We start from the raw sequence: 144,179 nt of genomic DNA on the forward strand, positions 1-144,179 counted from the left end.
AATCTCTAGGATACAGTGAAGAACAGAGGAGCCTGCTGCGCTACAGTCCATGGGATAACAAAGAGTTCAACGCAACTTAATGACCAAACAACAACAAAGCTACATAGGAAGTAAAAGAGTTGTACTTCAAAAACTGTAGAACACTGAAGAAAGAAATTTTAGATGACACAAACAGACGGAAAGATATACTTTGTTCATGGACTGGAAGAATTAATATGGTTAAAATAACCATAATACCCTAGGCAATTACAGATTCACTGCAATGCCCATCAAATACCAACATTTTTCAAAGAATAGTAAGAAATAATTTTAAAATTAATATGGGAACACTTGCATGCCTGCATAAGTCCCTTCAGTCATGGTCAACTCTTTCTGACCCTATGGACTATAGCCTGCCAAGCTCCTCTCTCCATGGGATTATCCAGGCAAGAATACTGGAGTGGGTTGTCATGCCCTCCTTCCAGGGGATCTTTCCAACCCAAGGATCACATCTGCATCTCTCATGTCTCCTGCATTAGCAGGCAGGTTCTTTACCACTAGTGCCACCTGGGAAGCCCAGAGTGTTAGTCGGTCAGTCATGTCCAGCTCTTTGTGAACCCATGGATTGTAGCCCAGCAGGCCCCCATGTCCATGGGATTTTCCAGGTAAGGTTACTGGAATCCTGGAATGGGTAGCTATTCCCTTCTCCAGGGGATCTTTCCAACCCAGGGATGAACTTGGGTCTCCTGGATTTCAGGCTAATTCTTTATCATCTGAGCCACCAGGGAAGCCCATGGGAATGCAAAAGACCCCAAATAGCCAAAATAATCTTAAGAAGAACAGAGCTGGAAGTATCATGCTCCCTATTTTCAGGCTACACTATATGGCTGCAGTCATCAAAATAGTATGGCAATGGAACAAAAATAAGCACATAGAACAATGGAAAAGAATATAGAGCTCAGAGATAAACCCATACATTTATGACCAACTAATATATGACCAGGGGAGCTAGAAAATACAATGGGAAAGAAAAAGGCAGTCTCTTCAAAAAGTGGTAGCAGGACAATTGGACAGCTACATGTAAAATAATGAAATTAGAACATTTTATCTCACCAAATACCAAAATAAACTCAAAGTGGATTAAATACCATAAAGCCATTGGAAGAAAACATAGGCAGAACATTCTTTGATATAAAACAACAATATTTGGGGGAATCTGTTTCCTATGGCAAAGAAAATGAATGCAAAAAAGGGACCTAGTAAGCTAAAAGTTATACAGTATAAGTTATAATGTGTGGAATCTAAAAACTCAGATAAACTATTGAATACAAAAAATAATAGTAACAGATATAGAGAACAAACTAGTGATTACCAGTTGAGAGAAGGAAGGAGGAGGACCCCGTACAAACTGCAATTTAAAAAACAAATGAGCTACAAGGATATATTGTTTAGCACAGAGAATATAGTCAATGTTTTATAATAACAATAAATAGAGAATAGTTTAAAAATTTTGAATCACTATGCTGCATACCTAAAACTGATATATAATAATTTAGGCTTCAAAATAAACTATAAACAAAATCATCTGGAAACTAAGAAGACTTTTGTATGTTTTACCAAATAAAACAGACATATTGGCAGATATTCAAATGTGAAGAGTTGACTTGGATATCTAAAAAATAAAAATAAAATCACTATTCATCTTAAAATGTAAACAAATGATAATGCTGATACAATTACAAGCAATTTATATTTAAGCTACGTGCTACTGCTGAGTGCAGAACATATGGATAGTAACTTCACAAACACACATATATGAAGAACATTAGGAGTTAGGTCGCCATGAAGGTGTCTAAAGAATATAACCTCTTGCCATACGATCCCAGTCCAAGTCTATTTATATTACTCCAAACACAGGAGTACCATAGAAAGAGAAAGTACCAAGCCAGAATTCAGAATCCATATGTGACTTTGTTAATATCCTCTCTGCTTGTCAGATTTTTATCTCTATAGTAAATGTGTAGGATTATATCATCTCTGGAGATTTTTTTTAACTCTAAGACTCCAGGAATCTGTTTAAATCTCATCTAAGATGTATACTAAAACTTTAAACTTGCTTTTTTCCTTGGGCAGAGGGAACAAATAGTTTTCTTTGTAGTTCCTAGTGCTTAAAATATCTTATCCATCCAGTTTACAATGATGTCAAAAATCTCACCTTCAGTATTTAGTACTTATGGTTTAGATTTTGACTCTGTATTAAGTAAAAATTTCACTGAGAGGTCATCTTAAACTGCCATATTTTAACATTACGTTGTAACATTTTCAGATTTCTTTCAAACTGAACATCTAAATCCCAAGGACCATGGCCACCACAATAGCAGTTACATGAGACATTCAGGAAGAGATGTAGAGAGAGAAATTTTGATATTTTGACAGGGATGATAAAGACATCAGGCCATATTAGCAATATTTATTAGTAGTACTTTATTGACTATGCCAAAGCCTTTGACTGTGTGGATCACAATAAACTGTGGAAAATTCTGAAAGAGATGGGAATACCAGACCACCTGACCTGCCTCTTGAGAAACCTATATGTAGGTCAGGAAGCAACAGTTAGAACTGGACATGAAACAACAGACTGGTTCCAAATAGGAAAAGGAGTATGTCAAGGCTGTATATTGTCACCCTCCTTATTTAACTTATATGCGGAGTACATCATGAGAAACGCTGGGCTGGATGAAGCACAAGCTGGAATCAAGATCGCCAGGAGAAATATCAATAACCTCAGATATGCAGATAACATCACCCTTATGGCAGAAAGTGAAGAAGTAAAGAGCCTCTTGATGAAAGTGAAAGAGGAGAGTGAAAATGTTGGCTTAAAGCTCAACATTCAGAAAACTAAGATCATAGTATCCGGTCCCATCACTTCATGGCAGTTAGATGGGGAAACAGTGGAAACAGTGGCTGACTTTATTTTGGGGGGCTCCAAAATCACTGCAGATTGTGATTGCAGCCTTGAAATTAAAAGACGCTTACTCCTTGGAAGGAGAGTTATGACCAACCTAGGCAGCATATTAAAAAGCAGAGATATTACTTTGCCAACAAAGGTCTGTCTAGTCAAGGCTATGGTTTCTCCAGTGGTCATGTATGGATATGAGAGTTGGACCATAAAGAAAGCTAAACATTGAAGAATTAATGCTTTTGAACTGTGGTGTTGGAGAAGGTTCTTGAGAGTCCCTTAGTCTGCAAGGAGATCCAACCAGTCAATCCTAGAGGAAATCAGCCCTGAATATTCATTTGGAAGGACTGATATTGAAGCTGAAACTCCAATACTTTGGCCACCTGATGTAAAGAGCTGACTCATTTGAAAAGACCCTAATGCTGGGATAGACTGAATGCAGGAGGAGATGGGGACGACAGAGGATGAGATGATTGGGTGGCATCACTGAGTTGATGGACCTGAGTTAGAGCAAGCTCTGGGAGTTGGTGATGGACAGGGAAGGCTGGTGTGCTGCAGTCCATGGGGTCACAAAGAGTAGGACACACCTGAGCGACAGAACTGAACTGAACACCTCCATCCTTTCTTAGTATGCTTTATTCTAAAATTAATATTCATATCAGCACTATTCACAAGACATAGAAGTAACCTAAATGTCCATCACAGAGGAATGGATAAAGAAGATTTGGTGTGTATGTGTATATAGATAGATAGATAGATATAGATAGATACATACATACACACAATGGAATATTAGTCATAAAAAGAAAGAAGTTGTGTTATTTGCAGCAACATTAATGCACCTATAGATCACTATACTAAATGAAGTAAATCAGACAGAGAAAAACCAATATTATATGATATCATTTATATGTGGAATCTAAAAAATAAATGATACAAATGAATTTATTTCCAAACCAGAAATAGACTCACAGACATAGAAAACAAACTTCTGGTTACCAAAAGAGATGGCCAGGGGGGGAATGGGAAAGATAAAGTAGGATTTTGATATTAACATATACACATTGATATTTATTTTAAAAATATCATTAGGATTTTGGTAGGAATTGCATTGAATCTACTAATGTCTTTGAGTAGTATGCATATTTTAACAGTATTACTACTTACACCCATGGGCATGTGATCTGTTTCCATTTATTTGTGTTTTCTTCAGTTTCTTACACCCGATTGGTTAAAGTAATTCCTAAGGGTTTTTTTGTTTGTTTTGTTTTTGGATAGGCTATTGTTTTTTATTTCTTTTCCTGGTAGTTTGCTCTTACTGCATACAGATGCAACTGATTTTCATAATTTGAATTTTTATCCTCAACAGGTTATTATTAACCCTAGCATTATCTTGACTTTTTAATCTACTTATATAAAATGCAATATAATCACTTTAACTTGCATAATTGACTATAAGACAGGATTTTGCATCATTTTAATCAAATATAAAAGAACTGAGATCAGAAATAAGTCCTCAAAGTTGTTTTCTAATCTTAATTATCAACTGTGGTGAAGTAATTACAAAAGAAATATTTAAATGAAACAAATTTAAAGCCATGAAAAAATTGAATAACCAACTTCTATTCTATGTCAGAAACAAATTACTGTTACATATATTCTTTAGTTATTTCAGTTAATAGGAAAATATAAAATATCAGAAAAAAGTAGCCTGTTTAACTCAATTATTATTAATATGATTTGAATTTATAAAATACTGTAGCTTTTGCAGTACAGAAATAATAAACTATTTTTCCTACTTCTCTACCATTGCTATCACTCATCAATTCTAGACTCCCAGTTACACAATTAACCATGCTTTTCCTAATGAATAATTTTTGAAGATTAACAGAGAAAGATCAGTGAAAAACATAAGAAAATGACAGCCTAGAAATGCAGTATAAATACATCTTGGTTCCACATGAAATGTTTTAAGACAACACAACAAAGGGACATTTTAAGATAACAATCACTTTTCTAACTTTAAATACAAGCAATCTAAGACTTGGTTTGAAATTATAGTCAAATTAAGTAGATCCAATTATTACTAATATCTTACTTATTTAGGTCAAGAAGTTGCAAAGGTATGCCAGAATTTCATAAGCAAAGAATAATATTATTATAAAATTCCACATACCTACAGAAACTAAGTGGCAGAATCAGGAGATATCAGATAATACTGAATTAAAGTGTGTTCATCCATCAAGATTAGACTCCTGTACTTTATTTTATAAAAGATCAACAGTGATATATAAGTATAGAGACTTATAAAGTAAACTACTAATTGTCTTCTCCAGAATTTACTAATAGAATTTCATAGGGTAGTTATAAGTCATTCGTTTGTCAACACCACTCCTTTTAAGACTCTATGTAGTATGATCTTTGTTCAATTGTTCTGAGAACTTAAAAGATTTATTATTTTAAGTATATCTTTCAGTTTGACTTTCCCCATCACTCCAATTTCAGGAAAATAAAATTTAAATGTAAAAATATGCATTTTTTCAAAATTATAATTATATGCCTATGATTTAAAATTATAATTTATTTGTGCTCTATTTGATAATCAAGACTTCTTGATAAAGTTGAAATATAAAGCTTGTGCTACATTGCCATTTGGGAGTACCAATTAGTTCCCTGCCTGATTATAGTTATCCTTTTCTTCTTTTTACGGAGAATAAATTAACTTTTCAGTTCTTTGCCCTTAGGCAGAATCTAGAGGAACTGACATGAATATATACACGTCTTATTAAGAAGCTCTCAGAAATATTCTAAATCAAATGAACGTGTGCAGGTGAGTAATGCTGTCCTAATGCAAAAGTAACCATGTGCATGCTGGAGAATTTTGTTAACTGATGGAAACAACCATATGTATTTATTGTACAAATATGCTTTGCACTCAGTGAGACTGTCAAACTTCAAGATCATAATAAAAACCGAGGTGGTCAAATAACCTGGGGTAGAAAGTATAGCAAACCACTCTGATATTCTGGAAAACTCCATGGACAGAGGAGCCTGGCAGGCTATATAGTTCATACAGTCACAGAGTTGGACGTGACTGAGTGACTGAGCACAGAAAATAATTAGGATGGTGACTAATGTTTTTCTAATAATGCTTTAAAATATTTTAACAAATAATTTATATATCTATTCATCTATCACCATTTACTGTATCCTACTTATTTATTGATATTCACAGCTATGTTTCATTTATTTTCAGGGAAAATAGTCACACACAGACAATGGAGTGTGGTCCCAGGGAGCTGAAGTAAAATTAAAAATCATGTGAAAATCACTTCCTTAAATTAAAATATCTATTCAAAAAAATGAACTAGATGGAACATGCTTGTAATTTACAGCACATGATTAGCAAAAGTGTTAATGATAGCACTTGAAGAGTGGATGAAGTTGGAAAACATCTGCATCTTGGGACAACCTCCTGAGAAGTGTGAGTCATCTATTCAGCCATTTTAAACAAAGTACTTCTTCTCACTGGATTTCTTCAGGAAAACTAAAATTTCTGCAGAATAGTTATGATAAACTAAGAACATTTTTCTCTGTCTCTAGAGTACATCCTAAATGAAATATTATTTTAATTTTCTTAGTTGTAAAACAAAAATAAATTAGCTTTGAAAGTAATTACATTTTTTTTCCTGAATGTGCTGCCAAAATGTGGTGAATATAGTCTTGTGGATCCCACCCCCTGGGAATAAAAGACATTAAGAGATTTGGCAAAGTTGTTACAATGTTACTAGAAAAAAAACACTCACCCAAATTCAGAAGTAAAACACTGACAATGACAATATCAATACACATTTTGATATTTTTCACAATTCTGAGAATTTGACATTTGAGTTATTAATATAACCTCATTATTCTGTACATTAATAAAAAATAACTTCTATACAATCTTATAAACTATGAAATAAGAATTAACAATTGTATTAAATACTGTTGAGAATTGAGAATTGCTGTAGGTATCTGGAGTTTAAGAGTCTCAAAGATAAATCTAAATTAATTTAACAAAATTCTTTAAAAAGTGCTTTCAAAAACTATCCACTTAAACATTCAGAAGAGTGCTGTCTTAATGGTTGATGACTATAGATTACAGTATTATTAAAAATTAATAGTAATAAAAATTACAAGAAAGTCATTAACCTGAGTATTCAAGGGTAGGTTTGGAACCTAGACAATGACTTTAAAGGGCCCCTTTATTCCCACTAATTCTCAAATTGCCAACAATGTTCATATCTCTCTTAATTATTTTGATTTAAAGTAGTGTGTTTCTATAAGACTATTATTTATTATATTATTACTGTTTAACAAAACTATGCTATTGGGCTTAATGCACTGAGCTATTAGTATGCCTTGGGAGATGAAGGTACTTGGACCATAGGAGAACTGGAGATGAACAGATGTGTTCTTTTGGTAGGGACAGGATAAATTTAGGGAGCGCAGTTTTGGATCATCACTCTCTAAGGAGAATGGTCCATGTAGATCATTTAGGTGGAGAGGACAGTTGAATCAATGGCTCAAAATCACCAGAAAAGTTTCCCTTTGAGAGTACCACAAAGAAAAATGAGGCTTATGATTAGAAATACATGATATTTAACAACTTAACTTTAACCTAGCATTTGATTTGTGGAAATATTCTGATTGCATTTCCTTCACTCAAATGCATAACACTATCACCAGGCTGCTAATTTTGCTCCCCAAACTCTCAGAACACAGATCAGTTGCTTTCTTTAAAAAAAAAACAAAAGAACAAAAAAAGAGGTTAAATTTTCCAGATAACTTCTTTGTATATTTTGTGAACTGTCTTGGTACAAATTGACTTCTCTCTCAAAAATCCTTTAAAATTTTACTGAATATGGTAACATATTTTTTGCTTTACATCCTTAATTGACAAATGTACCATAGTTAAATTGAGTCCCGGGTTAAATGACAATCTTCTTTAGAGGATGTTTTAAAACTAACAATAGAATATTCCCTTTGGTCTATAAATTATGGAAACACATATGTACATATGAAGTCATATTTCAGTCGTTTCCGCTTCTGGGATGCTATGGACCATAGCCCACCAGGCTCCTCTGTCTATGGGATTTTCCAGGCAGGAATACTGGAGTCCAGTATTCTTTCCAGGAGTCCAGGGGATCTTTCCAATCCAGGGATCTAACCCATGTCTTTTAAGTCTCCTGTATTAGCAGATGAGTACTTTATCACTAGCATCACTTGGGAAGACACAAGGTTTACTAAATTAGCTGTACATTCTATTAATATTAAAAATTAGATATTTTTGCATTGGACACAAGGTACACATAAGTGTACACACACACACTGAACCTGAGGACAAGCATAATCAGTGGATGAATCAATCATGCTTAAGTATATCTCATTAATATGGCCTGCCAGAGCCTAAATTCTTAATCAAAGGAATACTTCCAGACAATTACATCATTCTATGAATATGTGCCTTGGTTATATGAGTCAAAATGCTACATCTAAAATTCAATTAAATTGACTTAAATGTCCCATCAAAACAATTCACTGAAAGTTGAGAATGACCAAAATGTGCTTATAAAATAGTTTACATATATTGCTGTTGTTAAAGAAAAGACGGCTTTAAATCTCTTGAGTATATTTCCTACTTTAAGTTGATCTATTCCAATGCTTAAAGATTGGAGAAGAAAATGGCAACCCACTCCAATATTCTTTCCTGGAAAATCCCATGGACAGAAGAGCCTGGAGGGCTTCAATCCATAGGATCGCAGAGTCAGACACAATTGAAGCAATTTAGCACTGCTTTAAGATACTTCTAAAATATAACTTTTCACATCAATATACATAAATATGTCAATAAATATTATCGTATGTGTGTGTTCAGTCACTCAGTCATGAGCCACTGTTTGCAACCCTATGGACTATAGCCCACAAGGCTCTTCTGTCCCTGGAATTTTACCATGGAAGAATACTGGATCAGGTTGTCATTTCCTACTCAGGGGATCTTCCCTACTCATGGATTGAACCCCATCTCTTGTGTAATCTGCTTTGGCAGGCAGATTCTTTACCACTAGCATCACCTGGGAAGTCCTGTTATATATATAAAGTTCTAAGAAAGTTACTTTAAAAACATAGAAAAAGAAAAAAGCATTTTGAATGATTTTCACTTCATTTAATTCTATTTCTAAAATTGTCTTCTACATTAAGAACTATCTTGAAATAAAATATTTTGTAATAACTTCACTATTTTTAAACCGTGATTAATTTCCTTACAAAAGGTTTCGACGTGGTTACTATAAGTTCATGACTTTTGGGTATATTCAGTAGGGTCTAGAAGAAGGAATCTCTGTGTTGTTAATAATGAAGGTCACCAATCTACTATCCCACTCCTTCAGCAAAGAAAGAAAAAGGCATTTAGACCTTTTGTAGCTGTTTGAAAATTGTATAAATGGCCTTAATATTAATGTTCTTCTCTTACATTTAGTATTTCTCAGAAAATTTAGAATCAGAGATCAGTTCCTCTGCTTCTGTAATAAACCATAGTCTTGTTAAATGTTGTATTAAACTACGTCTTTTGCCTTTTCTCCTTTGCTGAAACCAAAATGCAAATTGTAGCATACATACATCCTAAACTTTAAGAAATTCACTAAGATAGGGTAATCAGGCGTGTGCACTGTCCATTATATTATGTATGAAACCTGGCACTTAAATAGTATTTAATAACAAATAATAAGTATAACAAATACAACATATTATATGCTTAAACAGAGTCCATATATTCAAAGTGAAATGGTGAATTAAGAAAAATTTCAACATAATGCAAACTAAGAGAAGGTGCACACTAAAATTGTTACTCATGGATATCTCATGAGATACTTTAATCATGAAAACAATTAACTCAGTTTTTCATTCTGCATATGTGATATATGGTTTGGTGTGCCTAATAAATTGTAAAAATAATAAAATATAGAGATAAACAGGTAGATATAGATCTATAAAATGCCAAACATTCATTGGCCACTCAAAAATATTCCTTGATCACTATCATATACCTGTGAGTATCATGAAAGATATTGAGCTTAGCTGTGTAATGATTTTTTCTTTTTTAATGAGCACTATTAATTGTAACATTTCTCAGGCCATTTCTCAAGATTCTGCTATCATGAGTAACTAGGTATTATGTGGCAAACAGGTTTTAATAATATTTTATTAATAATATTTTAAGTCTAATTAAAGATTTTGAGAAATCATTTCAGACTAAAGAGAATTTTCCTATATTAACAAACAGCCTCAATCTGCAAGAAAGATAGAGGAGTATAAAATCTCTTTTTAAATTACATGAATAGGAAACTTTGATTAATAATTTTTTTAAGATAGAGGCTATTAACAGCTTAATTACTAATGTTTCATGGAGTAGATTTCCAGTAAGATAGGCTAGTATACTTAATTGATTTTACTTTTTACTATTTGTCAGGATAAATATTTGAGGTGATAAGAACACATTGTATTCCTTACATTTCTAATGCTGAAAAATACCTGTGTCACCATGGAGAGCCCCTGCAGACTGTATGTGCACTTACATGCTTTGCATACTGAAAGGTAGAATGTATATCATGGAAATATGTACTCAGGGTAACATAGGCTGCTAACATAGAGTAACATAGCTGCATGGAATTCATAATGAATTCTAAATTATACTGATGTGTAGTAATTTGACAAAAGTGACTGATTTGAACAAATCAATAGTAAGAACCTCTGTGTTCTCCATATTTGTGACAATTATTTAAACTTTAATATACATATAGTGAACACTTGAGAAAGGGGACAGGATTTGGGAGACTGATGGGTAAACTATATCTTATTTAGGTGTTCTAGCCAGTGTTTGAGTGCACCGTCATTCATAAAAATAGAAAAGGCAGGCCAGTTCTTCACCTGCACTTATGAAACCCTTAAATAGACTCTGAAAACTGATTATTTCTGTGACAATGACAACAGTCCTCTAGGGAGTAAATTATGGAGGGGAGAACAGAAAATCAACCATTTATTCCTCAAAACTGGTAAGGTGTAGGTTGCCCAGGAGGAATGAAAGAATAAAAATAGATATACATTGGCAAATGAGCTTCTATTTAAGTGAAAGCAAGGGAATGCATTCAGATAAAAAGTAATTCAAACTTTATATATAGGCTGATCAACTTTACACTATCTGTTAGAACCCAGATAGTGAGATAAAAGAGATCTGAAAGTCACGCTAGTCATCTTCAGTGATATTATGCTGCTATAATTAAAAAGTCAGTGGAATATTTCATGAAAAAAGATCAAGGTTCCAGACAAAATATTAACTTACTATTGAGAAGAATGCGTGATACAGTTCATATTCTCCAAAGAAAATAAATATATAAATAAAGATACAAAATATTTAGGATGAGAAATTAACAAAGATCAAAATTCAAAGAAATGAGATAAAATGAAAGAAAAATAGTAGAATACATTTACATTTTTAACCTGAGAGAACCTAGAATAAGAACAAGTTTGCTTATAATTTGTAATAGGGAAGCCAAAGAATACTGGAGTGGGTAACCTATCCCTTCTCCAGTGAATCTTCCCGACCCAGTAATTGAACTCCAGTATTCTGCACTGCAGGCAGATTCTTTACCCTCTAAGCCACCAGGGAAACCCAAGATTCTATGAGCTAAACTATAAGAACGCAAATCAAAAAGGTACTTTTAGCTTATGTGGGGGATAAATGATGAGCTTCAGAAGAAAAGAGATGCTTATAGTCAAACACATCCTTCAGCATGGCAAGAGATGTGAGGATGCACTGGATGACAAAGGGTCTTACTAAATTTAGCAATTTGTACCTACATATATAAAAGTTACCTAAATATCCATAGTCTTTATTTCTTTTTTGTTTATTTATTTTTTCATTTGTTTTTATTAGTTGGAGGCTAATTACTTTACAACATTGTAGTGGTTTTTGTCATACATTGACATGAATCAACCATGGATTTACATGTATTCCCCATCCCGATCCCCCTTTCCCACCTCCCTCTCTACTCGATCCCTCTGGGTCTTCCCAGTGCACCAGGCCCGAGCACTTGTCTCATGCATCCAGACTGGGCTGGTGATCTGTTTCACCCTAGATAATATACATGTTTTGATGCTGTTCTCTTGAAACAGCCCACCCTCGCCTTCTCCCACAGAGTTCAAAAGTCTGTTCTGTACATCTGTGTCTCTTATTCTGTTTTGCATAAAGGGTTATCATTACCATCTTTCTAAATTCCATATATATGCGTTAGTATACTGTATTGGTCTTTATCTTTCTGGCTTACTTCACTCTGTATAATGGGCTCCAGTTTCATCCATCTCATTAGAACTGATTCAAATGAATTCTTTTTTTTTTTTTGTTATATTTGTATTTATTTTATTATCTATCATTTAAATGAATTCTTTTTAATGGCTGAGTAATATCCCATGGTGTATATGTACCACAGCTTCCTTATTCATTCATCTGCTGATGGGCATCTAGGTTGCTTCCATGTCCTGGCTATTATAAACAGTGCTGCGATGAACATTGGGGTGCACGTGTCTCTTTCAGATCTGGTTTCCTCAGTGTGTATGCCCAGAAGTGGGATTGCTGGGTCATATGGCAGTTCTATTTCCAGTTTTTTAAGAAATCTCTACACTGTTTTCCATAGTGGCTGTACTAGTTTGCATTCCCACCAACAGTGTAAGAGGGTTCCCTTTTCTCCACACCCTATCCAGCATTTATTGCTTGTAGACTTTGGATAGCAGCCATTCTGACTGGCGTGTAATGGTACCTCATTGTGGTTTTGATTTGCATTTCTCTGATAATGAGTGATGTTGAGCATCTTTTCATGTGTTTGTTAGCCATCTGTATGTCTTCTTTGGAGAAATGTCCTTAGCGCAGTAGGCAGCATGTCAGTCTCATAATCTGAAGACATTTCTCCAAAGACATTTATCCATAGTCTTTAGAACTTGATCACAGACACTAATTTGTGGACATTCTAAGAATCAGTGCTCCAAAGATGGTAGGTCATTATCATTCTAAATCACTTTTCTTCTATCATTATTGTCAGATTTTAAAGTAAAACAAAATTATTCTAGAAGAAACAAAGATTAAAAATAATAACAGCAATTTGGCTGAATTACCCAAATCAAGTGAATTTTTCCTTAGTGAGGATAATAAATTTTATTTTAAATTCTAATTACCACCAGCTTTCATGTTAACTGCCTACATAAATCTTCATGAAGTTCATATTTACTAATGTTTTTAAGTTTGCAATTGTTCATTTTAATATCAAATAATCTACAAATAATCTATACAGAAGAAACTACTTTGTTATCTCTCAATTTCTTCAAAGTATATGTTACATTTAAACTCTAAGATAATGTCATCTGTTTTTCAGTGTTATTTGAATCTATATAAAATGCTGATTTTAAGAAGATAAAATATAAATACAAATCAATTTTCATATGCAAAAAAGCAATATATTAATTACCCAAAGGTAATCAATTAATTTGGCTTTAATAAGACTGCAAACTTGTAAAAAGTTCACCCTCTATAGGATACATATATTGAAAGGGCACCGTAAACTGGCCAGTTACCCAAGTTCATCCTAACAATTTACCCTCCAGAGTCAAAATAAGAAATGGCCATCCATTCAGTACCCCTGCATTTTGTTAAAATGCTATGCATGGAATAATCAATTATACTGTTAACTATTTCTAGCGTAAAACTCAGTGAAATAAAATTTTCTCAGAGTTCTAAGCTAAGAAAAAGATGGTTATTGCTGATGAACTGCTATGTTTTTTTTGTTTGTTTGTTTTTACTGAACAACAAAAGCTAAGGAATCCATATTGCTTCACTTTTAGCTTTGGTTGCTATGGAACTCTGAACTTGTTTTTAACTTCAGTTACCTCTCTTATCCTTTGTATTTGATTATTATGAGAATAACAGGATTATAAATTTTATTTGTTATTAAGAATTTTTATTTGTATTATTATGAATTTTTATTTCTATTATTAAAAATGTATAAGGTTAATTTAAATCAGTAATGGATTCTTTAAAATGTATCATGTGAATAAAATTGTTCTAGGTATCAGATAACTAGGAAACACCAAACTGGAATAGGTTTTTAATGAGAGTCTAGATTATTTAGGGTAAAACTCAAGCTCTTTTAATAAAGTGTACTGCAAATATAGTAACTAAAAAAGAAGTTTATTTTTCTCTTTCCCTCTGGGGAGTCCAATCATGAAAAATCCAATACTGCCAAGGTTGTTTCAACTACAAGGTTATTTGGGCATCTGAATTCCTGACATCCTGTGAAACCAGTATTCTTTTGGTTGTAATCCTTCATGGTTGAAACTAGTTTCCCTTTGCATCTATATGAACCCACAAAGAGAACAAAATATAGAAGGCCTTGGGAAAGTATCATCTTTTTTGAGAAGACTCAAAAGTTATATAGATCATTTCTGCTCATTTGTCATTGCTCTGAATTTAACCATGCTACAACTCATAGATATAAGAAAAGCTGACAAATAGTAAGGACCAGTCAAGTCCCTAGCTAAATTTGGGGGAAGGTGGTTGACCAAAAAGCTTGTTCAAGTCTTTCCATGACATCTTATGTATGTTATGAACATCCAAATGAACTTTTTGGCCAATTAAATGTTTCCATATGGAAGAAGATTATGGATTTTAGAGTAAAATTACCATCAACCAAGGGACTCTTGAGAGTGTCTTGGACAGCAAGGAAACCAAACCAGTCAATACTAAAGGAAATCAATCCTGAATATTCATTGAAAGGACTGATGCTGAACTGAAACTCCAATACTTTGGCCACCTGATGCAAAGAACTGACTCATTAGAAAAGATCTTGATGCTGGAAAATTTGAAGACAGGAGGAGAAGGAGATGACAGACGATGAGATGGTTGGATGGCATCACAGACTCAATGGACATGAGTTTGAGCAAGCTCCAGGAGATGGTGAAGGACAGGAAAACCTGGTTTCCTGCAGTCCATGGGGTCACAGAGTTGGACATGACTGAGCAACTGAACAACAACAATCACCTCAACCATAGCTTCTCTGCCAGATACACTGCCAACTTACCCAATGGCTTCTATGTGTAATAAGAAACTAACATTACATTGCAGTGGAAAGACTTTAGCTTGATAGACAGACATGGTTTGGCATTCCAGTCCCTCTGATTATTAGATATAAGTAGTTGTCAAGTTACTTAATGTTTCTGAACAGCATTATTCTCATTCAGGAAATGTGGATACAATGTCTAATTTGCTGCCTTAAGTATAAGTAAAAATGACAACAATTAATAGTATTAGAGAGGAAATTACAAAGTGTTCTTTATTGAAATATTTTTTGTCCATCAGTTATGATGATGTCTCAATTGACAGTCTTTAGGACTTACTTCTAGAAACCTACAAACACATGCACACCTATACACAAGCACAAACACCAGATAAACCTCTATGTGTTAGAAAGGAAGATTTTCATATAAGAACTTTCATATAAGCAGTTAGAAATAACTACCTTCACATAAGATAAAATGTACTAACTAGGGAATATTGTCCATTGAAATTAAATAGGCAGGAACTGATATTAGAGATTAAAGGCTAAATGCATATTTACCACTTTGGCTTTATGCAAATTTAGCAAGTCAATGCTACTTGGAAGGCAATGCTTTTCAAGTGAAACTTCCTTTTTTTTCACTAATATGTGTTTTAGTTCCCATAAGTGTGAAGGCAGCTGAAAGGTGTGAGATTAGAACTCACCTGTAAGAACATATATTTCAATGATTTTCTCCTGATGTATCAATTAGTTACTATGGTGACAATCTGTTAAGCATTCAAAGAGAAAACAATATGTCTTACTTTTCCATCAATTAAGTCACAGAATTTTCCATTTTAGTTAATAAGTTGTTTATTATTTTGTTTAGAAATTTTTTGATCTTTGATACAAGCAAAACAATGATTTTGTGATGTGTTCAAAATACAGTTAAAATTGATTATAATTACCCCAAATATTTAGTACAATGGTATCTGATAACTATTTTCTCCAGTGTGTTCATATATTAGAAATTATTTTTAAAATGTACTAATCATTTTTATCTCTCACTTTTAAAAATGCACATTTAGCTGACATACGCAAATAATATGGTCATTCAAGTTTTGATTAGGATATTTTATGTGTCTTGACCAAAGTAAAATCTATATGAAGTATTAATAAAATAGAGATACTTTCAGTTAAACACTGAGCTTATTTTCAGTCCCATAATTAATTGTTTAAATTACTTATTATAGATTTTCTCATGTATATGGCATTTGATTTGAGAATAATTTTAAATTAATATTTAATTGTATTCTTAAGTGATCACTACTTACTAGCTTATCTAGCTAGCAAGTGATTTTTTGTGTTATGAATTATAGGTCATTGATTAGCCTTGTTTGCTTTTATGATATTATAATTAATAGTATAAAACAAAGTGGGTGAAGTTGAAGATAATTAAAATTAATTAAAACTGAAATTGAAATTGCATTTAATCCATGGTTTTGCAATTAGAATTAAGAATCTATAACATTCCAAGTAGCAAACTTATGATGTGATCTACATTTCTAAATTTCCAACTTCACATGGATAAGCTAATTCTGAATCTTTGCTTCTCTTTTCAAATGCTGCCTATTCTGTCAGCATCTTATCACATGTTTGTCAGGGATGACTTACCTAAAACCTCTTTTCTTAACATGCTTACTCAGTTCTGCTATTTTTTCTTATTTATTGATCTCATATATTTTTTTTCTTTTTTTTAGGCAAAAAAATGACTTCATTTGGATTTCCTATCTTTGAACTAGCATACCTTCCTACCCTTTTCCTCTGTTTGTTTAACATTGTTTTCATTAAATTCAGTTTAAGTTTAATCTAACAATACTCCCTGAGATATGTTTCTTACTCAAATGCTCCTGGCCATTTAAGTCATATAACCTCTTTAGAAGTAAATTTATTTAGCTGTTCAGTGGTACACCAACTGTACTTAACTCTTTGGGGTATTAGAAAGGTTGAAGTACTCATCACATGACAAACATTGGAAATTAATGGTGAATATTATTATTGTTATCATTATCCATCCTTGCTTGCCATTGGATGTTTTTTTTTAATAAATTTTCACACACATTACACATACACAAATGCAAATTGTGAAGAAACTTTCTGAATAATCAATATCTTAATGACGAGCACCAGTAACGTACATCTCTTTTACAAACCAGGATTAAACTGTACAAAATTATCAATAATATGAAACTTACCTTTTAAACTATTGTATAAAGGTTCCAATGACCAAAACAGGAGACACAGGAGACACGGGGTCAATACTGGGTTGTAGTAAGAAACAGCAACCCACTCCAATATTCCTGCCTGGAAAATCCCATGGACAAAGGAGACTGACTGGCTCCAGTCCTTGGGGTTGCAAAAGAATCAGAAACAATGTAGTGACTAAACAACAAAAACACTTAACACAGTCTCAAGCCCCAAATAAAGGGGAAAAAAAGAGAGAGAGAGAGAGAGATTATTTGATCATATATAGAAAGAAAGAAAAAACATACAATAGAAATGTCAATAAACATGGGATTGTAGAGGTGGGGCTCACAGAACCTTATAAGTTGGCTCCCTGGTAAAAACAATAAAGTTATCAGCAAAGTTATCAAAATGAGCTATTTTAGCATCTGGAAATTAATGCATTTAAGAAAGAGTAAAGACATTGGATATTACTTAAAATTAGGGTATGGAATTGTTTAAATTGCATGTATAATTTACATTATTCTTGAAGGCTTAGCACAGAACAAGCTAAAAGTAAGGAAACTACTAAGAAAACTAGCAAACTCTGTGAGAACTTTAGGTTTATTTTAACTTAGAAGTACACCTCTCCTCTATATCTTCAGCTCCATGAAGTAGTAGCCATGAAAAGGCAACAGGCTTATAGCCAATGGTGATGGCTGACCTCTTTTGAAGCTACGCTAATATTCCTATACCCAGAGAACAACTAATTGCTTTTCAAGGACTCCTGGAATAATCTCATTCCCATGGTGTTTTCAAAACAACAGCAATCTACTTCGATCAATAACAGCACAGCTGCCTAAGGCTACCATTTCAGTTGGAGCAAATAAGAGCCTGCTCAAAATTAGGAGGAAATACCTAGTGAACTAGATTGCAAATAGCAGATTTTGAAAAGCTTCAACATATTATTGAAAGTATGAAAGATGCATTCATACACAGGGCTGTGTGTATGCCCAGGAAAGACATGGGAAAGAGAGGGCTCAAAACCCTCACGTTTAGCTGACAATTAGGACCTCCAAAAGCAGAAAGTGAAAGCTAAGACTTATTTGAAAACTTTTTAAATTTGAAGGTGTCCATTCACAACAGATCCCATGCCTGGAATATATACTGTGTCAACACATTTAAGAAAATTTTCTGACAGGTCACTGGCTGACTAATAAAATATAAAACCAAAATTTTATTAACTTGATAAATCAGTTAAACACATTAAGAAAAAAAAATAAAGGACATAAGTCATCAACTTACCATAGAGTTTTTAAATATATTCAGTTCAGTTCAGTTGATCATTCATGTCCGCCTCTTTGCGACCCCATGGACTGCAGCACTCCAGGCCTCCCTGTCCATCACCAACTCCTGGAGCTTACTCAAATTCATGTCTATTGAGCCAGTGACGCCATCCAATCATCTCATCCTCCATCGTCCCCTGCTCCTCCTGCCTTCAATTTTCCCCAGCATCAGGGTCTTTTCAAATGAGTCAGTTCCTTGCATCAGGTGGCCTAAGTGTTGGAGTTTCAGCTTCAGCATCATTCCTTCCAGTGAATATTCAGAACTGATTTCCTCTAGGATTGACTGGTTAGATCTCCTTGCAGTCCAATGGACGGACTCTCAAGAGTCTTCCCCAACACCACAGTTCAAACACATCAATTCTTCCACACTCAGCTTTCTTTATAGTCCAACTCTCACATCCATACATGACCACTGGAAAAACCATAGCCTTGACTAGATGGACCTTTGTTGGCAGAGTAACGTCTCTGCTTTTTAATATGCTGTCTAGTTTGGTCATAGCTTTTCTTTCAAGAAGCAAATGTCTTTTAGTTTCATGGCTACAGTCACAATGTGCAGTGATTTCAGAGCCCCCAAAAATAAAGTCTCTCACTGTTTTCACTGTTTCCCCATCTATTTGCCATGAAGTGATGGCATTGGATTCCATGTTCTTAGTTTTCTCAGTGTTGAGTTTTAAGCCAACTTTTTCACTCTCCTCTTTCAGTTTCACCAAAAGTTCTTTAGTTCTTCTTCCCTTTCTGCCATAAGGGTGGTGTCATCTGTATATCTGACGTTATTGATATTTCTCCCGGCAATTTTGATTCCAGCTTGTGCTTCATCCAGTTCAGCATTTCTCATGATGTACTCTGCATATAAGTTAAATAAGCAGGGTAACAATATACAGCCTTGGTACTCCTTTCCTGATTTGGAACCAGCGTGCTGTTCCATGTCTGGTTCTAACTGTTGCTTCTCGACCTGCATACAGATTTCTCAGGAGGTAGGTAAGGTGGTCTGGTATTCCCATGTCTTTCAGAATTTTCCACAGTTTATTGCGATCCACACAGTCAAAGGCTTTGACATAGTCAATAAAGCAGAAGTATATGTTTTTCTGGAACTCTCTTGCTTCAGAATCAAGATTCAGTAGACTCCTCCCAGGAGTATTCACACCTTCTCCTTTTAAATATATTAGGGAAATATTACAGACACTTTTAAACCAATAAATTTGATGAATTATACAAAATGAATAAGTTCCTTGAAAGAGACAAACTACCAAAGTCTAACAAGAAAAAAAGAGAAACATGAATAATCCTATCTATATCAAAAGCATTGAATTTGTAGACAAATCTTGCATACAAAGAAAGTTTCAGTACAAACTATATTAGAAGGCTGAGTGCTGAAGAATTGATGATTTTGAGCTATGTTGCTAGAGAAGACTCTTGAGGGTCCCTTGGACAGCAAGAATATCAAACAAATCAATCCTAAAGGAAATCAACCCTGAATGTCCACTGGAAGGACTGATGCTGAAACTGAAGCTCCAAATACTTAGGACACCTGATTGTGCCAACTCCTTTACACTGATGCTGGGAAAGACTGAAGATAGGAGGAGAAAGGTATGACAGATGATGAGATGGTTGGATGGTATCATCGACACAGTGGACATGAGTTTGAGCAAACTCTGGGACATAGTGAAGGACAGGGAAGCCTGGTGTACTGCAGTCCTTGGGGTCACAAAAGTTGAACATGACTTAGCAACTGAACAAAAACAAAAGAGTTATCTTGGTATATACTTGGAAAAATCTCTAAATAGATGTGAAGAGTTTTGAATATATTATTTTTAATTAAACATTGTGTCCCTTCCAGGAAGAGGCTATGAGTTTTGCTATCAGATTCATAGGAAATAATTCCTAAATTATATGAGATACACATAACCGGATATATTAATGAAGGTTTTTTTTTATCATAACCATACCTGGACTGATTTTAAAACTAAAGCTCATCATACTTTTGGCTATTAACCCACAGAATTAATTTAAAAGGCAGTGGACAAAAGGTAGAACTTCCATAGAGCTAAGAGGTTTCAAGATTTTTACAAACCACTCCTTTGAGCTGTAAACATATATATTTTTGCCACATGAAAGAAAATTGAGATTTACAGTATATGCCATTTATTACTTTTGTCCTCTTAATTTATGGACCATCCTTACATGTTGCTTTTCTTCAAATTGAGCCCCTTGTAATTAGTCTCTTTAAGTTCATGCTAGTGTCTGGGTGGGCATTTATATAATGTGCTAAACCTTGACCTCTTTTGTATTTGCAACTCTAGAAGTAGAGATGACAGCCTAATTAGATGTATTCATGACCCATTTTTTTTCACAATTCACTGCCCTTCTTATTAGCAAATTTGTACTGAATCAGAAATCCATAGATCATCCTATCAATTGCTACTGAACAGAAGCCCTGCACTCAGAGGCCTGAGAGTTCTGTGCCCCTAAGAGTTGATCGTGAGGAAGATGAAGTAAAAATTCTCTTTGAGACCCCGGTGTGTTTAAAATTTTTTAATCCATATTTTCATTTAATGTCAAAATTCATGGCAAACCAAAGATTACACTAAATAATCAATCCATATTACTAAAAGCAAGTTTTTCCTTAAGATAATAGTGTGTGAGAATAAACTGTATTATGTACAAGTTTTTGCCATATGTAAATATTATATATTTAATTATATAATGTACAAAATAAATATATACATTCTTATGGTGTATAATGGTTTCTGTATTATCAAAGTGCAGATACCAGAATGAAGGGCGTAGCATTTCCACAGAGAAGAACTAGTTTCTGAGAATGGAAAATATAAAGTTGGTGATATTTTTTAAAGTTACTACATGTGATTATAATCTCACAGATTTCATATACTAAATGAGTTCCTATAAGAGTTATTTATACATTAGCACTGACAGAGGGAGAAATAAATGTGGACTAAAAAAGCTCAAAGAAAGCCTTCAAGAATAATGTAAGTTATATATGTAATTTAAACAATTCCATACCCTAACTTTAAGCAATACCCAGTGTCTTTACTCTTTCTGAAACACACTTATTTTCATATTCAGAGATAAGCATGTTAATTACTTGAAAACAATATAAATAAAGTTTACTTTACTATCTAAGCAACAATTACAGTAAAACTAATTATAAGGCCCACCCATTCTCCCCAAATACACACAGGAGATCTGGTAGCCACTAATTTTATTTTCCAACTGAAATTCTTAATTTTTGTTGGAATTTATTTCCTTTGTGTTGAATATGTCATAAATGTTTAAAATTAGATTAAATCTACTTTGACAATACATTAGAAATCTACTTTCAGGAATGTTTTGGATATTTGTACTTTATGAAACAAAGAAAATTAAATTTATAATGAATAAGTCTCTGTTCTTTTAAGATCTCAGCTATATTAACATATTTGATATCCTTTCAAGAATTCCGTATATATGAAAACATGTGAAAGGAACTGTGCTTAAGGCAGTTTAGAATTCTGAAGATGATTCTCATGCATGATAAAAGCTATAAATATTAAGAATACAATAAAAATGAATATATTGTTTCTCTGTCGTATGCTTTAGATATTATTGATATAATATTTGAAAGGTTCTGCATTCTAAGAAATGTAGGGGAACATCTTGACTCACAATTTAGCAATACAGTAGCACTCATTAGTTTAATACTAGATTATATGAAGTAATTTTACATATATGAAAATATTAAAATGACAAAGTATTTCAGAGAGAATTCTTTTAAGCCCTATTGTTATGCTAAGTTGTTATTAAGGTAGACTTTATTTGGACTGGGCAGGAGGAAGAAAGGAAGTGAATTCTGAGGCCTTATCTCTTTTTCAATCCTTCCTGCCATACCCTTTTCATCCAAAATAATTTTTTTTAATCTCTCATTAGCTGTAATTCTGAATAACAATTTGTTTCTTCAAAACCTACCTTAAGAAGTTTAAAATCTATCTTTTGTTGTTTTGAGATCAGTTCAGTTCAGTTCAGTGGCTCAATCGTGTCCAACTCTTTGCGACCCCATGAATCGCAGCACACCAGGCCTCCCTGTCCATCACCAACTCCCGGAGTTTACCCAAACTCATGTCCATCGAGTCGGAGATGCCAGCCAGCCATCTCATCCTCTGTTGTCCCCTTCTCCTCCTGCCCCCAATCCCTCATAGAATCAGGGTCTTTTCCAATGAGTCAACTCTTCACATGAGGTGGCCAAAGTACTGGAGTTTCAGCTTCAACATCAGTCCTTCCAATGAACACCCAGGACTGATCTCCTTTAGGATGGACTGGTTGGATCTCCTTGCAGTCCAAGGGACTCTCAAGAGTCTTCTCCAACACCACAGTTCAAAAGCATCAATTCTTCGGTGCTCAGCTTTCTTTCTGAAAAAAAGTATAATTAACATATTTACATAACCAGAAGCCAAGAAGTTAGGTAATGTGTATATAGTCACACAATTATCAGATGGAAAAACTATTTATGAAATCTAGATAACTAACTTCAGTCTTCATTCTTTACTAACTCGATTGGTTTTTAGAACCTTGTACAAACTGAAAATATGGAAATAAAGAGGCAGAACTCCAGTCAGAAATGTGGATTTGAAACCAGACTGCAATTTCTTTGCTCTGTGACTTCTCTGATTTCACTCTCTCACTGTAAAACAGGGTATTTAGAGGACTTACTTCTTAGGGGTACTGGAAATTTTAAATGAACCTATGTATGTGAAGTTACTCAAGGAGTGCTCAAGGCCCAGCCTAGCTCTGCTGGCTGCCTTAGAGTGGTTCAAATGGATGATGTCAGGAGTACTAAACTGTGGTAGAACCATATAGTAAGTCTCAGAAAAACTGATAACAGACCATAAATTCATTTATCTCTCAGTACCCAGTATAATTTTAATGTACATAATATGTTCATAATACAACACTTTTTAATAATGGACTGATCAAATATGAAGGATGAAATGGAATAGAAAGAGCTGAAAAGAAAAAAAAAAAAAAAAAAGCCTCTCTTAATATATGCCCTCAGGTTTTCTTCCCTTATGGGTTTCCCTTGTGGTTCAGCTGGTAAGAATCTGCCTGCAATACGGGAGACCGGGGTCCAATCGCTGTGTTGGGAAGATCCCCTGGAGAAGGGAAAGGCTACCCACTCCAGTATTCTGGCCTGGAGAATTCCATGGACTGTATAGCCCATGGCGTTGCAAAGAGTTGGGCATGACTAAGTGACTTTTACAACCTGAAGCCTTCTCAGGTGGCACTAGAGGTAAAGAAACTGCCTGCCAATGCAGGAGATATAAGAGAAGAGGATTCGATCCCTGGGCTCGAAAGATCCCCTGGAGAAGGGTATGGCAACTCTCTCAGTATTCTTGCCCAGAGTATCCCATGGACAGAGGAGCCTGATGGGCTACAGTCCATAGGCTGGCAAAGTGTTGGACACAACTGAAGCAATGCAGTTTATGCCCAAATAACTCCTTTAAACCCAAATTATATAAGGCTAGGAGAATCATGTTTATCTGTGAAGGATCCTTGTCTGAATACTCAGAAAGTGAATGAATTCATAGAATCATGTCACCATTGAATGTGTTATATGGAGTGCTACTCTTAGGTGAAGCTCTATGAAAAGTGAGTTCCATAGTGAAATAGGTTCTGGAGATAGCAACATCTGTCACCTTCTTAGAGCTCTGCCCTGCACATAGCATACTTAGATCTCTAAGATACATGCCTCAATAGTTTGCAGAGGCAAAATATTATATATAGGATGGATAAACAACAAGGTCATACTGTATAGCACAGGGAAATATATTCAATATTCAGTGACAAGCCATAATGGAAAAGAATATGAAAAATAATGCATATGTATGTATATCTGAGTCACTTGGCTATACAGAAGAAGTTAACAGAACATTATAAATCAACTATACTTCAATAAAATTAAAACAAAATGTTTAACCTGCTTTAATAAAGTGTTTCACTTTTTAAAATCTAGAGTTCTCTTTCACAGAGTTCTTTTTAATTTGTAGCAAAACTAGCTCCATGTTTCATGGAACATACATAAGAGCACATTCCTTTCAGCCAGGCACTGTGTTATGATACCTGTGTCAATGTTAAATGTGTATTTTCCACAGGTATTAATTCCTTTCATATAGGTTAGAAGAGAGATTTAGGCTTCATCCAAAATAAGAGCCACTCTACTGAATACTCCATGATTTTCTGGATTTGAGTTGATGCATTTTTATTGACTTTACTTTTGAAACATCTTACATTTGTTTATATTTAATAGTAGATCAAGGTTTTCTCAAACCTCAACCACGGGTTACATAAATCTCAGGATACAGCAGTGTGCCTATCTCCATAGTGACTGAAATTACAGGTGAGAACTTATTCCTCATTTTATCCAACTTCTTTAGTCTCAGACTTTGTAGTCAGTAAAAATTTGTTTGTGTAATAGAGTCAGTCCTAAATATATAAAAATAAAATTACTCTCAAACTCATTAGACAATTGGCCTATAGCACAATGAATCTCAGAATTAACACTCATTTTTGAAATCTAAATGGTTTAACTTATTGCAATACCAGCTCTCTATTTCATGGACTATAAATTCACAAAATATTGAGCTTCATGGGCTATGAAATAAAAGCCTATAAAAGTGTCTTAGAATGTGCAATTATCTGCTAGATAGAGCATTTTCATAAAACCTATAATAAAATACATTGAGACTTTTCTGTGAGAATCACTTGATATCTAAAAACAGGGGAAACTAATTGGAAAATAGACAAGGCCATCATAATATGCAAATAAAACAAATGAATGGCAATAACAAAATCACTTCCTTCTAAAAATATTCAATACAATTAAGTTTCTTAAACTACTTTTATACCTGCTAAAAAATCCTAGGAAATGAGTAAACAGGTTTAATTACAGGAAATAAAACAAAATCACTACCACCAAAGGACTAAATCTGATACTTGACAGTTTTATTATTTTACTTCCTCCTCAAAATGGACTGAGAAACTACTTAGAGTATTTAAATGTATCTCATAGTGAGCTACAAGATGCCTTGCTCTCACTCTGGTGCTCTCTCTGTCTCTACTGCATTGTAGATTTAAAATTATAATAACTTCATATGGGAAAAAAGTCATTTCATGAGATCTTGACTTATTTCTTGTTATCTAGACAATCTACTTTTAGATTTTCTTACTGTTCAATTTCAATAAATTGGATATAATTAATGGTAAAGTTCTTAGGTAGTATTTTAATGCTCACAGATTTTCAATATTTTCTTTCTTATATCTGATTCAGGTATATTATGACAATGTCCTGTCTGATTTTCAGCTGGATATTTCTCTGAACATACTAAATGAAAATTTATCTTCTTTTTTATCTCTTACTATAAAACTGTCTTTCAGCATTTATCTTCATTTTCTCTTTCAAAGATTCCTTTACAATCTGGTTGTGACTTAAACCATCTCATCCTCTGTCATCCCCATCTCCTTCTGCCTTCAATCTTTCCCAACATCAGGGTCTTTTGAAATGAGTCAGTTCTTTGCATCAGGTAGCCAAAATATTGGTGTTTCAGCTTCAACATCAGTCCTTCCAATGAACACCCAGGACTGATTTCCTTTAGGATGGACTGGTTGGATCTCCTTGCAATCCAAGAGATTCTCAAGAATCTTCTCCAGCACCACAGTTCAAAAGTATCAATTCTTCTGTACCCAGCATTCCTTATAGTCCAACTCTAACATCTATACAAGACACTGGAAAAACCACAGCCTTGACTAGATGGACCTTTGTTGACAAAGTAATGCCTCTGCTTTTTAATATGCTGTCTAGGTTGGTCATAACTTTCCTTCCAAGGAGTAAGCGTCTTTTACTTTCATGGCTGCAATCACCATCAGCAGTGATTTTGGAGCCCCCCAAAATAATGTTAGCTACTCTTTCCACTGTTTCCCCATCTATTTGCCATGAAGTGATGGGACCAGATGCCATGATCTTAGTTTTCTGAATATTGAGCTTTAGCCAACTTTTTCACTCTCCTCTTTCACTTTCATCAACAGGCTCTTTAGTTCTTCTTCACTTTCTGCCATAAGAGTGATGTCATTTGCATATCTGAGGTTATTGATATTTCTCCCAGCAATCTTGTTTCCAGCTGTGCTTCTCCCAGCCCAGCGTTTCTCATGATGTACACTGCATACAAGTTAAATAAGCAGGGTGACAATATACAGCCTTGACCTACTCCTTTTCCTATTTGGAACCAGTATGCTGTTTCATGTCCAGTTCTAACTGTTGCTTCCTGACCTGCATACAGGTTTCTCAGGAGGCAGGTCATGTGGTCTGGTATTTCCATCTCTTTAAGAATTTGCCACACTTTATTGTAATCCACACAGGCAAATCATTTGGCATAGTCAAGAAAGCAGAAATAAATGTTTTTCTGGAACTCTCTTGCTTTTTCGATGATCCAGTGGATGTTGGCAATTTGATCTCTGGTTCCTCTGCCTTTTCTAAAACCAGCTTGAACATCTAGAACGTGGTTCACATATTGCTAAAACCTGGCTTGGAGAATTTTGAGCATTACTTTACTAGCATGTGAGATGAGTGCAATTATGCGGTAGTTTGAGCATTCTTTGGCATTCCCTTTCTTTGGGATTGGAATGAAAACTGACCTTTTCCAGTCCTGTGGCCACTGCTGAGTTTCCCGAATATGCTGACATATGAAGTGCAACACTTTCACAGCATCATCTTTCAGGATTTGAAATAGCTCAACTGGAATTCCATCACCTTCACTAGGTTAGTTTGTAGTGATACTTCCTAAGGCCCACTTGACTTCACATTCCAGAATGTCTGGCTCTAGGAGAGTGATCATACCATCGTGATTATCTGTGTAGTGAAGATCTTTTTTGCATATTTCTTCTGTGTATTCTTGCCACCTCTTCTTAATATCTTCTGCTTCTGTTAGGTCCATACCATTTCTGTCCTTTACTGAGCCCATCTTTGCATGAAATGTTCCCTTGGTATTTCTAATTTACTTAAAGAGCTCCCTAGTCTTTCCTGTTTTATTGTTTTCCTCTATTTCTTTGCACTGATCACTGAGGAAGGCTTTCTTATATCTCCTTGCTATTCTTTGGAACTCTGTATTCAGATGGGTATATCTTTCCTTTTCTTCTTTACTTTCCACTTCTTTTCTTTCCACAGCTATTTGTAAGGTCTCCTCAGACAGCCATTTTGCTATTTTGCATTTCTTTTTCTTGGGGATGGTCTTGCTCCCTGTCTCCTGTATAATGTCACAATCTTCCATCCATAGTTCATCAGGCACTCTGTCTATCAGATCTAGTCCCTTAAATCTATTTCTCACTTCCGTTGTATAGTCATAAGTGATTTGATTTAGGTCATACCTGAATGGTCTAGTGGTTTTCCCAACTTTCTTCAATTTCAGTCTGAATTTGACAATAAGGAGTTCATGATCTCAGCCACAGTCAGCTCCCACTCTTGTTTTTGCTGACTGCATAGAGCTTCTCCATCTTTGGCTGCAAAAAATTATAATCAATCTGATTTTGGTGTTGACCTTCTGGTGATGTCCATGTGTAGAGTCTTTTCTTGTGTTGTTGGAAGAGGGTGTTTGCTATGACCAGTGTGTTCTCTTGGCAAAACTCTATTAGCCTGCTTCATTCTGTACTCCAACTCCAAATTTGCCTGTTACTTCAGGTATCTTGACTTCTTACTTTTGCATTCCATTTCCCTATAATGAAAAGCACGTCTTTTGGGGGTGTTAGTTCTAAAAGGTGTAAAAGCTTCAACTTCAGCTTCTTCAGTGTTACTGGTCGGGGCATAGACTTGAATTACCGTGATATTGAATGCTTTGCCTTGGAAATGAACAGAGATCATTCTGTGATTTTTGAGAGTGCATCCAAGTGCTGCATTTCAGACTCTTTTGTTGACTATGATGGCTACTCCATTTCTTCTAAGGGATTCCTCCCCCCAGTAGTAGGTATAATGGTCATCTGAGTTAAATTCACCCACTCCAGTCCGTCTTAGTTTGCTGACTCCTGGAATGCCGATATTCAGTACTGTTATCTTTGTCAATGTGTTTCTTGAGATACTTGGCTGAGTTCATGTGTTTTCTCCTTGTGCAGTCATTTGGGTTCGTGTTATGCACCTCTGCCCAGCGGAATGAAGGCAGAATTGACTTAGATAACTGCCAGGCCTGAACTGTAATTAGTTTTTCATGATTTTTCCCCTTCCAAATAGATTATGCCTTTGGATACTACATTTTTAATACACTACTGAAACCTCCTATCCTCATGCTTCATCAGATTATGGGCATAAATCACTGTCTAAATCTCATTCTCAAGAAAGGCATGTCTCTTAAGTCTTACCTAACAAAAATTGTCATCCCAAAATATCACTGTTTATTATATCAGGGCATCCCATCTATGCTCATGAGTAATGTACGCTAGTCTACTCATAAATGTATGCAGCCCACGGAGTCACAGAAACATCTCAATGCCAATGAAGTTGATGTTGCGAATGTCTTAGGTGATAACATAACTCTCTGAGCAGATTCCTATTTCCCTGGCTTTCAAAAGCACAAAACCTTTGAGATCACAGTGTAATCCTTCTTAACCCCATCATTCAAGGATTCCATTGTGTCATTCTGCTTGATTCTCTTATTCCAATAAGTCTTTTGTTTAACTTCCTAATTACACATTTTTCTTTTCCTAGGACATAAATATTTTGGGGGTCAGTGTGGGGAACTAATCCCATGATGATCTCTTGTACTGCCTCCTCCAATAATAATTATACTTTTAATAATATATAACCATTATTATCACTTGATAGTACTTCTGTCACCTATTAATAACTATTCCTTAAAATTATGCTTAGTGATTTATTATCTAGAATAATGCATTTCAAACTTTATTATGGTTTAGCTGTTCTTCCTCTGCTGCTTTAAGCTGTCTTATCCAGTGATTTTTTTTTTCCCTCCTTTAAGTCTAATTTGATTTTGAAATTATATTCTGTTTTTCACTCTGAAGATACTGACAGTTTCTGGTGGAGGTTAGAATGAGGTGTCATTTCAGAATGAACCAAAAAATTTATATGATCATTGTTTCAAATCTTCAGAAGATTCAGATATTTTGCTTTAAAAGGTATAAAGAAGAAAACAAGTACAGGGAAGTCTTATTAATCTATCTATCACTGCAAATGAGTCTAGATAGGATAGGCTGATCATATAAATTTGAAAAATGCTAATACTCTGCCATCAGCTTCCAGGCAGCACTCATTAGACATGACAAGCAGGACTCTTACTTGGATGCTGAGTTCTACGCTACTAAGATAATCTACTGAAATGGAAATAGAGATATTATCTTTTTCAACTAGAACAGTTTTTATAGCAAGCTGCATAAGAAATACAAGATAAGGGTTAAAAATTGTTTGTAAACCATTTCAAACTGAGTTGAAATATATAATTTTATAAATGCCAACTAGTATTATTTTCATAGCAATTTATTATTTTCAATTAGAACAGTGTTTAGCTATAAAAGTTACTTTTCAAAAATAACATATAACTAAAATGTGTGAACATCCATCTAATTTCAGTTTCTGATTAAAAAAAAAAAAAGCTTCCTGAAGTCAACACTACTGTCACAATTACCTGGCTTAACAACAATTAAGAATTAAACAGTTTATATGATAATTGTATTTTGAAGCAGAAAACTAGTATGTCCATTATTTCACAAGCTTAATTCTCCCTGTAATTAAAAATCTACTAGTAGAAAATGAGGTACTTAGTAACTTTCTTAATTCTTGAAATGATAATACCCTCATTTTATACCAGAGATTGAGTTAGTAACTTGGGGACAGAATCTGTTAGATATTATTGTGGATTTAAGCTTAACAGACCTCTCCCACTCACTACAAAATATGTTTAGAAGTTCTGCATGCAGAGATCATTAATTTCATAGACTGCCTTGCCCAGTAATTGCAGTTGTTAAATTATGCCAATGTAATATTGAACATTTTACTTGTTACTTGGTTAGTACACAAGTTTCATTTTAAAGCTTAGCTAATAACCATCTGTCTTCTGGAAAGATATAAAGTAAAACTAATGTGTGTTTCTAAAGCCGCATGTAAACTGACTCAAGTTATTTTATTGTATTCATTTTCACCTTTGCAATAAGTCTAAGTCACTCTTAAAATCTTCCTATGAACTTATAGTACTACATAGGGACATAGGTTTTAATTTTTGTGGCATTTCAGCAACATATAAGTCAAATTCCATGTGTTCAAGACTAATCCTGTAGGTGGGCTTATCATGGTCTTTGTGTTTGGTATCTGACACATGTTTATCTAAGGAGATATCTCACTTTTCTAAAAATGTCAGTGTCTCGTGGTACATCATCTGACATTGCTCATGTCTTAAGTCATGCATACTTAATATATCATAAAAACTTCAAACATAATAATTATGAGAGAAAATAATTTTCACATTTTTCCAGTTATTTTTTTAAGTCTGAACATGTTTCCATGTTTTCATACAACAATGAAGGAGGAAGTTAAACTCATTTTACCATTTAAGAATGAGCCAGTACAATATGGTTCCTTATAAACAAAAATGATATGGATAACTTGGGGAAAAAGCATGTGGTCATTAGACTTTAGATTTGAAATATTAAAAAGAAACTAATGTAAGGAACAAAGAAAAAGAGACAGACTATTTGCATTGGATGGGACCTCAGAAGTAAAAATTTGGCACTTAAGACAGGATTCCTCTTTCAGTCAATTCAACTCAACAGATTTACCTCCAACAAGAAAATATGAGGAGCTTCTCTGGACTCTTTTCCAGTGAAACTGATAAAAATTATACACAGGAATTTTAAAGCTTCTGTAAATGATCCTAAGGGGTAATAACAAATTAAGAAATATCTACATGTCTACAAAAATTCAATTGGAAAGGTGAGAGTCTGTTATTTGAACCAATAATTTCCCCTCTCTTTCTCCTTCTAGATCAACATGGCAGAGACTCCACTCTGGGTTGCTAAACTCAAGAAAGCTAGGATCCCACCCTCAGAATCCGATGGAGGGCTTTCACCTGGAAAGAAGAAGATTCCAGCATTTCTCATCTTGTCCCAAGCTCTCTGTTGCTAAAGCAAAGCTTAAGAAAGTGTGGTAGAGAGGTAGAGAATTCCTTCTTACTCTTAACCCCCTCTGTGAAATGGAGGGTCTACTTTGAATATGGCATGTTGAGAATACTGCTGCCCCCATCACTGCGCTCCTAGCTTCTGAGACTGCCATTACATGCCAGGACAGGAAAGTCAAAAGGACTACAAGCTGTTGCCCACCCAACAACTGCTCAGCCCCTAGCCTAGAGGTACCATTCACAAAGAAGCTTGGTATTGTCCTTATCATTAGCCCCAAAGACCAGTCTCAGAAATTTTCCCTAGAATAGATAAGGCAAAATGGATCATAAAACAGAGAGCTCTTGACCTTGTCCCAAAGAAAACTGAATTCATTTGCAGCAAAGAGTGAAGAAGTTTAAGACCAAAGTCACTCTCAAGAACCATTAAGGCTGTGGTGAGAGAAATTTAAGAGGAGATCCAAAATAGAATAAATTGAAGACTAATTAGTTTCTAGCTATTCCTATAAACCTGGGCTACCCTGGTGCCTCAGACAGTAAAGAATCCACCTGCAAAGCAGGGAGACGGTCTGCAAGCAGGAAACCCAGATTTGACCTCTGGGTCAGGAAGATCTCCTGAAGAAGAGAATGGCTCAGTTCAGTTCAGTTGCTCAGCCATGTCTGACTTTTTGTGACCCAATGGACTGCAGCACATAAGGCTTTCCTGTCCATCATGAACATCCAGAGTTTGCTCAAACTCATGTCCAGCGAGTTGGTGATGCCATCCAACCATCTCACCCACTGTCATCCCCTTTTCCTCCTGCCTTCAATCTTTCCCAGCATTAGGATCTTTTCCAGAGAGTCAGTTCTTCACATCAGGTGACCAAAGTGGAAAGGCTACCCACTCCACTATTCATGCCTGGAGAATTCCATGGACAGAGGAGCCTGGGGGGATACAGGCCATGGGTTCACAAAGAGTCAGTCACAACTGAGGATCTAACACATATTTATATAAACTTGGAATAAGACAGGTGAACAGAGTCCTCTTAGAATCAAAACAAATAAAACAGTAATCTCAACTATTCTTTGAAAAGATCCAGAATTTGATCAGTTTGTAGAATTTATTGGATTAATTTATGCTCCAAGGAATTATTGAAAATAACAGAATAATCGGTTAGTGCAATTTAGCAGTTGTTCATGGTCAGGTATGAGATGTCTACCTAAATAGCTGCCATCCTTGCATGATTGGTATTTAATGAGTGAAACCATTCTGGGCTGAACACTATTTGTGTCTGTGTGTGTGTATACACATTGGGGGGTGGGTAGGAGGTAAACAGCACTAAATATTCCACCAAATTAGTCACTAAACATAAAAAAGGGCTTCCCTGATAGCTCAGTTGGTAAAGAATCTGCTTGCAATACAGGAGACCCCGGTTTGATTCCTTGGTTGAGAAGATCTGCTGGAGAAGGGAAAAAACTACCCACTCCAGTATTCTGGCCTGGAGAACTCCATAGACTATGTAGTCCATGGGCTTGCAAAGAGTGGGACAGGACTGAGACACTTTCACTTTCATTTGGGCTTCCCTTGTGGCTCAGCTGGTAGAGAATCCACCTGCAATGTGGGAGACCTGGGTTTGATCCCTGGGTTGGGAAGATTCCCTGGAGAAAGGAAAAGCTATCCAATCCAGTATTCTGGCCTGAAGAATCCCATGGGGTTACAAAAAGTTGGACACTACTGAGTGACTTTAACTTTCAAACATTAAAAAAAAAAAAAAAAATGACGATATTAAGCCTAGAGGGATCAGAGAGCAAGTAACCAAAGTTGTTATTGGTGTCAGGCACTAAGTTGTGTCTGAATCTTTGTCACCCCGTGGACTGCAGCATTCCAGGTTTCCCTGTGCTTAACTTTCTCGGAGTTTGCTCAAACTCACGTCCATTGTCTTGATGATGCCATCCATCTCATCCTCTGTTTTCCCCTTCTCCTCCTGCCTTTACCCTTTCCCAACATTCTCATGTTGGGAAACTCTTTTCCAATGAGTTGGCTCTTCCCAATAGATGGCCAAAGTATTGAAGCTTCAGCTTCAGCATCAGTCCATCCAATGAATATCCAGGGATGATTTCCTCTAGGATTGAATAGTTTGATCTCCTCACTGTGCAAGCAACTCTGAAGAGTCTTTTCCAACACCACAGTTCAAAAGCATCAATTCTCTGGTGCTCAGCCTTCTTTATGGTCCAACTCTCACATCCATAAATTACTACTGGAAACACCAGTAGTAATAAACATAGCTTTGGCTAGATAGACCTTTGTCAACAAAGTGATGTCTCTGCTTTTTAATACATTGTCTAAGTTTGCCATAGCTTTTCTTCAATGGAGCAAGTGTCTTTTAATTTCATGGCTGCAGTCACCACCCACAGTGATTTTGGAGCCCAAGAGAATAAAGTCTTTCACTGTTTCCATTGTTTCCCCATCTATTTGCCAAAAAGTGATGGGATTGGATGCCATGATCTTTGTTTTTTGAATGTTGAGATTTAAGACAGATTTTTTTCACTCCCCTCTTTCACCTTCATCAAGAGGCTCTTTCCCTTCCCTTGAAGCAAAGTTCTCCTTTGTTTACTGCCATCAGTGTGGTTTCATCTGCATATCTGAGTTTATTGATATTTCTCCCAGAAATCTTGATTCCAGACTGTGATTCATCCAGCATGGTATGCCCCATGATGTACCCTGCATATAAGTTAAATAAGCAAGGTGACAATATATAGCCTTGATGTACTTCTTTCCCAATTTTGAATCAGTTCGTTGTTCCATGACTGGTTCTGTTGCTTCTTGGCCTGCATACAGATTTCTCAGGAGGCAGGTAAGGTGTTCTGGTATTCCCATCTCTTTAAGAATTTTCAACAGTTTATCGTGGTTCACATAGTCAAAGGCTTTAGCATAGTCAGTGAAGCAGAAGTCGATTTTTTTTCTGGAATTCCCTTGCTTTTTCTATGATCCAATGGTTGTTGGCAATTTGATCTCTGATTCCTCTGCCTTTTCTAAATTCAGGTTGTGCAGCTGGAAGTTATCCATCCATATACATGAAGAACTTCATATACTGAAGCCTAGTTTGAAGGACTTTGAGCATTGCCTTGCTAGTATGTGAAATGAGGACAATCTTGTGGTAGTTTGAACATTCTTTGGCATTGTCCTTCTTCGGGCTTGGAATGGAAATTGACTTTTTCCAGTCCTGTAACCACTGCTGACTTTTCCATATTTGTCAGCATATTGGGTGCCGCAGTTTAACAGCATCAGCATCTAGGATTTGAAATAGCTCAGCTGGAATTCCATCACCTCTGCTGGGTTTATTCTTGGTAATGCTTCCTAAGGCCTGCTTGACTCTGCACGCCAGGATGTCTAATGTTGGTGCAAAACATTATCTAAAATGCCCAGTTTCTCACACAAAACAACGACAAGGCATGCAAAGAAAGAGGAGAATACAGTGCACAGAGCAGGGTAAATGCACATTTTAAAAAAAGAAGAAAAAGAAGCTCCTGTAAGGAAACAGGTGTTTGATTTATAAGGTTTTAAAGCAAACATTATAAACATGTTTATTTATTTATTTATTTAGTATCACAGGCACTTATTTTTATAGCACTGCATTTTAGTTATAAACATCTGTTTTATTTATATTGCAATTATGATATTTATTTTGGGAGAAACCATTTTACTGTGGTCAGTGAGTTTTAAAAATGGCCACAATGCTTCCTCACATTCCTGTATGCACATCCTATATGGCAAAGCGAGTTCCTTCCATTAATAGTTCCTTCCATCAATTGTTGTTGTTTAGTCTCTGAGTCGTATCTGACTTTTTGTGACGCCATGAGCCACAGTACACCAGGCTGCCTTGTCCTTCACCATCTCCTGGAGTTTGCTCAAACGCATGTCCAATGAGTCTGTGATGCCATCCAACCATCTTATCCTTTGTTGGTCCCTTCTCCTCCTGCCTAAAGAACTAAAGGAAATCATGACTTAAAAAGTAAAATGATGATATAATGACAATATCACATAACACATATAAATATAAACAGAAATAATATAATAGAAAGATAATGAGATATAAATATAATAAATATAAACAGAAAGCGTAAATGAGAACCAAATAGAAATTATGGAGTTATAAAGTTTATCCATTGAAATAAAAAATTTACTAGAGTGGCTCAATAGATTTAAAATGGCAGAAGAAAGAATAAGCTAAGTTGTAAAGAGATTGCTAGAGATCATATAAGCCTAAAAAAAATAAAGATAAAAAAATAAAATAGAGAGAGCTTAAGAAAAATGTTAGAGACTTGTAAGCACACCAAAATACATATAATGGGAGTACTACAGAAAGAGGAGAGAGAAAGGAGCATAAAAAGTGTTAGAAAATAATGCCTAAAAAACTACCTTAATTTGATGAAATACAATCTACAATCCTGGAAGCTAACTGAATTACAAATAGGACAAACACAAATAAATTTACAGACACATCACACTGAAACTGCAGCATTATTTACAATCACCAACACAAGGAAGTAACCTGAATAACTGCCAACAGATGAATGAATAAAGAAGATGTGGTTTATAAATATAAGGGAATATTATTTAGCCATAAAAAATTTTTAAAAATGCCATTTTCAGCAACATGGATGGACCTAGGGATCATTATAGTAAGTGAAGTAAGCCAGAGAAAGACAAATATATGATATCACTTATATGTGGAATCTAAAAAAATGATAAAAATGAAAATATATACACAAAACAGAAATACACATAGGAAAAGCACTTATGGTACCAAGGGGAAAGTTGGGGGGAGGAATAAGTTAGGAATTTGGGATTAGCATATACACACTACTATATAAAGTAGATAACTAACGAAGACCTACTGCATAGCACAGAGAATTATAGTCAATATTTATAATAATTTATATGGAAAAAAATCTGAAAAAGTATATGTATATATTTGTGTATGCATATGTGTATATATATATATATATATATATACATATGCATGTGTGCTGAGTCACTTCAGTCATGTCTGACTCTTTGTGATCCTATGAACTGTAGCCTACCAGGCTCCTCTGTCCATAAGATTCTCCAGCAAGAATACTGGAGTGGGTTGCCACTTCCAACTCAGAGATCAAACCCAGGTCTCCTACATCTCCTGCATTAGTGATGGGTTCTTTATCACAAACGCCACCTGGGAAGCCTATATATGTATATGTATATATAAATACACACACACACACACATATGTCTGTACATATTCCCTTATGTTTATAAAACCACATATTCTATATATGTGCATACATGTATGTTTATCTAAAAGATATGTGCATATATATATATATATATATATATATATATATATATATATATGATATATTACTTTGCTGTACACCTAAAACTAACAACATTGTCAATAAATCAAGTATACTTCAATAAAAAAATTTTTTCTAAAGCAGCAAGAAATAAATGACTCATCACTTACAAAAGAACCTTAACAGGATTAATAGTAACTTCCCAGCAAAAGCAATGAATTCCAGAAAGCACATGCTCAAATAATAAAGTGCTCAAAGAACAAAACTGTCAAACAAAAATTCTATAGCCAGCAAAATCGCTCATAAATGAAAGCTAAGAAAAACTTTACTAGATTAAGAAAAGCAAAAAGAAACTAACAACAAAACTGAGAATCTGTTGCAACTAACCTGCCCTTCCAAGAAATACTAAAAGAAGTTCTTCAGGCTGAAAGCAAGTGGCACCAGATGGTAATTCTTATCCACATGGAAAAAGAAAAATCAGTGAATGTAATTACATAATTTTACAAGACTGAGGAATTAATATTCTTCCTCTTTCTTCTCTTCACTGATTTAAGACAACTGAATAAAATTACATCTATACATACACACACACATATATATGTATAAATTAAGCAATTGCATAAAATTATATATATATGTATAAAACCAATAATAAAAATACTGAAATACAATTTATTTTTAATATATTTATTAAAAATAGGACAATTTAAGGAATTGCATAAAATTATATATATATGCATATATAACCAGACACATACAATATTGAAATATAATTTATTTGTAATATATTTATTAACAATAGCACAAAGAGGGTGAATGGAAGCAAGGAAATGACTACAGATAAAAATGTAGTAATTATGTATTCTTGGTCTTAAAATACCAGTAGATGTAATATGTACAACTATAATACCACAAAAAGGAGAAAAGGTAATAGAGTAACATATAGGAGTTAAATATAATAGAGTAAAATATAAGAGTAACATTTTATATTACAAGAATTCAGTTATTGTAAATCAGAAGCTGATTTAGATAAATTCAAATGTACATGGTAAATCATAAAGCAGCACTTAGAATATAGCATATATAATGAAAACCATCATTAAGTAAATTAAATTACTATATTAGAGTATATTTACTTAATGTGAAAGTAAAGAAGAAATAGAGGAACAAAAAATCATGAAAGCTATAGAAAATTTAAAAACTGAAATGGCAGATGTGAATTCATCTATATCAATAACAAAATTAAAAATAATGGACTAAATAGCCTGACCAAATGCAAATATTGTCCAACTAGACAAAACACTTGAACCAGCTTTATTTACAGGACACACTTCTACCCAGCATTTGAAGAACTAATACCAAATCTCTACAAAATATTCTTAAGAAAAATTGAGAAAACACTTCCCAACTCATTCTCTGGAACCACCACTGCCACAATACTAAAGCCAAAGACATCATAAGGAAATGTGACTGGAAATAAGTGTATTAATTCCAATGGGAGACATTGATAATTCAGATAATAAGTATAGGATCTGTGGAAATATGAAATAATACAGTCACTTTGGAATAGTCTTGAAGTTTATCAGACCATTAAACACACAACTACCATATAAATAAGTCATTTTCCTTGTATATATATATACAAGTGGGTCTTAGGAAGTATCACTATGAACAAAGCTACTGGAGGTGACGGAATTCCAGTTGAACTATTTCAAACCCTAAAAGATGATGCTGTGAAAGTGCGGCATTCAGTAAGTCAGGAAAATTGGAAAACTCAGCAGTGGCCACAGGGCTGGAAAAGGTCAGTTTCATTCCAATCCCAAAGAAAGGCAATGCCAGAGAATGCTCAAACTACTGCATAATTGCACTCATCTCACACGCTAGTAAAGTAATGCTCAAAATCCTCCAAGCCAGGTTTCAACAATACGTGAACTGTGAACTTCCAGATGTTCAAGCTGGTTTTAGAAAAGGCAGAGGAACCAGAGATCAAATTGCCAACATCTGCTGGATCATTGAAAAAGCAAGAAAGTTCCAGAAAAACATCTATTTCTGTTTTATTGACTATGCCAAATGATTTGACTGTGTGGATCACAACAAACTGTGGAAAATTCTGAAAGAGATGGAAATACCAGACTACCTGACCTGCCTCTTGAGAAACCTATCTGTAGGTCAGGAAGCAACAGTTAGAACTGGACATGAAACAACAGACTGCTTCCAAATCAGGAAAGGAGTATCAAGGCTGTATATTGTCACCCTGCTTATTTAGATTATATACAGAGTGCATCATGAGAAATGCTGGGCTGGATGAAGCACAAACTGGAATCAAGATTGCTGGGAGAAATATCAATAACCTCAGATATGCAGATGACACCACCCTTATGGCAGAAAGTGAAGAACTAAAGAGCCTCATGATGAAAGTGAAAGAGGAGAGTGAAAAAGTTGCCTTAAAGTTCAACATTCAGAAAACTAAGATCATGGCATCTGGTCCCACCACTTCATGGCAAATAGATGGGGAAACAGTGGAAACAGTGGCTGACTTTATTTTGGGGGGCTCCAAAATCACTGCAGATTGTGATTGCAGCCATGAAATTAAAAGATGCTTACTTCTTGGAAGGAAAGTTATAACCAATCTAGACAGCATATTAAAAAGCAGAGACATTACTTTGCCAACAAAGGTCTGTCTAGTCAAGGCTATGGTTTTTCCAGTGGTCATGTATGGATGTGAGAGTTGGACTATAAAGAAAGCTGAGCACAGGACAATGGATGCTTTTGAACTATGATGTTGGAGAAAGAAGACTCTTGAGAGTCCCTTGGACTGCAAGGAGATCCAACCAGTCCATCCTAAAGGAGATCAGTCCTGGATGTTCATTGGAAGGACTGATGTTGAAGCTGAAACGCCAACATTTTGGCCACCTGATGCGAAGAGCTGACTCATTTGAAAAGACCCTGATGTTGGGAAAGATTGAAGGCAGGAGAAGGGGACGACAGAGGATGAGATGGTTAGATGGCATCACCTACTCAATGGACATGAGTTCTGGTAAACTCCGGGAGTTGGTGATGGACAGGGAGGCCTGGCGTCCTGTGATTCAAGGGGTCACAAAGAGTTGGACATGACTGAGCGACTGAACTGATAGGCTGTAATGTAAATTCAGAGGAAACCCAACTTCAAACAGTCAGTTTAGGATGATCTGATCAGAAATGTTAGAGCTGTATTATAAAGGGGAACTGGATCACAATATTACCTCATCAAAGCAAACCTAAACTGTCTAGACTTCTGTTGTTGAGAGATAATTTACTGCTGAATGAGTAAAGTTTCTCTATATTTTGTAGTCTCTTTCAGCACACTAAATTTAATTGATACACTTAGTATCATATAATCTTAAAATAGCTGATCTTATTGGAAGAGTGACAGGATTAAGTTGAGTGACATCAAGTTTGTAGCAGAAAAACAGAATATATCTTATACAGCTGAATATAATCAGTTATATTTTTCCATGCTGAGTGTGTAACAATAAAATTAAACCCGCTAAATATTACAAACATAATGAGCATTGTCAAAGTCAATGATTAGTATATAAGAAGGGGGATCTAAACAGTCCTTAAGGTCAAGAACAGTCTCTCTGAAGAAGTGATATGTAAAACAAATCCTAAAGGCAGAATGGCAATTACCTTGATTAAAGAGGTTGAGGGTAAAAGGTGTTCCAAACACAGAGAAAACAAGTTGCTTAATGACCCAGAGACAAGAAATAGCATTGCATATTGAGGAAATTAAATGCATCCTAATGGTTGGCATTTAAAGGGTAAGGGAAAAGAATGGAAAGATTGAGGCCAGATATTAGCGGCTCATATTAAAGATAGAATCATAAAATGTGACTACAGCTTCAAGCTGATTGTGATTTTTTTTTCTTTTTTTTTACTTTAAAATACTATTCAGAATGCAGAAAGCTAGGTTTTGCTCTTTAAAAGGAAAAATTCAATTTGGGGAAAGTTGGGTTTATTTCTAAAATTCACATTGAAATGGAAATTCTTAAGAAATTTACAATCTGGATCCAAGGACTCAGTCAAGGTTTGAGCAGTTTTGTACTCACTGGCATACAGATGATAACTTAAGAATAAAAGCACAATTGATCACTTTTCACGGATTCTATACTTGGAAATTCACCTACTCACTACAATGTGTTTGTAACTCCCAAATCAGTACACACTTTGCACTCCTGAACATGGTCAGGACAGGAAAAGCATGTCTTGTGTCTCACGTTCCTAGCTGAGGTGGCACAGGGTAATATTTGCCTTCTTGTTTCAACTCTGAAAATGTAAGTAAGTGTATTTTTCATGGTCCATTCAGTAAAATATTTTTCACATTTTTGTGTTTTCTGATGGTGATTTCATTGTTTAAAATGCCCCCCAAGCATAGTGCTAAAGTGCTCTTTAGTGTTCCTACTGGCTAAGAAATATGCAATGTGCCTCACAGAGAAAACACATACATCAGGTAAGATTTCTTCAGGCAGGAGCAACTGTGCTGCTGTCCATGAATGCAATATTAATGCAGTAATTACATACCTTAAACAAGGTATCATTAAAGAGAATGACCAATGAAACAAGGTTGTGTATTGATAAACTGCCCAAAGTACTTTGGTCAGAGGCTTAGAATTCAACACTGTACTTCCTGCAATGGCAATGATTTAGTACTTGATAATTCAGCGTTGGCAGCAGCTTTACAGGTCAGTTCAGTTGAGTTGCTCAGAAGTGGCTGACTCTTTGCAAACCCATTGACTACAGGAGGCCAGGCCTCTCTGTCCATCACCAACTTACAGAGCTTGCATAAACTCATGATGCCATCCAACCATCTCATCACTGTTGTCCCCTTTCCCTCCTGCCTTCAACCTTTCCCAGCATCAGGGTCTTTTCCAATGAGTCAGTTCTTTGAATCAGGTTGCCAAAGTATTGGAGCTTCAGCTTCAGCATCAGTCCTTCCAATGAATATTCAGGACTGATTTCCTTTAGGATTGACTGGTTGATCTCCTTGCAGTTCAAGGGATTCTCAAGAGTCTTCTCCAACACCACATTCAAAAGTGTAAATTCTTTGGTGCTCAGCTTTCTTTATGGTCCAAATCTCACATCCATACATGACTACTGGAAAAACCATAGCTTTGACTAGGCAGACTTTGTCAGCAAAGTAATGTCTCTGCTTTTTAATATGCTGTCTAGGTTTGTCATAACTTTTCTTCCAAGGAGCAGGCATCTTTTAAAGTCATGGCTATAGTCATCATCTGCAGTGATTTTGGAGCCCAAGAAAAGAAAGTCTGTCACTATTTTCATTGTTTCCTCATCTATTTGCCATGAAGTTGTGAGACTGTATGCCATGATCTTAGTTTTATGAATGTTGAGTTTTAAGGCAGCTTTTTCACTCTCCTCGCTCACCTTATTAAGAGGCTTTTTAGTTCCTCTTCACTTTCTGCCATAAGTGTGGTGTCATCTGCATATCTGAGGTTAATGATACTTTTCCTGGTAATCTTGATTCCAGCTTGTGCTTCATCCAGCCTGGCATTTTGTATGATGCACTTTGCATAGAAGTTAAATAAACAGGGTAACAATATACAGCCTGAAATACTCCTTTCCCAGTTCAGAACCAGTCTGTTGCTCCATGTCCAGTCCTAACTATTGCTTCTTGTTCTACATACAGATTTCTCAGGAGGCAGGTCAGGTGGTCTGGTATTCCCATCTCTTGAGAATTTTCCAGAGTTTACTGTGATCCACACGGTCAAAGACTTTGGCGTAGTCAATAAAGTAGAAGCATATGTTTTTCTGGAATTCTCTTGCTTTTTCTATAATCCATTGGATGTTGGAAATTTGATCTCTGGTTCCTCTGTTTTTTCTGAATCCAGCTTGAACATCTGGAAGTTCTTTGTTCACATACTATTGAAGCCTAGCTTGGATAATTTTGATCTTTCCTTTGCTAGCATGTGTTGCTGCTGCAAAGTCGCTTCAGTTATGTCCGACTCTGTGCGACCCTATAGACGGCAGCCCACCGGGCTCCCCCATCCCTGGGATTCTCCAGGCAAGAGCACTGGAGTGGGTTGCCATTTCCTTCTCCAATGCATGAAAGTGAAAAGTGAAAGTGAAGTCGTTCAGTCGTGTCCGACTCTTAGCGACCCCATGGACTGCAGCCTACCAGGCTCCTCCCTCCATGGGATTTTCCAGGCAAGAGTACTGGAGTGGGGTGCCATTGCCTTCTCCAGGTAGCATGTGAGATGAATGCAATTGTGTGGGAGTGAACATTCTTTGGCATTGCCTTTCTTCGGAATTGGAATGAAAACTGACCTTTTCCAGTTCTGTGGCCACTGCTGAGTTTTCCAAAGTTGCTGGCATATTGAATGCAGCACTTTCACAGCATCATCTTTTAGAATTTGAAATAGCCCAGCTGGATTTCCATCACTTCTACTAGCTTTGTTTGTAGTGATGCTTCCAGTCCAGAATGTCTGGCTCTAGGTGAATGATCATACCATGATGGTTATCTGGGTCAGGAAGATCTTTTTTGTTTAGTTCTTCTGTGCATTCTGGCCACCTCTTCTTAATATCTTTTGCTTCTGTTAGGTCATTCCATTTCTGTCCTTTATTGTGCCCATCTTTGCATGAAATATTCCCTTGGTATCACTAATTTTCTTGAACACATCTCTAGTCTTTATACTAGTACCTACTTACTGTGAGTAATGTCAATGAATTGCAAGTAAAGTGGAAAGTTTCTTTCATCTGCATACATATCCTTTAAGTCCTAGAAATTTAAAGGCAATATTTTAGAAGGAGGGATTTTACAAATGTGTATCACTGAGGTCAAACTTATAGCATATATTTCCGCTGACTTTCCATATATTTGATATATGTTCTTACACAATATTTTCCCTCAAATAATCCTTAAAATTTGTATATGTTATTTTTAAATTAATAGAAAGAAAAATGTGCAATTAACTGCATGGGAAATATGCAATTCAATTGCATAAAACATTTTGAGAGCAACTGATAAAAGTAGACATTCAAATTTCAATAAAGTGCATTTATCACACATAATTAGGACACTTATTCATTATCTGATAACTGAAAATGTTCTCTATTTTAGAGTAAAATTGCATTCATTGAAATTTCAAGTAAACTGAATAATAAACATTGGCTGGCCTGAATTTTCTCATAATTAATATACTAATTCTTTGTGAAGTACAGCTTTATTGCCCATTATTTTAAACTACTGCAATGTCATATATTGAAATAAAAAGAAAATTAACTAATATTTACAATGAAATATTTCTATGATTTTTGAAGATCACTATTACATAGTTATAAGTTTATAAATTAATTATAGAAAGAAGTCAATTTTCTTTTAGAATAGAAACATTAATTTGTGTAAAGTGTTAGCTAAAAAGATTAATTAAAAGATCACAGACAACCAAGACTCAAAGGTGGTACCTTACTGAGAGCTTATCAAATTTCCTGTTTTATTTTTCAAAGTCTTCATAAACATATCTGGAAACACATATTGCTTTGATTCTGGTTAAGTCACTAAGATTTAATTCAATGTGTTTAGTTTTAATTTAATTTTAATTCTTTTTTTTTTTTTAAGTTTACCTTATGTGTATTGCATAGAACATGGTTAATGAGATATATGATAATCATTATGGTAAAAAGCAATCTCCTATTCCTCTCTCTTCCAGAAGAAACTAGTTTCATTTCCCTTAGCTGAAAAATTTGATATTTTTCTCTATGTATTTAAATAATAAACTTAAATTTTCAAATCTTGATTTATCAGATTAAGATATTAAGTTTATTTCCCCTTTACAGAAAAATGGAGATTTAGCTGTCTTTCTTCTCCCTTTTTCACCACTTTATCGATGATAATGCTCATTCTACTAATGGATGGAGTGGTTTCCAAAATGAATCATAACTCCTTGCATGGAAAAGGAAGTACACTTATTTCACTCACTCCATTTCCCATGAGACCTGTGTGGAACAGGCTGCTATTCCACTGGTTAGAGAAAAGCATTTGATAACAATTTTTAGATTTTTAAGGACACTCCATACTGTTTTCCATACTACCTGCACCAATTTACATTCCCATCAACAGTATAGAAGGGTTCCCTTTTCTTCACACCCTCCCCAGCATTTATTACTTGGAGACATTTTTTTCACGATCATCATTCTGACCTGTGGAAGGTGTTAACTCATTGTAGTTTTGATTTGCATTTCTCTAAAGATTAGCAAAAAGCAAAGGAGAGAAGGAAAGATATTCCCATTTGAATGCAGAGTTCCAAAGAGTAGCAAGGAGAGATAAGAAAGCCTTCCTTAGCAATCAATGCAAAGAAATAGAGGAAAACAACAGAATGGGAAAGACTAGAGATCTCTTCAAGGAAATTAGAGATACCAAGGGAACACTTCATGCAAAGATGTGCTTGATAAAGGACAGAAAAGTTATGGACCTAACAGAGAAGATATTAAGAAGAGATGGCAAGAATACACAGAAGAACTGTACAAAAAAGATCTTCATGACCCAGATAATCACAATGGTGTGATCACTCACCTAGAGCCAGACATCCTGGAATGTGAAGTCAAGTGGGCCTTAGAAAGTATCACCACAAACAAAGCTAGTGGATGTGATGGAATTCCAGGTGAGCTATTTCAAATCCTGAAAGATGATGCTGTGAAAGTGCTGCACTCAATATGCCAGCAAATTTGGAAAACTCAGCAGTGGCCACAGGACTGGAAAAGGTCAGTTTTCATCCCAATCCCAAAGAAAGCCAATGCCAAAGAATGCTCAAACTACCACACAATTGCACTCATCTCACACACTAGTAAAGTAATGCTCAAAATTCTCCAAGCCAGGCTTCAGCAATACACGAACCGTGAACTTCCAGATGTTCAAGCTGGTTTTAGAAAAGGCAGAGGAACCAGAGATCAAGTTGCCAACATCTGCTGGATCATCGAAAAAGCAAGAGAGTTCCAGAAAAACACCTATTTCTGCTTTATTAACTACGCCAAAGCTCTGACTGTGTTGATCACAATAAACTGTTGAAAATTCTGAAAGAGATGGGAATACCAGACCACCTGACCTGCCTCTTGAGAAAGTTATATGCAGGTCAGGAAACAATAGTTAGAACTGGACATGGAACAACAGACTGATTCCAAATAGGGAAAGGAGTACATCAAGGCTGTATATTGTCACCATGCTTATTTAACTTATATGTAGAGTACATCATGAGAAAAGCTTGGCTGGAGGAAGCACAAACTGGAATCAAGATTGCCGGGAGAAATATCAATAACCTCAGATATGCAGATGACACCACCCTTATGGCAGAAAGTGAAGAAGTAAAGAGCCTCTTGATGAAAGTGAAAGAGGAGAGTGAAAAATTTGGCTTAAAGCTCAACATTCAGAAAACTAAGATCATGGCATCTGGTCCCATCACTTCATGGGAAATAGATGTGGAGACAGTGGAAACAATGTCAGACTTTATTTTTTTGGGCTCCAAAATCACTGTAGATGGTGCCTGCAGCTATGAAATTAAAAGACGCTTACTCTTTGGAAGGAAATTTATGATCAACCTAGATAGCATATTAAAAAGCAGAGACATTACTTTGCTAACAAAGGTCCTAGAGTCTAGTCAAGGCTATGGTTTTTCCAGTGGTCATGTATGGATGTGAGAGTTAGACTGTGAAGAAAGCTGAGAGCCGAGGAATTGATGCTTTTGAACTGTGGTGTTGGAGAAGACTCTTGAGTCCCTTGGACTGCAAGGAGATCCAACCAGTCCATCCTAAAGGAGATCAATCCTTGGTGTTCATTGGAAGGACTGACACTGAAGCTGAAACTCCAATACTTTGGCCACCTCATGTGAAGAGTTGACTCATTGGAAAAGACCCTGATGCTGGGAGGATTGGGGACAGGAGGAGAAGGGGACGACAGAGGATGAGATGGCTGGATGGCATCACCGACTCGATGGACATGAGTTTGAGTGAACTCCAGGAGTTGGTGATGGACAGGGAGGCCTGGGTGATGCATTTCATGGGGTTGCAAAGATTCGGACATGACTGAGGGACTGAACTGAACTGAACTGAATGATTAGCACTGATGAGCACCTTTTCATCTACCTATTGGCCATCTGTATGTCTTCTTTACATATATCTCTATTTAAGTCTTCAATACATTTTTTGAAAGAGTTGTTTTTTTTGTTTGTTTTTATATTGAGCTGTATGAGCTGTTTCTGTATTTTGGAAATTAATCCTTGTTGATCACATTGTTTATAAATAGTTTCTCCCATTCTGTAGGTTGTATTTTAAAATTTTGTTTGTAGTTTCCTTTGTTGTTCAATAGCTTTTAAGTTTAATTAGTTCCTATTTGTTTGTTTGTTTTTGCTTTTGATCCCATTACTCTAGGTGGTAATGGTGTTTTAGTTGCTAAGCCATGCTCGACCTTTGTGACCCAATGGACTGTAACCCATCAGGCTCCTCTGTCCATGGAATTCACCAGGCAAGAATACTGGAGTGGGTTGACAGTTCCTTCTCCAGGGGATCTTTTTGACCCAGAGATTGAACCTGGGTTTATTGCATTGAAGGCAGATTCTTTAGGAGATGAATTAAAATATATATATATATATATATATATATATATATATTGCTGTCACTTATGTCAAAGAGTGTTCTGTCTAGGTTTTACTCTAGGAATTTTATAGTATCTGGCCTTATATTTATATCTTTAATCTATTTTGAGTTTATTTTTGTATATGGTGTTAGAGGATGTTCAGATTTCATTCTTTTACATGTAGCTGTCTGGTTTTCTGAGCAACACTTATTGAAGAGAATGTCTTTTCTCTAGTGCATATTCTTGATTCCTCTGTATAGATTAATCGACCAAAAGTGTGTGTTTATTTCTGGGTTTTATATCCAGATCCATTGATCTATATAATCTGTTTTGGGGCTGGTATCTTAATGTTTTGATGATTGTAGCTTTGTAGTATAGCCTGAAATCAGGGAGTATGCTTTTTACAGCTCTGTTCTTTTTCAAGTTTGTTTTTAGCTATTCAAGGTCTTTTGTGTTTCCATACACACTTTTAAGTGTTTTGTTCTAGTTCTGTGAAAAATGTAACTGGTAATTTGATAGAGATTTCTTTGAATCTGTAGACTGTCTTGGGTATTATGGTCATTTTAAGAAAATTGAGACTTCCTATCAAGAACACAGTGTAACTTTCCATTTATTTGTGTGATCTTCAATTTCTTTCATCAGTATCTTATAGTTTTCACAGTATAGGTTTTTTCCTTCCTTAGGTAGGTTTATTACTAATATTATTCTTAATATTCCTAAATATTTTATTTTCTTTGATGTGATAGTTTGGGATCATTTCCTTAATTTCCCTTTCTGATATTTCACTTTAGGTGTATAGAAATGCAATAGATTTCTGTATATTAACTTTCTACTCTGCAATTTTATCAAATTCATTGATGAGATCTAGTAGTTTTTGGTGCCATCTTTGAATCTTCCATGTATAAAAATCATGTCATCTACAAACAGCAACAGTTTTGATTTTCTTTTCCAATTTGGAGTCATTTTATTTCTTTTTATTCTATTGTTGTGGCTTGAATTCCAAACTGTGCTGAATAGTTGTAAGAGTGGGCATCTTTGTCTTGTTGCTAATCATAGAGGGAATGCTTTCACTTTTTCACCATTGAGTATAATATTAGCTGTAGGTTTGTCAGAGATGGCCTTTATTATGCTGATATAGGTTTTCCCTACACCCATTCTTTGCATTTTTAAATTACAAAAGGATATCGAATGTTATCAAAAGCTTTTTCTGCCTCTACTGAGATGAGCATATGGCTTCCCTGGTGGCTCAGATGGTAAAGAATCTGCCTGCAACACAGAAGACTAAGGTTTGATTCTTGGACCAGGAAGATCCCTTGGAGAAGAGAATGGCTACCCACTCCAGTATTCTTGCCTGGAGAATCCATGGACAGAGGAGCCTGATGGACTGCAGTTCATGGAGTCCCAAAGAGTCGGACATGACTGAGTGACTAACACTTTCATTTTCTTTCTTTCAGATTTTCTTCTTCAATTTGCTAATATGATGGATCACACTGATTGATTTGCCTATATTCAATAAACCTTGCATCCCTGGAATATATCCCACTTGATCATGGTGTATTATTTCAATGTATTGTTGGAGTCACTCTGCTAGTATTGTGCTGAGGATTTTTGCATCTATATTCTTCCATGGTAATGCCCGATAATCTTCATTTTTGTGATATCTTTTTTTCTGGTTTTGATATCAGGGTGATGGTGACCTCATAAAATGAGTTCAGACGTGTTCCTTCCTCTGCAATTCTTTGGAATAGTTTCAGAATTTACCTGTGAAGCAATATGGTCTTGGACTTTTGTTATGTTTGTGTTTTAAAATTATTAAATGTAAGACCAGAAACTATAAAACCCCTAGAGGAGAACATAGGCAAAACACTCTCTGACATAAATCACAGCAAGATCCTCTATGACCCACCTCCCAGAATATTGGAAATAAAAGCAAAACTAAACAAATGGGACCTAATGAAACTTAAAAGCTTTTGCACTACAAAGGAAACTATAAGTAAGGTGAAAAGACAGCCCTCAGATTGGGAGAAAATAATAGCAAATGAAGCAACAGACAAAGGATTAATCTCAAAAATATACAAGCAACTCCTGCAGCTCAATTCCAGAAAAATAAATGACCCAATCAAAAAATGGGCCAAAGAACTAAACAGACATTTCTCCAAAGAAGACATACAGATGGCTAACAAACACATGAAAAGATGCTCAACATCACTCATTATCAGAGAAATGCAAATCAAAACCACAATGAGGTACCATTACACGCCAGTCAGGATGGCTGCTATCCAAAAGTCTACAAGCAATAAATGCTGGAGAGGGTGTGGAGAAAAGGGAACCCTCTTACACTGTTGGTGGGAATGCAAACTAGTACAGCCGCTATGGAAAACAGTGTGGAGATTTCTTAAAAAACTGGAAATAGAACTGCCATATGACCCAGCAATCCCACTTCTGGGCATACACACTGAGGAAACCAGATCTGAAAGAGACACGTGCACCCCAATGTTCATCGCAGCACTGTTTATAATAGCCAGGACATGGAAGCAACCTAGATGCCCATCAGCAGATGAATGGATAAGGAAGCTGTGGTACATATACACCGTGGAATATTACTCAGCCATTAAAAAGAATTCATTTGAATCAGTTCTAATGAGATGGATGAAACTGGAGCCCCTTATACAGAGTGAAGTAAGCCAGAAAGATAAAGAACATTACAGCATACTAACACATATATATGAAATTTAGAAAGATGGTAACGATAACCCTATATGCAAAACAGAAAAAGAGACACAGAAGTACAGAGCAGACTTTTGAACTCTGTGGGAGAATGTGAGGGTGGGATGTTTCGAAAGAACAGCATGTATATTATCTATGGTGAAACAGATCATCAGCCCAGGTTGGATGCATGAGACAAGTGCTCTGGCCTGGTGCACTGGGAAGACCCAGAGGAATGGGGTGGAGAGGGAGGTGGGAGGGGGGATCGGGATGGGGAATACGTGTAACTCTATGGTTGACTCATATCAATGTATGACAAAACCCACTGAAATATTGTGAAGTAATTAGCCTCCAACTAATAAAAAAAAAAAAGAAAGAAAGAAAGAAAAAAAAAGATATTTATAAAAAAAAATAAATAAAATAAAATAAAATTATTAATTCAGTTTCATTACCAATTACTAGTCTGTTCATATTTTCTTCTGTTTCTTTCTGATTCAGTCTTGGGTGATTATACCTTTTTAAGAATTTGTCCATTTTGTCTAGGTTTAAACTTTTGCTTTTTGAGTTTGAAGACAAAATGTTCACTAAAATCTTTAAGAAGGAAAAAAAATCTGCACATGTATTTCACTCATCTAATTGACCAGCCATAGATGTTGGAATTCTCTGTTTTACCCAAAAAATTTTGGTTTAGCTTAAGATCTAAGTATAATTTTTGTTAGTATTTTTCTTACTATGTATTAAACATGTTGTGCGCCTTTAAGGCTCAGTTCAGTTCAGTCGCTCAGTCATGTCCAACTCTTTAAAAACCTAGATTTTTTACAAGGCCATTCTTCAGTGTGTCTCAATTAGTGATTATCCTTAAAATGAGAGCTCTGTTAGTATGAATCCCTTGAGAGTAAAGACTAATATGCCAGACATCTCACACTCTTCACAATCAATAAAGTCTGTGTTTTAGACGTCAGGTCAGCAACTTTCCATATAACCTCCACTTTGATATCTGGCACAGACTGCCAAATCCCCATATAGTGTGCCCCTACAGTTGAAAGCTCTTGCCACCTTAAAAAAAAAGAAACAAACCTCCTTGATTCATTTCACAATAATCCCTCTATTTGTGCTGATGCAATTGAAACAAAGTTGGGATTCAATTTTATAATTATTCTTTTAACTTCCTTAACATTTTCTCTATTAAAGTACAGTTTCAAAATAATTTTCTACAGCACTTCATTAATTTGGTATCCATAGGCTTAGCTTTCAAGTAAGCTCTATGGTTTAGGTAACTGTAAACAAGTAAAGCAAAATATGAAAAATATAAGAAAATATTATCCAGAAGACAATCAAATAATCATTGTATTCTGTAAATAGACGCCAAATCACAGACTATTTTGAGAATATGTAATTCTAATGAATACATGATAAAAGTTATTTGACTTGTTTCACTTTGTTTTCTTTACTGAAGTAGAATAATTAAGTGTTTGTCACAAACATTGCATTTATTTCCTTATTTGTGACATCTTGGAAAACTTGAGACTGAATTTTATAAACAAAGATCAACCTGGCAAAAGTGGAGATGTCTTTTCTTAAAGCAGTTAAATAGAAGGATGCAATACCCATATCCTTTCTTAACTCAAATAGTTAGCTGTATTATCAGGGATACATATACCCATCAGAGGCTAGCCTATATGACTTAACTGACATAAGAGAAAAACAAGAGAATATTAGCTATTTTAAGTTAACTAAAAGACAGATGGAGGCATTAAAACTTCAAGAAGTAACTGAACATTATTAATTCACATGGTATTAATTATATCATGACTGGTCATACAGATTCCTTTTTGTATTATTAAATATGATGTGCAAGACTATAAAGTTATCGACAAAGTGCCTTTGAAGAAATCTGCCACTGTTCTAATAAAGTAACTTAAGCAGAAAAGAGAATACCACAACTGAGTTCAGAATTTATCTGCCACTGTGTTTTAAGATAAAATATATGCATCTTCCCTCAAGTTCCACTGCCAGATGTAAAAGAAACAATAAAAATATTAATCGAGATAACACAAAAAAGATTTGTTTATTTCTCTACATTCAGTTCTATACAGAAAAGCTATTGTTTAGTTTCAAATAAGAAGTTGGTTTTGTATCATGCTGGTGTGCTGGTGCTATAGGATTAAAAAAAATAGAGTAATTTGAAGTAATAATTCTATTTGGTTTTTGTGTAGGTTTCCTAGGAAATAAATAAAGTTCCAAATGTGTTCATGATCAGATACCAAGCAAAAGTTTTCAGCCATTAAGATGCATGGAATATCTAAATAATTGAATCATTTAATTATGAACATACATAAAGAGATTAGTTATAGCTATATTTCTTGACTTAGCAGTTCTCATTTGGCAAAGCCAATTAATAATTAACACATATAACACAACATTGACAATCAACTATAATCAACTATACTTTAATAAAATAAAATAAATTTTTAAAATGAACACATACTGTATTACCCAATAGTGTTTACTCCTTGCCATTTTCTAAGGGACTTTGCTTTTAATTATATAGTCCCATTCAAATACTGGAGAAATACTTGACTTTAGAAAATTATCTCAAATATAAATTTCTAAGGCTTTCCCACTGGTATAAAGCACCTCAATATTCCCCACAGTAGAAGGGATGCCAAATAGTTATTCTGTCTTTACTGAAAGATTTTTCTCTAAATGTTGGTATTTAAGAAACATGAGATTCGTTTTCAGTTCAGGTGTGTGTGTGTGTGTACGCTCAGTTGTTCAGTCTTGCCAGACTCTTTGCACCCTCGTGGACTATAGCCCCCCAGGCTCCTCTGTCCATGGGATTGTCCAGGCAAGAATACTGGAGTGGGTTGCCATTCCCTTCTCCAGTGCTTCTTCCTAACCCAGGGATCAAACCCAGGTCCCCTGCATTGCAGGCTGATTCTTTACCATCTGAGTCACCAGGGAACTTTTGAAAAGCAAAAGGTAGGTGATCATACACACATATATACACACATACAAAAAATGAATGATCCAAATGTTTTATGAGATATTTGGTAATAGTGTTTCATGTAATATTTCTGTTTCCAAATGTTAAAGTAAACTGAAGTATCTGGATATATTTTATCAGTAAAATTGCTCATATTTTCCATTTTATATGCCATTGTTTTTTATGCTAAATAAACATTGTTGTTTTTACTTATGAAATTTCACTCTATGGTCAAATTTGAGCTTGGTTCCTTCCTTCCTTCATTCATCATTTTTTCTTTCCTTCTTTTCACACTTTAGGAATTTTATTCAATAAAATAAGCAACATAAAGTGACTATTTGTTTGAAAGTGAAAGTTGCTCATCTGACTCTTTGCAACTCCATGGACTGTAGCCTGCAAGGCTCTTCTGTCCATGGAATTTTCCAGGCCAGAATACTGGAATGGGTAGCTGTTCTCTTCTCCAGTGGATCTCCCCAACCCAGGGATTGAACCCAGGTCTCCCACACTGCAGGCAGATTCTTTACCATCTGAGCCACCAGGTAAGCAGAGTGATTACAGTAAATGTAAAAGATGGTGAATGGGATACTGAAATCGTCAAGCTTCTAATTTAAGAATTGCCTTTATTGAGAAAGAAAATGCAAGCAGAGATGCAGCCAAACCTCAAGAGTGATTTAGAGATAGGATGGTTAATACCTTGGGATACTTTCAAGCTTTTTCTTAGTCTCTAGTTTTAGTTCTCTCTGAATATCACTGCCCTTCTTCTCATCTCCTTCCTACATGTAGTCTCAACCGTGTGGTAATAAAGTGCCTACTGAAATAACTAGAACACAATGAATGAAAATCATGCATTAAACTGTATTCTTAATGTTTCACATGTCACTGAATCCTACCAGTAAGCCTAAGAGTAAATATTAATGTGATCTCGATTTTGAGTGGCAGCATATTGTAGAAGTTAGAAACGGATTGCTTTGGCTCAGATTCCATCCCTACTATTTACTAGCTGTGCTTTCTTATGCAATTATACAGCATCTCAGTACCTGCCTTTCCTATTCAGTAAAGAAGCTAATATTTCTTGCAAGCATTATTAAGGCTACATAAGATTTTGCCAAATAGAAACATTTTAAATTCAGGAAACTAGAACACTGCCAATGCCCGTCTGAGTCAGGATTGGAATTCAAGCTGGTTTACATAAAGATTGTAACCTATACCCTATATCACTATTTTGATCAAGGGTCATACTTTCAACAGCAATGGACTCCAGTGTATGCACAAACAATTTATTTGAGTTCTGGGGAAAATATTGAACTTCTATTTATGTAGATGTCATCTAAAATTAACAGAGATAAGCATTACTAACATTTTATATATGGTTTTGCACTAGTACCCTTATTGGCTCCAGGTGATAGGCCATCATGCATCACAATTCATAGGAATTCCCAAGTATAAGTTTCATAATGTGAAGCATCCTTACTCCTCGATTTGCTCCTGGAGTACTGCAATAGTGATATATATGTATCACCTATATATCACCTATATATATATCGCCTGGGGAAATGTGTTTAAGGATAATTTTCACTAATTTTAACTGAAATAATTGCCACAAAATGGTCATGCAGCTTAGAAAATTCTTCAGTAAAACCAGAGAATAAATATTATGTTAAATATACAAACATGAGGAAACAAAAATGGATCTATTTGCACATGTATTTTACAGTGACAAAGAACACTAACCATCCAATCTACTGCACCCAGAAATTTGCAAACATTTTTGAAACAGGTATTTGAAATATAAATGATCCACTAGTATGAATGAAATCACTGCATCATTCACAGGGACTATTGCAATAAGAAGCCAACTCTAGGATGCCATCAACTTAGCTGAATCCTACAATCAAGATATTTCAATATAGTAGAATCTTGGTAGAAATTTAATGATGAAATGGGAGTAACAATAAAAATGTAGAGGCATACTGAATATTTCAATGCAAAATACTTACAAGCATAGTTAAACATAAAGATACCACTCATTTTCACTTTATATATAGAAAGGTGTTTCAAATTGTGTGGGTTTTTTTCTTCTGATTCATAGATCAGTTCAGTTCAATCGCTCAGTCGTGTCTGACTCTTTGCCACCCCATAGGCTGCAGCACACAAGGCTTCCCTGTCCATCACCACCTCACAGTAGTTATATGGTATAGGTGACAATCTTTATGTAAACCAGCTTATTCATAGATAAAAAGTGATTTTCAGAAGACAACTACACAGAAAATATAAAACTTGAGCCTAAATTGTTCATTAAGGTTAAAAGGGAAGTAGTGACAATGTTTCAGAAGAATTAAAAATTTGTTGAAAGAAACTCATGCAAAGGAAAGTGCGTTGTAAAATCAGATTAGCTATAGAAAATTATTTTGCCTACTTCTGTAATTGTAACTTTAATACTGTCTTTATTAATCATATGAAGGTTTTATTCCATCCTAATTTGTTGTCTATTTCACACTGAATGTAGTTTGATAGCAAAACTACCTCGTCTAAAGTCAGTTTTCTTTACCCTGGGTTGTATTTCCTTAGATGAAAATATGGGTCATTTATTTTAGTACCCAACAACTTTTCCCTGAGATTCTCTTCAGTTTCTCAGCCAGTTTCCTTTTGTCTTTTTTTCTCGTTTCAAAATTTCATTGTTGTTTTCAGAAATGTTGTGAATCATATATAACAATCTTCTCAAAATTACATGCTTGCTATAGAAAAAAGGTCCGTTCAGTTCAATTGCTCAGTCGTGTCTGATTCTTTGTGACCCCATGAATTGCAGCATGCCAGGCTTTGCTGTCCATCACCAACTCCCAGAGCCTACTCAACTTCATGTCCATCAAGTCGGTGATGCCATCCAACCATCTTATCCTCTGTTGTCCCCTTCTCTTCCTGCCTTCAATCTTTCCCAGCATCAGGGTCTTTTCAAATGAGTCAATTCTTCACATCAGGTGGCCAAAGTATTGGAGTTTCAGATTCAGCATCAGTACTTCAAGTGAAGATTCAGGACTGCTTTCCTTTAGGATGTACTGGTTGGATCTCCTTGCAGTCCAAGGGACTTGCAAGAGTCTTCTCCAACACCACAGTTCAAAAGCAGCAATTTTTCCTTGTTCAGCTTTCTTTATAGTCCAACTCTCACATCCATACACGACTATTGGAAAAACCGTAGCTTTGACTAGATGAACATTTGTTGGCAAAACAATGTCTCTGTTTTCTAATATGCTGTCTAGGTTGGTCTTAGCTTTTCTTCCAAGTGGTAAGTGTCTTTTAATTTCATGACTGCAGTCACCATCTGCAGTGATTTTGGAGATCCAAAGAATAAAGTCTCTCACTGTTTCCATTGTTTCCCCATCTATTTGCCATAAAGTGATGGGAGCAGATACCATGATCTTAGTTTTCTTAATGTTGATTTTTAAACCAACTTTTTACTCTCCTCTTTCACTTTCATCAGGAGGCTCTTTAGTTCTCCTTAGCTTTCTGCCATACTGGTGGTGTCATCTGCATATCTGAGCTTATTGATATTTCTCCCGGCAATCTTGATTCCAGCTTGTGCTTCATCCAGCCAGGCATCTGCATGATGACACTCTGCTTAGGAAAAAGGTCAAGGTAGGTCTAATCTCGCATTATTCAGTGTGATGCTTATTTCCTTTTCTATTATAAAATATTTATAGTACAGTTATTTCTGAATGCCAATATTGGGGGATAAAATAATATATTATTGAGTAAAAACATATTCTACTACAAAATATATCGCCTTTTTTTCATTTTCTATTGTCCTGAATATTAATCCACAAGACTGTTCAATAGGTAGAAACATCATCAAACTTTGCTGAAGAGCCAATAGATTTTGTGTAAGGCTCTGTTAAAGAATAGTGGAATCTATTTTTCCCATTACTGGTTCTTTCTAATGTGAAGATAATTTATTCCTGGATAATTTGATGTTTGTTCTTTCCTTAAATAATAAATGGATAAAATATTTAATACATACAATAAATTTCTCATATTTAAGGCTTCTTTCCCTGATCAGGTCTTCCTACCTATTATTTTTAATCCACCAGAAATATTGTTTTCTGTATATGTATATAATATTAGATATATATGTATATGAACAGATACATACATATACATACATATAGGTAATATCCATTTACATTGACCTAGGCCTGTACACAATAATTTAAGGAATAAGTCACCTAGCTGTAAAAAAGTACATAGAAAAAAAATCAAGAGTGTATACAGAAAAAAAAAAAAAGTGTATATAGTACTCTGCCATTTAGTAAAATGCAGCATGGTGAATTTCTGGCTTGCTTCTACTAACTTAGCTATCCCTCACAAAACAATAAGAAAGGATGCAGAGACAGAAAGGCCCAAGGTGGGAGAAAATTTGATTTGGTTGCTGTCATCCGGGTAGGCTAAGCCAGCAATATTTGATGAACGGAAGGGATGCCCTCCCCAGTTTCTTGGATCAAATACAAAGAATTAGTTTTCAAGTACTGTATGCAAAACTGTCATGATACCTTACTGCAGAAGTACAAAAAAAAATCAAAATAAGATAACTAAATTTATAAACTATGCAAAACTAAAGGTTATGCAAGTTAAATATGTAAAATATGAAGATGTACTTACACTAAAATCATCAAATCAATATCTACATTACTTAGATTTCTCCAATAAAAATTGCTCATTTTTAAAAGTTTGAAGATTTGCTGTCCATGTCAAACTTTGGGATTCTCCTTTCCTTATTTTTCTGTTCAAATGTATTCTGGCAAAAATCCTAATGCATGATCCAAAGATAATCCCAGCTGCCACATCAGGAGAAGAAAACTTGGGTATATAAAACTTTAGGAAGGAAACACCCTTCTGTTCCACTCCATAAATTTTTTAGAAGCTGACATCTAATGTGTCAACAAAATTCCTTGAGCAAGAAAAGGCAATCCCAAGAGAATCTCCAGAATACAGATGATAACAATAAAGAAACTATACGCAATCTGCAGAGTGTACTGTCAGCATTAATTCCACATTTTAGAACTCTGAGGTATTTATATATTCTGTGTTTTATTTTTCTTTTGCTACTTCAGTAATTTCACCTCAGATTTATATTCATTATGTTAGATTTCATCCTTCAAAACACATTTCATTTAAAGGTGAACAGAGAAACAAAACACATCAGCTCCTGACATAGTGACAGCATATTTACATTAATGGGGAAATGTGTATGGTCTTAAAAATTGCTAGCAGAAACAATTTAAAATACAACACCTGGAAAACATATTTTTATATTTACCTATCATCAGCATTTCAAATTTACTTGTAGAAGAAATTAGAATAGAAGAAGCAAGGTATAACAATGTAATATGGTATGTTTAATTTTATAATACTAAGCAGTGGAAAATATAGAATCGCTGTATGTTATGACTAATAACTGTATGTATTTGTGTATGTGACATAAAATATTTCTATTTGTAAAGTATCTGTAAACAAATATTTATCATTTATTATTTAACTTTGTCTTACTGACTTTTAAGTCATGGACTTATTTTAAGCCTTATGACTTTTTTTTTCTTTTTTGTTTACAATGCCTTTCTTCACTAAAACATTATAAACAAAGTCTCTTTTAAGGTTTTTTTTTCTTCCATTTTATGACTGCATTAAATTTTTTTTTTTTATCAATCAGGAGTTAATTTTAGAATAAATGAGATGGGTACCATGCTTCATTATCTACTTATTTAAATTTCCTGTCAGTAACATTTAAAACATTTCTTCATTATGTTGAACATTCCTTGTTGAATCTACATGCTATGTATTCATGTCATTAATAAATGGTATGTTTTCCCCCATTGTATTTTTTATTTGATTATTTATTTAGGAAGAATATTGTTTGAGTATTTTACCAGAGTATCACACTACTAATACCAATTTAAATATCCCATGGGTTTTGTTATGAAGCACAATTAACTTTTGGGTCAAGACAGAGATAGGTAGATATATAAATAAACAAGTTCATTGAAAGACAGAGACCTAGTATAGACACACACACACACACATACACAAGAGAGAAAGAGAGAAAAGGAAGTGAGCATACGATATTTTGACATTTTATACATTTGTTTGTTCAATGTAACATTTTACCCTTAACTCTGATTGGATCCCTAGTAGTGCACTGCATGAATATGGTCCATTATTTTTTAATATACTGTTGGATTACACTCATATTTAATTTTTATCATTTATCAAAACTCATATTTGCCTACAACTTGTTTTTGTCTGTGTGTATGTATGATTAAAAGTGTTCTATTTGCATCATAGAATGTTTTGGGATTGTTCTTTCATTTTTCTCTATTGACGTTATTTATAAAACACTAGATCAACTTCTTCCTAAAAATATGGTATAATTCAATTTGAAATTATGTCTATCATACCTAGCAGCAATGAATGAATGTTTATGTTTTTCCATATCTTTAACAGCATTTGGTTCAGTTTTCCTGATTTTAGTAATTTTATGTCATGACATCTTGTTATTGCTTTAATTTATAATTTCCTGATGATAGATCATGCTGAGAATCTTTTCACATGCTTGGCTGAAATCCATATATATATATTTTTGGTAAGGTGTTTGTGCAAATAGTTGTCCTGTTTTTCTAAAAATTATATTGTAAGTCTTCCTATTACTGAATTTCTGAGTTTCAAGAGTCCTTTGTATATTTTGGATATAAGTTCCTTACCATATGCATTTTACAAATATTTTCTTGAAGATGGTGCCTTGTCTGTTTATCTTCTTAGAAGTTTCTTACAAATAATTTTTTTAAATTTTAATATGGTCCAAATTTCCATTTTTTTCTTTCACATGATTTTGGTGTTATATATAAAAATTCATACCCAAACCCAAGGTCACTTAGTTATTTGTTATTGTTCTTGCTGTTTTTAATTAAGAATCTTTTAAAATGCAGTTTATAGAATTTCCATATAGCCTCCACCTTCATTATCAACATCACTCAGCAGAATGGTACTTTTCTCACCAAGGATGGATCTACACTGACGTATAATAATCACCCCAAGTCTACAGTTTACATTATAGTTTATCCTTGGTGCTGTACATTCAATGGGTTTGAACAAATATATAATGAAATATTTTCATCATTATAATAACATGGAATACTTTCACCACCCTAAAAATCCTCTGGACTCAACTTCTTCATCTCTTTCCTTCTGATTGAAATAAAACTTACATATTAAACTTATAATTAAATTTTGTTTGGTAAACATAAACACTGCAATCTTGTTATAATCACTTATTAGTTCTAACAGATTTTTAGTCAGTTCTCCCCCCGCCTCACCCCCCAGAGAAGTAAATGACAACCCACTCCAGTATTCTAGCCTGGGGAATCCCATGAACAGAGGAGCCTGGTGGGCTACAGTCCATGGGGCTCCAAACAGTCAGACATGACTGAGCATGCAGTAGTAAAGGCCCACTTTCTGGTTCACAGTCAACAGTCAACGTGTTTTCATTGTGTCCTCATATGTTAGAAGGAGTTATGAGAACTCTGTGGGAATTTTTAAAATAGCAGCACTAATCCTATTCAGATTTCCCTGGTGATTCAGAGGGTAAAAAATCTGCCTGCAATATGGGAGATCTGGGATCAATGCCTGGCTTGGGAAGATCCTCTGGAGGAGGGGATGGCAACCCACTTCAGTATATTTTCCTGGAGAATCCCCATGGACAGAGCAGTCTGGCAGGCTACAGTCCATGGGGCCTCAAAGAGTGGACACAACTGAGCGACTAAGCATCTGACTAAAGATGGGTTTATTTCTTCTTCCTCAGTCTGTACATGTTTTATTTTTGTTCAGTTCAGTTCAGTCACTCAGTCGTGTCCGACTCTTTGCTACCCCATGCACTGCAACATGCAAGGCCTCCCTGTCCGTCACCAAGTCGCAGAGTTTACTCAAACTCATGTCCATTGAGTCGGTGATGCTATCCAACCATCTCATCCTCTATCGTCCCCTTTTCCTCCTGCCTTCAATCTTTCCCAGCATCAGGGTCTTTTCAAATGAATCGGTTCTTCCCATCAGGTGGACAAAATATTGGAGTTTCAGATTCAGCATCAGTCTCTCTAATGAAGATTCAGGACTGATTTCCTTTAGGATAGACTGGTTGGAGCTCCTTGCAGTCCAAGGGACTCTCAGGAGCCTTCTCCAACATCAAATTTCAAAGGCATCAATTCTTCAGAGCTCAGCTTTCTTTATAGTCCAACTCTCATATCCATACATGACTACTGGAAAAAACAGAGCTTTGACTAGACAGACCTTTGTTGACAAAGTATGGTCTCTGCTTTTTAATATACTGTCTAGGTTGGTTAAAATTTTTCTTCCAAGGAGCAAGTGTCTTTTAATTTCATGGCTGCAGTCACTATCTGCAGTGATTTTGGAGGCCAAAAAATTAAAGCCTCTCACTGTTTCCAAGTTTTCCTCATCTATTTGCCATGAAGCAACGGGACCACTTGCCATGATCTTAGTTTTCTGAATGTTGAGCTTTAAGCCGATGTTTTCACTCTCCTCTTTCATTTTCATCAAGAGTCTATTTAGTTCTTCTTCACTTTCTGCCATAAGGGAGATGTTATTTGCATATCTGAGGTAATTGATATTTCTCCCAACAATCTTGATTCTCTCTTGTGCTTCATCCAGCCCAGCGTTTCTCATGATGTACTCTGTATATAAGTTAAATAAGCAGGGTGACAATATACAGCCTTGACATACTCCTTTTCCTATTTGGAACCAGTCTGTTGTTCCATGTCCAGTCCTAACTGTTGCTTCCTGACCTGCATACAGATTTCTCAAGAAGCAGCTCAGGTTGTCTGCTATTCCAATCTTTTAAAGAATTTTCCACAGTTTGTTGTGATCCACACAGTTAAATCATTTGGCATAGTCAATAAAACAGAAGTAGATGTTTTGGGGGAACTCTCTTGTTTTTTTCAATGAACCAGCTGATGTTGGCAATTTGATCTAATCTTCCAGTGAATATTCAGGACTGATTTCCTTTAGGATGGACTGGTGGATCTTCTTGCAGTCAAAGGGACTCTCAAGAGTCTTTTCTAACACCACAGTTCAAAAAGCATCAATTCTTCTGCACTCAGCTTTCCTTATAGTCCAACTCTCATATCTATAAATGACTACTGGAAAAACCAGAGCTTTGACTATATAGACCTTTTTGGGACCAGATGCCATGATCCTTTTTGATGGTCCAATGGATGTTGGCAATTTGATCTCTGGCTCCTCTGCCTTTTCTACATCCAGCTTGAACATCTGGAAGTTCACAGTTTATATACTGTTGAAGACTGGTTTGGAATTTTGAGCCATACTTTGCTAGCCTGTGAGCTGAGTGCAATTGTGTGGTAGTTTGAGCATTCTTTGGCATTGCCTTTCTTTGGGATTGGAATGAAAACTGATCTTTTCCAGCCCTGTGACCACTGCTGAGTTTCCAAATTTGGTGGCATATTGGGTGTAGCACTCTCACATCATCATCTTTAGGATTTGAAATAGCTCAACTGAAATTGCATCGCTTCCACTAGCTTTGTTTGTAAGTATGCTTCCTAAGAGCCACTTGACTTTTCATAGGATGTCTGGCTCTAGGTGAGTAATCACAGGATCGTGATTATATGGGTTGTGAAGTCTATTTTGGATAGTTTGTGTATTCTTGCCACCTCTTCTTAATATCTTCTGCTTCTGTTAGGTCCATACCATTTCTGTCCTTTATTGAGCCCATCTTTGCATGAAATATTACCTTGATATCTCTAATTTTCTTGAAGAGATCTCTAGTCTTTTCCATTCTATTGTTTTACTCTGTTTCTTTTCAGTGATCACCAAGGAAGGCTTTCTTATCTCCCCTTGCTATTCTTTGGAACTCCACATTCAAATGGGTATATCTTTCCTTTTCTCTTTTGCCTTTCACGTCTCTTCTTTTCACAGCTATTTGTAAGGGCTCCTCAGACAGCCATTTTGCCTTTTTGCATTTCTTTTTCTTGAGGATAGTCTTGATCCATGCCTCCTATAAACGGTCACGGACCTCAGACAATAATTCATCAGGTACTCTATCAGATCTAGTCCCTTAAATCTATTTCTCACTTCCACTGTCCAATCATAAGGGATTTGGTTTAGGTCATAATGGTCTAGTGGCTTTCCCTACTTTCTTCAGTTTAAGTCTGAATTTGGCAAAAAGGAGTTCATGATCTGAGCCACAATCATCTCCTGGTCTTGTTTTTGCTGACTGTATAGAGCCTCTAAATCTTTGGCTGCAAAGAGTACAATTAGTATGATTTTGATATTGATCATCTCATGATGTCCATGTGTAGAGTTTTCTCTTGTGTTGTGTAGAGAGGGTATTTGCTATGACCAGTGTGTTCTCTTGGCAAAGCTCTATTAGTCTTTGCCCTGCTTCATTCTGTACTCCAAGGCCAAATTTGCCTGTTACTCCAGGTATCTCTTGACTTCTTCCCTCTGCATTCGAGGTCCCTATAATGAAAAGGACACCTTTTGGGGGTGTTAGTTCTAGAAGGTCTTGTAAGTTTTCATAGAACCATTCAACTTTAACTTCTTCAGCATTACTGGCCAGGGCATAGACTTGGATTCCTGTGATATTGAATGGTTTTCCTTGGAAATGAATAGAGATCATTCTGTCATTTTTGAGATTGCATCCAAGTACTGCATTTCGGACTCCTTTGTTGACTATGATGGCTACTCCATTTCTTCTAAGGGATTCTTGCTCACAATAGTAGATATAATGGCCATCTGAGTTAAATTCACCCATTCCGATCCATTTTAGTTCACTGATTCCTAAAATTTCAGTGTTCACTCTTGCCATCTCCTGTTTGACCACTTCCAATTTGCTTTGATTTATGGACCTAACATACCAGGTTCCTGTGCAATATTGCTCTTTACAGCCTTGGACTTTACTTTCATCACCAGTCACATCCACAACTGGGTGTTGTTTTTCTTTAGTTTTGTCTCTTCATTCTTTCTGGAGTTATAAATTAGCTATAATTCTAGTTCATATTGAATAGGGTCTGTAAGAGGGACTTCTCTGATTCTCAGTTATAAGGAGAAGTCACAGTTAAGTATGAAATTACTTTTGTAGATCTATTTAGTTGAAGAATTTTCCAATCAATTCCTAGATTGCTGAGTTTTACTGAATGTATGTTTGTTTTTGTCTAATATTATTTTATTTTTTCTATTTATATAATCAAAAGATGTTTCATAGTTAGCCTGTTGATGACATAGAATACATGAAATGATTTTCAAACATTGAAGCAGTTTTATATACTTGGAATAAATCACACTTCATTGTGGTGTGCAATTAGTTTATACATTTTCAGATATATTTCACTAATACCTTGTTTAAAATGTTTGCATCTAAATTTGTGAGAGATATTGATAAGTAGCCATCCTTTATTTTAATAACTTTATTTGGTTTGTTATTAGCATAATACTGGACTCACAAAATAAGCTAATGTAAGTGGACTCCTGTTTTTTCTTAAATAATATATAGAATTTAGTAGCGAAAAAACCATCTTGCCTAGCGCTTCCTCGTTTGGTTGTTTATTGATTACTGGTCTAAATTCTTTAATAACTAGAGATCTATTCAGATTATCTACTTTTCCATGTTTGTGTTTTGTAGATTGTATCTTTTAAAGAATTTCCCCATTTCCACTAGGTTATCAAATCTGTAGGCATAAAGTGGTCATTACATTTCTTTATTATCTTTTTAATGTTTAAGAGATCAGTGCTGATTATCTATTTAATTTTGAGTATTGGCAATTTGCATCTACCCTTTTTTTCATGCTTAGCCTAGATAGAATTTTATCCATTTTATTTATATTTTCTCAGAACAAGTTTGTGGTTTCATTGATTAACTTCATTAATTTCAAGGAATTTGGCATTTCCTACTATAAGGCACCTGAATACACATAAAATGATATATTATTGTTTGAAAATGAACTTAGATTAGTTGTAAAAGTACACTGCAAACTATGGCAATAAGTAGATTAAAAATAAGTTTAACTGATACGGTAAGAAATGAGAGACAATTGAATCATATAAAATTCTCAGTTAAAACTAGAGAAGCCAGAAAAAAGAGTAGGAATAAAAGAAACAAGGACACAGAACATGGAACAGAAAATAGTTACAAATACATTAGATATTAATTCAACTACATCACCAATCAGTTAATGTATGACAGGTCTAAATATACTGATTAAAATACAGAGACTGTCTGAAACAATTAAAAAAGATCCACATATATATTATCTAAAAAAGACTAAACACAATGAAACAGATAGATTAAAAGTAAGGGGACAGAGAAAAATATATCATGATAACATTAACAAAAAACAAAATAAAAAATAACCTTAGGTAGCTATATTAATTTCACAGAAAGACTACAGAGCAAGAACAATTATCAGGGATAAAAAGAAGCATTACATAATGATATAGGGTTTAATCTCCAAACACCTAACAAGAGAATGTCAAAACATGAGATAATATAAGGGAAAAACTGATAATTCTATAAGTTGGGTATTTCAATACCTCTCTATTGGTAACTGGCATATTTCACAGGCAAAAAAAAAAAAAAAAAAAAACAACTATAAGGACATAATTGAACTGAACAGCACCTTAGTTAATTTGAACTAATTAGCATTTATAGGATACTTCATCCAACAATAGAAGAATACGCATTATTTTTAAGTTCACATGCTAGAGAAAGAGCAATATAAACCTAAAGCAAATAGTGCAAAAGAAATAATCAAAATTAGAATAGAAATATTATTTTTATAAATTTTTTACACATTTTATATTTTCACAATAATTTATTTCTGTGCTTTTTGTTTATTAGCATGTTTTAATTAAATTGTCTGACCATTGATTTAATTTTATAGATCTAACATGAATTAATTGTTATTCTATATTTTTAGTTTAAATTTGATCACCTATGCCAAGAATTATCTAGAATTTTAAACCCAAGTTAAAACAAATTTTTGAGACTGTAATTACTATCTTATTTTGCTGCAATTATACTGGTTAAGACAAACTAAAACAATTTATAATATGTGTCATTTTATAGGTTTCTTTTGTGGGTATTACAGTTTCATGTTTTAGGAAATTTCCAGGAAACTTTCTGTATTTTTTGCAGATATATAAGGTTTCCTCAACATTGTGTTATTAATAGGGAGGAGCAGGACTTAGGTTTCCTGGTCCTGCATTGGCTTCAGTAATAGGGACCTTCTCTGTGACTCCTCTCTCATGAAAACAGAAATGTGCCTTGTGTATTTGGAGTGTCCTAGGGAGAGAATCAGATCCTTTCATACCTCTGGGGGTGCTGACTTCTGATCGAAATCTGTGAGGAGACTGTATTCACAAATGCTGCTTACTCCTCCTCCGCAAAAGATACCTGCTATTTCTACTCTTCTTTAAGATGCAGTGGATTTTTGCCTGAGTCATTGAGGGCAAGGGGGTTCCTGTCTCATTCAAAGGGTCAAAGCTTCTTATTAGAGAAAGGTCAAGCAAATAGGTAGTATTTTTATTTACTTACTACTATTCCTACTTTTGTAAAGTCTATATTTTAACAGTTTATAACATGCATAGTCTTCTGCCCAATCAGAACAATACAAGTTGTACACAAATCTCTACCAGTCACTGGAGATCAGGAATTCATGACTAACTTGGCTGGATAATTCGACTCCAGGTTTCTTAAGAGGTTGCACTCATGTCAGTCAAGATACGCTCCTTAGAACACTGCCCTGGAGCTGGAGGACTTCCTTCCAAGATAACTCATTCACATGTTTTGCCAAGTTGGTATTAGTTGCTGGTTTATTCTCCTGGGCCTCTCCACAGGGCTACCTGAGTTTCCTCACGACCTAATGACTTGTTTCCCTGAAACTGAGTGGTTTCATCATTGATAACTTGGTACGAGTTTTTCTATGTATTTCTTGGTTGACTCAAGTTGGTCCAATTGTAGTTTCTTTTTTTTTTTTTCAATTGTAGTTTCTTAATGAAGGGCTCAGAGAAGCCAAATCCCATGAGTTCTCGCACGTCAACAATAGTAGGCAATATGGAAAATTTCAGTAATGCTTTTTTTTTTCATTCAGTGTTTTTTTGTTTTTTTTTTAATAAGACTCTACTACCTTCTAGTGTTTAAAATCCTATAAAGAAATTTGAAATCTTTAATCATTTTTAATACTTTCTCGTTTGCTTTTATCTCATCTTACTTCATGTCCATGACTGTTTCAACATTGTCTATTCTAATTTGTACTTGCTATGAAAAAGATTTCTGCTCTTGGATTTTTTTTTTTCTTTCCTGAATTCTGCCAGTCCATATTTCATCTTCTCTTGTCTCACCTTATTTTCTCTTGTAAAGTTGATGAATTTTTGTATTCTGCATGTACTAGATTCTCCACAATACTGTTCTCCACAAATTCATGCCTATCCAGAATTCCAGAGTTCAACCTCAGATGGAAAGATCTTTCCAGATGTGGTTAAGTTTGATATTATAGTGGACAGATAGCCCTTATAAGAGCAACGGGTGTCCTTATAAGAAGGGAACAAAAACTGAGACATACATAGATAAGACAACCATGTGAAGATGGAGGCAGAGACTGGAATAAAAAGACTAATAGCCTTGAATTAGAGGACACACCTTCTGGGACACCTCAGAAGCTACAAAAATACAATGGAGGAACTGTCTCTAAAGTGTTCCAAAGGCGTGTACCAAAGGGCCTGCCGTTTCCTATTTCAGGTTTCAGTACTCAGTACTTCTGTGGGTGAATAAATTACAGTTGTTCTTGAGCTACTAAGTCTGTGGTAATGTCACTGCAGCCTTAGGAAACTGAAATACTAGTTGTGATGTCTTTTGTGTTTATTTTTTAATTTATAACTATATTTTTCACATAATGTTTATATTTTCTCCAGTATAAATAATCTGCTGTATTTTATATTTCTATGTGTTTGTCTTACCTCTTTTTAAAAATTAATAAATTTAACATATACTCTGATTTATTTTCAATTTATTAACCATCACTCAGTGAAGTAAAAACCATCATATTCGAGAATATCTTTGTTAACTTTTTAATTGAATTATAATTTATTTGGATTTAAAGTTACCTTTTATTTTTCTTAGAGTATTTTGACTTTGCTCCATTTCTAGCATTTATACAGTTCATTCCAAGTTTATCCTAGTCCATTTTATTTCTGTTCTCTGTTTTAATTATAGCATAAAATTTTCTTTACCATAAAATTGAATAAATTCACAAATATATACCTTGTTCTCTATTTATTCTAGAATATCACATACTTTTCCCCTACAGTTTCAGTTCTTCATTTCAAAAATGTTTTTCTTTCCCTAACATATCTGTAAATATACACTATCTTCAATTAGTCCTATTATTTTCTCAGAGCTAATAATTATGCTTATTTGGACTTTCTTTACCATTCATAGCTTCCCATGAATTCCACTATAACATAAACCAAGTTGTGTGATAACTTGGCATGTATTGAAAAACAGGTGACTGACTAATAGTTTTAATTATGATTGTTCCTCTTCTTTCTACTCTTGATTCTGTCTGGCCTTTTGAGTAAGAAATATCATTTATACTGAATCAAATAATCTATCTTTATATTTTCCTCTAAATCTATCCTTCATCCTTTATATTTATAGTGCAAAGCTAAATGTATAGCTTATCAAGTATTAGTAATATATAATGATGTACAGGATTGACAGTCACTGTTTTTATGAATATTATGGCCAAGAAGGGATTGAGTACTTGATCCAAAGTCTTTCATCAATAAAATAGTCAACACAGTTAAAAATTACAAAAATAAATATCATTTCTGAAGAGGCAGCAAAATAACTGCATCACTAAAGCCTAAGTGCATCTTCCTATTTTCTGGCTATTTACCAAGTCTGTTTACTACGTTCTCTTAATTGACTCTTTTAACTTACAGCAATTTCCCATTCCTTAAGATACACAAGTGTCTCTGATCTTTTCAAACGGAAAGAACATAATTTAGTAATTCCATGAAAAGAAAAAAGAAACATTAATCTGTAAGCTTGAATTGATATGGAGGATGTTTTGCAGTAGATAGTACATGGTGTGAAATGGTTCAGATAAAATGTTGTTACAGTTATTCGGGTGAGATAAATGACATTTTGGAGTGGCAGTGTCCAGGATAGAGAAACATGATGGAGCCACTGTGCTTGACTGATGAATCTATTCGTAAGTCAAGAGCTCTACTATTAGACACAATTTTTAGACATTGTCGTTAGTTATTATGATTAGACACAAGACGCCTAATGCACATCAGCTTAGAGTTGACTCTGTACTGAGCATTTCTTATTCTGATAATAGGAATTCCACTTTCCTTTTGTAAACCCCTAGGCTATATATTTCTAGGACTGGCAATTTAGTACCCTACTGTTTGGTACAGTGGTAAGAATATGACAAAATAATGGTTCGGTATGCTCAAACATAATTCCTGCCCACAGAATTTGGAAAAAACAGTAGGCAGGTAATTGCTATTTAGTTGCTAACTCATGTTTAACTCTTTGCAACCCCAGGCTCCTCTGTGCATTGGATTTCCCAGGCAAGAATACCGGCGTGGATTGCCATTTCCTTCTCCAGGGGTTTTTCGTGATCAAGGGATTGAATCCACATCTCTTGCACTGACAGGCGGATTCTTTACCACTGAGCCACCAGGGAAGCCCTGGGCACTTAATAGAGGGACTGCTGAAATATTTTACTGGAAATTTTAAGCCAGATTCAGAGACTGCTTTCTCTTTGAGTCATCCTTTAAATTTCTTACATTTCTGTTCCAGTGCTCCTCATTCTTTCAATGCTTAGAAGAAATCCCCCAAAACATGGGGAAAGGAAGAAGGAAAAAAATCATAGAGTGAAAAGGTGGCAATGTGATGATTGAAGCAAGATGTTATGCTGATGGCTTTGAGGAAGAAAGAAGGTAAATGATTCAATGAATGCATTTGGAGAAGATTAAAAATGGCAATAAAATGAATTCTAATCTAGAGCCTTGAGAGGGAGGTAATCCTCCCAACACCTTGACATTAGCTCAGTGAAATGGATGTCAGAGTTCTGGTCCCCAGATCTGTAAGACAGATATATAGATAGAGAGACAGACAGGTAGCTAGAACAGTTACTTGGTTTTAATGACAGTTAACGCTCAATGATGACTTTTAATGATGACTTAGAATGCTTCCCATATACTTTTGAAACTTTTTTAATGACATAAGGATTTGAATGTTTGCTCTATATCTTTAGAATTGTATTGAAGAAAGCTAAATTTTCTATCAATATTAAATATTTTGAATATACTTTGATGAGTGCTACAATTATACACCTCTATAAGTGTGATTGCAATTTTCTTTGTATACAGAATATCAGTATCTTGTGAAATTCAAACTAAGAGAGCCAATATGTCAGCATTCCTAACTAGAATTCTAATGAATACTCATTTTAAGTGAAAGTAATAGTAATAAAATGATTCCTTATGAGTTTGTATATATAAATTCTGAAGTGCAACTTCATAGAGCAGAAACAGATGAAGAGGTCAGGATGTTATAAGCTAATGAGAAATAAATTGCTATAATCAGTGACCTAACATTGCCTGAAGGATTTCTCTCTACAGTAATGGATTCAGCTGGCAAAGGGTCTTAATGTTGCTGGTTGAAAGTCCTGTTTGGCATTTGTAATATTATTCTAAAGCTTGATTACATCATGCACAAGTTAATCCATTATGAAGCACTTGCCTGAAGTAATTTGATTTTAATGTTTCATGAGTAGCCAGTTGGATGGGACAAGAAGTATAATTGGCTTATTCTTTACCAGTAGGACAACTTCTCACATTCTTTTACAAATCAGTTTTTGCTCTGATCTTTTGAGCAATAAAACATGTTTTTTGTTGTTGTTGTTTTTCTGGGTTTTATTATTCTGTTCTTTGTTTTTTACTTTGAAGAAAATTGTTTATAGCTTTGTGTTTGTTTTTTTTTTATTCAGTCACTCAGTCACGTCCAGCTCTTCACGACCCCCTGAACTGCAGCATGCCAGGCTTCCCCGTCCTTCACGACTTCCCAGAGTTTGCTCAGATTCATGTTCATTGAGTCAGTGATGCCATCCAACCATGTCATCCTCCGCTGCCCCCTTCTTTTGCCTTCTATCTTTCCCAGCATCACAGTCTTTTCAATTGAGTGGCACTTTGCATCAGGTGACCAAAGTATTGGAGCTTAGAAGTCTACAAATTTAAACTCTCTGTTGACAGTTATTTATTGATGTTTTAATTCAAAATATAAACACTGCTACCTAAGACCAATACAGTATTTCCTATCTGTTGATTTTTTTTTAGTCACTTATTTAAAATATTTTCACCTAGAGGTGATAAAAACTAATAGTTCCTCTGTAGATTAAAATTAAATACAAATAAAATAAAACTTAATTGAAAATATTGTAACAGCAGTCAGAGAAAACTGATTTAATTGTAATATAACCAGTACTGTTTACATCACAGACTTCCATTTTTCTTCATATTAGACACAGGATATGAATGCAGTCACTGATCTTCCTGGGCTTCCCTTGTGGTAAAAAAATCCGCCTGCAATGTGGGAGACCTGGGTTCAATTCCTGGATTGGGAAGATCCGCTGGAGAAGGGAAAGGCTACCCACTCCAGTTTTCTGGCCTGGAGAATTCTATGAACTGTAGAGTCCATGGGGTCACAAAGAGTCAGACCCGACTGAGTAACTTTCACTTTCACTGATCTTCATGAAAGAGCCACATAACTATAACTATTCAACAAACAAAAAGTTTGTTTATAGTCTATTGCTGTGATATATTTCAGATAGTGATTGCTCTGTCAGCTTGGCTTCATGGGAAAGAGTTGTAGGGAAGAATCTCTTGCAGTCAACCTGTAGCCTGAGAATCAAACACTTATTGCAATAAGCCCCAAGACTCTTTGATTATTTCTTAATTCAGAATAAACTAGATTATTCTACCTAGTAGATATAAAGTATATATGTATATATATATATATAGTATGTATATATATATAGTATATATATATTATTTATATATAAATATTATATATATATAATATATAGTTATAAATATATACAAATACTATATATTTATATAATATAAATATATATATTTATATATAAATATAAAATTTATATAATATTTATATATATTATATATAAAATCTCTATATAAATATAAAATCTCTATATAAATATTTTATATATATAATATATATAAAGTATATATAAAGATATAAAGTATATAAAGTAGATATAAAAGATAAGTAGGTAGAGAGATAGAATTATTTTAATCATGTAAGTTTTCATATTTTCCATATTTTCATATAATTCATATTTTTCATTAATTTTCATGAATTTCATATATTTTCATATTTTTCATATATTTCCTATATTTCATATTTTTCATATATTTTCATATATTTCATATATTTTCATATTTTTCATATTTTTCATATATTTTCATATATATTCATGTTTTTCATATATTTTCATATATTTCATGTATTTTCATATATTTTCATATTTTTCATATATTTCATATATTTTCATATTTTCATATTTTTCATATATTTCATGTATTTTCATATATTTCATATTTTCCATATTTTATATATTTTCATATATTTCATATATTTTCATATATTTCATATTTTCATATTTCATATATTTCATATATTTTCATATTTTAATATTTTTCATATATTTTCATATATTTCATATTTTTCATATATTTCATATATTTTCTATATTTTCATATATTTCATATTTTTCATATATTTTCATATATTTCATATTTTTTTTCATCTTTCTTACCACAATATATTAAATTGTAATTTTAAACTTTCTATTTAAAGCAAATACATACAAACTAAAAGCAGATATAGTAAAGAGAAAGATGAGTCTAGTAGACATCATTTTTCATTCTTTTCAAATTTTATCCCTCAGCATTAGGTGGCTCAACAGTAAATAACTTGCATGCAATGCAGGAGATGCAGATTCGATCCCTGGGCTGCGAAGATCCCCTGGAGAAGAAAATGGTAATCCACTCCAGTATTCTTGCCTGAAAATTTTCATGGACAGAGGAGACTGGCAGGCTATGGTCCATTGGATTGCAAAAAGTCAGATATGACTTAGCAACTGAGCGTGCTCATGCATTCGCATACACACACATATGTGCACATACATATCAGATAAACATTTATATGAAGAGGATGAAATATAGTACCCAATACTCAATAGATCATGAAATCTATATACTTATGTCCAATTCTGTCATCTGATAGCTCTTCCTTGCCCAAAGGAAATGTATTTAACCAAAGAGTCAGACACACAAATGAAGTTCTGATAGTCTTAGACCAAAGACAAAAAGTAAGGATAGAAAACTTCTTCAGTAAGTCTCCAGGGACAAAGTCAAAGTTATATAAACAGCTAAAGTATAATACTTGCACACCACAAATTGTGCTAAATTTATCCTTGGCAGGAGAATTCAGAAATAGTCTTAATCCAATGCAGTATATTGGTTAAGAGACTTGTGCTGGTTAATATATTTGACATTAGGATGTTCTACTTAGTACCCATGGCACATATCCTCGATAAAGGCCTTGGGCCCAGGAGAAAAGGAAGAGTGGAAGGAAAAAGGAAAGAGAAAAAGGAAGGGAAGGAATGGGAAATGAAGGAGATGGGAAAGGGAAAAGGAAAGGATAAAGGAAACGAAAGAAAAAGGAAAAGAAAGGAAGAAAGAAACAAAAAAGGTGAAGTCGTTCAGTCATGTGTGACTCTTTGCGACCCTGTGGACTGTAGACTGCCAGGCTCCCCTGTCCATGGAATTTTCCAGGCAAGAAGACTGGAGTGTGTCAGCATTTCCTTCTCCAAGGTATCTTCTCAACCCAGGGATCGAACTCGGGTCTCCTGCATTGCAGGCAGACTCTTTACCTTCTGATCCACAGGAAGCCCCTGGCCCGGGAGACGGATTCATAAAAGCTTCTTTGAATTACTTACTGATCTTTAATTCAGAAGAAGCAAGTTAGTACTATTCATATTAGTGAAAAGAACAAATTAGGTATGGTTGACTGAAATTCATTAAAAAAGTGATTAACTTTGAAATCTGCTTTTGGAACCCTTGTTAAGAGAAGGAAAAGGGCAGAGTCTTGATTTAATTCTTTCTTTTTTCTTATTTTGAATATAGAATGTAATATATCATTACCATTAGGAACCAAAGTAAAAGACATGATCCACTTAAGTATATTAATATGAAAATACTTTTCATTTACCCAGTTGAAGAATATTTAAATAATCTTTGTGTGAGAATTGGACTATAAAGAAGGCTGAGTGGCTGAATGCCAAAGAATTGATGCTTTTGAATTGTGGTGCTGGAGAACACTTTGGCCTGCAAGGAGATCAAATCAGTCAATCCTAAAGGAAACTAATCCTGAATATTCACTGGAAGGACCGATACTGAAGCTGAAGCCCCAGTACTTGGCCACCTGTTGTGAAGAGTTGACTCACTGGAAAAGACCCTGATAATGTGAAGAGTGAGGGCAGGAGGAGAAGGGAGTGGCAGAAGATGAAATGGTTAGAGAGCATCCCTGACTGAATCTGAGCAGACTCTGGGAGATTGTGAAGGATGGGGAAGCCTGGCATGAGGAAGTCCATGGAGCTACAAAGAATCAGACACGACTTAGCAACTGAACAACAACAACAAATATATCCCTGAAAATATAAAAGCTTACATATGGAATAAGATTGGAAAATACAATAAACATATCAAAATTTTAAAGTCATATTAATACAAATATTGCAGATTATGTGTCCACATACAATGATGCCAATCATTGTTTAAAGTAGGCTCATTTATATGGCAGATGGTAAAGAAACCTATTTTAAGATATAGAGATTTTCTTATACATTATGCTGAAGTTCACAGGGCTAAATCTTAATTTTTTCCATAGTTAAAACAGTTGAAGTGATGTTTCATGTTTGATCATTACAGGATTGTTGCCACTTACTAAAATAACTTCTGTGAAGTGAATTAACAGAGTGATTCCCAATATCTCCTTAGATTTCAGAAAGAAACATGATTTAGTAATAAATAACTCAGTTCTTCCTTTCACATTTAAGTAATACTTAATAGTTATTGTTCAGAGATAGAGAAGCACATCCCTTTTCAAGTTCATACTAAGTTCCAGGTCTTAAGATGGTTCAATAAGGACAAGCTGCAGCCACACTGTGTGCATGGTCGCTCAGTTGAGTCTGACTTTTTGAGACCTTATGGACTGTAGCCCGCCAGGCTCCTCTGCCCATGGAATTTTCCAGGCAAGAATACTGGAGTGGGTTGTCATTTCCTCCTTCAGGGAATCCTCCCATCCCAGGGATCAAACCTACATCTCTTGTGTCTCCTGCGTGGGCAAGAGGATTCTTTATCCCTGCCACTACCTAGGAAGTACACTGCTCTGTGCCAAACATAGAAACGAAAAAAGAAAAACAAAAACAAAAAAACAAAAAACACATTTAGCCTAAGGGAATATCCACTCCCACAGCAGGAAAATTATCAAGTGGTCAGACAGTGCAGAATTCCAGTGGAGATGAAAGTAAGCAAGTGAAGAGCCTTGTGGCTGGCAGTCACAGCTCATGGGAGGAACCATGGCCCAAAATGGACACAACGCAGAGTTTAGCTCCCATGGCAGTGGGAGCTGGGAACAGCAGAAGATCAGGCGCAGTAGGACTGCTTGGAAAAGGAAAATGTTTTCCATGCTGACTTTCTCCTGGGGCAAGACAACTCCCTAAGGAGACCCTGTCTAAGGGCACAAGCAGTGGCTATCTGGTGGGTAATTCCAAGAAGAATGCAGCAGCTAAGCAACAGTAATATCAGATAAAATAACATTAGGAGAAGAATCCATATATTTAATGTTGGTCAAAAGACAAGTCAAAAATAAATGCAGACTATGATGTTTTTAACATAATTTAACATATTAAAACAACAAAACACAGTGCAATTAAATTGATGAGAAAAATATCACATATTCACAAATACAGTGAAAGATATTAATACAACTCTCTGTCTCAAATAAAGAAATCAGGATAAGAAGGGTGAGAGCAACTTAATGATGAACAAGCTCAAGATGATAGACTAATTTATTCATTCAAAAATATTTATTGAGCACCTATAGTATACTAGGAAGAAGGAAATGGCAACCTACTCCAGTGTTCTTGCATGGAAAATCACATGGACAGAGGACCCACAAAAAGTTCGACACGACTGAATGAATTCACTTCACTTCACAGTATACTAGGGAGTTTCCTTGGTGGCTCAGCAGCAAAAGAATTCACCTGCCAATGCAGGAGGCGTGGGTTCAATCCCTGGGTCAAGAAGATCCCCTGGAGGAGGAAATGGCAACCCAACTCTAGTATTCTTGCCTGGGAAATCCAATGGACAGAGGAGCCTGGCAGGCTACAGTCCATGGAGTTGCAGAGTCAGACGGGACCCAGCAACTAAACAACACAACAGGGTGCTAGACACGCTCTAACACTGTGGAGACAACAGAGAATAAGATGGACACCCCACCGGGTGGAGCAGACTTTACAGCACATAAAGCTGAATGTGCAGAAGCAGAATGGCTAAAGTCACAGCCTATGAGCCAGTTACTATGGGATCACATGTTACAATGTAAACGTAGATAACCTAACTCCTTGAGGTATACTGTTCCATACATAAATAGGATTTGTTATGGTATTGACGTGATAGAGCAATTGTGAGAATCAAATACATTAAATGAGGTCGTGTACTTAAAATTGTTAGAACAAGTGTTATCCCATGATGAACACTCAGTAAGCCTATGCGTCAAGTTTTCATTTCAGCACTTACATATGTACACATAAACTTTTGTGTGCATAACTATATGCACAGTTTTTAATTTTCTAAATATAAGGCACAGACAGAGGTATCATATACAGTTTTATTGACCAAATGTGTACTGAAATGGGAAAAAATAGCCATATTCTGACCCAATGAAATACGATGTCAACATCATCCAAAAGATAGTGAAATCTTACCAAATGTTTGAAAATACTATGCATAAAGCAAACTGACTTTTAAATTAGGATCTATGGTATATAGAACAATTTTGGTGTCTGTCTGTGGATTGACCCAAAGCAAGGGGTATAAGAGGTAAATAATAACAAGACCATCAGAAGAGCAGCTTTCATGATGAGAAGGAGGATCATGATAATAATGGCTAAATATAAATAGGAAACAATTATTGGATGCAAATATTACTATGCATTTGGGGTAACTTAATGCTTTATAAAAACTGACCCATTTAATTATCAAAAATTTTAATAAGTTAGGTAATCTATTATCTCCATGTTACTGATGAGAAAATTAAGGCACATACAGATTATCTAAGAGGCTCAGAGGCACGATGAACTTCTGTAACATGCTCAGAGGCAGGGTTAACGTAACTTATCGGCCTAGGCAGTCTGGCTCTAAATATCTCACCCTCACTTTTGATCACTGTAATATACAGCTACTATACCAACATAATACACAAGTTCTACTATATACATTCACAACACTTGCTTTAGAAGCAGAAACTGACACTTTGCTCTGCTTTCATTATGTTAGGTACGTTCACAGTTTGTCCAAGAAAAAAATAAACATTTTCACACTAAGATAAATAAGTAATGATAAGGTCATCTGGTCTGAGTCTGGTCCCCAAATTAATAAATCCTTGATCGTGTCCAACAGAATTGAAGCTCTTATGAACAGCAACTTTATCCTGATTTTGTTATATCTTTGGATATGTATGTTGACAAATATTATAAACATCTGTGAAAGTTGATATTTTCCTGCTATGAACAAAGTGATGAAAATGTGGTTAAGCTTGGCATTATTTCCCTTTCTTCTAATATCACTACTTTAAAAATACCTTTAATTTAGAAAGCCAATTCTTATGAACTTTTAACTTATTTGCATTCTTTGTTGATGAAGTTTGCTTCCTTAAATATTTTCTGATTTAGTCTTTTTTTGTCTTTGTTTTCCTTTGGCATTGTGTGTGTGTGTGTGTGTGTGTGTGTGTAGGTGGGTAGGTGATGTTGAGAGAAATAGTTAATGGGATCAAATTTTAAGTCACCGATTTTGGCAAGAAACATTAAGAATAAAACTATACAGGTCTCTTATTATTTAATTTTTATGAAAATTTACAATTTTGATATAGATTAAGAGTTTTGCACATACACTTTGGGCATAAAAATATTTTGTTCATCAAAATGCCATGTAATAAGTTGTTTCTCTTTTTAAAATTAAGAAAGATAAAGAACACAGACTATAGATGATACTGTGAGCTAAGAGAAATTGCCTTGTTAAATGACTAATCTCACTTAGGTGAATGTTCACAAAAATTAAATCTACCAAGTTATATCATTTATAATAAGTTGAGAGTCCCTTAGACTGCAAGGAGATCCAACCAGTCCATCCTGAAGGAGATAAATCATGGGTGTTCATTGGAAGGACTGATGCTGAAGCTGAAACTCCAATACTTTGGCCACCTCATACGAAGAGTTGACTTATTGGAAAAGACCCTGATGCTGGGAGGGATTGGGGGCAGGAGGAGAAGGGGATGACAGAGGACGAGATAGCTGGATGGCATCACCGACTCAATGGGCATGAATTTGAGTAGACTCCAGGGATTTGTGATGGACAGGGAGGCCTGGCGTGCTGCGATTCATGGGGTCGCAAAGAGTCAGACACGACTGAGCAACTGAAATGAACTGAACTGATAGATATGTTTTGTCTTCCTAGTAATCAATGTAAAGGTGTAAGGATGTTTTAGCCAACTCCTTTTATTTCAGAGCCTGGTTTTAAACATTTGTGTATAAGCTTTAACCCTAAGAACTGTGTTAACTAACAAAACTAAACCTCTTGATGAAAGTGAAAGAGGAGTGGAAAAGGTGGCTTAATACTCAACATTCAAAAAACAAAGATCATGGAATTGGTCCCACCACTTCATGGAAAATATATGGGGAAAAAATGGAAACATGAGAGACTTTATTTTCTTGCTCTCCAAATTCCACTGCAGAAGGTGACTACAGCCATGAAATTAAAAAAACACTTTCTCCTTGGAAGAAAAGCTGTGATGAACCTAGACAGCATGTTGAAAACCAGAAAAGTTACTTTGCCAACAAAGGTACATACAGTCAAAGCTATAGTTTTTCCAGTAGTCACATTTGGATGTGAGAGTTGGACCATAAAGGAGGTTGAGTGACAAATAATCGATGCTTTTGAACTGTGGGGTTAGAGAAGACTCTTGAGAGTCTACTGGACTGCAAGAGATCAAACCAGTCAATCCTAAACAACATCAACTCTGAATATTTATTGGAAGGACTGATTCTGAAGCTGAAGCTCCAATACTTAGGCCAACTGATGCAAAGAGCCAACTCATTGGAATAGACCCTGATGGTAGGAAAGATAGAAGGTAGAAGGAGTAGGTGACAACAGAGGATGAGATGGTGAGGTGGTATCACCAACTCAATGGACATGAGTCTGAGTATGCTCTGGGAGATGGTGAAGGACAGGGAAGCCTAGCAGACTGCAATCTGCTAGGGTCACAAAGAGTTAGACATGACTGAGCGACTCAACAACAATAGGTTTGCTTTCTCATATCATGATGCCTAGGCTTACTTGGTGTCTCAGTGGTAAAGACTCTGCTGCCAATGCAGGAGGCATGGGCTTGATACTTGGTCTGGAAAATCCTCTAGAGCAGGAAATGGCAACCCACTCCAGTATTCTTGCCTGGGAAATCCTAGGGACAGAGGAACCTGGTGGGCTAGAGTCCATGGGGTGACAAAGAGTTGGACATGACTTAGAGACTAAACAACAACAACAGAATCATGATGATGCATTTCAAAAGGGAATCTTCTAAGATCACAAATCAATTCCTAACCAAAAGTTGCAAATGATTTTTTAACTTAGACTCAGAAAACTCAAAGTGTTACTTACACTTCAATCTATTGGTCAAGCAAATCACTAAGTCCTCATTAGAATGAAGGAAGCAATAATTAAGATCCATATCTCTATGGAAGCAAATTTAAAGTATTTGTGATCATTATTTTCCACTACACTATCCAGGTTCACAAATTCTTTGAATTCTATTCCATGGATCATGGGCTCAAGAATACACTCCCCCTCCCCATTGTAAAGAAGGATATAATCATAATTTAGAGTTAAAACTAGCAGCTATTTTGCAATACTTTCAAATTTTAGAATTGGGAAATTGAAGAATAATATGAAAGATCTAAGGAATATGTTAGTGGGAGGTGACTGTGGAAAATAAAACATGCTGTACTTTTAGTTGTACTTTTAAGAGGGAACAGTGGACAAATAAAGCAACCTACAGTGAGAGGATGAAATATGTGCTGTATCCATGAGGGAAAAATAACCATTAGGAAAAAATAGCAACTTTACCAAACCAGACAAGTTAAGGTTACAGATTAAATTAAAAACAATGTAAACTGAATTAATAAATCACTGTTTGAATGTGTTACTCCATAATAAAGACACTGAAGTTCCATAAATAAAAGACAAAATTGATATTTGGAAGGGAAATTTATGTTGTTATGCAGTTATCAAGGACAGACAACTTGAAATTGTTAGAAAACAAGTTTGAAAATAAATATATAGGTGATACGGAAAACTAGATATTTTTACAGACTTGAGGACATGGAGGTTGAATTTGTGCACACTATTGGTGAAATGTAAAATGGTACAACTACCTTGTAACACACTTTGATAACATCTTAGGAAGTTAGGCATATACTTACTATATAAACCAGAAATAGCACTCCTCAGTATGTGCAAAGGCAATATGAAAAATTTATGTCAATCTAAAGACATCTCAAATGTTCTTATCAGCTTCATTTAATTTAGTCAAAAAACTAAATACAATCCAATGTTCATCAAAGTATACAAGGAGAAGCAAATACTGTTGTATCTACAGAGCAAAATAGTCAGCAATTAAGAAGAAAAAATTACTGACACATACACCAGCTTTGATGAATCTCAAAAGCATTATGTTCAGTGGAGAAAGGTAGACAAAAAGGTCAGAAATTGTATAATTTTGAGAAAAGTCAAAACTATAGCAACAGAGAGTTGATCAGATGTTACCTCTGGGACTAGAGGTAGAAGAAGAGGATTTACTCTAAATGATGATGGAAATGTTTTATATCATGATTGCGCCATTTAAAAATTAAAAAGAGTTAAATCATATCTATTTAACTGTATACTTTAATCCTTTAATATATATTAAGGTGTATATATGCATGACATACACATATGCATATTATATATATACATATACATGTATATATATATATTTGTTATTACTTTTCTCTCTATGTGCTCAGTCACTTCAGTCATGTCCAGCTTTTTGTGATCCCATGGACGGCAACTCACCAGGCTTCTCTGTCCATGCGATTTTCCTGGCAAGAATACTGGAGTGGGTTGCCATTTCCTCCTCCAGGGGTTCTTCCTGACCCAGGGGTCGAACCCGTTTCTCTTGCATCTCCTGCATTGAAGGCGAATTCTTTACCACTGATCCACTGGGGAAGCCCCCTTAATATATATTAAAATGTATATATACATGAATTATATATAGAGAGAAATAATTATGGAGAAATAAATGGAGAAATTTATATATAGAGAAATATATATAGCAACTTGCCACAGCTATAAACTAGTTTCAATCCCAAATATTAGACATTCTGCTAATAAAATTGATATTTAAATATCTAGCTGCTTTATTCATTTGAATCCTCAGTTGGGTCAAAATCAGATGAGGGAAGAGGTCTTGGGTAAGACCTTAGCCCCTCTCAAACTCTAACGTTTACGTCATAAATTTGGAATTTAAGATTTTTTAAATTAGAATTTAGAAAACAAAATATAAAGTCTATTGGTGGTCCAATGAGTGCATGTATGTGAATATAAATATATATTTATATTTACTAAATTAGATTAAATTAGAATATGAAGGTGGCAGAGGGTTAAGGCAACTAAAGTGCTATTGCCAATTTGCTAAGCCAATAGTTGAAGCAACACTGTTGACTATTCTTAGCATTTTTGAACTACCTCTAGGCAGGTAATATGCTTATCTGACTCTATTAAATATTCCATGTCCAAAAAATTAAAATTTAAAAAATGGATGAAAATAATAAGAAAAATTTGGAATTTGAAGAGGGAAGCAGCAAACAAAACCAAAAACAAACCCTATAGACTCCAATGAGTATTATGATGTGGAAGTAACAGCTTGTTGAATTTAAGATTCAGTATAAACAGATATTGACAACAAAATAGATTGATTCTATAGTTTTTTCAGATGCCAACCCAAATGCTTTTCATGGAGTCTTCTGGGATCCAGCTCAAAATCATTTTGATGCTGTTTTCATGACTCTTTATACACATTTTATAATGCTTATTACAAGATACTTTGCATAATAATGATTTATGTCCATACTATAAAATCTCTATCAGATTGCATACTGAGCAATATTATAGTACATATTTTGATAAAACAAATTATGACCTAATAAAAACATACTGATAAATGCAAATACTATATAGGTCAACTTTTTCTTGAATGTATTTATGATTGATTCTTTCTAGCTCCTTGAATGAATATTAAGGAGTACAATAAATTTTAGAGATGGGAGGGAGTTTCAAAAGGGAGGGGATATATCTATACCTATGGTTGATTCATGTTGAGGTTTGACAGAAAAAAAGATTCGGTAAAGCAACTATCCTTCAATAAAAAAATTAATTAATTAAGAAAAAGAAAAAATTAAGAATTAGTATTGGTGAGTACAATAATATAAAAAACTTATGAATCTTAGGTGATAAATGAGTCAATGTGAAGTTGAAGAATTCAAAATATGTTACACTGGAGCAATCTCATCAATGTAAGTAAGGAATTTTATTATTTGTAAATGTTTATGTAAACTGTTGGTTAATAAAGTTTGACAAAAATGTGAAATACTTTACATTCTATAGGGGTACATGTTTACAAAATGTGTGAAAATGCTAATTATCTATTAAAAGCAACAAGGGGAAAATGATAAATAACATAAAAGGGAACTCCCATCAGGCTATCAGCTGATTTCTCAACAGAAACTCTATAAGCCAGAAGGGAATGGTGTGATATATTTAAAGTGATGAAAGGGAAGAATCTACAACCAAAAGTACTCTACCTAGCAAGACTCTCACTCAGATAAGATGGACCTATCAAAAGCTTTCCAGACAAGCAAAAGTGAAGAAGAGTCAGCAAAACCATACAACTTTACAACAAATGCTAAGGGCTTCTCTAGGCAGGAAACATAAGAGAAGGAAACGACTATAGAAAATAAACCCAAAACAATTAAGAAAACAGTAATAGAACCATACATATCAATAATTACCTTAAATGCAAATGGTTAAATGCACCAGACATAGACTGACTGGGCAGATGAAGACACGTGCATGTATGCACTTCCACTTACCAAATCACTCTGCTTGACCTTCCAATTATTTATTTATATTATTTATGTAATTATTTATATTCTTATTATGTAAGTATGTATATTATTTATATTCTTAGGTTAATCATGTCCCCATTATGACTTGCAGTTGTAATTATCTTTTATTTTCTGTCTAGCAATTGATTGTGAAAACTGATAAACATCTATTACTATTGTGATTATGTAACTGCTGCTACTAAGTAGCTTCAGTCATGTCCAACTCTGTGCGACCCCATAAACAGCAGCCTACCAGGCTCCCCCGTCCCTGGGATTGATTATCCAGGCAAGAACACTGGTGTGGGTTGCCATTTCCTTCTCCAATGCATGAAAGTGAAAAGTGAAAATGAAGTCGCGCAGTCATGTCTGACTCATTGCAATCCCATGTACTGCAGCCTACCAGGCTCCTCCGTCCATGGGATTTTCCAGGAAAGAGTACTGGAGTGGGTTGCCATTACCTTCTCCAGATTATATAACTATTACTCACTTAATACAATTGTATTATGATTGGTCAATGTTAAAATACTAGAACTCTATATCACTAAAACTAGGATTTAATAGAAAAACTTGCAATTACTTTTTTTTTTTTTAAATTTTTTTATTAGTTGGAGGCTAATTACTTCACAACATTTCAGTGGGTTTTGTCATACATTGATATGAATCAGCCATAGATTTACACTTATTCCCCATCCCGATCCCCCAATTCCAGATGCATATCAAATTATCTTGAAATTTTTTGAAAATTTCAAATGCCCAGATAATGCCTTTTTTTTCCTTCAGAGCACCAGATATATTTCTAATGAGCAGTCATGTTTTAAAACAACTGGAGTATATGATGATCTTTTATTTTTATCTAGTTTGTTTCACTTCCTCTATTTCATAGCCAGTGCTCCCATTTCGTTTAATTTATGCTTTCCAATCTCCCCATCTCTTCTTTTTTCTTTTTTGGATGTTCTTTCTCAAGCCCTTATCAAGGGTAGTGGAAAAGCTTTCATATACATATATGTAAATAAAATGTATTATATATACACTTCAAAACTTTACGCATTTTTGCCTAACTAAAATTTTTATGATATTTTGATTCCACTTGTTTGACTTACTATTAATAAAATGCTAGATTTCTAATTAAAAATAGATATGCAACAAGAAACAAACACTGTATAGCATAGGGAACTATAGTCAATATCTTGTAATAACCTGTAATGGAAAATAACTTCAAAAATAGTATATGTATATAAATGAATCACCTTTCTGCATACCTGAAACACTGTAAGTCAAGTATACTTCAGTGAAGTATATATACTAAGAAAAATAAAGAAAGCTGATCAAAGTTGAAGGTTTTTATTTCATTAATATCACCAACACAAAATTGTTTACAAGAGATTATATCTAAATATATTTTGTAACACATATTATATATCTTTTTTTCCTATGCAAAAGACAGAAAAAAGAATACACAAAGATAATGTATCAAAACTTCTGGTTAACCCTTTTGCTACTGATGAAATGAAGCATCTTACCAGACATTCTCTGCTCTGCTTTTCCTGCGAAGTTGGAGTACTGATGAGTTGTTGGGTGCCTTTCCCATCACCTTTAATTCCCTTGCTTCCTTGTCTTTTGATGGTCCTGTTTGGCAAATCTTCAGCTCTTTACGAACTCAAACAAATGATTCTTCCTTTTAAACTGACGCAGCTGAATAGGACAAGAAAGAAAAAATTATATCAAGGGAGGTAAGTACCAACGAGAATCTATAGTCTGTAAAAGTAGTTTATATTCCCTTTCCCATGGAAGTGGTTTCTAACCCTCATCACACTCTTGATGTCACTTGCTTTGCCATCTGCTCAAAGATCCTGGTTCTCCATTCTGTCTTCTATATGACAAATTCTTCCTGTTTTTGGTGCCCTTCATGATTATGAGCTGGCTGTGCACCTCAACAAGGGCTATGAAATTCCTTGATACACAAAAGAAAGAGTAAGTCTTTCCTACAATTGATCTCTTCAGTGTAACATTGATGTGGGCCATGTGTCTACTTCTGAAAGAAAAACAGTAAGGCAATGCTTGTGTTAACTGACTTCAATCGTGGGTTCATGACTCAGATAGATGCAATGAATGTAAACTGTTTAGAGGAATAATCCCCAAATGAAATGCTGTGACTTCATTATAGGTGTGCTGAGCTATTGGATCTCCCATGCACACAGGTGCTGAGCAGAGCCGAGTCAAAGGCGCTTCACCTGTTTCTCCCTACTAAGAGCCATTTCAGCTATTTTCCCCAATGTATCCTGAAAGTCTATCTTATTGCATGTCTGTGATGATTAAAAATATGAAATTTGAAAAATAGTGGGCACTTAGAAATGAGATTTATCTTTGCTAGAATCTTAACTCCCTCAGTCAAAATACATTGTTATAAAAAGTAGATAACTGAATAAAATGAGTTGTATCAGGATGTAAGTAGGGGTATGGTGGGAATAAATACTGAGTGAGAAAACAGAAGTGTCATCACACTTTCAGAATTTTCTTCCTAATTCAAGTAGTCTATATCATTCCATACCACCTAAAAAATAAAATCTCTAAGTCATTTGACCTGATGCCAATTGACCTCCCAAAATACAAAATTGTTGAAATTTCCCTAAAAAGGTCCTGCTCCTTCTGATTCTCTGCTATTTATACAGTTTTGAGGGTAATAGGGATAATAGGGACTTCATTCTCTCTAGTTCAGTTAAAAATTTCCTTCTTATTCATTCATAACTACATTTGTTGAAACCAGTTTTTAAAGGCCAAGGTTGATCTCTCACTCTTCTCCCACAGTACCCTGTTTATCAGATCAGTCACATTTATGTGATTACAATCATATAATCACAATTAATGTTTAGCTTATTTGTCTATCTTTCTCAATTTTGTGAATTCCTTGAGGACAAGAATAATATCATTTATTCATAACTCTCTCCTACCAAGCTCAGTTTTGATACACATGGTAGGCTGTCATTTTTAGGGCAACAGATATTTCCTGACTCCTGTTTTGAAAGTAAAACTTAGCTAGGAACTGAGAGCATAAAGCCATGTACGAAACAGTCCCTACCTTCTTTGGTGGAAGAAATGACAAATGAATTCATTGGAACTAGTTGATGATCATTTCTCTTTTTTTCTATTTATTATTATTATTTATATGATCATTTCTGTTTAGAGTACTGGCCTTAGAGTATCATTGCTGTGGTTTTTGCTGTTGAGACAATTTTCAATCTCTCTCAGTGTGTATGTATACTCTCCTGCAGTTGACCTTGCAGAAATGTGTATGCATATTAGCTTAGTTAGAAGCAGAGTGAGATTTGAGTGTTAGCTTTCTAGAGCTTCTAACATCTTTTATAAATCTTTTCTTTTCTTCCAAAGTGTTAAAATCATAATAAATGAACTGCCAACATTTCAATCATTGCAGACTATGTCAGAACAGCACAAGGTGATTTTGTGAATATAAAACCAGAATTGGGTTGAAGGCTGACAATGGGAGTGTATATTATGTGATGTGTAAAATCCTTGCAAAAAGATTGTAAATGAGACATATCCTCAGGGATTCTTTTGGAAAGAGAAAGAAAGCATCCATGGGAAATAGTAACTGAAGGATTTCTGAATGAATCTAGAGCTTAAAACAAGAAAAACAACAATAAAATATTTTCTATAAGATAAAATTTGAGCAGGGCACTAGGACATTTTACCTATCCATCCTAAGTGGTGTAGGACATGTTGCATTATACAGATTGCATTGCAATGTTTCTTGATTGTGACCCAATCCTTAAGGATGAAGATTAGTTCCTTGTTTATTACTGTGTTTATAATAACTAATAAGTTATTGGTACATGGGAGGCTTCATTTTATGTTTGCTGAATTAGTAGAAACATGAATAAGTTTAAACATTTGGAAATCTAAGTTGTGAATTCCCATTAAATATAAAAGTAATATTTGAAAGACTGTACTATAATATTAATTTTTTATATCAAACTTATAAATCATAACTAGAAAATAGTGAGAACTGTGTATTGGGAATAAAAGTCAGGCAAAGTAGATGATACAAGAGAAGAAACAAAAAGTTAATCTAAACATTAGTCTACAATCTACTAAAATACACAATGAAGGAGGAAATTAAAATATGGATAGTAATTCTTTGAAAAAATATATGGTTAAAAATCATTTAAAATAAAATGGTTAAAACAAGCTTGTTCTACCTAACACAAAAAAATAAAATATTTGGTTAAATAGTCTGTCTCCATTCAATGATTTATTTTAAACTGCATGATTCCTATCAATAAATAAAATTGAGTATTACATGAAATGAAGTCAGTTGAAGAGAAAATTGAAGATCTTAAGTAATGGTAGAGAAGCTTCTAACAGACCAAGTACCTGCAGACAAAAACCAAAAACTCAAAACAAAATATAAAAATAGGCAGAGGAACCAGAGACCAAATTGTCAACATCCATTGGATCATTGAGACAGTAAGTGAGTTCCAGAAAATCATCTACTTCTTCTTTATTGACTATGTCAAAGCCTTTGACTGTGTGGATCACAATAAACTGTGGAAAATTCTTAAAGAGATGGGAATAACAGACCACCTGACCTGCCTCTTGAGAAACATGTGTGCAGGTCAGGGAGCAACAGTTAGAACTGGACATGGAACAACAGACTGGTTCCAAATAGGGAAAGATATACATCAAGGCTGTATATTGTCACTCTGGTTATTTAACTTATATGCAGAGTACATCATGAGAAACGCTGGGCTGGAAGAAGCACAAGCTGGAATCAAGATTGCTGGGAGAAATATCAATAATCTGAGATACGCAGATGACACCAACGTTATGGCAGAAAGTGAAGAGGAACTAAACAGCCTCTTGATGAAAGTGAAAGAGGAGAGTGAAAAAGTTGGCTTAAAGCTCAACATCCAGAAAACTAAGATCATGGCATCTGGTCCCATCACTTCATGGCAAATAGATGGGGAGACAGTGGAAACAGTGTCAGACTTAATTTTTTTGGGCTCCAAAATCACTGCAGATGTTGATTGCAGCCATGAAATTAAAAGATGCTTACTCCTTGGAAGGAAAATTATGACCAACCTAGACAGAATTTTAAAAAGCAGAGACATTACTTGGCCAACAAAGGTCTGCCTATTCAAAGCTATGGTTTTTCCAGTGGTCATGTATGGATGTGAGAGTTGGACTGTGAAGAAAGCTGAGCACCAAAGAATTGATGCCTTTGAAGTATGGTGTTGGAGAAGACTCTTGAGAGTCCCTTGGACTTCAAGGAGACCCAACCAGTCCATCCTAAAGGATATCAGTCCTGGGTGTTCATTGGAAGGACTGATGTTGAAGCTGAAACTCCAATACTTTGGCCACCCCATATGAAGAATTGACTCATTGGAAAAGACCCTGATGCTGGGAAGAATTCGGGGCAGGAGGAGAGAAGGGGATGACAGAGGATGAGATGGCTGGATGACATCACCGACTCGATGGACATGAGTTTGGGTAGGCTCCGGGAGTTGGTGCTGGACAGGGAGGCCTGGCGTGCTGCGATTCATGGGGTTGGAAAGTCGGACACGACTGAGCGACTGAACTGAACTGAACTGAATGCAATGTTGCATGATTGAAGGAAAGTAGATTTGAAAGGTTATACTACATTTGGGAGAAAGGAAAAGTATAAGTATGCTTACATATTTGAAGTTCCTTGTCTGAAAACTGACAAGCAGGACCATGTGGAGCAGTAAAAATTTGAATAGATGTTATCAGAAAGACATTATTCCCACTGGCCTGGGGAATCAAAACCAAGTGTTGGGTGAACAACACACAAGGGTGTAGCCAGTTCTTACTGGTTGTACTTAATATTGTACCCTGGGCAACTGTGCATGCCATGTATAGCTGTTTCACTTGTGTCCAACTCTCTGAAACCCCATGGACTATAGCCCACCAGGTCCCTCTATCCACAGGATTCCTCAGGCAAGAATTCTGGAGAGGGTTGCCATGCCCTCCTCCAGGAGATCTTCCCTAACCAGGGATCAAACCTTCATCTCTTAGTCTCCTGCATTGGCAGGTGAGTTCTTTACCACTAGGATCACCTGCCAAGCCCCCTGGGCAACTGGACAAGGCCAAAAGAGAAATGTAAAATAAATAAAATAAAATTCACTGATCAAGAGACATAGAGTGATTAGATAGACAAAAAAATGTATCAGTGAGACCCAATGATATGCTGCCTGGGCTTCCCAGGTGGCAGTAGTGGTAAAGAACCCATTTGACAATGCAGTTGACATAAAAGTTGCAGGTTCGATCCTTGGATCAGGAAGATCTTTTAAAGGAGGACACAGCAATCCAGTACAGTATTCTTGCCTGGAAAATCCCATAGACAGAGAAGCCTGGAAGGCTACAGTTCATGGGGTCTCAAAGAGTCGGACACAACTTAAGCAACTTAGCTCACACACACACATAGGCTGCCCACAGGAGACTCATTTTAGTGCTAAAGACACACATAGGTTCAAAGTGAAAGCATAGGCAATGGTATTCCAGGCAAATAAAAGAAGAAATGGCCATACTTGGATTCATGCTCAGTCACTAAGTCATGTGTGACTCTTTGCAACCACATGGACCATGGTCAGCCAGGCTCTTCTGTCCACAGAATTTTCTAGGCAAGAATACTGGAGTGGGTTGCCATTTCCTACTCCATAAGAGCCAACAGTTACATGAAAGATGCTCAAAACCACTAATTACCAAGGAAATGTAAATCAAAACCTCATTAAGGTATCACTTCATATATGTCAGAATGGCTATATTCAAGAATACAAAAGATAACAAGTGTTTGTGAGGATTTGGAAAATAGGGACTACCTGTACACCATTAGTAGGTATATAAATTGGACCAACCTAGAAAGCATATTAAAAAGCAGAGACATTACTTTGCCAACAAAGGTCCATCTAGTCAAAGTTATGTTTTTTCCAGTAGTCATGTGTGGATGTGAGAGTTGGACTATAAAGAAAGCTGAGTGCTGAAGAATTGATGCTTACGAATTGTGGTGTTGGAGAAGACTCTTGAGAGTCCCTTGGACAGAAAGGAGATCCAGCCAGTCAATGCTAAAGGAAATCAGTCCTGGGTGTTCATTGGAAGGACTGATGCTGAAGCTGAAACTCCAATACTTCGGCCACCTGATATGAACTGACTCATTGGGAAAGACTGAAGGTGGGAGAAGAAGGGGATGGCAGAGGGTGAGATGGTTGGATGGCATCACTGACTCAATGGACATGAGTCTGAGTAAATTCCAGGAGTTGGTGACGGAGAGGAAGGCCTGGTATGCTGCAGTCCATGGAGCTGCAAATAGTCGGACATGACTGAAAGACTGAACTGAACTGAAATTTAAAAATATGAAAAATATTATGGAGGTTGTTCAAAAAATTAATCTACCATGTCATCCAGCCATTCATCTTCTGAATATGTAACCAAACAAAATAAAAGCAGAATATCAAAGCAGTATTTGCTCTGCCACATTTATTATAGCATTGTCTACAACAACCAAGAGACGGAAATGATTTAAGTGCCCATCAATGAATGAGTGGGTAAAGAAGATGTGGTATATATATGAAATGGCATATGATTTCACCGTGAGAGGGTCCTGCCAAATACAACATGGATGGAAATGAAAATTAAAGTGTATAGGAAAAGCAAGACCTAATAACTGAAGAGAGTTTTTCCATATTGTATAATCTTGCCTCTGTTGCCTCTGTTGATCAAATAAGTGTGGACATAATTCTGGGCTCTCTATTTTGTTCTACTGGTCTGCTCCGTTTTTTTTTTCCCCCCAGTACCACAATGTTTTAATTACTGAAGCTTTGTAACCTTGTTTGAAACCAGGAAACATGATACTTCCAGATTTGTTCTGTCTAAAGATTGTTTTGGCTACTTGGAATCTTTTGTGTGTCCCTACAAATTTTAGAAGTATCTCTTCCAGTTTTGTGAAACATGCCACTGGTGTTTTGATAGGGATCACACTGAAACTATAGGTTGCCTTGGGCAGTATAGACCAATAAGAGAATAATTCCTCCAGTCCAAGAGCACTGCATCTTTCCATTTGTTTGCGTCACCCTAAATCTCTTTCATCAGTGTCTTATAGTTTTCCAAGTAAGGTCTTTTACCTCCTTGGTTAGATTTATCCTTTTTATGCAGTTCTAAACTGAATTTTTAAAATTTTCCTGTCTGATATCTTGTTGTTCATGTATAGAAACACAATAGATCTCTGTACATTAACTTCATACCCTGAAAGTTTATTAGTTATAATAGGTTTTGGTGGCATCTTTAGAATGTTCTATATAAAGTATCATGTCATCCAAAAATAGTGAGTTTTAATTATTTCCCAATATGTATTTCTTTTACATCTTTCTCTTGTCTAACTGCTGTAGCTAAAGCTTCCAATACTATGCTAAATAAAAGTTAGAGTGAGTGTGCTTGGCCTGATGCTGATGTTAGAAGAAATGCTTTCAGCTATTTATCACTGAGTATGATTTTGGCAGTAGCTTTGTCATGCATGGCCTTATTTATGTTGAGGTATATTTACTCTATAGCCATTTTGTTGAGAGTGTTTTTTATTATTATGCATTTGTACTGAATTTTGTCAAAATGTTCTTCTGCGTCTATGGAGATGATCATGTAAATTTTATTCTTCATTTTCTTAATGTCATATAGCATGTGGTTGGATTTATGTATCTACAAATATCTTTGCATTCCTGGGATAAATCCCACTTGACCATGGTGTACAATGCTTTTAGTGTATTACTAAATTTGGTTTACTGGTATTTTATTTCAGGATTTTTACATCTATGCTCCTCAGTAATATTAAACTATCATTTTCTTTTTTGTGGTGTCTTTTGTTTTGGTAGCAGAATGATGATGACCTCTTGGAATGAGTTCATAGTGTCCCTTTCTCTTAAAGGTTTTGGAATAGTTTGAGAAGGATTGGTGTTAACTCTTCTTTAAATTTTTCATGAAGTCACCTGTGAAACTGGTCTTGGACTATTGTTTGTTAGAGGTTTACTATTATTATTGCTGATCATTTTCAATACTAGTATTGGTATGTCCTTATTTTCTGACTCTAATGGGAAGTGATACACTTTTAGGGAATTTGCTCATTTCTCTAGTTTGTCTATTTCCCTGGAATACAATTAGTGGCAGTAATCTCTTATGATCTTTTTTTTATTTCTGTGGTATCATTTTTAACTTTTAATAAATGATTTTATTTGGTCCTTCTCCCTTTTCTTCTTTTGAGTGAGGATTAAGTATTATCAATATGCTTATCTTTTCAAAGGACTAGTTCTTTTCTATTGTATCTTCAAAGAATTTTGGATGATACTAGACAAAGATCATAAGTGTGTTGCCCTTTAGGAAATAAGAAATCTCATTGTGAGAAATGAATTAAATATTTAAAAGGGTTTTTAAAATCTTGCTAATTAGCATCATTATTACCTCTATAAATCTTTATGTAAAATATATTATTTGAAAAAATAATTTAAATGTTTTATTAATATATAAAATATAATTCTGTATTGAAACAGATGTTCTGATTTTTTTAATAAAATACTGCTTGGAGCTTTCAATATGTATTGTTAAAATGATGTCTTGGATATGTTATAAAGTATCTCCTGGAATTACTTGATAACTTTGTTTTTTCAAAATTTCTCATATTTTTCAAAATTCATCTCATTTGTTACTTTCTAATGGTGTGTAACTGAGAATTTAAAATAAAGCTATAATCTTATATTAATTTTAAATGTGAAGGCAGATAGTTCCTGTGTATGGAACTGATGCTAAATACCTTGCTAAATTAAAGAAGCATCATCCACATACCTACTAAGAGTCTAAATATCCAACATGCCATTAGCTCACTGTTTTGTCTTTTTTTTTTTTCATAAAAGAATAGTAGTAAGGGAAGAACAGTTCATCTGTTTGACAAACCAAATTACACATAAAATCTGTGTTTTATATTATAGGAGAGGTTGGGCAGTTAAATATATACGACAAATAATCCCAAAGCAAAAATGTGGATGTTTTAATATACACACATGATGTTTTACACTAGAATGACGAAAGGTTTCTATCAGAAAACATGACGCTTTTCTATAAACTAATGGATCATTGCCCTAAAATGCAGATGAGTTTTGGCTGAGATACGAAACTACCAAAATGCTGTTTATGTCATGCTCCTTTCTGAGCCAGATCACTAAGTCTAAAGATTTGATATAGCACATGACAACAAAGATTTGATCACATCTACTTGTCAAAAAACTTAACCTGAAGAATGGAGGGGGAAAGATTAAATTAAACAGGTTTCCCAGGAAAAATATACAGGGCAGCAACAGAGATATAGCCCTACTGGGTACTTGCTTATTATTTTTCTATAATTGAACAAGGTCTAAGTAAAAACGGATGGTACACTCCAATTTAAAAAATTCAAGAAATGTTTAATAAATGGACTATTTACAGAAGCATAGGTGAATATAGAGATAATGCAGTCACTTTGGCTACTGAATGCTATTTCTCACCTCTAGACTGAGTGGGAGAGGGAGAGTATAGTTATTAAAATAAAGGAGAAAATAAGGCTACTTTGAAAGGTGTATATATGTTTAGGCAATGCAGCCCATCCAGTTTAAGTGACATGACATGAATGTTACTAGGGAAATAAAGACCCTAACTTTACTCATTCCTTCCTCTAATCTTAAAAAAGAATTTCCCTTGGAAGAACCCAATAGGAAGGGGGAGGAGCCAAGATGGCGGAGGAGTAGGACGGGGAGACCACTTTCTCTCCTACAAATTCATCAAAAGAATAACTGAACGGAGAGCAAACTTCGCAAAACAACTTCTGATCGCTAGCTGAGGTCATCAGGCGCCCAGAAAAGCAGCCCATTGTCTTCGAAAGGAGGTAGAACAAAATATAAAAGATAAAAAGTGAGACAAAAGAGCTAAGGACGGAGATCCGTCCCGGGAAGGGAGTCTTAGGTGGCATTGCTTGGGGTAGGGTCTGGGCCTGAGTGCCCTGGGGACAATCGGAGGGAGCTTCTGTGAGTTGCCAACTTGAACTGTGGGAGACCAAAAGAGAGAGAGTAAATTAACCACCCCAAACACACTGCCGGCCGTTCGCAGAACAAAGAGACCGAGAAAGTCCAGAGAAGAGCTCGCAGGCTGTGGACCGGCCCAGCCCCGCCGGAGGTAGGAGGCAGGGGGGAGGGGAAGGTCGGGGCGAGACACAGGGCGCAGGCACCCGACCGGCGTGGGCGGGGACTGGGGCTGGGGATGCGGAGGGCGGAAGGCGCACGCACCCGACTGGCGCCACGGAAACTGAAACTGGGTCCGCGGAAGGGAGTGGGCACGCCACACCTGGGGAGAGTGCGCCCATCAAGCCTCTGGCTGCCTGGACCGCTCTGACGGGGAAGGCACAGAGAGCTACGCAGCTTTTCGTTCTGCACTTTTGTGGAACACCCGAGGGCTGGAACCTCGCGCAGCGTGGGGCGCGCTCCATATAGAACAGCCGGGAGCCTGAGCAGCGCAGACCGAGAAAGCAGCGTCAGCCCCTCCTGGCAGCGCCAGCCTGTCCCCACAGCGCCAGCCCCTCCCCGCGGCGCCAGCCCCTCCCTGCCCCGCAGAGCGACGGAACTAGCTACCTGAATAAGAGTCCACCTCCGCCCGCCTGTGTCAGGGCGGAAATGAGGCTCTGAAGAGACCGGCAAACAGAAGCCAAATAAACAAAGGGAACCGCTTCAGAAGGGACTGGTGCAACAGATTAAAATCCCTCTAGGAAACGCTGACTACACCGGAAGGGGCCTGTAGATATTGAGAAGTGTAAGCTGGAACGAAGAGCTATCTGAAACTGAGCCGAACCCACACTGACCGCAACAGCTCCAGAGAAACTCCTAGATATAATTTTACTTTTTTCTCTTTTTCTTTTTTTATTTTTTGTTTTTTCTCTTTTATTTTCCTCTAAAACCCCCTATTACTCCCCCATTACTCCTTAACTTTCATTTTCATAGATTTTTATTATTTTTTTAATTAGGGAAAAAAATTTTTTTTTTCTTTTTTTTTCTCTTTTTTTTCCTTTTTTCTTCTTTTTTTTCTTTCCTTTTTCTCTTCTATTTTTTATTTTTCTTTTTCTCTTATTTCTTTTAAAGTCCTCTAGTACTCCTCTACTACTCCTTAATTTTCATTTTCAATACACTATAACCTTACAAAAAAAAAAAAAAAAGAAGAGAAGCCCTATTTTTAAACCGAAGATTATTCTCTCCCAATCTTGACTCTCTGTTTTCTACCTCAGAACACCTCTATTTCCTCCTTTTCCCTTCTCTTCCCAATCCAATTCTGTGAATCTTTGTAGGTGACTGGGCTACGGAGAACACTCTGGGAACAGACAGCTGCATAGATCTGTCTCTCTCCTCTTGAGTCCCCCTTTTTCTCCTCCTGCTCATCTCTATCTCCCTCCTCCCTCTCCTCTTCTTCATGTAACTCTGTGAACCTCTCTGGGTATGCCTAACAGGGGAGAATCTTTTCGCCATTAACCTAGAAGTTTTCTTATCAGTGCTGTATAGCTGGAGAAGTCCTGAGACTACAGGAAGAATAAAACTGAAATCCAGAGGCAGGAGACTTAAGCCCAAAACCTGAGAACACCAGAAAACTCCTGACTACATGGAACTTTAAGTAACAAGTGACTGTCCAAAAGCCTCCATACCTACACTGAAACCAACCACCACCCAAGAGCCAATAAGTTTTAGATCAAGACATACGATGCAAATCCTCCAGCAACGCAGAAACATAGCCCTGAACATCAACATACAGGCTGCCCAAGGTCACACCTAACACATAGACCCATCTCAAAACTCATTACTGGGCACTCCATTGCTCTCCAAAGAGAAGAAATCAAGTTCCAAGCACCAGAACACTGACGCAAGCTTCCCTAACCAGGAAACCTTGACAAGCCAATCGTCTAACCCCACCCACTGGGTAAATCCTCCACAATAAAAAGGAAACCACAGACCTCCAGAATACAGAAAGCCCAGTCCAGACACAGCAATCTAAACAAGATGAAAAGGCAAAGAAATACCCAACAGGTAAAGGAACATGAAAAATGCCCACCAAGTCAAACAAAAGAGGAGGAGATAGGGAATCTACCCAAAAAAGAATTTAGAATAATGATAATAAAAATGATCCAAAATCTTGAAAACAAAATGGAGTTACAGATAAATAGCCTGGAAACAAAGATTGAAAAGATACAAGAAATGTTTAATAAAGACCTAGAAGAAATAAAAAAGAGTCAATTAAAAATGAATAATGCAATGAATGAGATCAAAAACACTTGGAGGAACCAAGAGTAGAATAAAGGAGGCAGAAGATAGGATAAGTAAGGTAGAAAATAAAATGGTGGAAATAAATGAATCAGAGAGGAAAAAAGAAAAAAGGATCAAAAGAAATGAGGACAACCTCAGGGACCTCTGGGACACTGTGAAATGCCCCAACATTCGAATCATAGGATTTCCAGAAGAAGAAGACAAAAAGAAAGGCCATGAGAAAATACTCGAGGAGATAATAGCTGAAAACTTCCCTAAAATGGGGAAGGAAATAGCCACCCAAGTCCAAGAAGCCCAGAGAGTCCCAAACAGGATAAACCCAAGGCGAAACACCCCAAGACACATATTAATCAAATTAACAAAGATCAAACACAAAGAACAAATATTAAAAGCAGCAAGGGAGAGACAACAAATAACACACAAAGGGATTCCCATAAGGATAACAGCTGATCTATCAATAGAAACCCTCCAGGCCAGAAGGGAATGGCAGGACATACTGAAAGTAATGAAAGAGAATAACCTACAACCTAGATTACTGTATCCAGCAAGGATCTCATTCAGATATGAAGGAGAATTCAAAAGCTTTACAGATAAGCAAAAGCTGAGAGAATTCAGCACCCCCAAACCAGCTCTTCAACAAATGCTAAAGGATCTTCTCTAGACAGGAAATGCAGAAAGGTTGTATAAACGTGAACCCAAAACAACAAAGTTAAATGGCAACGGGACCACACCTATCAATAATTACCCTAAATGTAAATGGGTTGAATGCCCCAACCAAAAGACAAAGATTGGCTGAATGGATACAAAAACAAGACCCCTATATATGCTGTCTACAAGAGACCCACCTCAAAACAAGAGACACATACAGACTAAAAGTGAAGGGCTGGAAAAAAATATTTCATGCAAACGGAGACCAAAAGAAAGCAGGAGTCGCAATACTCATATCAGATAAAATAGACTTTCAAATAAAGGATGTGAAAAGAGACAAAGAAGGACACTACATAATGATCAAAGGATCAATCCAAGAAGAAGATATAACAATTATAAATATATGCACCCAACATAGGCACCGCAATATGTACGGCAAACGCTAACGAGTATGAAAGAGGAAATTAATAGTAACACAATAATAGTGGGAGACTTTAATACCCAACTCACAACTATGGATAGATCAACTAAACAGAAAATTAACAAGGAAACACAAACTTTAAATGACACAATGGACCAGCTAGACCTAATTGATATCTATAGGACATTTCACAATCAACTTCCCTTTTCTCACGTGCACACTGAACCTTCTCCAGAATGACTCACATCCTGGGCCTAAATCTGTCTTGAAAATTCAAAAATTGAAAATCATTCCAGTCTCTTTTCTGAACCACAGTGCAGTAAGATTAGATCTCAATTGCAGGAAAAAAATTGTTAAAAATTCAAACATATGGAGGCTAAATAACACGCTTCTGAATAACCAACAAATCATAGAAGAAATCAAAAAAGAAATCAAAATATGTATAGAAATGAATGAAAATGAAAACCACAACAACCCAAAACCTATGGGACACTGTAAAAGCAGTGCTAAGGGGACGGTTCATAGCATTACAGGCTTACATCAAGAAACAAGAAAAAAACCAAATAAATAACCTAACTCTACAACTAAAGCAATTAGAGAAGGAAGAAATGAAGAACCCCAGGGTTAGCAGAAGGAAAGAAATCTTAAAAATCAGGGCAGAAATAAATGCAAAAGAAACTAAAGAGACCATAGCAAACATCAACAAAGCTAAAAGCTGGTTTTTTGAAAAAATAAACAAAATTGACAAACCATTAGCAAGACTCATTAAGAAACAAAGAGAGAAGAACCAAATTAACAAAATTAGAAATGAAAATGGAGAGATAACAACAGACAACACTGCACATACAAAGGATCATAAAGAGATACTACCAGCACTCTATGCCTAATCTGGACAACGGATGAAATGGACAAATTTCTTAGAAAAGTATAACTTTCAAACTGAACCAGGAAGAAATAGAGATCTTAACAGATCCATCACAAGCAAGGAAATCGAAACTGTAATCAGAAATCTTCCAGCAAACAAAAGCCCAGGACCAGATGGATTCACAGCTGAATTCTACCAAAAATTTAGAGAAGAGCTAACACCTATCTTACTCAAACTCTTCCAGAAAATTGCAGAAAGGTAGCTTCCAAACTCCATTCTAGTGAGGCACCATCACTCCTAAATTCCAAAACAGATCAAAGATGGCCAAGCAAAAAAAGAAAAACTACATGGCCAATATCACTGATGAACATAGATGGCAAAATCCTTAACAAAATTCTAGCAAACAGAATCCAACAACATATTAAAAAAATCATACACCATGACCAAGTGGGCTTTATCCCAGGAATGCAAGGATTCTTTAATATCCGCAAATCAATCAATGTAATACACCACATTAACAAATTGAAAGATAAAAACCATATGATTATCTCAATAGATGCAGAGAAAGCCTTTGACAAAATTCAACACTCATTTATGATTAAAACTCTCCAAAAAGCAGGAATAGAAGGAACATACCTCAACATAATAAAGGCTATATATGACAAACCCACAGCAAGCATCACCCTCAATGGTGAAAAATTGAAGGCATTTCCCCTGAAATCAGGAACAAGACAAGGGTGCCCACTCTCACCACTATTATTCAACATAGTGTTGGAAGTTCTGGCCACAGCAATCAGAGCAGAAAAAGAAGTAAAAGGAATCCAGATAGGAAAAGAAGAAGTAAAACTCTCACTGTTTGCAGATGACATGATCCTCTATATAGAAAACCCTAAAGACTCTACCAGAAAATTACTAGAGCTAATCAATGAATATAGTAAAGTTGCAGGATATAAAATTAACACACAGAAATCCCTTGCATTCCTATATACTAACAATGAAAAAACAGAAAGAGAAATTAAGGAAACAATACCATTCACCATTGCAACAAAAAGAATAAAATACTTAGGAGTATATCTACCTAAAGAAACAAAAGACCTATACATAGAAAACTATAAAACACTGATGAAAGAAATCAAAGAGGACACAAACAGATGGAGAAACATACCGTGTTCATGGATTGGAAGAATCAATATTGTCAAAATGGCTATTCTACCCAAAGCAATCTATAGATTCAATGCAATCCCTATCAAGCTACCAACGGTATTTTTCACAGAACTAGACCAAAGAATTTCACAATTTGTATGGAAATACAAAAAACCTCGAATAGCCAAAGTAATCTTGAAAAGAAGAATGGAACTGGAGGAATCAACCTGCCTGACTTCAGACTCTACTACAAAGCCACAGTCATCAAGACAGTATGGTACTGGCACAAAGACAGAAATATAGATCAATGGAATAGAATAGAAAGCCCAGAGATAAATCCACGAACCTATGGACACCTTATCTTTGACAAAGGAGGCAAGGATATACAATGGAAAAAAGACAACCTCTTTAACAAGTGGTGCTGGGAAAACTGGTCAACCACTTGTAAAAGAATGAAACTAGAACACTTTCTAACACCATACACAAAAATAAACTCAAAATGGATTAAAGATCTAAATGTAAGACCAGAAACTATAAAACTCCTAGAGGAGAACATAGGCAAAACACTCTCCGACATAAATCACAGCAAGATCCTCTATGACCCACCTCCCAGAATATTGGAAATAAAAGCAAAACTAAACAAATGGGACCTAATGAAACTTAAAAGCGTTTGCACTACAAAGGAAACTATAAGCAAGGTGAAAAGACAGCCCTCAGATTGGGAGAAAATAATAGCAAATGAAGAAACAGACAAAGGATTAATCTCAAAAATATACAAGCAACTCCTGCAGCTCAATTCCAGAAAAATAAATGACCCAATCAAAAAATGGGCCAAAGAACTAACAGACATTTCTCCAAAGAAGACATACAGATGGCTAACAAACACATGAAAAGATGCTCAACATCACTCATTATCAGAGAAATGCAAATCAAAACCACAATGAGGTACCATTACACGCCAGTCAGGATGGCTGCTATCCAAAAAGTCTACAAGCAATAAATGCTGGAGAGGGTGTGGAGAAAAGGGAACCCTCTTACACTGTTGGTGGGAATGCAAACTAGTACAGCCACTATGGAGAACAGTGTGGAGATTTCTTAAAAAACTGGAAATAGAACTGCCATATGACCCAGCAATCCCACTCCTGGGCATACACACTGAGGAAACCAGATCTGAAAGAGACACGTGCACCCCAATGTTCATCGCAGCACTGTTTATAATAGCCAGGACATGGAAGCAACCTAGATGCCCATCAGCAGATGAATGGATAAGGAAGCTGTGGTACATATACACCATGGAATATTACTCAGCCATTAAAAAGAATTCATTTGAACCAGTCCTAATGAGATGGATGAAACTGGAGCCCCTTATACAGAGTGAAGTAAGCCAGAAAGATAAAGAACATTACAGCATACTAACACATATATATGGAATTTAGAAAGATGGTAACGATAACCCTATATGCAAAACAGAAAAAGAGACACAGAAATACAAAACAGACTTTTGAACTCTGTGGGAGAATGTGAGGGTGGGATATTTCAAAAGAACAGCATGTATACTATCTATGGTGAAACAGATCACCAGCCCAGGTGGGATGCATGAGACAAGTGCTCGGGCCTGGTGCACTGGGAAGACCCAGAGGAATCGGGTGGAGAGGGAGGTAGGAGAGGGGATCAGGATGGGGAATACGTGTAAATCTATGGCTGATTCATATCAATGTATGACAAAACCCACTGAAATGTTGTGAAGTAATTAGCCTCCAACTAATAAAAAAAAAAAAGAACCCAATAGGAAGCTAGGAGGGCAATTGTCCCCTAACATCTGTCACCTACAGTAAAGAGTCAGGTAAGGGTAAAACTAAAAGAATCAATAGGTTATCAAAGATAACCTACTGGTCAGTCTCCTTTAAAACCCATTACATGTTTAATTAAATGAATAATAAAATTATTTTGAATTCCATCATTCTGTAATTCCTTTAAGTGTGAGTAAGATGTTTTCCTTTCTCCTGTTTTTTTCACTTTTATATTTTTTCTCTATTCTCTCATGGCTTCTCCTGCTGTATTGTGACTTCAAAAGTCTCTATGGTTAATTATCTATGGTCTGATTTATTTCCTATTTATTTGCTTTCTGGCTTGGATTGAAATAATTATCTATGAAGTTAAAAAGTAGTTCTCTTAAATTTAGTTTAAGTCTTAGTTTAAGTCTTACCTTAAAAAGTTAAGACTGTTAAGACAGTCTTAACAGTTAAATTTGATAATGAGGCTTAGATTCAGTTAGGGCCATGTTAATGAAAGTGTGTAATCTGAAAATCCTCTGAATTTTCATAGTTGTCTTAGATGTTCACCTTCAAACCCCTTCATGAATATTTTAAGCATGTTAGGTTTTTAGGAAATTTATGTATTCTGTGATGCTTTACATACTAAAAGTGTTGCTTATCTACTAATAAATGATCATTAAGTGTATAAACATATATTGGGTTGATAAAAAAGTTCATTTGGGTTTTTCCATAATATCATATAGATATGATATGCATCAATATTCAGAATGTGAAATTTCGTTACATCTGAGGATAAGTAACATGCTACTTTTAAAATTCCTGAATTAATGTTCATTATCTGAAACTTCCTTTTCTACTTCAAGGATTACTCATATTTCATATGGCATTAGAATATTTCTGAATGCTGTTCTATTTTATTAAACTGTTATTGTATGCCTTCCCCAATGACACTGTCTAGACCAGCTGCTTGCTGAAAAATGAAATGCCTTAGGACTTTTAGCTCTCCCATTTTTCCAGCACTCCACAACAGAAATGGTGATCCCAATCTCTTATCTCTACAATATCACATGCAACTGGTGGGAATCAAGTATATACATGCTGCTGCTGCTGCTGCTAAGTCACTTCAGTCGTGTCCGACTCTGTGCGACCCCATAGACAGCTACTTAACTATTATTGTAGAGTTTATTTATTGGTTTAGGAATTATATTCAATATTGATGGCAATTATTAAAAGATTCAGAAGTCTGTGATTTATGTGGGCAATGCGTGCATGCTAAGTGGCTTCAGTGGTGTCTGACTCTTTGAGACCCTATGGACTGCAGCCCACCAGACTCCTCTGTCCATGAGGATTCTCCAGGCAAGAATACAGGAGTGGGTTGCCATGTCCCCTTCCAGGCGATCTCCCTGACCCAGGAATCGAACCCGTGTCTCTTAAGTCTTCTGCATTGGCAGGGGGGTTCTTCACCACTGGTGCCACCTGAGAAGCCCCAGTGTGTAGGATGATCTTGATTCCAGGATTACCTCAAGTGGTTCTGGCTTACCCAGAATAGTGCCCATCTACACACTTCTTCCAGTTTAATTATTAACAATGATACAGTCCTCTCACTTTCAGGAGTTTCCAAGTTTAGAAAATAAAGTATATGATAATCACATGTACATAATATTATTTATTTTAGATGTTAATAGATTTACATAAAAGTAGTTGATGGCCATAAAACATTCAAGGAATACTGGCTTAAAGAAATTTGACTGTTTTATTTCCTTTTTATTTTTTTAAAGGTATTCATAAGAGATCCTTGGACAGCAAGGAGATCAAACCAGTCAATCCTAAAGGAAATCAACCCTGAATATTCTTTGGAAGGTCTGGTGCTGAAACTGAAGTTCCAATAATTTGGCCAACTGATGTGAAGAGCCGACTCATTGGAAAAGCCCTGATACTGGGAAAGATTGAGGGCAGGAGGAGAAGGGGGTGGCAGAGGATGAAATGGTTGGATAGCATCACTGACTCAATGACATGACTCAATGGACCTGAGTTTGAGCAAACTCAGGGAGAGAGTGAAGGATGGGGAAGCCTAGTATGCTGCAGTTTATGGGGTAGCAAACGGTCAGACACAAATTAGCGACTGAACAACAAAAATGGTAATACACATTGCCATTCTTTTTTCCAAAGGTCACTTTGGTACCACATATTAGCCAATTTTCTTTCACAAAGGAATTTTGTTCCAGGTAGATCTGTGAAAGCACATTATCTGCTCTATTCCCAGACATGTCCCTTATCCTACCATTTTCCAGTTCCTCTGCTATACTTTTGGCTGATATATCACTCCCTTTATTTTTGCTATTCCCCATTGCACGTAGCTAGAGTGACCATGTGATTTATCAATCAAACAGAAAAATGTTTGAGAGAAAAGGAAACACAAACAATAATTAAACAGAGACAACAAGCTCAACACAGGATTGCCCCAAGCAAACCTTGACTTATGGTCAACCTATCTTTGGAACATATTTAGAAATCTAGTATACTCATAGATGAGGGGAAAAAAAATACCTTAAATAAATTAATTCATGTCTTATAATTGGCTTCATTCAAATTGATTTATCTCTGTTTAAGTTGTTTATCTTTGACAGATTTCCTTTAGGCACTATTAAACTACAGCTAACTACTGTGGAAAGTGTATTCCAGTGTACAAGATATGCTCATGAACATGTTGCTTTATTTAAAAGCCCTTATTTAGAAAGACTCTATATAGGCTGTTCAGGTAAAGGAACAACTTATTTTTATAGTCAAGACTGATTAATATTCCAGAAGGTTAACCAAAAATCGAATCAATATTGTGCATGACATATTTACTTGAACATATTTTTATATTTTGTTTACATCACCAACAATGTTTATTCCCAAATTTAAAATGAGATGCATGTATTAGACATTTTGAGAGTTCATTAAACAAACTAATTCTAGCTTACACATCACAGTAGATTAAATAAGGACATGTGGGATTTAAAAGAATGAAAGTTATACTCACCTTAACACCAAAAGACTGGCCAAAATCAATACAGTAAATTCTGCCCTGGGAATGACATTTACCAATGCTCTGATACTATCGTTAGGAGTATTACAGCTCAAAGAAAAACCGGTTCACCTCTTAGGACATTATTACATGACTTCAATTTGTATAAAAATGTATATCATTACTTTTTTAAAATATTTATATATTTCTTTAACTGTGTGTTTCAGCATGCAGGATCTTCCATTTTGACACATGGCCATAGTTGCCCAACAGCATGTTGGATCTTAGTTCCTCAACCCACATCCTGCATTTGAAGGGCGAATCCTGAACCACTGGACATCCAGGGAAGCAACCTAAAAATGCATATAAATACTTTTAATAAATAAAATTTAAAAAGCAAAATATAAATGCATCCATTAATTGCCATATTTTTATTCCTCAATTTTTAAAATCTTACTGTGGGTTCTTGAACACAGTTCTGCCTAATCAGTATACACATAGAAAATCTCATATATCTAACCAAATACAGATATAATTCAAACTCAACTGGTCAAGAATAAAAATGGATATATAGTCAGATGAACATACCTGATACTTGAAAAAATATCAGTCAAACAAAGAGCACAAATGGAATATGGAGAAACTCTAAAATGCTTCAGGTGCACAAACCTCTCTAAAGGTCATTAAGAGTGAAAATAGATTGCTTTTGGATTGTGGCACTTTCCCCTTAACAAGCTCCCACTGACTAAAACACAATTAATTAATTAATTAACACAATCAAACTTTCAGGCCTTTTAGTCAAACTGTCAGTTTGTTCAAAGACCATATATTTATTAGGGCAATACAAAATCTGGCACTGCTTGATTGTTGCCTTATAGAATGTCAGCTTCTGAGTGCTGACCATCTCAAGCTAAGGATTACTGTGCCAGGGCTCCTGAAAGACAAACTGTATATTCTCTATTAAGAGTTGGGTTCAATACATGTTAAAAAATAAAAATATATGAATCACTAGCATGGAGTTTTACAGTTCTCAATGTAGTCAAATATCTATTACAATATTTTCTCCAATTGGTATGGAACAATATTTTAAATACATTTTAATGCAGTGAGGATACCTATTTGTAGATAGTCTATTGAAATTTCAGTGTGGACATGAATCAACAAAACAATATAAAGATACCATACAGGGCAAATATCTTCAAATAGATTTAATTTAAAATATACATATAAACAATATATATGACATGGGAATGAAGTATTCTAAATATTTCAATATCCATCTATTTTTATACCTACTTACATATCTATCTACCTTAGGATGTAAACAAACGACTCCAGAAATCTTAATTCTATTTGAAAGAGTGAAAGAGAGAAATAGATAAAGATGGATCTATAAGAGAATTCAGCTTCCCTGGTGGCTTTTGTCTGCAATTCAGCAGACCCAGATTTGATTCCTGGGTTGGGAAGATACCCTGGAGAAAGGAATGGCAACCCACTCCATATTCTTACCTGGAGAATTCCATGGACAGAGGAGCCTGGTGGGCTACAGTCCATGGGGTTGCAAAGAGTTGGACATGACTGAGTGACTAACACATATAAGAGAATTCAATATTGTTTTGGTTCTGACACCCCTAAATACCTCTTCAGAATTCCAAATCTACAACTCCCTATTATAGATTGCCATAAACTAAATCATATATATCTAGAATTTATAAATCTGGTATCCTTCACTTCCTATAGAATTTTAGAGAAGAAACAGAGTCATGTTTATATTGGCATAATTGGATTTTTTTTCTTCCTAACTGGCAAATAAAAGTAATTATTTCTTCTCTTCACACTTGGTTAACAGTGTCATCTTAAAGGATGTAATGATTAAATAATTTAATGATTATATGTATTCTCTAATCATTTGGATTTTATGTTTGCTAAGATATATAGGACGGGCAGATGCTCTGAATGTTTCTTATCAGTGATTTGAAGTATAACAAATAGGATGTTTCATTTGACCAGTAGGAAGAGAAACCCTTCAATGTACATGAGCCTCTAGAAACTATGAAATGAGAAAACTGAAAACATCTCAAAGTCATTAAAAAGGTCTCTGAAATATTTCTGTAAGTTTCAAACAATAAAGACCTTCTTGGAAAAAAAGGCAAGAAAAAATTACAATACTATGATATGCTATGTGGAAAACATATATTCTGTAAGAACCATACCTGCCCATTGTTGAAAATCTTAAAATTATATAAATGCACTGAAAACCAAATAATATATCTATCTAGTTTTCCCCTAAGAAATCAGCCACTGGCAATTTTATGCATTGATTCTCAATTTACCATTTTTATCTAAAATAAAATATTACTAGTTGCTTACATCAAATACAGGTATTACTTAATCAATTTATTTAGCCTGTATCCTGTTATTATTAGGCAGTTAATTTATGTTCATTTTTTACATAAAGAAATAAGAAATTTCATTAAAAAATCTTTACACACAACTAGAATTATTTTTGAAAACATATATTTTTAGATGATCAAACTATGATCATATTTAACAGTTGTGACACCTATTGCTAGCCTTTAGAAGGGCCTCTAAAAAGACTGCCAATTTACAAATATATCACATAAGACTGTGCATCTCTTGAACCTTAACAAATATCAAATATTTATTTAAAGTGAAATTTTTCATTAGATAGGCAAAAAATAGAATCCTATTATTTAAATTTATATCACTGATATTTCACAGTAGTGTATGTCCGTATCTTGTTAAATTATAGTTCTCCTCTTGAAGTGATCTGCCTGTATTCTATCCCTTTTTCATTCAGAAGGCTCATTTTCCTCATACAATATTTGTTCATATGGTAATATAATTCTCTTTTGTATGTACATTCTAATTATCTTTTTGCAATTTGTCTTTTCTATTTTGCCTTGCATTTAACTATTTCTGTAGTCAAATGTATTATTTATATTTGTAGTTTTAATTTTGTTTTAGTGAAAAAAAATCTCATATATGTAAACATACATATATCTCATACATTTTATAATCAAAACCAAAAAAATCTGTGCACTCAGCTAGAGAAATAGAATATTATCAATAGTTTTGAAACTCATTGTGTACCATTTCCTACTTGCATTCTTGTCGATCCCTCACAGGTACGAACACAATTCTCAATGACAGTTCTAAGAAAATCATAATTATAAGACAAGAATCAGAAGACAACTGTGTCTTCATCATTACTTCATTTTCTATATAGGTTTTCTATATATGAATGCTTTCCTAAATAATAAATACATGTCTTTAAAATATACCATAAGTAGAACTAGAGCATACTACATAATTTTTAAGGCTCAGTGAAAATGAAAATGATGTGGGCCTTTATTCAAAATTTACCGAGTTCTAAGGCCCTTATGCATGTGCATTAGTCTCAGGTGGGTCCAACTCTTTGCAACTGCATGGACTGCAGTCAGCCAGGCTCCTCTGTCTATGTGGATTCTCCAGGCAAGAATACTGGAGTGGGTTGGCATGCCCTCCTGTAGGGGATCTTCCCAACCTAGGGATCGAACCCAGGTCTCCCACACTGTAAGCAGATTCTCTACCATCTGAGCCACCGGGGAAGCCCAGTAGAAAATAAGTACTCATAAAATAAAACAGAAAACGTTCTTATAAATCAAAGTGGCTAATTACTAATTGCAGTTTTTTTAAGGTGAACATTAATTATAACATTTTATCTTTCACGGAACATTTCTCATAAATAGATGTCTACTGCCTTGGGTTAACCTGTATTCTAAAAAATCATTTAACATTTGAATCATTTGTCTTCTTCTATTTGTAGTCAATAGTAATTAAGTAAAAATTAGTTGTCTGGTGCCTGCAACACTTGAGATTTATTATCTAAAATAGATTAGAATCCTATGGAGAAAATTATAGCAACAATAAAAACCATTGAATTTCAAAATATGAAGACCTTATCATCCTGTCATGGATTATGGTCTTTACACAGGATTACAAAAAAATGACCTGAATTGTAGCCTATCTTACTCATTATAAAAGAAGTACCCCTTCCCTGAAGGATCTTAGAGAAAATTAAGAACAGGGAAGATTCCTCAGCCTTTCTTGGCATGGGACACATTCTCCTCAGCCCAATGGAATAAAACCTAAACATCTTAATTCTATATCCTGCAAATTTGTAAGCACTCAAAAGCTGTAAAGGTGAGGGCATTAGATCAACAAGCAAATAAAAACTTAAAAAAAGGTATAAACTGCTATAATAACAACTATTTAAAGAAACTAAGGAAGACAAATCAAACTTAAAACTAGGAAATGGTACAGATAAAATATAGGTTGAAGAAAAAGAATTAAGCAAGCATTGTGCTTCTCAACTGCTAAAATATATTTAAGGAATAACATATATGACGTAGAAAAAGAAGTTTACATTAATTAAAAAATCCTATACTCACTCAAGATTTTCATCTGGCAGGATTTACAAAGATATTTAAGGATTCAGAAACTTTAAAGCCAATGATTTCTATTTAAAGAAAGCAAATGAAATTAGCAATGATAATATAATAATAACAACAGATGATTCTGATGTTTACTCTCTGTTAGGTACTTAAGTGTTTTTGTTTTCATATCTTTACTTAATCCCAGCATTACCTTTGATCGCTATCGCTGTTGTTCAGTTGCTTAGTTGTGTCCAGCTCTTTGTAACCCCATGGGTTACAGCACTTCAGATTCCTCTGTCGTTCACTGTCTCCTGGAGTTTGCCCAAAGTCATGTCCATTCTGTTGGTGATGCTTTCTAACCACCTCATTCTTTGCCACCCTCCTCTCTTTTTGCCTTCAATCTTTCCCAGCATCAGGGTCTTTTCCAGTGAGTCAGCTCTTCACATCAGGCGGCCATAATGCTGGAGCTTCAGCTTCAACAGTCCTTCCTATGAATATTCAGGGTTGATTTCCTTTGAGATTGACTGGTTTGATCTCCTTGCAGATCAAGGGGCTCTCAAGAGTCTTCTCCAAGACCACAATTTGAAAGCATCAGTTCTTTGGTGCTCAACCCTCTTTATGGACTAATTCTCACATCCATTTATGACTACTGGAAAAATCAGAGATAGCTTTGACTATATGGACCTTTGTCAGCAAAGTGATGTCTCTGCTTTTTAATACTCTGTCTAGGTTACGTACTAATGATTTAGGTATTGGATAAAATTTCTGGAAGGCTTATGCCTAGCTGTTAGGCCAATTTTCTTAGTTTAGTGAAGTCGCTCAGTCGTGTCCGACTCTTTGAGACCCCATGGACTGTAGCCTACCAGGCTCCTCAGTCTGTGGAATTTTCCAGGCAAGAGTATTGGAGTGGGTTGCCATTTCCTTCTCCAAAGGCCCATTTTCTTAGTTTAGAACTGCACAAAACTGTTATGTGAAATACTCAGAAAAATGGATATGTGAAATTCTTAACAACATAATTTCACATCATTTATTTGCTTAGAGTGTCTTGAAGACATAAAATTAATATCAGGAAAGAAGTGTTATCAAGAATTAACGATATACCCTATTTACTCTTTTTCATAATGAAAACTCTTGCAATCTCCATAAAATTTATCTCTAAGGCATTATCTTAGACACAGTACCCAATGTATTAAAAACACTAGATATCCATAATTTGCCACGGTGCTCCCTAACTAACTAAAACATAGTGAGGAAATCTTAGTGCTATAGTAGGTTTTTGAAGCTATGAGAGCATCAAACCATTAATTATTCACTGTAATCCATGTGTAGTTCCTTTCGCTACTACAGGTTTCCTGATCTCAAAGGTTCAGTGGAAGAGGACCATAGGCCCTGCAGCCACTAGCTGTGTGCATTTGGAAGTGTCAATGGATGTTATAACAAGTCTTAGCTTGAGGTTTCTTCTTTGATTTAGCACATGTGGGCTATATGTTAGATGCAAGTTATTTTTTTTTTAATTTATAATATTCACTATTTATATTGTTTATAATTTGCTTGATATTTATTCCTTAAAAAGTTTACAGTTTCAAAATAAGGCATTATTAAATTAGAAACAAACATAAATCTAGCATGGAAAAGACATTGACACTGCCTCCAATGGCTTCCCAGGTGGTGCCAATGGTAAAGAATCTGCCTGCCAATGTAGGAGACAGAGATAACAGTTCAATCCCTGGGTGGGGAAGATCACCTGCAGCAGGAAAACAGCAGCTCACTCCAGTATATTTGACTGGAAAATTTACTGGACGAGAGGAGCCTTGAGGGCTGCAATCCATGGGGTCCCAAAGAATCAGATATGATCAAGCACATGTAACCACTACACCCAATGGTTCTATACTTAGTAACTGGAATAATTGGGATATTGTGTAGGGACTATGAGAAGGATGATCAGGTTTACTGAAGAATGTATTCCATTTGGATTTCTATAGTTTATCAATGAGAAGTTGCTAATCCATCCTGGAGAAATTATAGCAATTAGATGTAAATTTAGGTTTTTAGCTATAAAGGCAGATTTTGAAATGTGAATATAGATTTAAGTCACTGTCACTTAAAATGAGACTGCATAATGTAGCCTAGAGTAGGAATTTGAAATCAAATGGTTCTGAAGCTAGAAACATGTTGAAAGCTTACATTTACAGAAAATATGGAAATGAGAACTTCTTGGGAATCAAGGAGAAAGATAAAGATGTTTGCTGATCAGACCAAATGTTACACATAATTTAGCCAAGAAAGGATAGGCGATGTTTGATTAGAATGATGTGAATATGGAGTGGTGATGACTTTGAGTGAATAGTTTTAGTAAAAAATGTATTGTGGGCTATATTGCAGGAAAATATTGAGTCATGAGAGCTATTAGAAAATGAATATATTAACTATCCTATTATCTTCACAGGAACACATCCAGTGATTCTTATTTGAAGATAAAATGCTGAGATCTCTAGTATTTCAATTGACACAACCTTTGCCAAGAAACGACAGCTTATTAGATGTGAATACCTACAGGCAGCAGATTGTTTTTAAAATATAGTACTTTATAGAATGCTTTAGCATTCTAACAACTTTTTATATATGCATGTAAGCAAGACACATTTTATTTAAGAATTATTACAGTTGGGCAAAGATTCCTACTATTTTTTTTATCCCTTAAATGTAATATATATTATTATGGGATTTTTTTTTCTGGTGGCTTAAAGGTCAATGCAAAATATAACTACATAACAAAAAAGAAATGCATCAATACTGATAATTTTGAAGAAAAAAATTACAAGGAATTGATTTGCTCCTGGATGTTAGTGGAGTTAGTACCCACGCCTATGGCATGCACAAAAGACAGAAGAGTCAAGGATTCGATATTTTTCTGGTTTTACAGTTAGATACATCAATTCTATTCCATTTGCTTATTCACACAACTTATTAGTAGATTTGTTTTTAATGGAGGATTGCCTTTAAAAAAAATTTGTTTTGGATTAAATCTCCAATTAGAGAACTGAAAAAAGTATTTTCCACTGGCTTATTTTTCCTTACCTTAATATTCACCACCACCTATCAGTAATTCATATAAAATACACTATAGAATAGAAGACATTAATAATTCAAGTTACAAATATTTTTTCAAACAAAAACACATGTGACTACATGTTCAGTTATGTTTCCTATTTTCTGAAAATTTTTGGCATATCTTACAAAGTTGGCCATTTAAATATCATTCTATACATACAGTTTTTCCCATTTTTCTTAAAGATGAGGGTGTTAGTCACTCAGTCATCTCCGACTCTTCATGATCCCATGGACTAAAGCCCACCAGGCTCCTCTGTCCATGGAATTCTCCATGGACAAGAACACTGCAGTGGGTTACCATTTCCTCCTCCAGGAGATCTTCCTGGCTCAGGGATCGAACACTGGTCTCCTGCATTGCAGGCAGATTCTTTACCATCTGAGTCACCCAGGAAGCCCTTTCTTAAATATACCTTATTATAAATGATGGAACATGAATACAGAACTCTCAACATATACACGTGAGAAAAATAAATAAAGCATGGTTTTACTGTTTTCATATTAAGCTTACAACAGCTTCTAAAATAGCTATTATCTATAGTTCGGAAATTACAAATTGTTTTTAAGTGCATTAATTCCTCTAACAACTCCTTTTTTGAAAAGTGCTCCCCCTCAACTTTTCAAGAGTGAAATTGATGAAAGATCAATTAAGATTTTTTAAAAAGTACTTATTAAAGTATTTAGGAAATTTCCTCTTTATTTGATGTTAAAGTTTACTTTATCCTTGTGCATGTCATTTAGAAGGTACCAACACTGTCTTTATAGGATATTTCTTAAATCTGTTTTTGTGATTAGCAAGTTATGAAGAATGGAACTAAAAAGTATGCCAGACATGAGCATCTGTACTAGAGGAAAATAAACATGAAAAGGTCAAACAATTATCTAGGTCCCAGATATGTTGTTACTTCAAATTTATAATTAATCAAGATTACACTAGTCCAGGATAATATACCAGTGCAGAAAAATATGTTATTCTGTATATTACCTATTGTCTGCCTTGCTGTGTCAATGGAATGCATCTGAAAAATGCTGTAAGAATACATAAAGGAGTGAAAGATCTGTTCTTCCTCCTTCATTTCTCAGTCTGATAGAGCATCTTATGGGAAAGGTGACTTTTATGTAAACAATAGGAAACTTCAGTTTTATTAATTTTTGAAAGACTATAAATCCATGGTTGTGATCAAAAGAAAGAAAGTTCAGTATGATCAAGAAAAAGTGGTGAGTGACAGCTGAAGTTCTAAGTTCCAAGGGATAGAAATGGAAGTGTTAAAAGTTTAGATAGGCAAAATCTATGAAGTATCTAGTGATAAAATGTGTAAGTTTTTTTTTTTTAATGAGGAAATTATGTAGAAAACATTTTTAAGAGGCATCAATAGGGAGAAAGTGATAAAAAATTTTAGATGAAAATTTTATCATTCATAAATTAATCAATAAACATAATATAAATCCAATAAACATCCCAGTAAGTTTTTTTGTTTGTTTCTGAATTTGACAAATCTAAAATTCATATGAAAGAACAAATAAATGTTAGAGCATAATAAGTCAAGATATGTGGAAAATTTCCTTATCAACAAATGATCTAGAATATGAGCCTGGGGTATTAGCAGTAAAAATAAATAAGTAGAATATACCATAATAGAGGTCGCAAACAAAAATCAATATATAAAAAGTTGTTATGTGATAAGTGAAGTTAGAAATGTAGAAAGAGAGGCTTAACTATCACTTATGCTGTAGAAAGCCACAGGAGAACATCACTCCTGCTCTAATAAACACAAGCTGGACAATTTATGAAAGCATACCTTTTTCTTGAGTACAACAGAGGATTAATATTGCACAGCAACTAGGTGAAACAAATTCAAATTGGTGATGACTCCCTGTGATGGAGGTGGATATACACATCTTGTCTTTTGATAGAAGATGGGAAGAACATGGGAGGAAGAGGCAGTGACTGAGAAACTGGGTAAGGAGAAATTAGCTACAATCTTTAAAATTTCATAAAGGCAAAGCGCTAGCTAGCATTACAACTTATAATCCCTGAGATCCTGAAAACACATACTCAGCCACAAGCTGTATTCCACAGGCCTCAATTGGGTACTTAATAGAAAGCTGAGAATGAAGCAGGAGACTTGAAAGGGATCTTCTTCAGAGAGAAACAAGCACTACCCAGACTCTTCTCAAATGTGAAACAAAAACCTTAAGTATCCATGGAGAGTCATGAAACCCTCATGCTCCACAAACATAGGCAAAGATATATTGCCTTTTGGCAAGAATTGCCTATCTCCTAAAGGCAAGGAGACCCTCTCCTGACCCTGGTCCCAGGCAAAAGCAACTGCCACTGAAGGAAGGGTTCAACAGAAGTTGTCTGTCCACGATAGAAGACAGCAAACCTGCATTTGTCAGGAACTTGCACTGACACAAACTACAGATCTGCTCCTACTGGGGAGAGAAAGGAAATCATCCTGTCCAGGATCAACCATTGATAAAAAGGCAGTTTCCTTACTATGTTAAAGACAGCCAGGACACTAAGAAAGCCCCAGTGCAAAGATTTAGGCACTGAGCGTCTGCCTAAGATGGAGGATAAACTAGGGGAGCAGAGAATCCATCTCTGACCACATTTTAAGCCTAAAACAGAATATAAACAACAGCAGTCTATCACTAAGAAAGTGGAAAACAAACAACAACCAGAATCTCTGAACTAGACATGGAACAACAGACTGGTTCCAAACAAAGAAAGGAGTATGTTAAGGCTACATATCATCAGCCTGATTATTTAACTTCAGAGTGCATCATGCAAAATGCCAGGCTAGATGAAGCACAAGCTGGAATCAAGATTGCCAGGAGAAATATCAATAACATCAGATATGCAGATAACACCACCCTTATGGCAGAAAGGGAAGAAGAACTAAAGAGTCTCTTGAAGAAAGTGAAAGAAGAGAGTGAAAGAAGTGGCTTAAAACTCAACATTCAGAAAACTAAGATCATGGCATCTGGTTCCATCACTTCATGGCAAATAGATGGGGAAACAATGGAAACAGTGACAGACTTTATTTTGGGGGGCTCCAAAATCACTGCAGATGGTGATTGTAGCCATGAAATTAAAAGAGGTTTGTTCCTTGGAAGAAAAGCTATGACCAACTTAGACAGCATGTTAAAAAACAGAGACATTACTTTACCAACAAAGGTCCATCTAGTCAAAGCTATGGTTTTTCCAGTAGTCATGTATGGATGTGAGAGTTGGACTATAAAGAAAGCTGAGTGCCGAAGAATTGATGCTTCTGAACTGTGGTGTTGGAGAAGACTCTTGAGAGCCCTTTGGACTGCAAGGAGATCAAACAAGCCCATCACAAAGGAAATGAGTCCTGAATATTCATTGGAAGGCCTGATGCTAAAGCTGAAACTCCAATACTTTGGCTACCTGATGCAAAGAACTGATTCATTTAAAAAGACCCTGATGCTGGGAAAGATTGAAGATGGGAGGAGAGGGGGATGACAGAGGATGAGATGGTTGGATGGCATCACCGACTGGATGGAAATGAATTTTAGTAAGCTCCAGGAGTTGGTGATGGATAGGGAAGCCTGTGATGCTGTATTCCATGAGATCACAGAAGTTGGGCATGCCTGAGCAACTGAACTGAACTGAATAAGAATGTAAGACCCTCATTTATTGAAGCTGTAACCCAGAGAAAAGCTGAAAAATCCAGGACCATCAGTAAGATCAAGATTACAACAGTCTACTGCTGTGAGTTAAAACTCTGTGCTGAATTGAAGATAACTGTAGATACAACAAAACTCCAAATACACCTTGACTACCGCTTGCTACTGCTAAATCACTTTAATTGTGTCCAACTCTGTGCGACCTCATCCCTGGGATTCTCCAGGCAAGAACACTGGAGTGGGTTGCCTTTTCCTTCTCCAATGCATTAAAGTGAAAAGTGAAAGTGAAATCGCTCAGTCCTGTCCAACTCTTTGCGACCCCATGGAATGCAGCCTACCAGGCTCCTCCGTCCATGGGATTTTCCAGGCAAGAGTACTGGAGTGGGATGGCATTGGCTACTGCTTAGATTGACTCAAAGATGTGTCATAATAGCAAAAACAAAAAAGAGAGTGAAAGTTGCTCAGTTGTGTCCAACTCTTTGCAACCCCATGGACTATACAGTCCATGGAATTATCCAGGTCAGAATACTGGAGTGGGGGGCCTTTCCCTTCTCCGGATCATTCCAACCCTGGGATCGAACCCAGGTCTCCCACATTGCAGAGGGATTCTTTGTCAGCTGAGCTGCAAGGGAAGCCCAAACAAAAAAGAGGTATGTCCTTTATGTAAATAATATTTACCCTGGTATCTAACTTCTTTTACACAGTTGACTGTGCATGCAAAACCATGGAGAGAAAGCCCACCAAAAAAAAAAAAAAAGCAACTCAGTTGTTAGGGATAAATCTATCAATAGGGCCACACCAGAAGGTCCCCAGATATTGAAATCATCTAAATAAGTACTTTCAAATATAAGTATAAATGACAGCACTGAAACTAAAATTTAAATACAGTCAGAGAAGAAAGAAACACCAGACTCAAGAAATATACAAATGCTAACATACTTCTTTCAAATCCTGAAAGATGATGCTGTGAAAGTGCTGCACTCAATATGCCAGCAAATTTGGAAAACTCAGCAGTGGCCACGAGACTAGAAAAGGTCAGTTTTCATTCCAATCCCTAAGAAAGGCAATGCCAAAGAACGCTCAAACTACAGCGTAATTGCACTTATCTCACACGCTAGTAAAGTAATGCTCAAAATTCTCCAAGGGAGGCTTCAGCAATATGTGAACCAAGAACTTCCAGATGTTCAAGCTGGTTTTAAAAGGCAGACGAACCAGAGATCAAATTGCCAACATCCGCTGGATTATCGAAAAAGCAAGAGAATTCCAGAAAAACATATCTTTCTGCTTTATTGACTATGGCAAAGCCTTTGACTGTCTGGATCACAATAAACTGTTAACAATTCTGAAAGAGATAGGAATACCAGACCACCTGACCTGCCTCTTGAGAAATCTGTATGCAGGTCAGGAAGCAACAGTTGAAACTGGACATGGAACAACAGACTGGTTCCACATAGGAAAAGGAGTACTTGAAGGCTGAATACTGTCACCCTGCTTATTTAACTTATACACAGAGTACATCATGAAAAATGCTGGGCTGGAAGAAGCACAAGCTGGATTCAAGAGTGTTGGGAGAAATATCGATAAGCTCAGATATGCAAATGGCACCACCCTTATGGCTGAAAGTGAAGAGGAACTAAAGAGCCTCTTGATGAAGGTGAAAGAGGAGAGTGAAAAAGTTGGTTTAAGGCTCAACATTCGAAAAATTAAGATCATGGCATCCGGTCCCATCACTTCATGGCAAATAGATACGGAAAAGTGGAAACAGTGGCTGATTTTATTTTTTGGGGCTCCAAAATCACTACAGATGGTGATTGCAGCCACGAAATTAAAAGACGCTTACTCCTTGGAAGGAAAGTTATGACCAACCTAGACAGCATATTAAGAAGCAGAGACATTACTTTGTCAACAAAGCACCGTCTAGTCAAGGCTATGGTTTTTCCAGTAGTCGTATATGGATGTGAGAGTTGGACTATTAAGAAAGCTGAGCGCCAAAGAATTATTGCTTTTGAACTGTGGTGTTGGAGAAGACTCTTGAGAGTCCCTTGGACTGCAAGGAGATCCAACCAGTCCATCCTAAAGAGATCAGTCCTGAGTGTTCATTGGAATTCTGATGTTGAAGCTGAAACTGCAATACTTTGGCCACCTGATGGGAAGAGCTGACTCATTTGAAAAGACCCTGATGCTGGGAAAGTTTGAGGGCAGGAGGTGGGGATGACAGAGGATGAGATGGTTGGATGGCATCACTAACTCAATGGACATGCTGCTGCTGCTGCTGCTAAGTCGCTTCAGTCGTGGCTGACTCTGTGCGACCCCATAGACGGCAGCCCACCAGGCTACCCTGTCCCTGGGATTCTCCAGTCACGAACACTGAAGTGGGTTGCCATTTCCTTCTCCAATGCATGAAGGTGAAATGTGAAAGTGAACTCGCTCAGTCGTGTCCGACTCTTAGCAACCCCATGAACTGCAGCCCACCAGGCTCCTCCGTCCTTGCGATGTTCCAGACAACCGTACTGGAATGGGGTGCCATTGCCTTTTCTGCAATGGACATGAGTTTGGGTAAACTCCGAGAGTTGATGATGGACAGGGAGGCCTGGTGTGCTGCGATTCATGGGGTAGCAAATAATCGGACACGATGAGCAACTGAACTGACTGACTTGATAAATTTGCCAGAAAATACTAAGAAATTAATGATGACCCTTGACCTTAATGAACTCACAAACTTACATTTGTTTACAGGGGTCACTATATCTAATGTAATATTTACTGTGTCCTACTTATTTTGTGTGTGAAGGGATATGAAACTACACCATTCATCCTTACTAGGATTAGTGGTCTGATTAGAAATAATCCAAGTGTCTTATATTTTTGGAGAGTAATCACCTTATCTTCAAATAAAAGGCATCACTGAACTAGGTACTATATTTCTTTTAAGAAATATAAAACTTATACAAAATAAAATGTTTTTATCACAATAAGTTCATAATAATCCCTCCATTAAGTCTAATGCCTTAAGTCTATACTTGTACTAACTCTTAGATGCTCTCTAGACCACTGAATTCCTACTATCCAAGTATAATTCTGCATCTCCAATATGATAGAAAAGATTTATTATATATTTAGAAAAACTGTTTTGGTCTTTAATTCAAATAACTTATTAGAATTTAAAGACTACCTAAAGACTCTACCAGAAAATTACTACAGTTAATCAATGAATACAGTAATGTTTCAGGATATAAAATTAACACACAGAAATCCTTTGCATTCTTATACGCTAACAATGAGAAAACGGAAAGAGAAATTAAGGAAACAATACCATTCACCATTGCAACAAAAAGAATAAAATACTGAGGAGTATATCTACCTAAAGAAACAAAAGACTTATATGTAGAAAACTATAAAACACTGATGAAAGAAATCAAAGAGGACACAAATAGATGGAGAAATATACTGTGTTCATGGATTGAAAGACTCAATATTGTGAAAATGGCTATGCTACCCAAAGCAATCTATAGATTCAATGCAATCCCTATCAAGCTACCAATGGTATTTTTCACAGAACTAGGACAAATAATTTCACAATTTGTATGGAAATACAAAAAAACTCGAATAGCCAAAGTAATCTTGAGAAAGAAGAATGGAACTGGAGGAATCAACCTGCCTGGCTTCAGGCTCTACTACAAAGCCACAGTCGTCAAGACAGTATGGTACTGGCACAGAGACAGAAATATAGATCAATGGAACAGAATAGAAAGCCCAGAGATAAATCCACGTACCTATGGACATCTTATCTTAGACAAAGGAGGCAAGGATACACAATGGAAAAAAGACAACCTCTTTAACAAGTGATGCTGGAAAAAGTGGTCAACCACTTGTAAAAGAATGAAACTAGAACACCTTCTAACACCATACACAAAAGTAAACTCAAAATGGATTAAAGATCTAAATGTAAGACCAGAAACTATAAAACTCCTAGAGGAGAACATAGGCAAAACACTCTCTGACATAAATCACAGCAGGATCCTCTATGACCCACCTCTCAGAATATTGGAAATAAAAGCAAAAATACACAAATGGGACCTAATTAAACTTAAAAGCTTTTGCACAACGAAAGAAGCTATAAGCAAGGTGAAAAGACAGCCCTCAGAATGGGAGAAAATAACAGCAAACGAAGCAAGAGACAAAGGATTAATCTCAAAAATATACAAGCAGCTCCTGCAGCTCAATTTCAGAAAAATTAATGACCCAATCAAGAAATGGGCCAAAGAACTAAACAGACATTTCTCCAAAGAAGACATACAGATGGCTAACAAACACATGAAAAGATGCTCAACATCACTCATTATCAGAGAAATGCAAATCAAAACCACAGTGAGGTACCATTACATGCCAGTCAGAATGGCTGCTATCCAAAAGTCTACAAGCAATAAATGCTGGAGAGGGTGTGGAGAAAAGGGAACCCTCTTACACTGTTGGTGGGAATGCAAACTAGTACAGCCACTATGGAGAACAGTGTGGAGATTTCTTAAAAAACTGGAAATAGAACTGCCATATGACCCAGTAATACCACTCCTGGGCATACACACTGAGGAAACCAGATCTGAAAGAGACACATGCACCCCAATGTTCATCACAACACTGTTTATTATAGCCAGGACATGGAAGCAACCTAAATGCCCATCAGCAGATGAATGGATAAGGAAGCTGTGGTACATGTACACAATGGAATATTACTCAGCCATTAAAAAGAATTCATTTGAATCAGTTCTAATGAGGTGGATGAAACTGGAGCCCATTATACAGAGTGAAATAAGCCAGAAAGATAAAGACCAATACAGTATACTAACGCATATATATGGAATTTAGAAAGATGGTAACAATAACCCTATATGCAAAACAGAAAAAGAAACACAGATGTACAGAACAGACTTTGAGACTCTGTGGGAGAAGGTGAGGGTGAGATGTTCAGAGAGAACAGCATTGAAACAAGTATACTATCAAGGGTGAAACAGATCACCAGCCCAGGTTGGATGCATGAGACAGGTGCTCAGGGCTGGTGCACTGGGAAGACCCAGAGGGATGGGATGGGGAGGGAGGTGGGAGGGGGGATCAGGATGGGGAACACATATAAATCCATGGCTGATTCACGTCAATGTATGGCAAAAACCACTACAATATTGTAAAGTAATTAGCCTCCAATTAATAAAAATAAATGAAAAAAAAGATTTATTATATATTTAGAAAAACTCTTTTGGTCTTTAATTTAAATAACTTATTAGAATTTAAGTTGATTTCATTTGTAGAATAATTTTACAACAAGAAAAACTTTTGTGATAGATTTCACTACATTATAGAAAAATAAGTGATCAAATGAACTAAAGATCAAATTAATGAGAAATATATCTTGTAGTTAAAAAATAAGCATAACAGGTTCAGAGTATACACTTGTTAAAAACACAAAACTCTTGAAATAAGATATATCTATTAACAAAATTATTATGATAAAAATATATGTATCTCTCTTTCTTACACACACACACACACACACACATACTGTCCTAGAGAAGTAAATAAGAAGTCCTGATACTATTTAACAGATAAGTGTCTAGGATTGTCTTGTCAAATACAAGACACAGCACACAGTCTAATGAGAAAAGTATAGCATATCCTCCTACCAAAATCTATATAATATTACTATATAACAAAAACTCAAAGTCACAAGGATATTAACACATTCTAGAAATAACTCTTCTATCCCAGTAACCAAGTTACAACTAATCTAGAGAGCAAACACTTGTACATTTGCATGAAGTTTCAGCTGAGTTCATTTTAAGGTAAAATAAACATAGTGAATGGGAACACTTAAATGAAATGTGTTTTATAACCTATGATGATGTGATGCTCTAAAAGCCAGACACTCTCCAGAGTGCTTATATATGAAGTTCATAACACAACAAACTTGAATTCAAGTCCTCTTTCTATTTATCATAATTTTAGACAAGTTACAAAACTTTTTGAATGTACTTCATCATCTGGAATAAAGAACAATACATAATTCAAATATAGTCTTGACAATTAAGTGCCAGACTGAATGGTTTTTAAACAACTATCCCACAGAGAAAAACTAGAAATGTTCAAGTACACAGAGACACTACACTAACATATACTCCAGGGTACAGGAGAGATGTTGAGACCACAGTCTGATCCACAAGAAGAGAGAATCCCAGAAAAACAAACACGGCTTTGGGTGCTGCTTTTACCTAAAGAAACTTGTCCTTTGAAAACCATAGGTGAAAACCTAGAAAATCAAGTATAAGCTTTGATAAAGTCACAGGATTATAGAGATGAATGTTTGGAGCTTGGATCAGAGATGGATCAGATCCAAGAATCCTTGGATCAGAGATGATTTGAGGCCTTAACAGTCCAGCAGCCTTTGAGTTGGCATCCTAAAAGATTTCACGGTAGTAACAACAATAAATTGGAAAAAAATATAATTCCATAAGGGACTATAGCAAGACTTAGATCTTACCATCTCAATCTGTTCAGATTAAAGTGATTTTGGATTTCTTATACTTCTAGCTACACCACTTTCAAAGGGGTACGAATAAATTTTCTCCCATGAAGAAACTATCAGTTTGGTTCCAATTCATGTTGGTGAGAAAAGAAGCTCTTAAACTCACCTCCTCTCATGGACACACCAAAACCACAGCTACATTCAGAATAATTCCCATTGAATTACACCTTGGGCATATAATGGGAAAAAAAAAAAAAAACAACACCTGGATCAAAATAGGTAGGAGAGGCTGAGACACCATCTCATCATAAACCCTACCTCTAGACAGTGACATACAAGCAAGTCACTACTTTATGCTTCTACTTGAGGAGTAAAGAACACCTATATTTAGTGCCTCAATCTGTAGAACTTCTACCCAAGACAGCTCCAAAAAAACATCTAGTTCTGAAAGCCAGTGGGACTCGAGTCCCCAAGACCCACAATACTATATAAAAGAAGCAACTTGTTTAATTTAATGGGCTTAACGGGCTCCTGAGCAATCACCAATGCTTGTACTCCAAGGCTTGGCACAGAGGCAGCAGGCCAGAACACGCAGTCTTTCCCTGAAAGAGGCCTACTTGCATAACTTAAAAGCAATAACCTGAGGGTCAGTTTTCTTATTTAATTCAAATTTAGCAGCAGATTGCAATAGTCTCCAGAGACTGGGGAGGCTGGCAGGCCATCTTCGTGCTCTCTGTCTGACCCATGCCTGGCTGCTATTTTCCAGAAAAGGAAAAAAAATAAAAAAAAAAAAACACACAACACCTTACTCACACATCTGATGCCTTAACTTTTGTGTTTATCACCAAAAGGAAATACTCCTTGATAGCCGAGTTTTGGAGGCCAGCAGGGCTTGTATTCTCTAGGTCAATGGGACTGAAGCAAACAGAGAAATAGTTTTTAACTATCTCCTCCCCTCCCCGGCCAATCACATTAGAGAAGACAAAGAAGCTCATCCCAGTCTTCTCCTGAAAGACATCTATTACCATACGTCAGAAGCTGATTCTTGAGGGTCAAGCTACCAACCAGCCTGCATCAAGGTAGTGACTGAGATCTTCCCCTTTAGGACACTAACAGGTCTTGGCATACCCTCAATAATACGGAATCACCTTAATAACAAAGAAGACAATCTAGATAACCACAAAGATTTGAAAAGCAACAAGGAGTTAAGGTCTTCTGAATAATAACGTTTATTTCTTACATTGGAAGGACTGATGCTGAATCTGAAATGCCAATAGTTTGGCCACCTGATGCGAAGAACTGATTCATTGGAAAAGACCCTGATGCTGAGAAAGATTGAAGGCAGGAGGAGAAGGGGACAACAGAGGATGAAATGGTTGGACGACATCACCAACTCGATAAACATGAGTTTGAGCAGGCTCCAGGAGTTGGTGATGGACAGGGAAGCCTAGCATGCTGGGAAGTCCATGTGGTCACAAAGAGTCAGATACAACTGAGCAACTGAACTGAACTGATTTCTTACATAAGATCACTCCTTCATTCCTTCACAAGACCACTTCTTTCACCTTGGAAGAGGTAGATGTTTTATCTAATGCATAGAATCAAAATGGAGAAATCAAGGGAAGACAAACAGAGGAATAGGTTTCAAGTAACAGAACAAGACAAAACTTCTGAAAAAGAATTAATGAAATGGAAATAAATGACTTATCTGATAAAAATTTTAAAATTATGATCATAGAGATTAACTGACATCAGGGAATAACACAAGAACAAAATGAGAATTTAAGCAAAAAGATGGAAAGTATAACAAATCACAGAGCTGAGGATAAAATAATAGAACTGAAAAATTCAAAAGGGGAGTCTGACAGCAGACTAAGTGAAGCAGAAGAAAGAATCAGTAAACCCAAAGACAGGGAAGTAGAATTCATTAAATCACAGGAGTAAAAAGAAAAAGAATGAAAAAGAGAAGATAGCTTGAGGGACTTATGGGACACAAACAAGTAAACTGATATTCACATTATAGAGGTCCTGGGGAGGGGGTGAGGGAAGGGAAAGAGGTCAAAGGTTTTTAAAGAAATAATGGCTGAATGTTTCTCTAACTTGGGAAAAAAACACAGACATTAAAATCCAGAAAGCCACCATGTTCCAGATAAGATGAACCCAAACAGACTCACATTGTCACACACTATAGTTCACTCTCAAACATGTGTTTAAATGAGGAGAGAACATTTATATGCAGGTTTTTTCCCCCAATAAGTACTTAGTAAAGTAGTACACATTCTGCAGTTTGTTGAATCTGTGATGTAAAACCTCATATAGATGGCAAACTATAGAGTTAGACACAGATTTTCAACTGTGCAGGGGATCAACACCCTAACTCCCATTTTGTTAAAGGTTCAGCTGTATAATTAAATTGCCAGAAATAAAACACAAGGAGAGAATCTTAAAAGCATAAATAGACAAGATTATATACAAGAGAACTCCAATAATTCATATGGAACACACAACAAAAAAATCCCAAATAGCCAAAGCAATGCTGAATATTCATTGCAGGGACTAATTTTGAAGCTGAAGCTCCAATAATTTGTCCACTTGATGCATAGAGTCAACTCATTAGAAAACACCCTGATGCTGGGGAAAGATTTAGGACAAGAGGATAAGGGGACAACAGAGGATAAAATGGTTGGATATGGTTTCCCTTGTATGTTACTTGTTGCTTTTGCTTTGCTGCTTTTAATATTTAATATTCTTTATTTGTGTTTAGTCTTTGTTAGTTTGATTAGTATGTGGCTGGGCATGTTTCTCCTTGTGTTTATCCTGTATCCTCTTTGTTCCTCTTAGACTTGATTGACTATTTCCTTTTCCATGTTGGGGAAATTTTCAACTATAATCTCTTCAAAAATTTTCTCATACACTTTCTTTTACTCTTCTTCTTCTGGAACCCGTCTAATTTGAGTGTTGGTGCATTTGCTATTGTCCCATAGGTCTCTGAGACTATCCTCAGTTCTTTTCATTCTTTTTACTTTATTCTGCTCTTCAGAAGTTATCTCCACCATTTTATCTTCCAGCTCACTGATCCGTTATTCTGTTTCAGATATTCTCCTACTGATTCCTTCTAGAGCATTTTTAATTTCAGGAATTGTGTTGTTTGTCTCTGTATGTTTATTCTTTAATTCTTAGAGGTCTTTGTTAGTTGATCCTTGCATTTTCTCCATTCTGTTTTCAAGGTGGTGTTTTGGTTTTTTTTTTCTTCCCCAGTCATCTTTACTATCATTATTCTGAATTCTTTTCCAGGTAGTTTGCATATTTTCTCTTCATTTATTTGGACTTCTGTGTTTCTAGATTGTTATTTCCTTTCTGTAGCATTTCTCTGCCTTTTCATTATTATTATTATTATTTTTAACTTACTGTGTTTCAGGTCTGCTTTTCCCAGGCTTCAAGGTTGAATTCTTTCTTCTTTTTGGTTTCTGTTCTCCTAGGGCTTCCCTGGTGGCTCAGACGGTAAAGCGTCTGCTTGCAGTGTGGGAGACCCAGGTTCAATCCCTGGGTTGGGAAGATCCCCTGGAAAAGGAAATGGCAACCCACTCCAGTACTCTTGCCTGGAAAATTCCATGGACTGAGGAGCCTGGTGGGCTACAGTCCATGGGGTCACAAAGAGTCGGACACGACTGAGCAACTTCACTTTCACTTTCAAGGTTCATCCAGTGGCTTGTGTAAGCTTCGCATAGAGTGAGGTTTGTGCTGAGTTTTTTTTGTTTTTGTTTTTGTTTTTGCTTTTTTCTCCTCTGCTGGGCAAGGCTGAGTGAGGTGGTAATCCTGTCTGCTGAGGATTGAGTTTGTATTTTTGTTTTGTTTGTTGTTTAGATGAGGCGTCCTGCACCGGGTGCAACCGGTGGTAGAGTGATGTATTCAATCGGTTTCCTTTGTGTGAGTTCTCAGTCTTTGATACTCCCTCGGGTTAGCTCTCTAGTAATCTAGGGTCTTGGAGGCAGTTCTCCCACTCCAAAGGCTCAGGGCTTGATCTCTTCATCTAGGACTGATGAGATGAAAATGACCTCCTTTGTTTTTCAGACTTCCTGTTACAGTTATTTCCAAAATCTTGTCGATTACACCTTCAGTTTCTCTGCATCCAGGGTGCCTCAGGAGCCAACTCCATTCTCCCTCTATAACAGGATAACATACCCATGACTATTGTGGTATCAATTGCCAAGGCTTTCCGCGGCAACGTTAATTCTTTCCACCATCTTAAACCATGGGCTTGGTCAGTGTAATATGTTTTGGCTAACGGTATGTAAGTAAGTACAGTTTGCTTCATCTCAGTAGAAGCATTAAATAAAACTGTATAGTTAGGCTCCACTTTTCTTGTTCCTATCTTTCATATGAAACGTTTCCTAAAAACTGGTTATTACTTCCATCAATCTTGAAAAAAAAGGATCATGGCAGTGAGTCCAGCTCACCAGAACCCAGTGGAGCATAGAGAACCTTCTGGCCTGCCCCGCGGGCAGCCCACAGCGCCTCACACAGTGTGAGGGAGCGAGCAGAGAGTGATCTTGTTGCATGCCAAGTAGATACACAGTCATTTAGTTGTATAAACAGCGGACTATTCCACATGACCTAAATAACAACCTGAAAACTAGTCTGGAGACATAACTACTGAAGTACCTGCCCTAGCCTCTCCTTGAGTTCAAAAATTTTAATAGCTTTTTTTTTTCTTTCTTTCTTTTTTAAAGACTTTATTGGAGAGTAGTTGATTTACAATGGTTTGTTTGTTGTGTTGGTTTCAGCTGTACAGCAAAGTGATTTAGTTATGTGTGTGTGTGTGTGTGTGTGTGCTCACTCCATCAGTTGTGTCTGACTTTTTGTGACCCCATGGACTGTAGTCCACCAAGCTCCTCTCTCCATGGAATTTTTCCAGGCAAGAATACTGGAGTGGACTGTCATTTCCAACTTCAGGGGATCTTCTCAACTCAAGGATTAAAGCTATGTTCCTTGAGTCTCCTGTATTGGCAGGCAGATTCTTTCCACTGTGACACTTGGAAAGCCTGTTATACATATAGATATATCCATTATTTCTTAGATTCTTTTTCCTAGATAAGCCCTTACAGACTAATGAGTTGAGTTCCCTGTGCTATACAGTAAGTCTTTTTCAGTTATTAAAAATATTTCTTACATATTGTAAATGCCCTTTTATATTTCACTTGAGCTACCTAAAAGAAACATTTTGACTATGTAATTTTCTGATTGCTTTATATTTCTGAAGTTCTTTTGTATTTTAAGTTGAATATTTGTGTCTGGCTAAGACTTAATACAAAGTTTTCACAGACTTATTGGAGAAGAAAATTTTCCATAGATGTAATTAGCTCTGTGAATGCATTCATTTTATAGGATATTGTTGAAAAGTCATTTCTGAATTAGCTGTCATTCACTACTGTAAATCTGTATGTATTTATATATAATTTGCATGGTATAGAAAATCAGAAGCTTTCATTCCTGGCTAGTGGAAATACAAAGAACATATTTACACAGTTGTCAGTAATATGGTGCTTTAAAAAAAAAAGCCAGTAGACTAGAAAGTTAGAAATCAGAAATTTTCTGTTTAATTTGTTTTTGAGGAATCACGTTGTCAATCACTGTATTAGTGAACTAATGATAATTCCTTTTTCTATAACTCACTATTTATAATCATCCAACCAACGTATTTTCCTAGATAGAACACAGAACCTTCTAATTTTATTTTACTGCAGCTCGTTTTCTTTGAACCTTCTGTCCTTAAATGTAGCCTGTTTCACAACTGTTCTTTCAACTTTTAAAAACAGTCAACCAAGCTTCACTATGAGTCTGATTGCTTGTATTAAGTTTTTCATGTGATCGTGCCTCCTGTATAGAGCATAATTCTCTTCAACAGGCACAGCTAATTAAGTTCCATAATCAAGGACACTGCAAGCCAAGAGCTAATTTAAAAATTAAATGCTGAAAACAGAACAACATAATTTACTCTACAATTAAACGATTAGAGATAAAGGAACTGCAGCATATTTTGTCTGTTTTTATGACATTAGAGAATCTCCACAATGAATTTTAACATTTTTCTTTATAACATTGGACTTTTTAGTTTAACTCCATAAACTCTTTTGTCTAATCTGACTAGTTTTAGGTATTTTACATCAGCTAGATTTAAATGCTCTGTATATGTAAGTTGAAACTTAAGGAACCCCCTGGCAATAGTGTTTTGCAGACATTGTTTATCATTTACAAATAACATGTTTCCACCCTGGTGAGAATTTGGTGGTCCTAGAATAGGGACACCAAAGCATGACACTTGGTTGTGTGTTTCCACTGCAAATTCACTTTTTTTCCTTCTGTCACATTACATTATATTTTTTCTTCCTTCAGTCATCAAAGGATGCCCAAACACGTCTCTTCAATATATTCTGCTGCTTGTCAAAATTCAAACTTGGAGACAGGTAAGGACTCTCTGGTTCACTATGTTTGGCACACACACAAAAAAAATCTGGTTCTGAATTTTGGTCTTATTTATTTGAGAGAGCTGTCAGTGATGCAGTGATAGCCAGAGTTTTAATGTTGGGTTACTATTTTTCTGTAGCAAAGGGTAAGTTAAAGTCTTTACATTGAATGGTCATATGTTGACTGAACAATCCTATCTTTGTGAAAATGAGAGCACAGTAGAAAATGTGAACGTTTATTTCATATACCAGTCAACAACAAAGAATGAGTATGAAATATTCATACTTACATTATGACAATACTAAAATTATCACACACACACACACACACACACACACACACACACACACACACAAATCTGTCCCCAGCCACAACTGATAGTACCTGTTAAGCTTAAAGTTATTTTGAATATAAGATAGGGTTCTATATTTTTTGTAACAACACAGTTAAGGTACTGATTTAATTTAAATATTGCCTGAGGACCAGTTTGGCCTTTGGACCCCAATATATAGTACTAATGAAGTTTAGTTCTAGAAAATGTAAGTATCATTAAAATAGCCTTATTATCAAACTTTAGTAATTCAGGTAAAGTTGACCTTTAGAAAATAAATAAATAAATAAGCAAAACAATTGTTATAAAATCCCGAACCTTAAAATGTGTTAACTAGTATTACTTCAGGAGTACACATCATCAATTGCATTATGTATAACCAATTGCTTTATATAACCAGTTGCTTTTCTCTCTTATTAGATATAACTTAACCGAGATTTTTATTCCTTCCTCATGTGACTGCTACTGAAAAGATTTTATGTTTACTTAAGCTTGTGAGCCCCCAAAGGTTTAACCTGAAACTATTTCATATCCCAATGTTATTATTTCACTCATTAAAAACATTTTCACTGTTCAGTTCAGTCAATCAGTTGTGTCGAATTCTTGCAACCCCACTGACCGCAGTACACCTGGCTTCCCTGTCTATCACCAACTCCTGGAGTACACCCAAACCCATGTCCATTGTGTCAGTGATGCCATCCAACCATCTCATCCTTCTTCGTCCCCTTCTCCTCCTGTCCTCAATCTTTCCCAGCATTAGGGTCATTTCAAATGAGTCAGCTCTCTGTATCAGGTGGCCAAAGTATTGGAGTTTCAACTTCAACATCAGTCCTTCCAATGAACACCCAGGACTGATTTCCTTTAGGATGGACTGGTTGGATCTCCTTGCAGTCCAAGGGACTCTCAAGAGTCTTCTCCAACACCATACTTCAAAAGCATCAATTTGGTGCTCGGCTTTCTTTATAGTCCAACTCTCACATCCATATTGACTACTGGAAAAACCATAGCTTTGACTAGATGGACCTTTGTTGGGGAAGTCATGTCTCTGCTTTTCTATATGCTGTCTAGAGTGGTCATAACCATCCTTCTAAGAAGCAAGCATCTTTTAATTTCATGGCTGCAATCACCATCTGCAGTGATTTGGGAGCCCAGAAAAATAAAGTCAGCCACAGTTTCCACTGTTTCCCCATCTATTTGCCATGAAGTGATGGGACTGAATGCCATCATCTTAGTTTTCTGAATGTTGAACTTTAAGCTAAATTTTTCACTCTCCTCTTTCACTTTCATCAAGAGGCTCTTTAGTTCTTCTTCATTTTCTGCCATAAGGGTTATGTCATCTGCATATCTGAGGTTATTGATATTTCTCCCAGCAATCTTGATTCCAGCTTGTGCTTCCTCCAGCCCAGCATTTCTCATGATGTACTCTACATATAAGTTAAATAAGTAGGGTGACAATGTACAGCCTTGACGTACTCCTTTTCCTGTTTGGAACCAGTCTGTTGTTCCATGTCCAGTTCTAACTGTTGCTTCCTGACCTGCATACAGGTTTCTCAAGAGGCAGGTCATGTGGTCTGGTATTCCCATCTCTTTCAGAATTTTCCACACTTTATTGTGATCCACACAGTCAAAGGCTTTGGCATAGTCAATAAAGCAGAAATAGATGTTTTTCTGGAATTCTCTTGCTTTTTCAATGATCCAGCGAATGTTGGCAATTTGATCTCTGGCTCCTCTGCCTTTTCTAAAACCAGCTTGAACATCTGGAAGTTCACAGTTCACATATTGCTGAAGCCAGCCTTGGAGAATTTTGAGCATTACTTTACTAGCGTGTGAGATGAGTGCAATTGTGTGGTAGTTTGAGCATTCTTTGGCATTGCCTTTCTTAGGGATTGGAATGAAAACTGACCTTTTCCAGTCTTGTGGCCACTGCTGAGTTTTCCAAATTTGCTGACATATTGAGTGGAGCACTTTCACAGCATCATTTTTCAGGATTTGAAATAGCTCTACTGGAATTCCATCATCTCCACTAGCTTTGTTCATAGTGATGCTTCCAAAGGACCCCCTGACTTCACACTCCAAGATGTCTGGCTCTAGGTGAGTGTGAGTGATCACACCTTCATGATTATCTGGGTCGTGAAGATCTTTTTTGTATGGTTCTTCTTTGTATTCTTGCCACCTCTTCTTAATATCTTCTGCTTCTGTTAGGACCATACCATTTCTGTCCTTTATTGAGCCCATCTTTGCAAGAAATGTTCCCTTGGTATCTCTAATTTTCTTGAAGAGATCTCTAGACTTTCCCATTCTGTTGTTTTCCTCTATTTCTTTGCACTTATTGCTGAGCAAGGCATTTTTATATCTCCTTGCTATTCTTTGGAACTCTGTATTCAGTTAGGTATATCTTTCTTTTCTCCTTTGTTTTCGCTTCTCTTCCTTTCATAGCTATTTGTGAGGCCTCCTCAGACAGCCATTTTGCTTATATACATTTCTTTTTCTTGGCGATGGTCTTGCTCCCTGTCTCCTGTACAGTGTCACAAACCTCTGTCCATATTTCGTCAGGCACTCTATCAGATCTAGTCCCTTAAATCTATATCTCACTTCCATTGCATAGTCATAAGTGATTAAGTCTGAATTTGGCAATAAGGTGTTCATGATCTGAGCCACAGTCTGCTCCCAGTCTTGTTTTTGCTCACTGTATAGAGCTTCTCCATCTTTGGCTGTGAACGATACAATCAATCTGATTTTGGTGTTGACACCATCTGGTGATGTCCATGTGTAGAGTGTTCTCTTGTGTTGTTGGAAGAGGGTGTTTGCTGTGACCAGTGTGTTGGCAGAACTCTGTTAGCCTTTGCCCTGCTTCATCCTGTACTCCAAGGCCAAATTTGCCTGTTACTCCAGCTGTTTCTTGACTTCCTACTTTGGCATTCCAGTCTCCTATAATGAAAAGGACATCTTTTTTGGGTGTTAGTTCTAGGATGTCTTCACTGAGATGCTTATATGTAAATTTATTTATTTCCAATACTATTTTCCTAACTGAAATTCCTGAGCCATCATAATACTTGCTTCAAAGGTGTTTGAGTTTCTAAAAAATCTACCTGCTAAGCAGGGGATGTGGGTTCAATCTCTGACATTGATCAGGAAGATCCTTTAGAGAAGGAAATTGCAACCCACTCCAGTATTCTTGACTGTGAAATCCCATGGACAGAGGAGCCTGGCAGGCTGCAGTCCATGGAGTGCCAAAAGAGTCAGACACAAATTAGTGACTCAAAAACAAATAAGAAATCTTAGTCATTTAAAATTGACTTGTGTTTCCCACTCATAACTAAGTGTTCAGGCACCAGCCCATTCATACATTTTCAATACCTGACTTCTAAGGTCATCAAAGAAGAGGAGACAGTGGAGGAAGCACTCCCACTTTTTAAATTATTTTGATTTCAACGTGGCATGTCAGCATATTTGTTTCTTATTGCTACTGTATCAAATTACTATAAACCTTTGCCTTAAAACAACACAAATTTATTATCTTAACACTGTAAGTCAGAAGTCCCCACAACTCGGGTGGGACTGAAGCCATTTTTGGAGACTATAGAACAAAATCAGTTTTCAAAAACCCTTTCCTTCTTCTAGAGGGTGTCTATATGCCTTGTCTCATGCTACAATTGATCTGTATCCTGTGGGGAAGCCATTACACTGAAACTCTAGCAGGAAATATCTGTGGCTATTTCTGACAGTATGGTGGCTCAGATTATAAAGAATCAGCCTGCAATGCAGGAGACCCAGGTTTGATCCCTTGAGAGAAGGAAGAGCAACCCACTCCAGTCTTCTTGCCTGGAGAATTCCACGAACAGAGGAGCCTGGTGGACTACAGCCTATGGGGTCGCAAAGAGTTGGACACAACTAAGTGACTAACACTCTCACTCTCTTTCACAAACTTCAGACTTTTAATTTTCTATATTATTTTACTCAGGCTACACATATTCTTTCCCTATCCCCTTATTATTCCAGAGGAACTCCACTTCTTCTACTTGTTTTTGACAAATGCACATTGTTATCTGGAACAAATTCAACATTTTAAAAATGCCCTACAATCATAACATTAGAGTTCTTTGCTTTATCTCTTTTTTATTCTTTCTTTCATAAGATATTCTTAATGCCCATTCTGTTCAAAAGACTGTGCTGAGGTCAGTGCATTATTATTAATGGAGGCTTGTTAGCCTGGGGATAGAGTGTTGGAAGGGTAATCTCTAAACTGATTAAGCTCTGGTCTTTGTAGTGCACCCTGGACCTGTGTCTTGTGACAGATGGCCTTCATAAGTGTTTCTGTCCCTCACCCAAAGATAGACTTTTTCCCTTTTCACTATTACCTCCCCCAGCTACAGCCGATATCCTCCAATTTTCCTGCTCTATTTCCAGAAAAAAAGTTGACTAAGGCACTCCTCTCTTCCTTAGTAAGACACGAGGCTACAGCTGAGTGGAGTTCCTTTCCCCTAACTGCAGTATTTCATCATAGTCTTTTGATGATGTCCTACCCCTCTTTTTTTAATAAGAGGAGGTGTCTGAGTGGAGCTCACGGTGGCTGTTCTTCCACTCCCAGTCAGTACCATAGGAGAACTTTCTCGGCATTTTTTCCATTCTCCTTGTGAGAACCAGCAGGACTCCTAGAGGAAAAGATTACAAAGTATGAGGGCCCCATATAACTGTTATTGCTGTTCAGTTGCTCAGTTATGTCCAACTCTTTGTGACCCCATGGGCTGCAGCACGCCAGTGTTTCCTGTCCTTTGCCATCTTGCAACATTTGCTCAAACTCATGTCCAGTGAGTCGGTGATACCACCCAACCATCTCATCCTCTGTTATCCCCTTCTCTTGCTGCCTTCAATCTTTCCCAACATCAGGGTCTTTTCCAATGAGTCGACCCTTCGCATCAGGTGGCCAGCATATTGGAGCTTCGGCTTCAGCATCAGTACTCCCAATGAATATTCAGGGTCAATTTCCTTTAGGATTAACTGGTTTGATCTCCTTGCAGTTCAAGGGACTCTCACGAGTCCTCTCCAGCACCATAGTTCAAAGGCATCCATTCTTCGGTGCTCAGCCTTTCCTATTGTCCAGCTCTCACATCCATACATGACTAATGGAAAAACCACAGCTTTGACTATACAGACCTTTGCAGGCAAAGTAATATCTCTGCTTTTTAATATGCTTTCTAGGTTTGTCATTACTTTTCTTCCAAGGAGCAAGCATCTTTTAATTTCATGGCTGAAGTCACCATCTGCAGTGGGTCAACAGTGGCCTGCGGTGGGGTCAGAGGCCCTGAATACTGCAGTCCTGAGAGCCACGGTCTGCTTGCATAAGTCCTTTTGAAATGGACACTAGTCCATATTATTCAAGTTACTCTGAATTGAAAACAGAATAATTGCAGCCCAACTAATAAGTCCAGAGTATCTTTGATCTTATTCTCTATTGCTAAGTGTCACTATTAAAGTGATAGGAGGTTTCCAGGGTAGAAAAATACTAGGCTTATTGCTTTTCCTTACTGTATAACTCATTTTGTGGTGCCATTTCCCTCTTTTCCATTACCATATAGAACATACTGTTAGCATCTGACTAAATTTAACTAGAGAATAAGTTACTTTGGAGGCTATTAAAGTAACTATTGCACATGGTTTCATACTTTGGGACCATTTAGCTGTAATAAAATGGAATGACATGATATTAGCTATTGAGTTCTAGATGCAATTTTTCTATTTTAATCTCAGTTTGGATGATTACATAATATATTTCCCAAAGACCTGTCAGGAATTGAAAGAGTCTGCTACTTATTTGTTCTGGATGTTGTGACAATGGGGTATAAACCAGGACTCTCCTTGGAAAACTGTAGTGAAAAGTGATACAACTTTTAGTCACTAATAACTATTTTCCTGTATATCAGGGGTAAGTTAACTTCTTCTGTAAAGGGCCAGGTAGTAAATGGCTTATGTGTGACAGGTAATGTTTGTTGCAACTATTCCACTCAGGAATTGTAGTGCAAAATCATTTATCAGCAATATGGAAACAAATTGACACATATGTATTCCAATAAAACTATTTATAAAAATAAATAGTGGATTTTGCCAATGGCCTGTTGCTTGCCAGTTCCTCTCCTCAACCCCCTACATTTCTGTCTACTATATTTATAAACTATTTTTTTTTTACCTTCTCATGGCTTTTTAAATTCAACTATATATTTAAATGTCTCAAAATCATCCCTGTCAACCAGGTGAATCCCCTGTATTTTTAACTGTATTCTCAGTATCCTTACTTTGGTCTCTTATAGACATTCTCAAACTAAATATGTCCAAAATTAAAATCTTAATACCTTTTTATTGAAAGCTACTCCTTCCAAACTGGAAATAAATAAAAACAATACTCTCAGTTGCTGAGACTGAAAATACTAGAGTTATCCTTTTGCCTTCCTTTTTCTCCCATTCCACATTCAACTGACCATCAATATCTACAGGTTCTACCTTTAGAGTACATCCAGAATCTCATCTTTCCTCTTCACCTACTTTATACCTCTCTGGTTTGAATCACTATCTACTCACCAATATAATATAATACTTTCCTAATTTTGACAGATCTAATAATAAATTTGGAGTTGAATATTATAATTTGGAGAATTTGTCAAATGTTAAATGGAATATATCCAGAAGTGAATTAGATTTCTGTTGTGATAAAATATCTTACATTTTCTAGAATGGTTATCAGCAGACAGTAGAATAAATGTTCATTAGATTGATAATCTTTCTCATACTCTGTTATGAAATTTTCAAAATTGTCCATATAGGGCAATTCTTATTATTTTTAAAGATGAAAAACATAACTGTATTTTTTATACAGAAGGGAAAACAATAAAAATGAGGGCAATAAATAAGAGCTAATCTGTGAGAAAGTGTAGTTATCAAGAGAAGAAGACATAAAGCTGCAGATGAAGTTTGAGATATAGAGTTATTTTCTAGTATGCTCTCATTTGTTTAAATACAGCAATGTCTTTTCTAAAATCCTAGTTAGTATATTCATAATACATGGAATTTCAAAATATTTTATTTAAATTATGCTGTTTATAAAGTCACAATCTTGACCATTTATCAATTTGAGTTTAGCATGCATATTAAATACATCTACTAAAATAAAAAATCAGTCAACTTATAAATCTGGCATTTATAATTTTTAAATTTCACAATACCTTTCCCTTATTAATATATCCTTGCTTTTGTGCTGATTTACAGTAGCTTTTTTTTCTAAGATGCAATTTCTATATTCCTAGATCACATCATTAATTTCATCAGCTACCCTAATCCTCTCGATTAGTTTCCTATGGAATGTTTCAATATATGATACTTTACTTATCTGAAAAGTTCTGAGATTCATTATAGATTATATACAAGAGTAGTATACTAAGGTAAATAGGGGATTCCCTTGTGGCTCAGCTGATAAAGAATCCACCTGCAATGTGGGAGACCTGGGTTTGATCCCTGGGTTGGGAAGATCCCCTGGAGAAGGGAAAGGCTACCCACTCCAGTATTCTGGCCTAGAGAATTCCATGGACTGTATAGTCCATGGGATTGCAAAGAGTTGGACACGACTAAGCAACTTTCACACAGGATTTTAGTTAATATAATAATTTTGAGATACAACCATATTATTAAGTATATTGTTTTTTATGCTTTCTTGCTGAACAACATTTCATTGTGTATGTTTATCACAATTTGATAAGTGTCATTTGGACTTTTCCCAGATTGTGAACAATGTAAATAAAGCTGCTACAGACATTTATATACAAATTCTTTATGGACACATGGTTTCATATTTAATTTAGATAAATACCTAGGAGTGGAATTTCTGGGCTGTATTTAGCTGAATTTTTAATGGTTTAAGTGACTGATGAACTGATTTCCAAAGTAATTGTAAGACTGTATATTTCTACTAAGAGTGTAGAACCTACTTTCATGAATTTCATGCTGACCACAGTTATTTATATCTTATTTTTCATACCCCATTATTGCTTCATTTCCTTCTATGTTATAAGCTCTACAATACTTTTATTTATTTTCTCTTTAGCCAGTCACTTCTCTTATCAGTTCAGTTCAGTCACTCAGTCATGGCCGACTCTTTGGACACAGCTGAGTTGGACACAACTGAGCAACTTTCACTTCACTTCCCTTCAAGGTAAAGATGAATCAGGTTTAAATGTGGATACCAAAATCAAGACCTAACTAGAAGAAAGGGGTGGGGATGACCATTAAAAAAAATTTTCACAGAATAGCTATAGTTATTAACAGAAAGAATTTTGCTAAGAAGAAAACTCAGTCATTTTATGTTTCACCTTTATGATTTCTGCAAACCAATAAAAAAGTATCTTGTCAAAATGAACAAGATACAACAATATTGCTTGGTAGTGAAATCTAAAAATGCTACCTCTTTTAGGGGAAAAAAAAGAAACGGTATTTCTTTAAAAAAGAACCATTTAGTGAGACATTAGAATGGTATTAATTAGACATAAGAAATGGTATTTCTTTAAAGAAATGGTGTTTCTTTAAAAAAAATAAGAGAAAAAGATAATGAATCTTATAAGAATCATTACATTATGGTTGAGATGAATGAAAGAATTTTAACACATTTTTATTAAAAGATGAAGGTTAAGAAGACTGAATGAAAGAATGAAAAAACTACATAAGGTAATAAGCAGTATATTGCTTATATCAATACCCAAATCTAATCTGCAGTGTTATTTTAAAAAATAGATATTCAATTCAGAAATTAAGTTGGTTGAGGATGACATTTAAAATAAGAAAATTTCCATAAAAAATGAATCAGTTAACTGTCTAGACACTTACTCAAGCTTTCTGCTTAAACCCCACCTTCAGTGATTATGCATGTGACAGATAAGTCACCCAGTGATATTTTGGATTGAATGTCTTTCTATTATTATTCTCTTTTACCCATATTCATCAAATAGAGTGAATTCTCACCATTTCCATGACAATTCTACTCTGTTTCATTCTTTGATTGATTATTTATTGCCACCATCATACCTCAGGTTACTATTAAATAATATATTATCAAAGATAGCCTTTTAAAGTTTTATTTGACAGCTTATGGTGTTTCTTTTGATTATAAGTGAAGCTTATAATCAGACAGAATGTTTACCAAAAAAGATGTCTTTATATTGACAAGCTCTTCGGCAGGACATTTCTAGTTACTATAACATATGACTTTCACAGTAGACAAGCAGGGGAGGGACACAAATAAGAGGGATGTCTGGGAGACGCCCCAATCATTGTACATTTTAGTTGATATAATATAAGCTTTTAGTTGAACCTTTTATCTCTATGACAATTTACTTTAAATTCTAAACTACATGTATTTTGATCCAGCCTTGCAAGCTGTGGAAGAGATGTGCTTGTGCATGGTGCAGTTTTAGACATGTGTTACTTCCTCTTGTATCTACTCAGGTTTCTGGGGAAACCTCTCTACTAAACAGTGTAATAATCTAATATCAAAAGCCCAAAGAAATCAGATGGTCATTGTGATTCTAAAAGAAATTTAGGATGAAATTAAAATGCATTATACACATGGACCATAATATTTTGCATAAAACACAGGATCATGAGGTCAGAGTGGTGTCAACAGCAGTCACAAGATCTTGAAGTCAGTACAAGAGTATGAAGCCCTCTGTTGTCAATGGGCAAGATGTGAGTTTAACACTTTAAACTCACACTTTAAACTTGTTTGAATCTCAAATTTCTTCACGTGGCAGGTATAAGTAACAGTAATTACTTCATAGTTGAAGATCAGTAGCTATAAAATGTGGGGCTCATTGTAGGAGTAAATAAATATTCGTTCCACTCACTCTCTGCCACATAATTCTAATGTCTCACAATTTCATTCCGATGTCATAGATCTTAGTATTTAGTCTTTGATAGCAGAGATCTCTGTGGGAATTAGGCAATACAATATGCAGGCCAGCTTTTGGCTCTGCTATTTATTATCTGTATTATGTTAATATATGAGGGAAGGAACTGCCTTTGTTCCCTCATATATACAGTAAAGATAATAGCACCAGATTACTAAAAAATGCAACATGATTTACAGTCCCTAGCTTGTTATTAAGTGCCAATGTGTATCTATTTTTATTACTCATTCTCAGAAATAATGTTTTACATTTTATTCTCTTTACAATCATACATTGCTTTAATGAAGTGAGTCATTTCCAGTCTCAGAAAAATTTCTGGAATCTATATTTCCACAGGATTAATCTGCTAATTTTGAAGAAAAAGAAAAAAAAAAGGAATCTAAGGCATAGGACCTATTTCAAATTAGTGAAGTTTATGTGTTTAGTGTCTATTGGCCATTCCAGGAATGGAGTTTCAGAAAGAATTCAGCTCACTTTCTCTGAAATGAGTTCCATTTTTAAAACCAACCAGTACAGAGAAGAAAACACGATAAATAGCCAGTCCTTTTTCACTATATGGATCACATGAAATCGATCTTAAGGAAAGTGAAACAGGGCTAAAATGTCTTGTTTCACCAGAAAATCCCAATGAATAGACTTGAAGAGCCTGGTTTTTAGTAGTGCTTAATCTGACATTCCAAGAAGGGTACATGGAGAAAGAACCCTGGAAGGATGGGCTGCCCTAAAGCTGTGGCCATTAAAATTAAAATCCATAGTACAATTACTATAGTTGTACCCTAGCTGTACCCTATGTTGAATGGTCCAGAGGCATCAGTATTAACGAGATTCCTGAGTAGGGCCCTGATTATGTCTGTCCAATTACACATAACCTCTCTGAAGAGGAGGACTAAGTTGCCTTTCCTAACAGGATGACTCTTTGAATGCGGAGGTGGCTGGACACTCCTGTCATTTTCCAGGTTATTCTCACTAGGCTTTATATAAGTTTAAAACAAGTTTTAAGGCTGTGTCATAGATCACATAGTGAAATTGTGAGACATTAGAATTATGTGGCAGAGAGTGAGAGGAACGAATATTTAATTACTCCTACAATGAGCCCCACATTTTATAAGTCAGCTGAATTCTTTCTGAAACTCCATCCTTGGAATGATCAAGAGACACTAAACACATAAACTTCACTAATTTGAAATAGGTCCTGTGCCTTAGCTTCCTTTTTTTTTTTTTTTTTCAAAATTAGAGATTAATCCTATGGAAATATAGATTCCAGCAAGTTTAAGCAAGTTTAATGCACATATGTGCTTCATATGTGTTCATTTGTACACATATGTATATTTCATATACATATTTTTTTTCTTTCAGGTGATATAAATTTTGATGGCTGTTATTATCTCTAATATAAGTCCTGGCCACTCACTCATCCTAAGTGACACTCTGCACTTTATCATAGTCTAGAGGCCCTCCTCGGGAAAGGCGATGGGACCCCACTCCAGTCCTCCTGCCAGGAAAATCCCAGGGACGGAGGAGCCTGGTGGGCTACAGTCTACGGGGTCGCTAAGAGTCGGACAGGACTGAGAGACTTCACTTTCACTTGTCACTTTCATGCATTGGAGAAGGAAATGGCAACCCACTCCAGTATTCTTGCCTGGAGATTCCCAGGAATGAGGGAGCCTGGTCTATGAGGTCGCACAGAGTTGGATATGACTGAAGTGATTTAGCAGCAGCAGCAGCAGCAGAAGCCCTCCTTTAAATGTCCCGTGTGTAAATACTTAAAGGAGAAATTTAATTTGTATCATCAGCATTATTCTATATAGAGAATAATTTGCCAGCATAATTTGCCAAATAATACCTAATATATTTTAATTGGAATTGGACTTGACATTCCACCAAGGATAATCTCTGTCACCTAAAAATTATCAAACTAAAGCTTTAAACAGCATAAAGCTGTTACAAGTGTAAGACAGTTAAGCATATAATATCAGGGATATAAGCTAAAGTTTATTTTACTTTTCTATTAATTTTAATAAATTAGCCATTAGAATTTTTCCAAATTAATTATATACACTCAACTGTGACTTAGCACAACTGTAGTGGCAACCCACTCCAGTATTCCTGCCTGGAGAATCCCATGGACCTAGAAGCCTGGTGAGCTACAGTCTGTGGTTTCACAAAGAGTTGGACATGACTGAAGTGACTTAGCACAACTGTAGAAGAACAGGTCAAATCACTACAGAAAGTTAAAAAAAAAAAAAAAAACCTTTTGTTCTATGGTGTTTTTAGTAGGTCTACTAAGAGGTAGATGAATCAGTAACCAGTTTACAAATGAATCCATCAGTTTCCTGGCAGAGAAAGGAGACACCTATATTCTGCTAACATTATAGGGTTTGGAGAACATTAGTGATAGCATTTAAGGAGCTGTGGGGGAAAAAAATAATGACAGAAATAAAAGTGAAGTTGCTGAAGACTGCGTGTATTTCTCATTATTGTATACTTATATCCCAACAATGTTCATGTAATTTAACAAAGCTATGAAGGGCAATGGTCTTAAACTCATAAATCATTGCATTACTACTTGAAAAACTCCATACAAGAGGACAGCAAGGTTTACATGGGTTTTTAAATCTTAATGAATCTGCCATGATTAATATACATCAAGCTCTTTCATCTTCCTATACGATGAAGGCCATGCTCCAGGCTTACTCTTCTGATTCAAACTATGATATTCTTTGGAGTATTCTTCCTTAACTATGATGTTTATGAACGGAAGCAGAGTATCTAGTAAGTCTATATGTGCACATGTATTGAAAAAGTTTAATTTTACTCCCTTTCCCTCATTCTCTGTTGATATAAGCCTTCCTTTTGATTTATAAATATCAAATAAAGCATGTAGTATATAAAGCAAAAACTAAGATACAATTTATCAACTTGTTCAAATCATTTCAAATACATTATTTTGTGAACTACACAGTCAGCAAATGTATCTGTCATTCAATTCTCCTAACACCATAAAAAAAGAAGAAAGTTATTCTTGTGGAACTTTCAGTTCAGTTCAGTTCAGTTCATTTGCTCAGTCGTGTCCGACTCTTTGCAACCCCATGAATCGCAGCACGCCAGGCCTCCCTGTCCAGCACCAACTCCAAGAGTTTACTCAAACTCATGTCCATCGAGTTGGTGATGCCATGCAGCCATCTCATCCTCTGTCGTCCCTTTCTCCTCCTGCCCTCAATCTTTCCCAGAATCAGAGTCTTTTCCAATGAGTCAACTCTTTGCATCAGGTGGCCAAAGTATTGGAGTTTCAGCTTCAGCATCAGTCCTTCCAATGAACACCCAGGACTGATCTCCCTTAGGATGGACTGGTTGGATCTCCTTGCAGTCCAAGGGACTCTCAAGAGTCTTCTCCAACACTACAGTTCAAAAGCATCAATTCTTCAGTGTTCAGCTTTCTTCACAGTCCAACTCTCACATCCATACATGACCACTGGAAAAACCATAGCTTTGACTAGATGGACCTTTGTTGGTAAAGTAATGTCTCTGCTTTTTAATATGCTCTCTAGGTTGGTCATAGCTTTCCTTCCAAGGAATAATCATCTTTTAATTTCATGGCTGCAATCACCATCTGCAGTGATTTTGGAGCCCCCCAAAATTAAGTCAGCCAATGTTTCCACTGTTTCTCCATCTATTTCCCATGAAATGATGGTACCAGATGCCATGATCTTAATTTTCTGAATGTTGAGCTGTAAGCCAACTTTTTAGGCAGCTTTAAAAAAGGTGATGAATAATTGTTCGTGATGAAGAGCATTTTTTTTTGTTTCTATTCTACTCAGTGAAAAAAGCAATAACCTGTTAAATATCAACAGTACTGTATAATTTTTTAAAAACTTTCCATACATATTCTTTTGATTCCATTAGCCTTTTTTAAAAAGAAAAAGCTAATATTACAGTCGTATTTTAAAGATGAAAAGGCACAGGAAAATGGAATAGGGTATATGGCTTATACAGAGCCACATGGTTTTTAAGAGTAGACTAGAGATTGGAAACCTTATCCTGTACTAACACAACATTCATTCAATGAAAAACACTATCTTACTCAGCATCCTGTCAAATGAAACAGATATTTTATTTCTATATAAGTGAGCCAAATTTTATATCTGCTGCTTGTAGTTGCTCAGTTCTCTAAGTTGTGTCTGACTTTTTCAACCCCATGGACTGCAGTACCCTGTCCTTCATTATCTCTCACAGTTTGCTCAAACTCATGTCCATTGAGTCAATGATGCCATTTAACAGTCTCATCCTCTGTCGCCCTCTTCTTCTCCTGCCCTCAATCTTTCCCAGCATCAGAGTCTTTTCCAAAGAGTTGGCTCTTCACACTAGGTGGCCAAAGTACTGGAGCTTCAGCTTCAGCGTCAGTCCTTCCAGTGAATATTCAGGACTCATTTCCATTAGGATTGACTGATTTGATCTCCTTACTGCCCAAGGGACTCTCAAGA

Source organism: Cervus canadensis, chromosome 24, assembly GCF_019320065.1.
Source record: "Cervus canadensis isolate Bull #8, Minnesota chromosome 24, ASM1932006v1, whole genome shotgun sequence".
NCBI lineage: Eukaryota > Metazoa > Chordata > Mammalia > Artiodactyla > Cervidae > Cervus > Cervus canadensis.